Source organism: Perca flavescens, chromosome 21 (assembly GCF_004354835.1).
Source record: "Perca flavescens isolate YP-PL-M2 chromosome 21, PFLA_1.0, whole genome shotgun sequence".
NCBI classification, from domain to species: Eukaryota; Metazoa; Chordata; class Actinopteri; order Perciformes; family Percidae; genus Perca; species Perca flavescens.
The window spans coordinates 23,335,558-23,479,736 of record NC_041351.1 but is presented as its reverse complement, the minus strand read 5'-3'; the positions used below and the strand labels follow the sequence as shown (position 1 = coordinate 23,479,736).

At 40.4% G+C, this 144,179-nt stretch overlaps 2 protein-coding genes across 2 annotated transcripts; one reads left to right on the top strand and one right to left on the bottom strand.

Annotated features, from left to right (window-relative positions):
• The first annotated feature begins 578 nt into the window (after nt 1–578).
• On the top strand, nt 579–9,639 carry LOC114548608 (uncharacterized). The gene is made up of 3 exons (XM_028568598.1): nt 579–661; nt 2,706–3,623; nt 9,555–9,639. The coding sequence occupies exons 2-3, from the start codon at nt 2,707–2,709 to the stop codon at nt 9,637–9,639; spliced, it is 1,002 nt and encodes a 333-aa protein (XP_028424399.1). The 5' UTR covers nt 579–661; nt 2,706.
• A 46,605-nt stretch (nt 9,640–56,244) lies between these two features.
• Nucleotides 56,245–126,532, bottom strand: uts2r (urotensin 2 receptor). Its single transcript, XM_028568599.1, has 4 exons — nt 126,449–126,532; nt 124,417–125,132; nt 122,882–123,260; nt 56,245–56,741 (listed from the first exon to the last, which is right to left on the bottom strand). Exons 2-3 carry the CDS (start codon nt 125,128–125,130, stop codon nt 122,883–122,885), a joined length of 1,092 nt encoding a protein of 363 aa, XP_028424400.1. The 5' UTR covers nt 125,131–125,132; nt 126,449–126,532; the 3' UTR covers nt 56,245–56,741; nt 122,882.
• Nucleotides 126,533–144,179: the final 17,647 nt, after the last annotated feature.

The window sequence follows — 144,179 nt, the reverse complement described above, 5'->3', positions numbered from 1 at the left end:
TTCCATTAGAAGGTGAAAAATAGAGAAATAATAGAACATTTTTCTCCATTTCTGCATAAGTAAATATGTGATGGATATTGTCTATTTAAGAAAGCCGTGAACGTGCACTTATCCCAACTATCTACACCTGGCTTTACATAGCTTCACCTTCTCATCCTGGCTTTGCAAACGTGCAAACTGATTAAGACACGATGAGCAGATCAAACTAGGTCAAGCTGCAATTTTTCAGTTATCCTTCAGTTATTTCTTCATTCTACTTTTGTGCAATAGCCCTCCAGGTCACATGGCCCAAGAAGGGCTTGGGAAAACAGAATTTGGATTCTTAAACACTTACATAAGGAACACTAAATTAGAAAAACAATAAACCCCAAAAAACAAAAAAATGGACTAGCCCTTTAAGAAAATTAACAAAACATGCATAAAAAAATCTAGCCTATAAAACATATATGTAAAGCAATTTGAAGTGGATCTGTCTTAAGTGATGACTAGTTATAATAATAACAGTTAATAATAAGCCGGGCACTATAAAAATATTTCTCACTCTGCAGTCCAAAGGACACACTCAGTCAAACTTGGAATTAAGAATGCTCATAAAATACCCAGATGACTCACAGAATGACCCCGTTCTCTACAGAATTACTAAAGAAGACTACTAACACAGGTGAGCTCTCTTATTTTCTGATGGTTAGTTTTGTTCTTATTGTGGCACTGTTTAACATGATTGGTGAAGTATTTAACTCAGTCTTCTTTGTGAGTGTTTTCTCCTCTCTGTGTTACTATTCCTCAAATGCAACTCAACAAGGAAACACTGTCAATTGAAACACAAAGAAGGAATTTCGTAGGCAACTAAGAAGACTGACTTTGGAAGATACTCAATTTAAAAAACTCAGTCAGCTGAAACGTCATATTGTCTTCAGAAAAACGTACAAATTGTCGTTAGTTGCAGTAATGACTATTTTGACAATCAATTAATCTGCCGATCATTACTTTGATTAACAGATTACTAATCAGATTAAAAAGATCAATATTGTTGTTTTTTTCCAGAATTTTATTCAAAGAAAACATATCCCTTATGTTCTTGTACAATGTTCTTCTAAACACTTAAAAGTTACATATAGCTTAATACGAATCATGTTCTCAGTAAAGAATTGTTGAGGTAAGAGCCAAGTACAGACAAGGCTACTACAATAAAAATTAAATTAAATAAATAATTCAATTCAATTTTATTTATAGTATCAAATCGTAACAAGAGTTATCTCGAGACACTTTACAGATAGAGTAGGTCCAGACCACACTCTAAAATTTACAAAGCCCCAACAATTCGAATAACTCCCCCAAGAGCAAGCATTAGCAGTGGCTAATAATGCAGCCAAGCACTGACAATAAAAGGTAAATGTAATGTTACAAATATAGACCATTTCACACTTTTAAATCTAAACATTCTAAATGTATCCTACGTTATTTCTTGTTGCACAAACACAAAGTAAACACTTGCAACAAGGATATTCTAGTTTCTTTTGTCTGTTAAAATGGACACAAATCTGCCAGAGATACATAAGCTAAAATAAACATGGATCAAATCTGTTGCTCAGAAATGCGAGCGAAACATTCTATATATTTGATTAGCTATTGCTCAAGTTTCTGTTGTGAAGAAATAAAGGATTCACTTTAGACTGTCTCTGACTAATGGCATTGAATATTCCATATTCCATAAACTCTGCAACTTTACGTTATAAACTAGTGTCTATCGAAGACAAAAGCACGATTAGAGGTTATTAGAAACATGTAACCGACAGAAATACCTTCCATCAGTTTTCTCTTCATTTTGTGTTAGCTTTATCAAGCGTAAGCTCTAAATTAGCATGATTAGGGGCGTTACATTTGTCAAGATTAGCTTTCAAATAGCTTTATCGGGACACCTGCAACATTAACCATCACAAAACTGAGAGAAAACAGATGGAAGATATTTATGTTGGTTACGTTTGTTTATTAAATTACCTGTAATTGTATATTTGACTATCAAAACAGACACAAATATGCCCGGGACGATATATTTAGCTATCACCACTTATCTGAAATTAGGTCAGAGAGATACTGGAGCATAATGTGTTTGACGCTGTGCATCATAACATAGACCCAACTAGTCGAGGATGAAATTCGTTGGCAGCCATTTTATTATTGATAATGTTATGATTTTATTTTAATCGATTAGTTGTTGCAGCAGAATGAGGACTGTGGATTCCTTCCAAATACTGACATAACTCTTACTGATCAGTATGAGCAGTAAGATTTATAACAACAAGCCAAACCTGTTTCAATAATTATATTAGGGATGCACCGACTAATCGGCTGAACATCGGTATCGGCCAATATTCACCTTGTTGACAAATCTGCAAATATAATGATGTTCACTCATGGCAGTGGTTAAAGTTTATTCGTTGTGTCCCATGAATTTTGCACTGGCTAAATGTTGTGGTTATTTGTGATCGGACTCAGCAAGTAAAAACCACAACAACGAAAAAATTGTTATCGGCCAAATTGTTGTTTTAAACATTGGTATTGATGTTAGTAATGATAGTTCATATGGCTGATCAAATCATGAAAATAATCATTTGATTAATCTCTTGTTACAAATGCATTTATGGATTGAGAATGTACAGTATGGATGAATAACGCGAGAAATATCTTTTAAAATATCTTTACAGGATGATGAAGATGTCAGGGAGTCTCACTAGCTGCTGTGTAGCTCTGTTCTTTGCCCTGACTTATGTGTCGGCTGTACAAAGGCTTGATTCACTAAATGATTTGAAGAAAATCAACTTTGGTCAATCTGTGCCCAAACACAGTCTCATGCTGCTCCACTGGTTTGCCAACACAGTTGACATAGACAACAATAATATCATATGGCTGACCTTTGACGCAAACTGTGGAGATTACGGCTCACACCATTATGGCAACTTTGAGGGGCTGCTGGACCCACTGCCTAGGGGAAGTGGATATCAATACTACACTATTGGCAATCTTAATCAAGAAACATCCATGCCATTTCCACTTTATGTTGTCCTTCCCCCTAGGGAGTATGTGGGAAGAAACAGGGACAGGATTTTGATTCGTGTCAGGGAGCAGTACAAAGGATGGCAAGCTTTGCAGAGGATAGACCAAGTGTATATCACACAGCATTACGACACTTCTGAACATCAGGGGACACTTTATGATCCAGCTTATACCTTCAGAATCACTACGAACCTCCTGAGACAGATCAGAGAGTTTTCTGTGGGAGAAAACCAACAGCCACTGTTGCAACTCAGAAACCGCTTTGGAAGCAACGCTGACGATGTCCACATCAGAAACACATGGGGTGACCTTGCTTGCCTTGGACTGCTGTTGTTTATTGTGATCCAGGAAAAGTGCTCCTCTAACCAACACAACAACAGACGTGAAAACAGAAGAAATCATTTGGTTAATGATGCTTGGGAGAGTGGGAACAATGTTCCTAATTTTCAAAACCAAGGTGTGTTTGTAGTGGATTTCAACAATGATGAGGACCACAGAGCCAGCAGGACAACTGTGAACGGAGAATTAGGAAGTGAAAACACCTCAGCATCCCGAAACAACGTCAAATGGTGGTTCTGTTGTATCTGTTTAACCACCTTGCTAGGATTAACTGTATTGTACTATGACTGTACAGTCATATTGTTATTTTTTTTTCTCCCGAAGTGAAATTGTTGTGCGGTAGTTGCAAATAAAGTGGGAAGAGTGCAAATAAAAAAGTCTGAGATAACAATAAGGTGCAAATAAGGCAAAATCAGGTAAACGGTATAGATTATAAATTATAAACAGGTTAAAGGTTGTAAACAGTTTAGGCGGGGCTGCAAATAGATATGTATGTACAGTACTGTATCAAATCTGTAGTACAAGTAGTATTAGTTAGAGAAAGGTTGCACTTATTGCATGTCCCATGAGTCAGTTGTAAGGAGTTAAATTGTATGATAAAAAAATCTGATGTAGTCCAAGGGACACAGTAATCAAAAGAGAGAGAGAGGTGGTCAGTTAAGATTGAGATATAGCCTTACTATGACAGGCTTTTGATGAAAGACAAAATACTTTAAATCACAGATCTCAAACCATGTGCCACAAGGGGCTGATATGCTTTAGGACATTGGGAGCTTCATAGCTTCATTTATTAAATTGCAATTTGTTAATAACAAAGGAATTCTTCTTTATTACAAAACTATTTGAACTGAGCAAAATGGCTTTTATTGTATATTTTAATGCACTGCTCTGGCATGGTCAGAATGTTGAGGCTTCATTCATGCAACAATGTCTTGCTCGGACAAAATAATAATAATGATGATTCACTGATGAAGATAACTTTTCCCCATGTTTTTTTGACTAGTTAGCTAGCTAACTCATCACATGGCACATTTCACACCGATTACTACGGGCGGAAACTAGCAATTTGCTTCATCCTGGCACAATACATCAATTCATGTGTTTTTTGTGCACTGTCCCTGTTCAAATAAAATGTATTTGACTAATAAATGTTTTTGTTTGGCAAATTATTAATTGATTATGTCAGTTTATGATATGGTAAAATGTTTGTTTCTATCTGCATATGACATGATGAATATGGAATTTTGCAACCCTAGTTGTTACAAACAAATTAATAACCAGCCAAGATTACAGATTTCACTGGTGTTAGCATGCAGCTACTTGTAGTTAGCAGTGGATAATAATGTTAATGGAATATAGCAGCAATTTCTTTCATTCATTGAAAAGAAAAAATCTTTCTTTCATCAAAATGTACGTTTCGGTTAGGATTTTACAGCACTTTCAAAATAAGACGACTATAAGCATGAGCATGTTAAATGCTGTGACAGGCCAAAACAAAGGGAGCATGGATCAAACTTGCCCCCCGATCCCCAATTTGCGTGGCCTTGCTCTAATATAACCCAAAGGAGCGATTCCTATCCTCATATCTAAACCAGAAAATGTTGGTTGTGGTTTTGAACGTAAAAGTCACAGTTTTAAACGTCTTTAATGTTGTAAACTGTCACAGTTTGGTTATGCTTAGGCACAAAAATGACTTGGTTAAGTTTAGAAAAAGATTGTCGTTTGGGTTAAAATAAGACGTCACTTCACTTCCTGTTCGGGAGCAGGTTATGTTGGCGATCAGAGATCAACCGGTGTAAAAGCACCTCCTACTGACCAATTAATACTCGATTGATAACGGCGTCACCCTTCTTAGAAGATCAGGTGGAGCTCGGTGCGTGGTTAAAAAAAAAAAAGATTAAAACATTTAGAGACTGACAACCCGGTTAACATTCCCTTATTGGTATTTTTATGAAAGATATAGATTTTCAGCGGAGGGAATTATGTATAGGCTTGTTGAGCCGTGTGTTGCCAATGCGCACATCGGTTTGAATTATGTTTTTATATTTTTTATTTGCTCACGATCGCTTCCCACTGCCAGGGTTGCAACTGAAATATGGCTGAAATAGGCTAAAGCAACGGCAGTTTATGGAAAGCACAAGTGTAATTATGGTCAGATCTTGTGCTTGCCTGATGGGGAAGTGATATTGATAAGCGTTGTGATTTACGCATCTACAGCGTTGGCTATTTTTTTGCCAGCTTTTTTGCTCTTCTTATGTAAAATATGTGGCTCTGGTAGATGTTTGCGATTGGTCGTGCTGTGCAAACACCGCCTCTTTTATGTGAATGCATGCTGCTTGGATTGGGAAACCCTGGGTTGATTGAACTGGTTGTTAACCACAGCTTATGCAGGGCCGCGGTTGTTAGGTTAGGTGAAGCTGGGTAACTGAAATAAATCCATGGCATGTTGATTTTGATTCCTAGTACAGGCCTCAGGTCTCCCAGGTAAAAGTCCTGTGTTTTTATGACCCATCCACCACCCCAACCTGCATCCTTATATGGAAATTTGACGCTCATATACTTCGTCACATTGCTTTCTGCTTTGCTCCCATCATAACTACTATTGGCAACTAGTGGGCTATAAAAATTTCACTATAAAAAGTAAATATGTTATAATATAACAAACCTATGGAAGCATTTTTTTTTCGGGAGAGGACAGTCTCTAATATATTTACATCCAAGTCTGAAAAGAAACCCTTCTTTAACCATTAAGTAAATCCTTTATTTATTGGATGACAATACTTTATATGTAAGATATTTACCCAGTCAGCTATTCACAGGTATTCTTTTTCACCCTACGGAATGTGAGAAATTACTTTAAATTATGACCACATCCACTCAGAATTGGTAACGATTTTTATTATTATTATTGAACTAATTAAATCACTCGTAATTGTAATTGTGAACATCTTACCCCGCTGGCTCTGCTCTCTCCTTTTCCCATGGTGGCTGATGATATGATATTGGAAATGTTCCAACATGTGACATAGACGTAATATGTAGTCCTGTTGTGTTTGACCGATAATTTCCTCGGAAGGCGCAAATGTTTTTTAGTTCAGTTCAGTTCAGTTCGACTGGTGAGTCAGTGTGAAGAGTCTTGTTTCTGGGAAAGATTAGTCATATATGCTTACATCATAAACAACCAAACCAAAACAGTAATGTAAAAAAAAATACCCAAGTACTGTATTTAAGTGCAATTAATTTACATGTGTATTCTAATTTTATCCTCCTCCACATTTTGGATGCACATGTTGTACTTACTACATTTATTTGACAGTTTAGTTATTAAATGTAGTTACTTTTTAGATGGGAACTTTACATATGCTATTTGTTTTGTTGAAATAATTAAAATAATTCTATTCTATTTTTATATAAAATACAACACATTATTGAAGATTAAACCAGTGGTTCCCAACACTTTTGGCTTGTAGCCCCTAAAGAAACTCTAGTTGGGGTCCTTGTCATGTTTCAAATGTCTTTAAGTACCATCTACAAGAATGAATCTTGAATTTGCACATAAAAAAATCTGAGTGGAAACGCCAAACATTAGAGCAACATTTTTCTACACTTGGCTGAAGAGGAAAAGTTGTATAGATAAAATAAAAATGAGTAGACTGTAACTGTCTTCAATGATACATCAACAACTGAAATGCCATATTTCCATAACATTTTCTACATGATTTTTCATTTGAGGTTTGAGTGCCACTCTAATTACATTATCCTTTTGCATGCTCTTCTGCAATAGTTTACTCGTGATAAAAGCTGATACTGAGACATATGCACACAAACCTTCCTCCCAATTGCCACCAAACACGACACAAGTTTAGAAACTGTCGGACCCTAATGAGTTGATTCAGAGGCACCACGCAGTTATATAAACATCTGTTTATTGCAATGTATTCATGCGTGTGCCTCTCTCAGTAAACACAGTAAACGTGCATCATCCATTTGTATAGCCGGTTATTATCTGCAACACCAGTATGTGTGGGTCCAATGTTTGTTTGGATTCAAACCCGGGCTGGTATTTTTCAACCTGGACCCTATTTTCCCATGCATTTGTGTCTTAGTGAATAATGTCAAGAAAAATCTTTGAAATTGGTCCAGTATCGAGAGAGAACGCTGTAACCAGCAGCCGCGAACCAGGCTGCAATGTAATCCTGTAGGGCAAATTCTACCATTAATTTCCATCTACTAAAAGTGCTGTTTTTGCCACTGACAGGCTCACATTGTTATTCTAAGTGTCTCACAACATTATGGAAAGGATACTTACAAAGACGGACCTTTTTGTTAAAGAGCAAATTCCTTTTTGTTTAACCAGAAACAGCCCCGAAATCGCAAAACCCACCAGAGTCCATTTAAATAAACAATACTTTTAGCGTGTATAGAGCCAGCATATTTCCATATGTAAATGGATGAGTTAAAGGTTTATTTCAACCAAACCAGAGTGGTGATTGTTGGAACAGTGGAAAGACAAATGTATGTATGAAGCAAAGAGAAGCGTTTTGGATACATACACTCGGCACTTTACAACCTCTAGGTTTAAATTAAGAATTTAATTTAACTTGCTTTCTCTAATGTCAAAGTATGTCAAAATGTAGTATTTAAGATGAATATATATATTTATTCCCATTGTACTGTGAACATCTTATGCTTGTTATTTATTAACATTGTTTTTAATCTCTCTTGACCTGTTTGTGGGCGTTTGCCCCTTTAATGACTGATGAAATGAGTGTAGCACCTTGGTTGATAAATGTATCTTCAGGTGGCCGGTGCCCCCTTTACGCACAATCACACCTGATTCTTATTAAGGGCGTCACTGCCCATTCTCTCCAAGGACTCTGATGAAGATGTAACCTACATCGAAACGTTAGTCACTGTTATGCACCTTATTAAATAAAAAAACTAAGAAGACATTTTTCTCTACGCTGACCTGTCCTGCCCTGGTTGAACTGGATTGTTGTGGTTTGCAGAAGCTCAGAGAATTTTCTTTTTTCTGTATGTATTAAGCACTTTGTGCTACAATTGCTTGTATGAAAAGTCTGATTGATAGATAATATACACTAGGAGTAGTAATTCCAGATTTTAAACCTCTAAGTATTGCTGGAGCAGAGATATGTGTTGAGTTTAACAACACCAAATTTGCTCCAAAAAATTGCCCCTGACATTACCTGTTAAGCCAGAACAAAGCCTCTCAGAATAAACATGAGGTTTCTCGGGTTGGTTGCTAAGGGAATGTGTTACAGCGAGTCCAGTATATCAGACCTAAAGTCTAATTGTTTATAAGAGAATGTCAGGTTAGATTATATCAAATGAGTGCAGCCTGGCATTGTTTTTGGGTGACTGAATTAGAAACGATTGTCTGACACCAGTAGCTGTTGTGGTACCAGCTTTGGTTATTTGATCACAAGACCTTGTATGGAGTTATGTGTGAATGTCTGTCCAGTGATTAATGTCGATAAAGTGAATTATTTGAGCATGAGTACACACCATGGAAAGGTTTCAAAGCAAGCCTCTTTCTTCACTAACAGCTAACAATAAATAGTACTCTCATATGATGCCATCCTCTGTAATAATCTGCCAAAGCCAGGGGATACAACTAAAGTGCTAACACCAAGCCTCTGACAAGCTGTTAAGTCTTATTTAATGGTGAGTTAATGAGCTGTACACCAACGGATGGTGCCTGCTGCTTGCTATTCAAAAGACCAGAGTTCATGAGGGAGACATATGGCGTTTCCCAATATGTGTTCTTCTATTGACTTGTGTTCTTGTGTCCCTGTGAAACGTCATCTCGTGTTGCCAAAGTACTGTCCCAATACACAAGTTCCCATTTCGCCAAGAACAGTTACAATTCCCAGATGTATTCTTGACACGCCCATTTTTCGAAGATACATCGGTTGATAACTTGTATGAACTTCACAGCACCTGTATCCCAACATTCATTTCGGCATTCAATGATGGTTGGATTTCCAGTACATAGACAGCCCAAAAAAGCCAAATTTTCGCCATCTTATTCATCACTAAATTCACTTCTGAGAACATTTTAGGCGAGAAATGAAAGGTTTAGATTTCGAATATAGGCAGTCTTGCGCAAATCTTTGCCGAATTGACAATTTGCTCCAAAGTTCGGAGCTCCATAAATTGACGCTTGCGCCGGCCTCGGCCACTAGCTCGGCGCTCGGACAGTCACACTCGGAGATCCCGCTGTAGGACCCCGGAGGTCTTTTAGACCGGTTCCGTAAATAAGAGGCTTTTATTTCGGATTCGTTTGTTTAAATATCACACACACACACACACACACACACAGCGCAGCAGGCAGAGGAGAGATATACCATAGACTGTATATTATTAGTCTATGAGATATACCCGTTTCTTTTCGGGAGACTTGTTTGAATTATGCCATAGGCTATAGCCGACATTATATTTTGTATTTAGTTTATATTTTTGGTGTTTTTGTTTTCTGATTTATTAGAAGTTGAGTTTCAGTCTGTATGATAAATGAACAGTTGTACAAGTGGTAACATGCTATGACATGTTATGTAGACTAAAGGGGAGACACCAACCTTTAGAATTTGAATTTCTAATTTCCATCTCCCTGGGCATATACAGTGCACTACAATAATATAGAAATGATAATTCCACATAATATTAATAGGAACATATAGGACACACCAGTGCATATGCCTATTTATTTTTTTTAATTTAAACTGACTTAAACTTATCCACTAATAATAGGGATCGCATTCCACTCTTTTGAATAAGTAAGGGGTGTTTGAGCTAAACCATAAACAATAAAATTAAAGCTCAATTTGTTTTATTTTTCAATATTATTGCAATAGTTGTAGCATTATGAGGTTTTCTTGTCCGGAGATTGTTTTAATACAAAGTGGTTATATTGTTGTAGTTTTTATATCTAGCTGTTATTTTGGAGCCTTGCAGGTAGCCTCTGTGCTGGGGGTGTTGAGCAATAACTGGAAGAACGCATCGTCTCAAACTGTTAACAGAGTTTTCTGTGCTTGTAAACTTGCGAGTTTATTCTTCAAAGAACAACCACCAAGAACACAAGTCCGTACTTTGCATTCTTGGTATTGAGAAATGCCCATAGACATACATGAAGCAGGAAGACGTAGCCATCCCTGTGAGTTTACAACTGACAACTGCCTTCCTTTCAGCTAGAGTGTGGATCAGGCTGCATTTTTCTGTCCGAGTCTGGCCCACATTCGACAGTAACCGAACGCGGAACACCCGGTGCAGCGCACACAAGGCAACAAGCACACGTTAACACAGGCACGCACCTACATAATACGTTTTTTTTAAATTTAAAATGTTCAATGCATTATTGGGATGATGTGATTACACCCGACCCAAACCCGAACATCATTTCTAAATATCTGTCCAAACCTGGCCCGGCCCGGCAGGCTTGGTTCGGGTATCCATCCTCTACTTTCAGCTCCAAGGAAGAGACAGAAGGGATGTAGTGCAGAGTTTGAGACAGGGCCTGAACACAGCCCAGAGCTTTGGGGTGTTACTTTGAACTTAATAAACTTAATTGGTTTGAATATGTGAGATGAAGTTTGGTAAGTTGAAACAGCTTCACGGTGTGTTCCTATTCACCCATGCAAGTTTAATTTGTTTAAATAAATACATTTTTGTTCAACCTTGATCATGTGTCTCCCTTTTGTTGCGGTCACCTGAGCCATGTCAGACATACAGGGTATGAAAAATATTTTTCACACCAATTACCAGGGTCGGCCCTGGGTTATCTAGCCTGTGTTCAACTGTTATTTTTTGTCAATTCAAACCAAGCCAGTCAACACCGTTTGATCACAACCCGAGAGCGATGCTCTTGAAAGCTACCAAGAAGTGGGCATGGGTAGGTAAACTCTCTAATTCTTGTTCATCTTTTCTCAATCCAAACACTGGAGAAATGTTACTCTGTAGATGCTTAGAAACTGTGCATGCTGTAGCCTAGTGCAGACATCTTCAACAAGGGGTCCGTGACCCCTAAGGGGTCCTCAGAGTTACTACAGGGGGGCCGCCAAAATATCTTTAAAAAAAAAAAATATAAATATATATATATATATTTTTTTTTTTAAAGATTCTTTTTTTTTTTTTTAAATGAAATATGTTTGAAAATACACATCAACATAAATCTAATGTATTACGTAATAGCAAAGATAAATTGGCCTGTTGTACATATTGGATTTAAGCTTACTATAGGTAAGGTAGCCACTATGGTAGCCATACAGTTAGGCTCAAAGATGATTCACTGTGTCCTCCACATGTATGTTTAACGTTAAAACATGATGTATAAATAATATCCATTTATTTTCATCCATTCGGCCCAGTTTAATATGCAACTCAATTGTTGACAATATATGCAGTAGGGAGTCCCTACTCTGTCTCTCTTTGAGCTAAGGGGTCCCTGGCCTAAAAAAGGTTGAAGACCCCTGGCTTAGTGTAATTTTACATTTAACAATGTATTGTTATAAAACTTAAAGCCCTATATTCCTATGTTTGGTATTCCAGCAGTATATGTTTACACCTACTATATGGATTTATAGACAATTCCAGGGATAGATGGAATAGTAGGATCTAATACATTTTGGATTGATTTTCTCCTGGATTTCACATACCTTTTACCAGTTTCTTAAAAGAGGAAAGTGACTTTGATAATAAACCCAACCAACAGAACAAAACTGTCAGGCAATTTACACCTGTCGTCCACATTATGAGATTTTTATGAGATTTTGAAAGACAAATCATAACTCTACCAGACATGAAAATGGGAACTTCAAGGTGTGTACCCACATTTACAAAACACAAAAATCTGCAGAATGGTAATGAAGTGTAGATGATAGGTTGGAGCATTCCTGACCCATGGTTTCTAAGGTTTATTTGACCTTCTAAATGGAACAAAACAATCTATATATTAGAGCTGTCCATCTTCCCCTATAATACCATTCAAATGTTATTTGTAATTTTCTTTAAATATTCAAATAATATTCAAATATTTAATGCTCAAATGCAGCCTGTTATTAATATGTACCACACTACTCAGGCTTATGCATCGTCAATGCCACTATAAGCATATGGTTGTTGTTACACGTTCTGTCCACTAGAGGGACTTCCAACATTAGCCTGAAGGGGACCTAGGTCATGGCGCATTGCATTTCTTGTACACCGCTTTGTTTACATAAATTTTCCACCTGCTATCTCACACTGTATACACTGTATAAATAATTATGTTCTTCAAACTATTGATCAAAACACGTTTAGCTAACATGGTAAGCTGCTTTTAAAGGAGAACTACTGTTTTAGCCACGCTAATGAGGTAGCTCTAGGGATGAGAGCTGTAGTAGAGTGAGTGGAGGGCCAGAAGTGGTCCATGGTTCTTTACGCTACAGAGAGGTCCTATCCGAGTCTTAAAACGTATCCGAGGTACACTTAGAAAACTGGGTCCGGGAATATCAATAGGAGTATCATTAATATTTCTTATTTGCATCTAGACTACTCGGAATGTTGGTGCTGGAGGTTGAAGCTGTTGACAACGCTGCTGGTGCTGGTGTCGTCGCCAGTGTTGCCACCTCTTTTCAAATTAAAGTAGCTAGCACTAGGTTTAAAACTCACTAAAAGTCTCTAGATGGCATCATACACTAATTTGCATATCAGTTACGTCATCACATATCATTTGCATAAAGCGTAGTAGTTGTTTCGGCTGACTGCCTACTGCACAAGAGGAGAGGGAGAGAGATGCTGTGCTGTTGGCAGAAGAGCCGTGGACATACTTACAATATAATATCTCTTTTTTCCCTTGATGATCGCTTTTTAGAAAATTAAGGGTCTGACAAGTGGCTAAATCTAGCGAGAAATTTATTAAGTTGGCAACACTGGTCGACAACACTGTTGGGGACAGTGTTGTGCCGGTGTCTCCGCTGCTGGTGGTGCCGAAGAACTCGGCGCATCCTAAACATTACTGGAGGGAGGGGTGGTTGAATTCTCACAACCACGCTTGTGTCATTCTCGCTTGTAGAGGTGGAATTTTTAACATAAATGCAGAGGTGGAAAGAATACAAAAATATTCTAAAAAAGTATGTATTCTTGGATGACTATATTTTCTCTTTAGTACAAGTGACTCTTGATCTTCCTTCCCTGGGGCGGTCCTCATGTGAGCCAGTTTCGTTGTAGCGCTTGATGGTTTTTGCGACTGCACTTGGGGCCACATTAAAAGTTTTCGCAATTTTCCAGACTGACTGACCTTCAATTGTTAAAGTAATGATGGCCACTCGTTTCTCTTTACTTAGCTGATTGGTTCTTGCCATAATATGAATTCTAACAGTTTTCCAATAGGGCTGTTGGCTGTGTATCAACCTGACTTCTGCACAACACAACTGATGGTCCCAACCCCATTAATAAGGGAAACAATTCCACTAATTCACCCTGACAAGGCACACCTGTGAAGTGAAAACCATTTCAGGTGACTACCTCATGAAGCTCATTGAGAGAACACAAGGGTTTGCAGCGCTATCAAAAAAGCAAAGGGTGGCTACTTTGAGGAATCTATATCTATATATAAGACATGTTTTCAGTTATTTCACACTTTTTTGTTAAGTACATAATTCCATATGTGTTCATTCATAGTTTTGATGCCTTCAGTGAGAATCTACAATGTAAATAGTCATGAAAATAAAGAAAACGCATTGAATGAGAAGGTGTGTCCAAACTTTTGGCCTGTACTGTGTATATGTATATATATATATATATATATATATATATATATATATATATGTGTGTGTGTGTGTGTGTGTGTGTGTGTATAACAAACAGGATAGCGTGAATGCCCTGGCAGTGGCAATAAGCTTTCATTTTGTATTTGCTTTGATTACATTGTTTAAGTTGAGATTTACACTAAATATTTTATTTATTTGCTACTGTATGAACAAAATGCTGATGTTAAGTGTTTGCAATTTAAAATAAAATTGCGCTATATACTACTTTTGACTTCATTATTGGATTTTGCATATAACAACGCGATTAATCGCGATTAATCAGGGAAATCATGCGATTAATCGTGATTAAAACTTTTAATCGTTGCCCGGCCCTAATAAATATATATATATATATATATATATATATATATATATATATATATATATATATATATATGAATGTATGTATGTATGTATGTATGTATGTATGTATGTGTGTGTGTGTGTGTGTATATTTACTGCTTGAGACACATTTCTATAATTTAAATACAAAATTATACAAAAGTCAAACACAAAGATAAAATAAAGAAGGTGTCTTAATGCATATTTAGATCAGGGAAATTTAAAAAAATGTGGACCTCGGTATTGCTAATATCCTGGATACGGGCTCGTTTAGAGTCTCTGACGCAATCAAAGGGATATTTAAAAATGGCGGGTTTGTGCTTTGTCCATTAAGTCCTTATTGAGCAAGAGTACACATAGATCACAAAATGTTAATTTCTAAATTGCAAACATATGGGAGGAGAGGTGTAGTTTTAAAATGGTTAAGCAGTACTTAAAGATTAAACAAACATGTACAGTCCCCCAAGGTTCAGAAGATGAATATTAACAATTAAAAAAAGGACTTTATATTCACACTTACATTTATTAAATGTTGTATCTGCCATTTCCGCCCACAAAAACAAAACTGAAGAATTAATGATTATTATTGCCTCCTTGTGATTATTATATACACTGTAAACCCGGATTTCATATCTAATCAAACATTTAAAGTATAATGTACTTACATGATTCAAATCGATTACGTTTTGGTTGCATTACTAGCAAATGTAAGTATGGTATACTAATTTGTAGACCTAGTTGAGTCTGTGAATAACTTTAAGTGAAATGGCTTAAAATTCCAAAGTTTTTGTCATGACCATCTCTCTAGGCTACATAAAGTTACAACGAAGCCACAAGATCTGAACATAGGCTATTTTTTTTCAGAGTTGTATGTAACCACAGCAAAATTAGGCTACTAGGCTATGTATTGTATAATAGGTTATTTTTATTCATTAACACAAACTCACGGGAGTTTTGTGCATAAATAAATGATATTACTAACATTATGGTTACGTTAGGGCCGTTGCTTCCATATATTTCAATTTAGTTTCTGAGAAATCACAATTTCATTTAATGTCTTAAAAACACCAACTACAGTACTCATGAGCCACCGTGACGACGCTCCGCTCTTTCATGCAATGCACGATGGGAACGTGAAAGCCGTCACTTTGCCGCCGTCCGCTTGACTGTCTATGCTTTTGGCTGAGAAGACGTCACTTTGCCGCAGCGCACCGGACAGTCCAGTTGCTGCCAAAACTCGCCAGAGACGGTAAGTAGCTTTGATCTCGCTCTCCCGCTGTCCATTGTTTAGCTAACGTTGCTGCTGAGGACTCAGTCAACTTAATGTTTCCGTGTTTGTGTGTGGATACAAGGGGATGTTGGTGAGTAGTGGGACGCTAATTTTAACTAGGTCGGCAGCCATTTTCACCTGCTAGCTAACGTTACAGTTTGAAAGTTTTTTTTTTTTCTTGGGGCGCTGTTTGTGAGAAGTCCAAGTGAAGCAGTTTGATGTTGATGGACATTAACATTGACACCTGTTAGCTAACTTAGCTAGCTACTTAGCTAGCTAGCTAGCTTAGTAAGTTACTTTTCTCACTGGAGGGGCTTTTTGTGAGTAACGTTAGTGAAAGACGTTTTAATAAGTTCAACGGACATCACCTATAGCCACCGGTTTGCTGGCTTAGCTAGCTAAATTGCCTTTCTCGCTTAAAACGCTGTTTGTAAACTTGGAAAACTGTCGTTTTAACCATAGACAGTATTTTAACCAGTTCAACAGGAAATTTTTCACCTGTAGCGTCTTGGCGGACGCCGCCCCGCTTTGAACCGCCTCTCGACATATTAAAAGGCGCCACGGACGAGAGGCACGCGCATTAATTTGGAGGGGGTTGAAGGAGCGCAACCACGTTGTAACGTTACTAACTTTTTTGTGAGCAGTGTAAAACCGTTGTTGTAACCAGTTCAACTGGACATTTTTCACCTGTAGCGTCTTGGTGATACCGCCCGATCCACTGAAGGAGGGATACGCACTGGGTGGGAAGAGTGTTAGTGACCGCATTGGATTGTTTTTTCCTAGTATTAAATGTGAATGACAACTTTGACCCTTTATTTTATTATTGTCTTATGCATGACATAGGCTCCGCTTTAGTGATTATTGTACCTTCAACCTCTTAAGAGAAAGTGAATTGCAATTGCAAACTGAGTATATTAGCAATACACCCCTAACAATGACATTATGGCTTTAATGTTAGCTAATTTGAAAATACAGGTATATTGTTGCAATAGACTACTGTAGCTTATATAAGTTCCCTTGTCTCTTTTCTTTGTTTTATTGTGTTGCAGGTCAAAGAGATCCTTTTGAACCCAAGATCCTGAAATTGGCAACAAACTGAATACCGATCTCTGAAAAATATGCTTTGGAAGTGTAAGTATTGCCCTCTTAACTGTGAAAAACGAGCACAGCTATTTAAACATTATAGGCTAAAACATGGAAGTTATGCAAGAACAGGGCCCTTTCCTTGTTTACATCAGGAATGTCCATGTACATTTAAATCACTTAATGCACTAAAAGTACATTTGTCCCGCCTTCACACCAAAACTCCTGATCAGCAGCAACCACATGTAGATGCACCAGTTAAATTTAGCTGTCTGTCATGTGGGTTTGCCGAGTCTTGTTCTCAGACCGACTACTTTACTCACCTGCGTACTGCACACTTAAAAGTAAATCATAAAGTCAGGTGCCCGTATAAAGACTGTAACTTTGAAACCAGTATCTACTCCACTTTCAAAGCACACAAGAGTAAAGTACACCAGGACCAGAACTGGAAAAGGTTCAAGTCAGAAATCATTGGTTTGGATTATGTAAGCGATGACAGTGATGCTGCACAAGACCAAATGTCACATGCTGATGATATGGACGTTTTAGAAGATGTCAGTGTAGAAGCCAGTGAGAATGATCTTCGTGATTTAAAAAAACAGCTTGAGCACAACTTAGCATCTCTCCTGTTAAAGATGCAAACTGTCCTGCACATACCAGAGAGTGCTGTGCAAGAAATGATACAACAGCTTTGTCAAATCAATAAGCTGTCACAGCCACTTCTGCATAACAGAGTGAGGGCCGTACTGAAGAAATATTATGTTGACATTAACGAAACAGTTGTGAGAGAGGTTACCAGTGTCGTGTCAGAAAGTAACATAATTGCCTTTTGTGCCAAAGATGGATCCCTAGGAACTGCTAAAAGGAGAGCGGCCTATGTACGTAGAGAGTTTCCACTTGTGAACCCCATTGAATATTGTGTGGAAAAAGGCAAAAAAACACTTGCATATGTCCCTATTGTTTCCATGCTCCAGAAGTTGCTGAACAAAACTGACATATTAGATAAAGCCATGTCAGAAAAAGTCCATGTCCCACAGGAATATAGATCATATGTAGATGGGCAGTGCTTTAATGAAAACTCTCTTCTTGCAAGGGACGAGTTCACAATTGCTCTTGGACTTTACATTGATGACTTTGAAGTAGCCAATCCTCTAGGAACATCAAAGCTGAAACATAAAATGTGTGCCATATACTGGGTCATTGCCAACATACCTGCAAAATATAGGTCAACCCTTAACTCAATCCAACTTGCACTACTGTGTAATACCTCAACAGTCAAAGAGTGTGGTTACGCTAAAGTTCTGCAACCTCTTATCTATGATCTTAAGTCATTGGAGCAAAATGGTGTTTACTTGGAACAACTAGGTGAGAGTGTGAAAGGCACAGTCTTATATGTTGCTGCTGATAATCTTGGTGCCCACTCCCTTGCAGGATTCCTGGAGAGCTTCACTGTTGACAAGTTCTGCAGATTCTGTTCGGCAAGCAGGAGTGACACACAACGCCAAGAGGTATGTTCTGGTTTCTTTAAACTCCAAGACAAAGACTCCCATGATAAGCAGGTGCAGGAGGTGAGAGAGGACCCAGCATTGAGTCAGACTTATGGTGTGAAAAGAGCATGTCCTTTAACTGAGAATCTTGAGCACTTTCATGCAGTCACTGGTTACCCTCCTGACATCTTGCATATTGGAAGGCATTGTTCCAACTGAGTTGTCCCTTTGTCTTAAAGACCTGATAGACAAGGGGTATTTCACACTAGAAATGTTAAATCAGGCCATCAGGTACTTTAACTACACATTTACTGACAAAACAGACCGACCTCAGATTATTGGAAAGGGATTTTCCGCCAAAAGGACCATTGGTGGAAATGCCCATGAGAATTGGTGTCTCATAAGGCTCCTTCCATTTCTTATTGGTCACTGTGTCCCTGAGGGTGACAACACTTGGGAAATTGTCATGCTTCTCAAAGATGTGGTTGAGCTAGCTGTTGCACCAAGGCATACTGAGGAGATACTGCATTTCCTGGACTGTAAAATAGCAGAGCACAGACAGCTGCTGCTGTCAACATTTTCAGATTTTCATTTAAGGCCAAAGCATCACTTTGTGGAACATTACCCTCAGCTTGTAAGGAAATTTGGTCCCCTGTCTGATGTTTGGACAATGCGCTTTGAGGGGAAGCACAAGTTCTTTAAAAAGGCAATTCGCAATGTGCAAAACTTCAAAAATGTTGCCATGACACTTGCTACCAAACACCAGAAAGCAGTCAGTTACCACCTTGACTGTAGCTCTTTTTTCAGACCATCAGTTGAGATGACAAAGGTTACCCCAGTTTTGCTTGCCTCTTTCCCTTTGAACGTTCAGAGAGTAATCGCGCGAAACATTACAAAGCCTGGGTCGGTTCTTAATGCGTCATCTGTCTGTGTAGATGGAATCAAATATCATCCAGGCATGATACTCTCTACTGGCTCATGCTCAGGTCTCCCTGAATTTGCCCAGATTCAAAAGATTGTGGCTGTTAACGCAGAAATTATGTTTGTTTGCCACAAAATGACAGCATGGTATTGTGAGCATTTAAGATCTTACCAAATTGTCTGTAATGAGGTCCCCTCTCTGGTTGTGGTTCAGATGTCAGACTTGAATGATGTCTTCCCATTATCAGCATATAGGGTACAAGGAGAACTTATGGTAACACTGAGACGATATGTTATTTGCTAAATACCTGTCTTTTATCATGTTTTCCCAGATGGCTGAGCAACAGAATATAACCATGAGGGTTATTGTCTCAGAGGGAGATATAAGAAAGATGACCACAAAACGAACTGACACACTTGACGATTTGATTGGCTGGCTCAAAGGCACTCTCCAAGCGAACTATAGTTTCACCTTACAGTACCAAGATCCTGAATTTAACAATGCACTCTGTAACCTCACCAATCTCTCTGACCTCCCAGAGAAGCCAACAATCACAATCATCCCTATGATTGAGCTTGTACCAATCTCAGGAGACACTGAATCATATAGTGACACAAGAAGCCAGGCAGACACAGAGATCCTGTCCAGCTCCTCTCTGGATAGAAGTTTTTAGTGGCCAGAGGTATTTGACGTTCCCAAATTTTCGGTTGATGTTGAGTACAGGCTTTGTCAAGGTAACCTGTTGTATCTCAGGGATGGAACCTATCTTAAGGTGACAAAAGAGTTGAAACATGATATCCTTGAGAAACTGGCTGAGACCATGTATGCATTTAAAGCATTCCCAGCAAAGGAAGATTTTGAAGCCGTTGCAAAAGCCTTAGTACAAACCCACCCGTGTCTCAAAGAATCAGGGTCATCCTCCGGCTGGAATGGATGGAAGAACAGTCTGAAGTTCAAGATGGGTAATTATAGAACCAAAATGCGCCAGCTTGGACGAGTTGATGTCACTGTCAATGGTGGTAAACGTGGAAGGTACACTGAAAATGGCGAACCTCCTCACAAAGGCATAAAGAAGCCAAGGAAAGGGGAAATAAATTTCCTACCTGAATATCCAGAGGGGAGGGATGACCACAACCTGGAAGAAGCTCGCTAGGTTTTGGTCAATGAAATGATGAAGACAAAACCAAATGGGTCCCTTGTTAAGAAAGAAATGGACCTGACTTTTGCGCTTTGGAGAAAAGAAGTTGTCCAAAACAAGCCTGCCATCAGCCAGATGTTACATCGATGGCCAGCTCTTTTCACAGAAAGCCAGGTACGTATGTTGAGTGTTTAAAAAAAGACGTATGTGTCACTGTAATGTTGAATACAATTTTTTCATAGATTCTTGTTTTTAGCTTCTTATGCAATACATGTTTTGTTTCAAGTTTGTTACGAGTTCACCAGAGTGGTGGGGAAAAGTCTGCAAGTGAATTTCTTTGATGAACTTGACCGTTTCTCTCCAAGGCTGATGGACCTCTTTAGGAAGAAGAAAGGCCTGACCGGCCAGCTTTTGGCTGAGCTTTTACGTCAGACAAAGGTGGGTTTGACTACATTAATCTACTACCTCTTTCCTTTCTCTGTTTATCTCTTTTGTCTTTTCTTTCTTTCTTTCTTTCTTTTTTTTTCTTTCTTTCTTTCTTTCTTTCTTTCTTTCTTTCTTTCTTTCTTTCTTTCTCTTCCCATCTCATTTCCCTTCCTTAATTGTCTCCTTTCCTCTCTTCATTACCTAATTTTCTTTTTTGTCCTCTCCATTTTCCTCTCCTTTTGTCTTCTTGTACATAAACATTGTGTGGAATTTCTGGAATTTATTTGATAAATACATGCGAGTATCCTTAGCAAGATGTGTCCACTATCTTGCAGACCACTGAGCCAACAGATATCAGGTGCCTATGTCTTCGGGGACTGCCTGTCATCTTGGCGGATGATTCTTCTGCCTTCTTCAAGACATGCTCTGTAAGTTAATTTTTTTTGTAAATGGTTCAGGTGCATGCTCCTTTTGTCTAATTTGTAGATGTTAATGAATACTAGGGTTGGGCATTGTTTGGATATTAACGATTCTGATTCCAATTTTGATTCTTCTTTTGGTGGACAAAACACCATTGTCTAACTGGCATGTTTATGTCCTTGTCAAAATGTTTTTTCCACTGTTAGGATGTAACTGACAAGGACTCGTACAGTGACACTCCAGTGGGAATTCTCTGCCTTGGTCAAGAAAATACCCAGCTCAACCCATCCAGAGTAGGGATCATCTTGGAAGGGTCTGTGGTAATGGATGAACTGGCCAACCTGCCTCAGGCCTTCTGTGTCCTTTTCGGACTGATCTATGCCCTGCACCTGGACTACCCCAAGTGCATGAAAAACACTTTCAACTTTATTCAGCAAGTAATGCTCAAACTGGGTAGAAGTGAGCTGGTACCCAAAATTCAAACTTTGAAAAATCAGCTGGAAGCATAAAACGGGGTTCGAAATGGCTCTACTACTGTTTCAGATTTGTTTGGCCCAGTTTGTAACGTTGTACTTTTATAAAAACATGTTAACTGTTGTGTACGGTTTGGGGTACATGTGTCCTATGGTATTTGCCCTGAGTTTTGCACAAGATTCCATGACAGGCTTTGATCAAATTTTATTTCAAATGAGTTGGGTATTTTAGTTACATTACCAACTAAAAGGCAGATGTCTTGGTGCATTTTGGATTTTCAAGATAAGATGTGTTTAGTAGGGCTGCGCTTGATTGAAGAAATTCTTAGTCGACCAACAGTCATTCAGTTGTATCGATTAGTTGAATTAATCGGCAGATCTGTAAATCTGAGTTTCTCTGCAAAGAGTCTTGCAAAAGCACCACTTTAATTCATGTGTTTATCAGAGATGTGCTTGTACGTTTCGTGGAAATAAGTCCTTCAGCATGAAAAAAGCATCAAACATGACTAATCGACTAAAGAAATCTAAATTGACTAAGACCAAAACGACCGATTAATCGACTAAAAGGGAGCAACCCTAATGTTTAGTCATATAAATGGGAATGTTCAAAAAAAATGTAAAAATTTTCCCCTAACAGGAGTGTAGGCTATAATACAGTTTTAATGTGATTTGTTGTGATAATGATGTACACATGCTTGAGCACAGTAAGTGTTTTGTTAGAATAGAGGCATGATGGTGCTAGACTTAATGTTTTATGCAGTGTTCAGGGCATGAATGACACACATTTTGCCACTGTTTCAGGCTTATGATTCAAGGTTGTTAAAGCAGGGGACAACAACCTGTAACTTAATTCTGTTTTCAAATAAAACAGTAAAAAATTGACTTTTTTATTGCGTATGTCTTAATTTATATGTTGTAGTTTAGCACATTCAATGAATACAAAGGTTTAGTTACTTTAACTTAAAATAGTAAGTGGAGTTCATGTGACACGGAAATTGATATTACAGGAGATTGTAAGTGAAATCAACTTGGCATTCAGTGTTTTGAACTTAAAATAATAATTCCACCCTTTCACGCATTTAAGTTAAATGCACTCAAGTTTTCATAACCCATTACTTAACATTTTTAAGGCAACCGGTTTCCTCAAATTTTTTAAGTGAATTCAACTTATCCGGGCTTACAGTGTAGCTCACTAAGTACATGTAGGTAATTTATGTGTATAAGTAGGACCAATATGTTTTGTTAATGTAATTTTAAACTTTCCAGATGACAGTGCCGGAAAGAAGTTGACCAATATGAGAAATACACATCATCTTAGCAGGAAGAAGACAGCTAGCAAGAGCGGAGATGTAGCAAAATTTATAAAGCCAATATGCTGGAATCCTGGAATTCATGATCCTGCACCTCCAGTACAGGGAGTGAGTTTGTGATTAATAAGCAAAGCGTTGATGGATATGTTGCCTGTTTGTATATTTCTGTTGCTGTTTCCTGTTTTGTATATTGATTGTGTACCATTCTGAGGATTGTTTATGTTTCTGTTTGGATCGTGTAGTATTCTGCTGATGGTGTATCCTGTTTCGATTGTGTATTATTCTGAGTAGTGTATGTTTCTGTTTCCTGTTTTATTTTGGTAGTCTGGTTTTCTGTCTTGTCTTGTCTAGTTTTACTTCCTGCGTTTTCCCGCTTGTCTGATTGTCCTTCCCCGTCCTGATGTGTTTCACCTGCTGTATCACCTGTCCCTTGTTTGCTCGTTACCTTGTGTATTTAGCCTCTGTGTTCCCTTCGTCTTGTGTCAGATCATTTTGTGTTTGTTCCTGTCGTGTCTCCCTGTGTCAGTGCGAGTCAGTTTCTGTGCTTCCTTTTATTTCCCTGGTTTTTGTACTTCTTTTGTTTTTTGGATTCCCAGTTCTTTTTACTCTTGAACCCTTGTTCTTTTTTTGGTCAAATAAATCTTCAACTCAAACTTTCTCCTGCCTGCTCTCTGCGTTTGAGTCCTCTAATTCCCTGCACTGCAACACAAAGTCTGATGACGTACAGATAACTCCTAAGGAGTAAATGCATTTTATAAGGACCTTTTAGAACATGTTAATTCTCACATGCAACTGTAGCAAACCACATGGCTAAAAATCAATAATGTTTATAGAATATCATGTAACCTGACAGACAAGGATAGGGAGGCAGATGAGGGACAGTCGGTGCAGACATTGCATGCAGAGAAGGGCAGAACCAGGGACATCTAAACCTACCTTATGTTCTAAAAAGAGCGCCACCACTGCTCTAATAAACCATTACACTGCTATAATGGACTACTTAGCCGGAAACAACAGCAGGAAGATGACAATGACGTGATTTAAGTCAATTGCTACCTCCATGTGGAAGATGTTAGAACACATTGCCAAACATGAGGCTTCAAAACAGAAGTCCCCAAACCAATTTCAAACCTATTTTACAGAGCATGGTCAAAACCTCACCTCCTCCCTGTTCTCCTCTCTCATCTGTTTCTTGCTTCTCCTTCATCTCTGTGCCCTGGACCTTTTTTTTTTGTCTCTTCTGGCCTGTTCTCCTTCTCCATGTACTAGTTGTTCAACTGTCAGTCTCTTGTTTTTTGCTCTCCTTCTATGTCACAAACCTGGTCAGCCTTAGTCTTACTGAAAAATATAACTCAGAACAACATTAGAAGATTGTTTGTTTGTTTTTATATGAAAAAACAAGAGTTGCTCGCAGTTTTTGTGTTTACTGAACCAAACGACACTGCTAAGAGTACACCAGTTTTGTGTGGGTTCAAGCTGTAAGATAAGCTATCTGGTTGTGTATGGTTTGTCAGGGCTGCATATGTGTCTGTCCTTGCTGCTATAGAGCAAACGCAGCGCTACAGAGATGTAGAGTGATGATGCATTAGTTGACAATTAGTGTGAACAAAAGGATACAAACGCTCTTGGGCGTCGGGTCTGGTGTATAAAGTACTCCTAAATAGCATGGTGGTTTACTCTCCACTACAGCCTTGCTTTTTGCATGAAGCAAGAGTTCTGGGTCTCCACTGCTATCAAGAAAGTTTTGTGACTCTGCCTTTTATTATTGAGCTCAATTAACGTAGACCAGAAGAAGTGAATGTCACTGGAGAGGGAGTTCTGCCTTAAATTTGGCCCTCATATTTATGTAAGCAGCTCTCATCCGCATTATTAAAACCCTGAGAGAGCTTAGTGGGTTCAAGGGTTGGACATTTTATGAAGATCAGCCACTGCAGTTTCATTAGGGACTTAAATTCCCAGGTGTCATTTAGCTTTGGGCCAGCCAGAGTAAATGTGCTGTGGTATGAGCTTTCCTGCTGGCAAATTCATCAAAACCACAGAGCTGTCCAGCGGATGTCAGCTTTAAGAAGCCTCGGAGCATTTTTAGGTGGAAGTCAAAGGTACGGTTACACGTGCACACGCACATACGTACAAAAATATGTATCAGAACTGTATCTGAAAAGTATCAGATGCTCCGAAAGTATATCTTTGCGTGCATGAATGTGTGATTCGAGCTTTGTTTTATTCCTTTGGTGGATAGAACAGCCAGCGATTAGGTTTCCTGCTGTTGCTGAAAGGACAGACTCAGACACAGATGGTCCCCAAGGAATCCTGAACCACACGAGTGCTAAAACATTCACAGTTTCTCCCTGCACAGCAGTCTTCTACAACCTGCAGGTTCATTACCCATTCATGTAATGTTCTGGCTTTTGTCTGGTTGTTGTTCTGCAGACTCTTGTCAGAGGGAAAACCGTTTTTCTCATGTTTACAGAATGCTTACCTGTTTTTTTGTAATGAAACCATGTTTAAATAACTTGAATTCCCCGAAAAAAAGGGGTTTCTTTTCAGGAAATTGCTTTCAATATCAGTAAGATCATATCAAATTGAAATGCCTAATAGCTAATAAGAAGCATAAGTCCCTGCAGCTTGTCATAGCAGAATGGTCTGCAGTGAGTTAGAACAGTGTTGTGATTGTTTTACGTTTGTGGAAAAAGGGAATGGGGAGTTGGCAAAGCACTCATTTCTAAAGACCAAGAATGAAATGTAGGCAGTTTCACGTGACAAACTTTGCCAGAGGAATATTTAATTTCGCAATTCTTCCAATGTGAAGTAGATGAGCTAATCAGTTCATTCAGACATGAGAATAATTCCTAAAACAGAGATCAGTAAATCTCTATTATTGGTTTAACCACATGATAAAATGCAGCAGAAGATGATGGGACCGCAACTGCTTTTCCTCTAATTATTCTGCCTGCTCTGTGATTCGCTTTAAAAAAAAAAAAAAAAAAAAAAATGAGACCCACCATGACATCTGCCTACATGAATTCAAGATTCAATACTTTATTACCATATCAACATAATTGATTGGAATTTGTCTTTAGTGAGCTCAATTAAACACTGTGAAAGACATTAAATAGTAAAACTCCTCACTCACTCAAGCACATAATACATTAAAGATAGTATAAAACCAATGAAAGTGGTAATATCCATACCCATGACATAATAAAAGAATCATAAAAGCCCACATAGGTAAAATAAAATAAACACCATAGATAAAACACAAGTTTAGCAGGAACATCAAATGACCCACTAGATAAAGTCCTTCAAAAACATCTGCCTATTGCACAGTTATTTAACCTGCTGACTGGCCAGCAGTGTTATCTATGTTTGTAGTGTTAAGGAGGCAGACCGCTTCAGAATATGTGATGTTCTGGAACCTGGTTGTTCTGGTTAATTCTTCTTAGTCTTGTGGGAAGGAGAGCATTTAAAAAGGCTGTTAGCTGGGTGAGACAGGCCCGTCTTTTGAAGTTATAGATTTCCACTAGGAGTGGGAGATCACATCCAATAATTCTGGATGCGGTACGCAACACTTCCTGTCCTCAGCTAATGAGTTGCCAAACCACACACTAATTGTGTAGGTAAGGATGCACTTCACTGTGGCTCTTTAAAACTGCACCAAACCTTTCCTAGATATGTCAAATTTTTTTATTCAAATAGCTTTTTTGAGAATCGAAGTGATGTTCTCCAATCCGTGTATATTTCATTCGTTTTACAAAATAAAAACAAATCAAATGAACTAAAAATGACTTGTTTTATATACTTGTTTACAAAACCAAAATAAAACAAATGGATAACTAATTTTTCCAATTTCTGAGCTCAAATGAAAAATTAGAGAAAAAAAAATTGATAACCAGCATTTCATCCAATTTTCAACTGATGCAAATTGTGTGACTTGGAACTGATCTCTACTAATATGCCATCAGATATAGCTGGCAAAACAAACTAATAAGAAAGAAGTAACATCAAGGCCGGATTGGAGGAATATTCTGTCATAATAATGCAGCTTTTTGACGAAAGCAAAACTTATACTGAGATTTCCATTAAGCTGCAGCAGTAAGGTGTCCCGAGAGCCAAGATTCTCGTGAATGTCCGTTAGAAGACAGTGAGGCGGCCAGTAAGCCAACCCTTGAGTGTAATATTGCGATTAGATAACAGTTACCAACAACATAAGTTATCGAACAGTATTCATATTGTGGAGCAATACACCCTTCAAATGGAGAAAGAAGCAACAGAGAGGATGTCTAGTCCCTCCCAGTTTAGTCAGCCAGCCGATTTAAGCTACGTGTCCACCCTCAATTCCTAGTATTAAAAATACCAGTACTGCAGTGCTGTTTGTGTGAATGTGTTAAAGACTGAAATGGGAATTAAATATCATCCAAATGATGTTGGCCTTAACTAGTAAAAAAATGTCCCTTGAGCATGTTTTTTAAAGGGGCATCCTAACATATCTTGGGGCATTTTTGGCCTTTGCCCCACCTTAGTTTCTGACCCTGGTTGTAAACAAACTGTAAACCTGGAAGCATTACTACTACAATCCACACAGTCATCACATTTTTCGGACTCTCTTTTGTTTGCCATTATGATATATTAGATGAAGAAGCAAGGACAGCAAATACAAATGGCAATACGCCAACAAAGGTTATAGTTCTCCATTCAACCACAACAGAGGTTCTGGGTCATCTGAAGAGAGCATCACATCTCCCTCCAAGACAGTGCATAATATGCAGACGTGAAAAACATTCCACCGAAAGACATAACTGGAAGAGGATCGAGGAAAATCTTCAAAAATGTGAAACACTGACAGATGGTAAGCTGTTTCTTGCAGTGGAGGCACGCAAGGATGAAAACCTGCTACTACAAATTGGTGGAATGGATCTTGTTGCCTCAGAAGTAATTTGAGTGGCAGTAGCTCAGTCCGTAGGGAGTTGGGTTCAAGTCGCTGTACGGACCAAAGTATGGCATGTGGATTGGTAGCTGGAGAGATGCCAGTTCACCTCCTGGGCACTGCCAGGTGCTCTTGAGAAAGGCACAGGAATAACTCCTGTTGTGATGTGACACTATAAATAAAATTGAGTTGAACTGAAACAGAAGGAATTGACATCTCCTCTTACAAAACATGTTGCTTAAAAATGAGACTACAAAATTCCTATACTTTTCTGAAGTTTCAGAAGTTATCAAGACATGTCTTTGTCCATGTCAGGGATTTGACACCACATTAAATAGTCCAAGATAAAGTTGCCAGAGCTGGATCATCTTTGGCATCAGCATCGCCATCCTCTTTATCAGATGAAGACACCACAAAAACAATTAAAGTGAGACACAACTCTTTTTCCATGCAGCCATGACACTGAAATATGTCATATTGGACACATGTAAAACAACCCCCACACTCCCATGGCCAACAACTTACAATGTCAGGTGCCTCAAATCTGATCCCAGATACGCTCTTCAATTCCATTACGCTCTTCAATTCCATTACCTGGACTACAGGCATGACAACAGATCCCCATCACTGACAATGAAAGAGTAAATGTTAACAAAGAGGAGGCTTAGAAGATTGTGTCAAATTGCCAGGATGTTATAAAGCTTACAATGAAAGGGAGATGGCCAAAGATTGGCTGGCTGTTAGACACATGACCATATCAGCTCAGCTGGTTTATTGAATGGTCTTGGGCACTGTTCCTCTAACTCACAGGTACCTGAACATGACACAGCTTCAGCACAGCTACAAATAAAACAAGGTGACACTTATATTCATTTTTAACTTATTTTTTTTAGCAACTCTTGTTTTGGACAGTAATTATTTTGGAGATTAATTAGAAATGATTCTATGTGATGATCCTACCCCTGTAATTGAAAGACCCACATCCTAGAAGGAAAGCAGTACAAACATTAGATCATTTTATTAATCCTCTGCAGGAAATAACAGTGTCACAGCAGCTTCAAGACAGACATAACACCACACATTTACTCCAATGTATCCATACCAATAAGGTAAAATACAAAAATATAATTGAAGGAAAGTTATTTTATTTTTGTGCATTATAGAGTCGTATAGTAGCTGGTATGAAGGACTTCCTATACCGCTCCGACTTGCACATTGGTGCCATCAGTCTTTGACCGAAGGTGCTGCTGTTAATCACCTTCAGGAGGTGGAGTGGGTGTGCAGGGTTGGTCAGTATTGAGCCTAATTTATTCAATGTTCTGGCACCTGCAACCTGCTGGACCGTCTCTAGTTCAGCGCCGACCACTGAGCCGGCCTTCTTGATGAGCTTGTTCACTCTGTTTCTGTCTATTGTGCGGACGCCGTCTCCCCAACAGGCCACAGCAAAAAACAGAGCACTGGCCACCACTGTGTGATAGACACTGCAGAGCAAGGGTTTGCGGATATTAAATGACCTTAGCCTCCTTAAAAAATAGTTGGTTTTGCCCCTTACGGTACACCGCCTCCATATGGCTCTTCCAGTCCAGCTTGCTGTCAAGCTGCACACCAAGGTACCTGTGGTTGGCCACCAACTCCACCTCAGTGCCCCTGATGATGATTGGTGTTGGTTGGATCCCCCTCCTAAAGTCCACAACCATCTCCTTGGTTTTTGTGGTATTGAGATGGAGGTGATTGTCTGCACTCCATTGCACAAAGTTGTTGAGTGTTCCTCTGTACTCCTCCACATTGCCTCCTCTGATAAGGCCGACAACTGTGATGTCATCTGCGAATTTCTGCAAGAAGCATCTGTCGGTGTTATATTGGAAATCTGCTGTGTAGTAAGCAGGAACGGAGCCAGCACAGTTGCTTGTGGCGCCCCCATGCTGCTTAGAATAGTGCTTGAGACACTGTTCTGCAGGTGTACAAACTGTGGGCTGAGGGATAGGTAATCCATACGCCACAGGACAAGTGATGGATCCACCTTCCCATCTTCTCCCCTAACAGTCGAGGCTGAATGGTATTAAAGGCACTTGAGAAGTCAAAAGATTTTATCTGCACAGATGCTTCAGGGGTGTCCAAATGTGTATAAGCCCTCTCCATCCATCCATCTTCTTCCGCTTATCCGGTGTTGGGTCGCGGGGGGAGCAGCTCCAGCAGGGGACCCCAAACTTCCCTTTCCCGAGCCACATTAACCAGCTCTGACTGGGGGATCCCAAGGCGTTCCGAGGCCAGGTTGGAGATATAATCCCTCCACCTAGTCCTGGGTCTTCCCCGAGGCCTCCTCCCAGCTGGACGTGCCTGGAACACATGACGGAGCAGCGGCTCTACTCAGAGCTCCTCACGGATGACTGAGCTTCTCACCCTATCTCTAAGAGAGACGCCAGCCACCCTCCTGAGGAAACCCATTTCGGCCGCTTGTACCCTGGATCTCGTTCTTTCGGTCATGACCATAGGTGAGGGTAGGAACGAAAACAGACACTGTTGGTAATAGGGCGGTGGAAGGAAAACTGACCGGTAGATCGAGAGCTTTGCCTTCTGGCTCAGCTCTCTTTTCGTCACAACGGTGCGATAGATTGAATGTAATACCGCACCCGCTGCGCTGATTCTCCGACGAATCTCCATTGTCCCCTCACTCGCAAACAAAACCCCAAGGTACTTGAACTCCTTCACTTGGGGTAAGGACTCATTCCCTACCTGGAGAAGGCATTCCATCGGTTTCCTGCTGAGAACCATGGCCTCAGATTTAGAGGTGCTGATCCTCATCCCAGCCGCTTCACACTCTGCTGCGAACCGATCCAGTGAGTGCTGAAGGTCACAGGCCAATGATGCCATCAGGACCACGTCATCTGCAAAGAGCAGCGATGAGATCCCCAGCCCACCGAACTGCAACCCCTCCCCACCCCGATTACGCCTTGATATCCTGTCCATAAATATTACAAACAGGATTGGTGACAAAGCGCAACCCTGGTGGAGGCCAACCCTCACCTGAAATGAGTCCGACTTACTGCAGAGAACCCGGACACAGCTCTCATTTTGGTCGTACAGAGATTGGATGGCCCTGAGAAGAGACCCCCCCTCACCCCATACTCCCGCAGCACCTCCCACAGTATCTCCCGGGGGACCCGGTCATACACCTTCTCCAGATCCACAAAACACATGTAGACTGGTTGGGCATACTCCCAGGCTCCCTCCAGGATCCTTGCAAGAGTAAAGAGCTGGTCCGTTGTTCCACGACCAGGACGGATTGTTCCTCTTCAACCCGAGGTTCGACTATCGGCCAAACCCTCCTTTCCAGCACATTGGAGTAGACTTTACCAGGGAGGCTGAGAAGTGTGATACCCCTGTAATTGGCACACACCCTCTGGTCACCCTTTTTAAAAAGGGGAACCACCACCCCAGTCTGCCACTCCTTTGGCACTGTCCCAGACTTCCACACAATGTTGAAGAGACGTGTCAACCAGGACAGCCCCTCCACACCCAGAGTCTTGAGCATTTCTGGACGGATCTCATCAATCCCCGGGGCTTTGCCACTGTGGAGTTGTTTGACTACATCAGTGACTTCCACCTGGGAAATTGACGACCCATCATCCTCCAGCTCTGCCTCTAACATAGAGGGCGTATTGGTCGGATTCAGGAGTTGCTCAAAGTGCTCCTTCCACCGCCCAATACCTCCTCAGTTGAGGTCAACAGTGTCCCCTCCTTACTGTACACAGCTTGGATGGTTCCCCGCTTCCCCCTCCTGAGGTGGCGAACAGTTTTCCAGAATTACTTTGGTGCCGACCGAAAGTCCTTCTCCATGTCTTCTCCAAACTGCTCCCACATCCGCTGCTTTGCCTCTTTCACGGCAGAGCCTGCAGCCCTTCAGGCCCTTCGGTACCCTGCAACTGCCTCCAGAGTCCTCTGGGATAAGATATCCCAGAAAGACTCTTCAGTCGGACGGCTTCCCTGACCACCGGTGTCCACCATGGTGTTCGTGGGTTACCGCCCCTTGAAGCACCTAAGACCACAGCTCCTCGCCGCAGCTTCAGCAAGGGAAACTTTGAACATTGTCCACTCGGGTTCAATGTCCCCAGCTTCCACAGGGATACACAAAAAGCTCCGCCGGAGGTGTGAGTTGAAAGTCTGTCGGACAGGGGCCTCCTCCAGACGTTCCCAATTTACCCGCACCACACGTTTGGGCTTACGTCTGTCCACAGTCTTCCCCCACCCCCTGACCCAACTCACCACCAGATGGTGATCGGTTGACAGCTCTGCCCCTCTCTTTACCCGAGTGTCCAAAACATACGGCCTCAGATCAGATGAAATGATTATAAAATCGATCATTGACCATTGTCCTAGGGTGCTCTGGTACCAAGTACAAGTGAGCATCCCTATGTTCGAACATGGTGTTTTGTTATAGACAATCCATGACTAGCACAGAAGTTCAACAACAAATAACCACTCTGGTTTAGATCAGGGAGGCCGTTCCTCCCAATCATGCCTCTCCATGAGTCTCCATCATTGCCCGCGTGCACGTTGAAGTCCCCCAGCAGAACAATGGAGTCCCCCACTGGAGCCCCATGCAGGACTCCACTCAAGGTCTCCAAGAAGGCCGAATACTCCGAACTCCTGTTTGGTGCATATGCACAAACAACAGTCAGTTTTCCCCCCCACCACCCGCAGGCGTAGGGAGGCGAACCTCTCGTCCACCGGGGTAAACTCCAACGTAGCGGCTTGGGGCTTGTGAGTATCCTCACACCCGCCCGGTACCTCACACCCTGGGCAACTCCGGAGAAGAAAAGAGTCCAACCCCTATCCAGGAGTATGGTTCCGGAACTGAGACTGTGCGTAGCGGTAAGCCCCACCAGATCTAACCGGTAGCGCTCCACCTCCCGTACCAGTTCCGGCTCCTTCGCCCACAGAGAGGTGACGTTCCACGTTCGCAGAGCCAGCGTCTGCCACCCGGGTCTGGTCCTTCGAGGCCCCTGACCTTCACTGCCCCCCGTGTGGCAGCGCACCCGTACCCAGCGGTTCCTCCCACAGGTGGTGGGCCCATGGGCTGGAGAGATGGGGGGGCCATGTAGCTTTTTTGGGCTGTGCCCGACCGGGCTCCATGGCAAACCCGGCCACCAGACGCTCGCTGACGAGCCCGCCATCTGGGCCTGGCTCCAGACGGGGCCCCAGGCTTCCTCCGGGCAGGGTCACTTCACCTCTTCCTCGTTGTTTCATAGGGTTTTTGAACCATTCTTTGTCTGGCCGCTCACTTGAGACCACTTTGCCTTGGGAGACCCTACCAGGAGCACAAAGCTCCAGACAACACAGCCCTCAGGTTCATAGAGACACACACACCTCTCCACCACGATAAGGTGACTGTTCCCGGAGAGGTATAAGCCCTCTGCAGCATATAAATGAGTGCATCATCAACACTGATGTTGGGCTGATAGTCTCTCAAGCGTCTTCATAACATGTGAGGTGAGCGCTACCGGTCTACAGAGCAGGTCTTCAGTAGCCTTGGACTGATGTCATCCGGCCCCACTGCTTTCCTTGGCTTCAGTCCACCCAGCATCCTCTTGACCTGAGCTGGATGAAGAATCATAGGCGGGGCTGCTGGTGGGGTAAGAGGTGGGAAAAGGGAACTACGAGAAGATGATATCATAGGTGCGTCAGAGAGAGGGGGAGGAGATGGCGCGGAAGCAGCAATTGTCACCAGACCAGGTGGAGGAGGCTGGAGTGATATGGGGCAGTCAAATCCGTTGAAGAATCTGTTCAGATCATCAGCCAGACTCTGTTCGCCATCAGGCAGCGTACCGCCCTTCTGCTTCATGCCTGTGATCTTCCGCATCCCAGCCCATACCTGCCTCACTCCATCTTGCTGCAGCTGTTGTTCTAATTTTAACCTATATGCTTCTTTTCCCTCCTTAATCTTCCCTTTCAGTACCTTTTGAAGTTCTTGTCTTGTCTCCTTCCCTGAAAGCCTTTCTCTTCTCGTTTAGCAAGACCTTCAAGCTGCTGGTAATCCATGGTTTGTTGTTAGGGAAGCAAAGAATTGCAACGGATGGTATGTCATCATAGCAAAAGTGTATGTAATGGGTAACACATTCTGTTAGGCCGTCAATATCGTCCCCATACTCCTCACAGAACACATCCCGATTTGTAGTCTCAAAAAAGCACTTCAGTGCTTCATCAGCTTCTGGAAACCAGCATTTTTATGTTCTGATGGTGACAGGAAGCATCTTGACAGCTTGGGTGTAGGAGGGAGAGAGGTGTAGCATGTCGTGGTCTGAGCGCACAAGAGGGGGCAGTGCAGTACATTTGTATGCATTTTTCACACTGGCGTACAAGAGATCCAGCATTTTTTCACCCCTGGTTGTGCACTCAACGAACTGTTTAAAAGTGGGCAAAGCCTTAGAGAGACTTACATGGTTGAAATCTCCAGACATAAAAATGAACGCGTCTGGGTAGTTGTCCTGAAGTCTCGCGATAGTGGTGTGTACCACATCGCAAGTGGCTTCCGCCTTGGCAGATGGAGGAAACAACAATGGCTACCACCACGGTGAACTCCATGGGTAGGTAATATGGTCTTAAGCTAATCGCTAAAAGTTCAGTGTCCTTGTTGAATACCTGTTCTTTAATAGTAGCATGCTTAGGGTTACAGCACTTGTTGACGAGCAGTATAAGCTCGTTTTACGTCATCGGAAGATTTTTTTTCCAGACACACAATACAGAGATCTCTCGTCTGAGGGAGACATGAGGGAGGGAAGCATGGTCATTCAAAAATACTACTGTGTTTCTACTGATACAAAGCTTAATGCTAAATCGGTGAAGTATCCCTTTAAGGACACAGAAACCTCAAGTGTCACCAAAGGGAGAGGCTGGGAGACAGCCCTCAAAGCAGATTTGAGATCTGTTTGCAAGGCTCATTGTGGTTGGAACAGTGAGGAAGATAGACATAGGGTAAATGCTTGTCTATAGTCTGGGGCCCTTGCCTGCAGCAATTGCGAACGCTGATGGTTCTCTTCTAAAAACAGACAAAGCCAAATGAATGCACTTTCTAGAAGGATCAGTAAATCCACCAGCCATAGTTGAAATCCCTGATGGCTCAACCTGGGTGTGTAATGCAATGGCATTAGTACAAGCTGTGAAACCCCAAAATACATTTGGAAGATTTTCCAACAGTGTACTAATGTACTTGATCAATGGAGCCAAAACAAGTAAATCAAAAGTGGTTCATTTTGTTCCTGACACTTACAAAACAATGAGCATAAAGAAGTTGACTAAAATATATTAGGCTGACCAGAAAACACCAATGGTCCAAGTTCTTGTTTTGTAGTGATAAGAGCAACTGCAACAGTTTTACTTCTGAGTCATGGTCTAGGAAAGACATTACGTTGGTAGTTGGACATGACTCTGAGTGTCACATAATCAGAAGGAACAACAGTGGCACAGAACTTGAGGTCCTACCACTGCCAGCATTGTTCACAGGAGGTGGCAGACACTCAGCTTTTACTTTACTGTGCGCATGCCTCACAGTATAGCCCAAATGTTGTGTTTAACAGTCCTGACACTGATGTGTTTGGTTTGGCCATCACTTTCCGCAAAGTCATTTGATCAAACCTGTACTTCCACACAGAAAAAGGAGCAAACAAACACACCATTTATGTACAGAGAATACAGAGCCATCTTGGTGATGAAGTCTCTGATGCTCTGATTGGGCTCCACTTTTCCATTGGCTGTGATACAGTAAGTGCTATTTTTTCTAATCAAAACTATTGTACCACATTAAGGAGGTTGGGGACAGCTTTTCAACTGCCAGCAGAGATGTATGAATTTACCTGTGCCTGCTATGACCTTAAAGGCTGTAAGGATGTTACTTATGTAAGATCTCAGCTGTTCAAGAGTGGAAAGTGCACAGACGGAAGTCTACTACCAAATAGGGATGCCTTACATAAACTCACCCAGTGGACAAACTACCAGGCAGCCAGGTCGGACGATTGAGTTCTTTGGGATCGACTGGAGTACACTTCCCCTAGCCCCAGTCAGCATCAATCAATCAACATTTATTGATATAGCACTTTACAGGAACCAGCAGATATCCAAAGTGCTTTACACCAGGAACCAAGAATAAAACAACATATCATACAATAAAAAGAACGAAACATAGAAAACAGTAAAATCAGAAAAGGTTACATAGAAACAGGAGAGGGAAATTGTCACACCACTACTATGTACTAAAAGCCATTCTAAACAAATAGGTTTCGAGTTTGGACCTAAAAAGAACTGCATCTGTAGTAGAACGAATATCAGGGGGTAACTTGTTTCAGAGTCTCGGGGCAGCAACTGCAAAAGCCTGATCACCCCACCGTTTATACCTTGACTTTGGGACTTCTACAACCAGTTGATTTGAAGACCACAATGACAGGTTGTGCTCACGCAGTGTGAAAATCTTGGACAAGCATCTTGGAGCTTGTGAACTGCTCCTGTAAAGAACACAATGTGTGAAAGGGAGATGCACATGCAAATTTAACAAGCTACCATATACAGACATGTGTCTTTATTTGGAATGTGAGAACATCTCCAATTAGGCCTCAGACAGTGTAGGCGTGTAGTTTTTAGCAAGCTGAAATAGGAACAAACCATCTGAGAATAGAAATCACATTTTGAAAAAGTGAATTAACGAATGTAAAATTTCAGTTTTCATTGCTTTATTGTTGTTTGATGATAAATATAGAATGTTAAGGATAATATTTTGACATGACTAGCTATTAGGTGATCTGTAGTTGATGTAAAATGTACGTGATAAATATTATCTCTTCCACTTCAATCTCTGTCTAGTAATGTTCTTTCATATCCTAATTTCAGCCACCACAGCCTGATATAACTCTTTAACGTTGCGTTACATGCACTGCTAACGTTACATCTAGCTACATGCTAACACATTAGCTTTGTAGCTCCTCAAAACAAATGCTTTCTTCTTCTCTGGGCTCTGTAGGTTATTTCTTACAAATGTACCTGTAAAGACAAACACAAAACAGAGTGTATATTTACGATTTACAGACTTTATGCATTAATACTAAGCTAACATTAACGTTATAAGAGAGATATAAATATCAGTATTTAAGGGAGTCAAAAGTCAAGGAAACCGAAAATCTTGGCATGGTAGAAAGTTCTTAAGCTGTTACGGTTGTGGCTACGGTGCTGATGCGCTTTACCTCCTATTTGAATGGATATCATTGACAGACTTCAAGTCACGTGATGCTAGAATGAGTTTTTCAATTTGTCAATTTCCTTCCAAAAGTGCTGTTTTTGCCACTGACAGGCTCAGATTGTTATAAGTGTTAGACAACATAATGGAAAGGATCCCTACAGAGAGAGACATTTTGTTTGGAGAAAGATTCTTTTGTTTTACTAGAAATAGTTCCAAAATCACTATCGCCAAACCCACCAGACTATTTTAATAAACAATACTTTTAGCGTGAGTAGAGCCAGCATTCCACAGTGAAAAGATGAACCAAGATGGCTTTTGATATTTGTTTTGTATTACTATTTTTTTATAGCGATTTCAACAGACACTTAGAACAGTAATCGGAGCATGTCAGTCATAAAACAAGCACTTTTTGTGGACTTTAATTGAAGGTGCGTAATTGCCCAATAACGTTACATTGTAGCATGTTTCGCCTAAATGCTGAACCAATTTCAAAAGTTGTTGTTCCCATCAGTCAGTTAGACACACAAACATAAAATAGTGTCCAGGTTGAACAAACACAAAGTTATTCTTTAAAGATACATGAGCAGCAACTGATGCCATTCACCCAGAATAAGGACTGTGATTTGTACCCTAAGTCTTCCATAACAGTATTACACTTTTTTCGATTGCTAAACGACAGCGGTCACAACTGATGTCACATGCTCAATACTCTCACCACAGTCACAGTGGCATTACCCACAGTCAAGTGAGCTAAACAGTTCACATCACCTGCAAAACTCCTTCCAAACAACACAACTCTGCATACACGTCTCAAAACAGGCTTAGCATTCTCCAGAGCAGCTCCCAGGCTCTGGAACTCCCTCCCCCAAGAGATCCGCACCTCTGAGTCCCTCACAATCTTCAAGTTCCGCCTCAAGACCCATCTCTTCACCTCTGCCTATCCCTAGCCCCACGACCCCCCTCCCTTTTCATCTGTGTCTGAATCTTGTTGTGTTTTGTTTGTTTTGTTCTGTTTTTGTGATATACCTCCCATGTAAAGCGACTTTGAGTCCATGAAAAGCGCTATATAAATTCAATTTATTATTAGTGCAGCGAACCACTTTGAACAGTCCTCATCAAGACAACACACACTGTCACTCAGAACACACAGTCAAAACATTACCATCAAACACCATACAGAAGTTAGAAACTCAGCAGTTTGCTTTAATAGATATATATTTATTTTGTCAGTAGTAATTTACGTAATTACTGAAAAAAGTTACAAGCTAAAGGCACGTAGTAGTAACCCCGGGCCTAAAGGTTAAAGAAGGGAGCTTGGGACCGGGAGGTCGCTAGTTCAATCCCCAGACCAGCAGGATAAAATCTGGGTGGGGAAAGTGAAAGAGCAGCGCTTGTCCCTCCCTCATTACCACCACTGAGGTGCCCTTGAGCAAGGCTTCAAACCCCAACCCCTCCACTGGAGCTTCTCAGTGGCCAGCAGATCAGACTGTGGTTGTGCTCGGCAGTTTACAGGTATGAATGTGGAACTGTGTGAATGTTACAGGTTGTTGTTGCAAATGAGAATTTTTTTTCTCAATCGACTTACCTGGATAAATAAAGGTTAAATGAAAATAAAAAAAATGCCTTTCTCCAGCATTAAATAAAAGCATGGGTGAGCGTGTTAAATGAAAAAATAAATAGCCTACAAAAAATAAAAAGCCTACATATACATAGATAAATGAATGCACAAAGAAGAAACACATAAATAAACAAATAAATAAACCTGGACGGATGGAAGCAGGCTATATCAGCAACATTAGTTGCAGTTAGATATTGTGCATTTAGCCTTGTACATAACAAGTTTTCAATGAATAAGTGCCAGGTTCGGTACAGTGCAATATAGTTCATAATATAGTATTGTTAATATAATTATTTAGTGTGTGCTTTCATGATGTGGACTATTTTGTTCTACAGAATGACTGAACACTAACAAATGACTGACAAAAACCCTTTACATTACATTTACATAGATTACAATTTTTCCTTTAAAACATTATTAGAACTTGTGGGTAACGTTAGCCAATGTTGTGGAGGTGGTGCGCGAAGGCTAGCATCATGTGGATGCACCAACAGTGTTGTTGTCATTATTTAGAATTCCTCATGGGGGCGACAGAAACTACGCACTCTAGCTTTAAATTGGTCTTTTTTATGTACTATATGGATAAGAGGAATGATACCAGTGTTGGAACCATCCAATAGTGGGTTAAACATTGTATTTTTCAAACCAAGGATTTCCGGCCAACATGTGCTCAAAGACAATGGGCCTGAGACAAAGAAAGGGCCTAAATGGAAAATTCCAATCCACGTCAAAAGGTGAACCCATTTTATAGCAATAGCCTGTGTACAAAAACGCGCTTGTGCTAAAACTTCCATTTTCTGGAAAAAGTGGATTTAATTTCGGTGTCCAAAGAGCACCATGGACAAGCTAGTCACGTACGTCGAATAGCTACACAGCTAGCACATAGCGAAGTAGTTTAGTGTGTGTGTGTCTACAACTGCGCTTCTTGGAGCGTCTTTGTGTCAGCAACCCGTTAGTTGGAGAGCTAACGGGCTAGCTTAGTCACGTGGTGTTGCAACGCAGCCCACTACCGCCCTCTTGAGGCTAAATAGCGTTTGTGCAGCTACCACATAGCCTAACAGCTAGCTAACAGCTAATCTGGTACGTAGCCTAGCAACCCCTGGGTTTCATCACCCCTCCTCCTTGCTCTCTCGCTCTCTCTCTCTCTCTCTCTCTCTCTCTCTCGCGCACACACACACAGTGTCTAACCACATGCTGGTTTGTTTTTGTTGTAGTTTAAAAAAGGTATATTAGTTTTAATTGATCAAAGGATTATTGATTGCCCATTGATAATTTTGAAGTTAATAAATTCTACTATATTTTAAATATGTGATTGTTTTGTGTATTCTGTTGTAATAATTGCTGGTTGAACACAGGTCAGTGCTAGAATTCCTTCCTTTTGTTCATTTAAAGAATACCAGATAGATTAACCAAGTTAAGATCTGTATTTTAAAGGGAACACCACCTAAATGAGACTGTTTCACAGTTTGATTATTGGTCCCTGACTTCCAGGGTGGTGCCCTGTTTTGATTGTTTGTCATTTTGGTGAAGTTATGAATACACATATTCATAACTTTATTAATATTGATAAAACATCTTTGATGATTTGCCAATAATTGAATCTGTACCCTACAAATTCCCAAACACCAGTGATAAATAACTCCAATACACATCACATGGGCTTGAAAGTATTTTATTGAAAGGACTTAATAAAATGTGAACCTATCCTTTAGTCTTTAATATATATTTTTTACAGCAGACGTTTTGATTTGTCACAGAAGGGAAAGCACAGGTGTTAATATGCCTGACATTTACGATGGCTGCATTCCATTTATTTTTTGCTTGTTCCAGGGCCCTGTTCCTGTGCATGCTGGCTCACTGTGACACTCCAATGGAATGGAGCCATAATTAATATTATTAGTTCTACCTGTGGTTTTCCTGCTACTATCAGTCAAATAAGCACAGTGCAGTAATACCTGTGGTTTTCCTGCTACTATCAGTCAAATGAGCACAGTACAATAATTGTGGTAAGTGCACATCTGGAGTTGTGATTGTCATTTAAAACAAATGGCTAAGCACTTTAGCAATGACAGTACCTCAAATTTGCGCTTACCCTTTTACTTCTTAATCCTGTTTTGCACAAGAGTATTACATTATTTACAGCGCACGATTAATTTACACCACGGCTTTTCTCACCCATCTGGTGTAACATTAAAGGTAGCTTTCTCAGTAGAGAGATCAAGAGGCAAGAAAAAGTAATTGCTCTGAGCAGTAAAAACAATCCTCTGGCTAAAATATTGAGTAGATGTTTTAAATTCAATAGATACTTCACCTTTGCCAGTTTGTTTTTCCACTAAATTTGATTTGTTTAAAGTAGAACTGCAAAGATTAATCAGTTAGTTGTCAACTAATACATTAATCGCCAACTATTTAAAAAATTCTCAGAATCCAGCTTCTTAAATGTGAATATTTTCTAGTTTCTTCACTTCCCTATGACAGTAAACTGACTATCTTTGAGTTGTAGACAAAACAAGACATTTGAAGACGTCATATTGGGCTTTGGAAAACACTGACATTTTTTACCATTTTCTGACATTTTCCGGACTAAGCAACTAATTGATTAATTGAGAAAATAATCAACAGATTAGCTGACTATGAAAATAATGATTAGTTGCAGCCCTACTTTAGAGGCAGTTCATTTGACTCCAATTGCTTAGTTTTATAATATAATTAATATTATGGAATAATCTTAACCTACCTTTTAACAGTGTATAAGTATGTACAAGCAAGTACAACTTCTAGACCTTTGAAGTATGTTTACCAGTGTATATGTGTGTTCATGTAAGACTGTCTTAATCATTACTAACACAAAGGGTGTTAATTGCGGTATCTAAATGCTATGAATTCAGATGCTGTGAAATATTTGCCAAGTTGAACAACTGTTCCTCCTCATGTTCCGCTTTGCCATCTGCAAATCATTTTAGCACAGATGAGTTAATTTATATATACCCGGCAAAATATACATGTCCTTGCACAATAATTTATAGTCAGAAAGGTTTGTGTTTGTGTATTGGTAGAGCTCCTCTTTCTTGGAGGGACTGGCTGGAAAAGGGAATTGTTACATTGGGGGATCTGTATCTTGGTGGCATATTAAAATCCTTTGAGGATGTAGTACAGCAATTTTGAATCCCAATTTTTTTGATATTTGCAACTTCGCCATCTGTTGGTGGGGATTTTTGGATCCAGTTCTTCAGCCCCGAAGGCACCAGAATGTTTAGATCAGGTGTTGATGAACTTTGGAAAAGGTCATGAGGCTTCTGGGTATTATTCTACTCTTATTCAGAACCTAGGGAATGGAGGCTGGTCAGCCCTCAAGAAGACACAGGAAAGGAATCTGAATATAATACTGGATGATGGGGAGTGGGACAGAATGTAAAGGTGCGTCTCATGCAGTTTAAGAGTAGACAGTTAAAAGCAGCCAAATTTTTATATATATATATATATATATATATATATATATATATATATACATACTGTATATATATATATTTTATTTATATTATTTTATTTATTATTTTATTTATTATATATATATATATATATATATATATATATATATATATATATATAAAAAAGAATAAAAATAAAGAATATAAAGAATAAAACAACAAGAAATAACAGGAAGAAGCAGAGCAATTAACATCAAGTGGAATAGGCAATAGGGTAAGGGAGGGGTGGAGGTGATTGATGTTTTGTAGGTGGAAGTAGGCAGACTGGGTAATGGTATTGATGTGGGGTTGAAATCTAATGCTACTCTGTCACTTCAAGAGGAATTTCAGGAGTTATTTAATGGTAAAAAAAACGTATTAGTGTGCTGTATGTTTAATGTTTGATCAAATCCATTGTCATGGTTGTGTTTTAATGTTTTGGAAAAGCCAAAGTCAAATTTCCACCAAGGTGGACAATAAAGTCTTATCTATCTATCTATCTATCTATCTATCTATCTATCTATCTATCTATCTATCTATCTATCTATCTATATATATATAATTTCTAGTTTTATTCACTAGCTCCTGAGGGGACATTATTGTCTCTTTAGCTGCTAAATGGTCCACTATGTTTAGCAGCTATTGGCTAACTTTGTTTTGTCACTAAATAAATAATACTATTTGCTTTCATATTATATAATTATCTATAGTTATTGAAGAAATATTGATTATAATGGCTTTAAATGATAAAACACAGTAATCAATATTTATATAATTGTGTTAGCCAGTCAGCTAACTTTTCAGCTGCAGTCCTTTGGCAACATGTAATTGTTAAAATATTATACTGTCATGAATACCATTTGCTTTGGTTCTGTCTTCCAAAGTTCAAAGTTAGTTTTTTCTTCTCAAGTTTGGCCAACCTGGTGTTTCATTTAAAACCTGTCTGATCTTCTGACTGCTCCTGTTTCTTCTGGCGCTCCAAGATCTCACTTATTAACTTGGTCGGTTCAATGAAAATAAGGCTCAAATTGTAATACACTGGATCATTTAAGGACATATTTATGAATATATAACCCATCTGGACTACTTAATTCCTCTCTTTTCAGAGTAGTTTGATGATTATTTTTCTTTTTCACTAATTAGGTCTGCTCATGGACCAGACACACAAGGATTAGTTCTAACAGACTTCAGTCTATTTAAAATTGGAGAAAGAAGAAGACTTTTGAGACTGTTAATAAATAGTATTTGGGTCAGTTGGTGTTGACATCTGGCAGACAAAAACCTATCCAGAAGTGAGTTTTGTTTCACAAAGTTTATTCATTGAATCCCTCTGTAACTCTACACTCTTTCCCCCCCTGTTTGGCTTTTGCACTGTATAAACAGTTACTTTAAAGCTGCTGGTTGCAGTCCATGCTTGTTTTGGTACAAGTACATGCCACAATTGGCATTCTTGCTGGATTAGTAAGGCAATATATCCAGTCTTTACTCACCAGTGGTCCAGTGTGTTGTCTAATGTATTTACTCATTCATAAGGTTTATGCCCCTTCTTGACTGTCAACGACTGAAAAATCTGTGCATGTTGGTGGAAACCATCTTTATGTATTTCTTTCCAATCTTTTCAGGTTTAGTCGTCAGGATTGTCTCAAGCTTAAAAATATTATGTAATATTTCTGCATTTAAATGTCTAAAACTGACCATACCTATGTTATATGTTTTGTTTAGCTGGGTAGTTACATAATCTGAAATGTTATCAACAATCTTCAAACCCAGAGAAATACGTAATTTTAATCATGTTTAGTCAGTAACAGCAATACAGCATTTTTTTTTTGCCACACAGCACCACTTTTTCCTTAATTACTTTCTTTTTTTCTTTTGCTATTATTATTTTAGGACAATGCACATTTGATGAACGTGTACAACAGTACACGTAAAAATGCCAGATTGCAGCCCAAGGGCTAATTTCCATCTGTAGTCAATTATGCAGGTTGAAGTTACAATAAAAGACAACAAAAGATACACAGTAGTAACATTTGCTATATAAAACAGGGAGAAACAGGAAGAAAGAAAAAGAAAAACAGGACAATTCATTAGTATGCTCTACTGGGCTAATACGGTACAACATACAGTTAGAGGTGGTTGCACGGTTGGTTAGCTCTAAGCATGCCACTCTGCAACACAGTTATACACAGTAGAGACCTACACTAATGTATTGATATATTCAATATCAATCCAGTTAACTACATTAGCATGGGCCATTTGTCTACAGTTACAAATGGCTCATGCTAATTGCTTGGTGGCCGTACACACTAAGAAATTGAGGTACAGGATTGGACCTAAAAGGTACATACCGAATGCTTTGTCGCTCCAGCTGTACCTTAGCCGGGTACAAGTACTGTACCTTAAACATTGGTAAATTTTTGTACCTTCTTGTCTGTACCTCTAAAAGAACAGTTCTGTACCACTAATGATGTACCTTATCCTTGGTACAAAAATGTACCCATTTGAAAGGTACATGATTATTACCTGATGAGGTACAGCTACTGAGACATTCAATTTTATACCTTCATGAGGCAAAAATATACCCTTAAATTCAAAGACAAAACCCCATATACATTATTCACCAACATTTTTATTAAAACAATTAGTATACGTCTTTGAATATCAGTACTTTTCAACCAATGTTCATTTGAATCAATATGTTCTGCTACAACTGATTTCTACATTACAAGTTTCTGCACATGAGACATAACAGTAAGCTGAAGCATAAGGCCTAAGGAGCCATCATTCAACTTGGTTTCAAACAAAACATCCAACAAAGTTGAGTTAAAACTACATTAACAATAAGCAAATCCATTACCAACATACAAGTCTAGATTCAATTCAGTGTTTAACAGCAATTCCAATTCATTAACCAGTTTTGAATACAAAACGTGCAAGCAGTGCATGTAAAAAATTCTAAATACAAACATACAAATGTTCAACTTTATAACTCACAGGCTATTAAATCTGTATAAAAGACTAACATAATTTCAATTAACATGTGGAATGTGTTTCAATTCCTTCAAAGCTTTAACACAAAACTGAAAGCATCAGTTTTAAAATCAAGCAGTTTAACACATTTAAGCTGACACTTTCTGCACTCTTGTTTTTGTCCCCCTTTCCACTTGCTATTAAAAACCATAACGGATGTTCAACATGTCAATATGCATTTTGCACTTTAACTTTAAACCACATTTGTGGCGGCAATCTGGACAGGAGACTTGTGTTACACCGTTCCTTTAAACATGTTACAACCAAACTTAACAGTATTGATATTTTTCTTTTTGGATGTCATATGTCATATGTCTGTGTGCTTATGTGTATGTATGTTGTGTATAAGCTATTGGACACCTTCATTTCCTTCGGGATAAATCAAGTATCTCTATCTTTATCTATCTAGGTGTAAAGGGGGGCAAAAATTACCTTATCTACCTTTGGAAACTTGCAAGCATTTATACAAAATGTCTCAAGCTAACATACAAATTATCATCAACTATACAGTATATGTCAAGTGATGAGTGGTCTAACTCATCTCTAGTCTAACAAAATCCAGTCACTGTACTTTTTCAGGACAGGCATGAAAATGCGAGTCAAAGGACAATGGAAGCAACATTTTACTGCAACGCACCCACATAGTATCAATGTTAAGAATGTATTTCATCTGCCTAAACACAGGAATTTTTTCAACGTGTAAAATGTCTAATGTAAACACATCTCTAACAGCATACTTGCGCAAAGCGCCGGACGGAGCAATGGTGCTTCTACAAAATAGTCTCTGGAAGGAACATGTACACGTAGGGAGGCGAGCTCTGGAATTAAAATGGCTGTCGAAAGAATAAATGAAATTTGATTGTCGTTTCTCACTCATAGGATGTTTCCTGAATCGACCAGAGTTTAGAATGCCAACACAAAGAAAGCGGAAGGTGAGGGACATCCGGCCGAAAATGAGGGACCTCTGGCAGCACTGGAACAATCCCACAAATGAAACGTCATGGATGTAGACTACAGCCACAGTTAACCCCAAAAAGCAACTACAGCCAGCCGCCCCCAGCGGAGTCAGTCACCATTCCCTTCGCCGGTGCCGAAAACATCCAAGAGGGTACACAGACTTGTAATATTGTGATATTGTGGTTTTAGCTGTCAGCTTATGTTAGCTTGCTTGCTTGCTAACCTGTCAGCTACCACTACAAATATAATTCAACTAATTATGTAGAAAACACTGGCTATTTAATCAAATGACATTAATAAACGGCAAAAAAGACATACATTATTGTACATTTAAACACTTTCATAGCCATACCCTTCAGTTATTCTTGGCTGTTGCGCAGCTCCATCAAGCAGTTTCTTTCTTTCTTACTTTATTGGAATCCATTTGCACTAGCATTAGCATTGGCTATTCTTCCTGGCGGGTTACGAGCCTTGATCAGGGACAGCTTGACGTTTATCGGTATTTTTTGCCCCCAACGGTGCCTTCCAGGCAGTGCTGCCTGGAAGGCACCGTTGGGAGGCAATGGTTATGGTTGGGGTAGGGTTAGAGTTAATAATTAAGGGTTATAATTTTCTGGCACTGGCCTATTGATCTGAAACAACTTTTGGTTGTTGTCGAGTTCCAAGAGTTGTAGGATTTCTTTATCTGGTCTTTCCGGATTGGGGTACTTATTGAAAACTGTTTTGACTGTCTGTAGTCCTGTTGTAGTGTTAATGTTTGTGTACAGACTGTCTATGTCAATGGTGAAAAGATGTGAGTGCTGGGGGACAACCATGGGTCGGATGATATCCAAAAAATGATAAGTGTCCTTTATGTAACTAGGATGTTGAGTGGAGAGGGGACAAAGGAAATATTCAACGTATGTACAGATATTATAGGAAGTGCGGTTGCAGTCTGATACTATGGGTCTACCGGGAGGAACCTCACAGGGAATGGTCCAGGTGTGGGGTTCTTTATGGATTTTAGGCAGGAGATAAAAAAATCTGGGGCTTGGGTGTTCGGGTCCGAAAAGATGGTCTCTTTGTTTGGCAGTGAGGATTTTTTCATTGTAAAGTGATTGGATGATGTCCCTAAGTTTAACTTGAGTTTGTGATTGAATGCTTGATTGGATGGGTTGATAATGTTTGGTGTTGGATAGTTGTCTGTTAGCTTCAGTTAAATATTGATTTCTGTCCATGATGAAAATTTTTGATCCTTTGTCGGCTGGTTTGATAATAATGTTTGGGTTATGACGAAGTTGTGAAAGGGCCCTGCACTCCTTGCCAGACAAGTTGTCCGGGGTCTCTGGTGGTGGTCGATATGAGCGGAGGGTTTGTTTATTGTTTTTTATGAATTTATTAATTACAGGGTCGAGTTGATGATAGAGTGGTTCCCAATTGGATAGCTGAGTAAATGGATGAGGCGGGCGTGATTGGGGATGGGAGTGAAAATGACTGATGAGTTTGATACGTCTGTGGTATTTATGAAGGTCCCTGTGAAGTTCCTCTCAGTCAAAATGGGATGGCTGTGGAATTTAGGAGAGTCCCCTCTCTAGAAGTGAAAACTGTAGGGATGATGGAGTGAATAGTTTGGATAGGTTTAAAACATTTGAAGGAGAGGTCCAATCCAGGTCCCTGTGCATAGTGAGGTCAGGTAGGGGGTCAGATGTTGTGTTGACTTGTGTAATAGTGGTGTTGACCGGGTTGGTTTTAGAGGAATCTATAAATTTACAGTAACTGTTGGCACCAGTAGCTGAAAATGGTCCGGGCTCTGTCGGTGGTCCAATGGATGTTATCAGATTGTGTAATGAATGTATCATGTGGTATTTCTGCTAGGAAAGGGAGGTGTGTTGCTATGGTGTTATTGATGAGTTTGAGGTTGCTCTGTTGTGTGTTGGTGAGGTGGGGTGAATGGTTTATGATGGGGAAGTAAATGTCCGCGTTGGGGAAGGTATTTGTGACCTGTTTATAAAGGGTTCTTAGTTGTTTACATGAAGTTTGTCTGGGGTCTTCGTCTTTGTTGTTGAGTCCGACGGAAAGGATTACGATTTGGGGGTGAGGGTTAAGGATAGTCTTTTTGCAGATTTCAATGAAGTGATAAAATTTGGCTCCTGGATAACTGTCAAGTTGAATGTTGGGATATGAGTGGGGTGGAATACGGTTAATATTTGAGTCCCCCAGAATTAAAACTGCTCTATTGCTTCTAAATGACCAGTCTGTGACCTTCGGGGTGGGGCGAGCTATGTGGTACGTAGGTTTGTACGTTTTTGTATGTGGGGATGTGGATGGGTAGAAAGCCGGAGTAGGGAGGGGGAAAGGTGAGGTAGAACCGGGGGTCTGGGCTGTAGGTTGGCTGGAGTCCAGGGTAGCAGGGTTAGGGTTAGGTATTTTTTGCCCCCAACGGTGCCTTCCAAGCAGCGCTGCCTGGAAGGCACCGTTGGGAGGTTAGGGTTAAGGTTAAGGTTAGGCTTAGGTGCCTTGAAGGCAGCGGTCGCAGCGCTGCCTGGAAGGAGCAGTTGGGTGCAAAAAACACCATCGAGCCAGCTTGACTGAAAAAGGGGAAAGGACTTATTGTTCCCAACAACATATTCTTGGTTCTACATCTGACCAGAAACGGTACCAAAGCCTTAGGTTATGTTAGATTAGCTAGTGTGTACCTGAAAGTTTACCTCTATGTTCTTGCACACATATGAATGTATACTACAGTTACACATGAGGGGGGAATAGATTATATGCCTGGGTACTTGTATTCTGGCTAACACAGTGAGAAGTGTGTCAGGTTACTGATTTAAAGCATCTCATTAGTGCAGTAGATGAATATTTTTTTTATCTCCATTGGGGATCAGCAGTCAATATCTCTTATTGAAGTATAACATTGAGCTATGCTCCATTTTATTTAATTGCATTCCTTTACTTTCAGATGTATGGTGAAAGCATAACTCATTGGAAATGGTTTTGAACCAGGCAAAGAACTAGCAAACCATTTTCCCCAATGAATCTGAATTGCATCCATCAGATGTTTTCTATTTTTGTGCAATTCTTTTGCTTTAGGTCCGTAAAGTGGCCAGGACAGCAGTTATTGTCCTGAAATGCTGATCCGCAGAGGATCCCTTGGGACGCCAGTTAAGAGACTGCTCTCAGCAAAGAGAGAGAACACTCAGCACTTTGTAATGTAAAGTTAACTAAACTAAACTTAACTTTAAACTTACTTTTAAATATGGCAGTTCTGTTTTTCTAACACCTCATGATAAACAGAGATGCTGGAGCTGTGCATGATTATACAGCTTTCAATATTAACTATTTCTTTGCTCAATTGGCCTGAAAAATATACTGTAGTTTTCCACCTGATCATGATATACGATCTGAATGTAGTCAAACTTTTTTTTAAAGATACTTTTTTGGGGCATTTTAGGCCTTTATTTCTATAGGACAGCCAAAGACATGAAAGGGGAGAGAGGGGGGGAATGACATGCGGCAAAGGGGCGCAGGGCAGAGCTGAACCTGTGTCCCGTATCATCATTTAAGATAAAACGATTACATCAAGTTAAGGCAATCAACTCATCCTAATAGTGACAAAGTAAGCTTCAGGCTACACTCTGAGATCAATTGTACATTAAATCATATTAGGTCTCAGGGGTCTACATTTCAGTATCTGAATCCATTCATCCAAGCAGAATGTCACAGACAACAGTGACCCAATTCTTAATAAATGTAGCGGAGTGTGCAGAGGTTGCTGATGATGAAGTTAAGGGTTTTCAGCAGTGGGTGGCATGACTCTGTGACTGTGCATTCATTTACCTCATGTCAGTAGTATAGAGTATAGAGAAATTGTATCTAAATTTTAATTCCAAAAGCCTTTTAAAGTTAACGACTGAGCGACATTTCTATCGTTGACTCCTTTGCCCCAGCGTACACCGGCTGTCAATAGCTCTAAATACACAATATCTAAGTATATGTTAACCCACGCTTTGAAAAGAGAGGGAAAGGGGAGGCTCCCAGCTGCAGTAAGCCCAGCGAATAGTCCAGCTTGGACAGATCATTTAGTATCAGTTCAACGGGTGAATGGGGCACGGTGTTCTCAAACATTTCAGAGAGGTTAGAGGCAACCATTTCCAAGAATAAGGCCTCTGGGGAACATTCTAAAAACATTAAAATAAATGCCTGCAGCCTTTATAGAACACAGAGTGTAGATGGGTTCAGCAATCATTTTCATCAAACAAAGCCTTCTGGGCATCAAATAAACACGATGTATAAAACTGTATTGTATTTGCTAGTGATCAGGATTTCTGGAGGCTAGTAGTATGTTGTACCAGACTTTGTTCCAATCAAAAGCAGGGTCCAGGTCCTGGGATATCAGTTATATATATATATATATATATATATATATATATATATATATATATATATATATATATATATATATATATATATATATATATATATATATATATATATATATATATATATATATATATATATATATATATATATATTAGGGGTGTGACGAGATCTCAAGACATTTATTATTTCCGCAGGAAAACCAAAATGTTGCCACACAAATGATTTAAAAGTGGCAGGGGGATCTTCAATAGTAATTCCACGCTCCATCACGCTGACATCACATCGCCTCACGAGACAACTTTTCACCTCAACGAGAAATCTCGTCTCGTTCTCGTGAACCCAATCTCGTGATGTGTCTCGTCTCGTGGCGTAAGCGTCTCGTCACACCCCTAAAATATATATATATAAACAATTACAACATGACTACAGCTAGTAGTTTTTTACTCAATCCCCAGGTTCTCAAATGCTCTGTGAACTGTAGCTCTTGATATCCATAAAAATAACTAATTCACAATGCTATACATGGCACAGACTCCAAATTAAAGAAAATTCTTCTGATAAAATAGGCCTACATCACATCAATCAGATCAAATCAATAATGCAGGATGGTTGCTCGACATTTTATTCCTCCTTTGAGCTCTCTCTGTCTTCTTCAGTCGTCTTTGATGTGAAGGCATACAAAACTAACATTAGGCTACACTTTTTTTTTAAATGCAAAGTTCTTACATTAACCAATTGTTAATTTATCATTTCATGACAAAAATAAGGCGACTTTCACTTTCACTAAGATCACATCCGATTGTTGGTTGAAAACTCATGTAACATATTGACTGTAAACAACGTGTAACCTAGCATGACTCAAGAGCCCAAACCATCACATCACTGAGCCTCTCTCTTCTCTACAGAACACACACTCATGTAACGGACGTAACGTAGCTACGTTAGCCTGCTGCTGCAACATACGTTCTGTCATTAGCTTTGGTTGATAACGTAGCATTTTACGTTAATATAGCTAAGGCAATGCTGCGAGACGTGATGCAAACGTTACAAGCTGAATCTGCACTTTATTCAAAGCTCAAGTGGATTTTTTGTTTACTATTCACAAGGCATTTGTCATAATCTCCATAACTTTAAAAACTCACGTGAAGGCAGAAGGGCTTGGCTTTCCCTCTTTCATATGCGGTGCTCCGTATGTGAGAAAACAAAATTACGTGAGTGGGGGCAGTGGGCATCGCTGAGAGCAAGATTGGATGATATAGAGATTTAATTTGATTTAAATTTGGTAATGATGGTCGTATTATGGTATTGATGCAGCCACAACAGCAAAAAAAGAAAAGTTTATTTAGGCTCTTTCACCAGAGGGGCAGCTAAGCCAATCAGGGCAAACGGGCAGTTGCCCGGGCAACAATGGCCCGTGCCTGTGCAGGTTAAAACCACTTAGTTAGGGTTATGGAATGATTGTGGGTAGAGTTAACGAATGTCGCACATGGGACGAGACTGGGACACGAACCCCGGTCTAGTGGACGAAAGGCTTGTGTTGTTTGAATCATCCACTTCCCCAACCTGCCTCCATAAGTGAATTTTGGTCTTTAATTCTACTCGCTACCACTGTCTCTCTTCACACCACGTCATCTTACAGCGCCACGGTCGAGCTGCTGCTCAGACCGGTGCGTCCTATACAGACGCTAAAGGATGCATTGTGCGTCGGTATCTGACGCTGAGGGCCACTGACCAAGCGTCAGTATGTGACGACTTGGGAGTGAGAACTGGTTGCAAAATTGTGTATTGACAGATATAAATCATTCAGGGGTTCCGCCATCCATACCCCCACTCTGACATTGACGTCTAATTGTCGGAGTGGCGGCACTTCCATTGTTTTCAAATGTCCCACCACTCCGGTTAGGGTTAGGGAATAGCAGCATGTCGGAGTGGCGGCATATCGGACTGGCAGCATGTAACCACCGTTCAGAATGTTGAAGATTGTAGCCTGACAGCTTTTATTGTATTAAATACTTTTTTCTTTCTTTTTTTCTTTTTTTTTTAGGGGCGAGAGAAATGGACATGACATGCAACAAAAGCCCCCAGCCGGAATCAAACCCGGGACATTGTGGTTATGTTGCATGCATGCACTGTGACAGCATTCTATTGCAATTGTGCATATTTGGTGGTATTTTATTTGATGTGATTATTTTAATGGATTATTTCAGTTTTCAATTAAATTTGAATCATAGTATTAAATCATAGCAAGAGTTATCTGATTACACTTTACAGATATAGTAGGTCTAGACCACACTCTATAATTTACAAAGACAATTCCAGACTATCCTCTATGAACATTTGAGTAATTAGGACTACTTCATAATTAGGACTACTTCATATTCCGCTTCATTGAATTAGATAACTTAATCATATATGACAATTAAATAGGTACTCTAGCGATTTTAAGGTTTAAGGTTGACGTCCAAAAAGTTGGGGGAATTAAGAGTTGTATTTTAAAAAAAAGAAAAGAAAAAAAGAAGACAAATCGAAGCACCACAGGCCCAGATCCAGATTCCAGATTAGTCCCAGAATGATTAAGATGAAAAAATGCTGGAATTTTGTTAGACCCTCCCTGTCTGGTGTATCCAGAGTCTTTTAAAGTCCACGACCCTAGTTTGTAATCCCGGAAGAATTTACGAATTTTCCGTCTACACGGCCAAGCCAAGATAACCCTGATGAAATCATAATTACATTTTTCAGACTTTTAAAAGCTCCCTCCAACAGAACACATTCAACTGCTTTCCTCATAACGTAAATGAATACATGTAAATGCTAATAATTTGTGCTTATGAGCGTAGTGAGTTCTTTGAGGGTTTGATGGACCATTGACCTCTGCTCTCCTTTCCACCAATGAAACTCTGGATGGATCTGCAGTTGGGGCAGGCAAAACAGAGGCTGGGATTGGTTTATGATTACAATCCAAATGTGGTTATTAATCAGTGTCATCACCATGCCTTGTCAGGAATAATAATGTGGCAGACAGCACAGTTTTGTTTTACATCATGTGACTGTCCAGTACCATTATACATCGTTCAGATTATCACTTCCTTTTTTTGGTATTCCAAGTAACCCACTGCTCAGTCAAAGAGGATAAAAAGCAAGCAAACCATGTAAATCCTTTTGGCTGGCAGGCAGATCTATGTGTGGCCAGTAAATTGGTTTATTCATGACATGGTAGACATCATCAGAAAAAAGTAAAATAAACATTGGCTGCTTCTTGAGTACAAAGCCAGGCTAGGCTACAGCTAAGAAAGCCTATTGAACATACTCTGCTCCCACGGTGATATATGGGTCATTTCTCCCATTTTTCAATCTCCTGCTACAAAAGCTCCCAAATCTATAACAAGATTTCTTCAGAAGATAGATTGGTTAAATATGCATCAGCCAGGCAGTGTTTGCAGTTTGTCTCCTGCTGCTCTGGGAGTTAAATCAATAGAGATGTAACAGCTTGCTTCCTAACTGTAACTCTGCTCACACTCTTTGTATCTATTCTTGTAACAGAATTGATGCCATAACGTGATCAAACTGGCCTGGGATGACAATAGAGGCCTCAGTGGAGCCTCACAGTTCTGAGAAAACCGGTGGCTTCCCACATTTGTTGATGTTATAGAAATTGACAGCACTGAACAGTAACATTTAATAGCAGTATTGACATGCAAAGGAATTAAAATATCTGTAAACAGATTAAATACATCAGCAACAATATCTATATGAGGGAATAGATTTTTTTACATATATTACATTTTGATTAGACTTTTTACAATTTATTTTTAAAGGTTCAAAGCAAGGTTCTGATGTTTTCATTTATTGAAGGAACACCTTGTATTGCACATAGGATAAGGCAGCCAGTTCTCTTTATTTCTCTTGTTCAAATGCAAAAAAAACCCTGAAAAGACCAAAACCAACAATGTGTAGGCTAGAGGATGGATACCCGAACCGAGGCCAGGTTGGGACAGATATTTAGAAATGATGTTCGGGTTCGGGTCGGGCCTGGTCACATCAGCCCCATAAGGCATTGAACATTTTAAATTAAAAAAAAGCTTGTTAACGTGCGCTTGTTTCCCCGTGTGCGCAGATGCTGTTGACATTTCCGAATGCCTTCCTACAGCTTAATAAAAGCTTTCCACACAAACAAACGTCATGTGTCATTAGTATGAGGAAAAAAAATGAGATTTCAACTGTGTCTGGCTCGGGTCGGGCTCGGACATAAATATCTTAATGCTCGGGCCGGGCAAAAAAAAATGCGGCCCAATCCGGACTCTAGTGTGGGCGCCATGACATCTGTGGAGTTGACTCAAAAAACAACTACAGTGCCCATCGTCATGGGTTGGTTGTGTTGGCTTTAGTGCTAATCAGATTATGTTAGCATGCTAAAATGCTTAACTAAAATGTAAAAAAAAAAATCGCTGGTAACCATTAGCATTGTAGGCTTGTCATAGTGCGCATGTTAGCATAATGATGATAGCATTAGCTCAAAGCTACAGCGTCACAGAGCTGCTAGCATGGCTCTAGTCCCTTAGGTCATTTTCATATTAGGTATGATTGATTTATTGATTGACTGAGTCGTACGGTCCCTGAGTAAGATTGACCGATCGCTTTTTCGCCACAGCTCCGACTGGTCGTTGCCTTCCGATTTCTGTCTGAATCGAACCCGGCGACAAGCATTAAGAATAGCTATTGCTATTATTTTCGCTCATGGTCTCATTTGCTTATGGAGGTCATATAGAGGCATCAGTAATACATTGAGAGTTTCATAACCAGTTAAAAAGTCCTTGTAGTTGCTTTAAATGGCAGTCCACTTCCATGTTTTGGTACAGATGGTTTTCACACCTGATGCTAACCGTACCCGAGCACATCATCTGTACTCAATACATTATGGACACAGTGTTCACACTATTTAAACAAACTGGACTTTTGGCTCAAGGGTTCCCAGATTCGGGCCTAGGCCCCTGATCTGAAAGCCCCCTTTAGTCTTTTTTTGACAATAACTGAGGTCTATAGCACATAGGAAGATATGTCATGCTTTGGCTACACAGGTAACACAGTTAGTGGGATCCATTCACTGTTGGTTTTGGTCTTCTCATGGGATTTGTTGACAACAAGAAAAATATATAATGCCAGACTTACCGGGTGTTCAGACCAAATCTGCACTGTTTTGTTAAAAAAAAATGGCGATGCTAGTTGAGGCATGTTGCCTTAAGTATCACATGATGAAATGTGATCCACAAAATCGAAGAAAAAATATTTAGAAACAGATCAATACATTTCAAGGATTATCAGATTCCAAAACAATGATCTGTGACAATCTTTTCTCTTTATCTACCGTGAGGAAAACAATAAAAAATACGGCGTTCTCACTGCAAAGTAATCGTCTAGGAATGTGTCTTTTATCTTTAACAACCTTGCATTTTATTTTTTGTATTTTGTTCTCTGTCTGAACACTGCCTTGCCGTTAAAATACAAACATTCTGTCTTCAAGCTGTCCTCCGAAATCAGTCTTTTGCTGCAGCTGAAGCTCCATCGTGCATTTTCTGTCATTGATATAAAACATCAGACGCTTCACTTTTTTCACTTCAGCTTTACTGACATTCATTTCCCTTTTTTTGAAGCCTCTGATACCTCTATAATGTTGCCTTTATCTTACTTCCCTGTTGTAACAGAAATAACAGTTTCAAAGACACTTTTACATGCATTTCACGAAGCCACTTGAGAAGCACAGAGCGTAAATGTACGAGAAAGCATAAAAGTTAAAGTCTCATTTTGTTATGTAAGACGCTGATATTTCTCCTTATGCCACAGGAGGTTCTCGGAGTGACGAATAAATACAGACGTGAGGGTGTCTACTTTGCACAGTCTCAAACGGCAGAAACCGGCTTCTCGTTCAGTTCCTGCTGGTCCACACACGTTGAACTGCAAATACAAAAGTATCTTCAGTCTTCTTCATCCTCTTTCACAGTTGCGGTGAAGAGGAGATCAGATTCTGCTCGTGTGTTTTTGTCGTCTTCAACATGTTCCTTGTGTCCTTTCTTCCTCTTCCAGCACAGCTCGGTCATATCTATCAGGGTGACAAAGGACAAGCTATTAATACTGTGGCTGTAAATCCTTCACAGACACACACACACAGACACACGCACGCACACACACACACACACACACACTTTGCACTGTTTGCAGAGCATGCTCTCTTTGGAAACAGCATGTAAAAATAGCAAAGAAGCAGTTATCAGTTCCTATGTGCATTCACAAAGGTACAGTTATTTTTGGTTTGCCCAAACACACACAAACACACACACACACACACACAAACCATTATAGCATGATTTAGAGAGCATGGTTAACAGGATTGCCTGGCAGTATCAGATGTGAACGGTGTGTGTGGCGTCTTTGGTTTCACTGCCATTATTGGCACTTTGACACACCAAAACAGTTTATCCTCATACATTATGTATAAGCACTTCAGATGAAGCACATTTCCCCAGGGTGGAGTTTTTGCAGAGCTGTAAGGCTTAGTCATAGTCTTTTTCATCACACTCAGCGGTGCCTACTAGAGTTTCTGACAAAAGAGAGGTTATCTGTTATCTGTTTCCTCATAACTCAAAATGCTAAACCACACTTATTTTAACTGTATGTCTGCAGGTTGGATCACAGACTCCTTTCCAAAGCATTAGCTTCTATTTGTGGCTTCAGATGACTGGATGGAAAACATGAAGCACACCCTTCTGACGTTGAAAGAGGGCTTCCTTCGAAAATTTACTGTTTTCGGTCAAATTTGACTGGACAGTTTTAACTGCTTTTATTTTAACATAAATGCCAATAAAAATGACAAAAAATATTTTAATAGAATACTTATTGTAAAAGAACCTTAGTAGAACATTAACATCTACAACGTGTGTGTGTTTCTGTGTGTGCGTGCATGCATGTGTGTGCGAACATTGGTGGTTCACATGAACAAGTGGCAACATGAACTGTTTGTGTGTATGAGAGTGTGTGTGTGTGTGCATGCACGTGTGTGCGAAAATTAGTGGTTCACATGCATGCACACGTGTGTGAGAGTGGGTGTGTCAGTGGGTGTACGTGTGTGTGTGTGTGTGCGCGTTTCTGTGTGTGCGTGCGAACATTGGTGGTTCACACGCACAAATGGCAAATTGCAGTCATGGTGCAGTGTCCCTTGCAAATGGGAGCTTTGCACCTGTGAATGGGTACAAAAGCACAGGAAAGTTGTAGGAGTGTGTGTATGGGGATGTCTTTTATCTCCTGGATGAAAATGACAAAGTTGAATTAATCACTCAAAATTCAAAGAAAGTAGTCACAATGAATGTTATGTGTTCAAATGCCTTTTGTGAAGGATATCATAAGGTCTTGAAGCAATCTGGTGAAAAAAAGCCATATTTATGGTACAGGAATGTGTAAATCGGTAATTTTTGACCGGAACAGTGTTAGAAGGTTAAATTGCCTCCTCATGTCCTTCACTTGCCTCCCTTCCTCGTGTCTTAGGAGGCACGGGAGAGACGCGAGGAAATCATGGGAGGAGAGAGGAAACAAGCAAATGTGTTTTTAGCAGGATGAGATGTCCTTTACTCTGAAGCGTCACATTAATGCGTCAGCTGTATGGCGGAGTTAGCAACTCTTTTAGCTGCGCGGCTTCCGAGAAGGCTGCTCTCGTGTATCCTCGCCTATAGCTCTTCGATGATCCCTCCTCGATGCTCGGTCCTTGGGGCAGAAATAAGAGCTTTGAGACGGGCCTTCGCCGGGGAGAGACAGAACAACTTCCGGTTCTGCTGAGGACCGAGGAGTCAAGGAGCTATCAAATAAGGGTGATGACATTCAGGAAGTAAGTCAGTGTTTAAACTTCTCACAAATACTACTACTACTTGTGGTAGTAGAAAAGTAGAAAAGTATTTCTGGGCCAGATGGGTGCAGTTCCACCGTTGGCCACATGGTGCTGTTCCTCGGGGGTTGGTCGAAGCCAAGGGGGTAAGCATCGCTTCAGAACTCGAACCTCCTATGGCGCCATTTTGATGCTACAAAACGATCACCTCCCGTTAGCATTCCATTGACTGCCATTCATTTTGACGTCACTTTGACAGCAAATAACTTTACATCTGAAGTGTTTAAAGACTATTTGTCCATTGATTATTTCTAAAGAAACACGACTAAGTGTAAAAGGCCTTACCTTGTACCTCACGTTATGGCTCTGTAGCAGACGTTTTTGTTAAAATAGGCTAACGATTGTGTCATAACCAAGCAACTTACTGTTGCATACTAGAGGAATTACCGTATAGTACAGGAGTAGCTCGCAGGCAGTTTTGACTTACATTAGCTGTTTAAGTTTAATTACTAATGTTAACTAGCATTTTAGTTAGCAATAATTAGCCTGAGCCTATGTTATCTCCTTACATACCAACATTCCAATTGAGTGCAAAGGCATTTTTTTTCCTGGTTCGGTTGAAACACACCCCATAATCACAGCCCAATGGAGCAGTGTTAGACTCATATTCTGACTAGAATTTGAGTACGACGACGTCAGGCTACTAAATGTCTTCTCACAGCTCACTTTTGTACTGCATATTACAACTCCCCTTGAGCTTATTCAAGTCAAATGGAAGTGGGTCAGATGCAAATTAATTCATTCAGTGACTATTCATCTGCGTCACAAGATTTATTCCCACTACACAGATTGTACTGTAAGTATATCACTCAATTTGACATGAAAAAAAGACCTCAATTACCCAGCAACCATAATTAATATGTTAAGCACCCATCTAATGTCTTGTTCTACTTTCTTCAGTGTGGATCAAGTCAGGTCATCTCTGCGGTGAATGTAATCTATTCAATTCAATTTTATTTATAATATCAAATCATAACAAGAGTTATCTCAAGAAACTATACAGATACAGTAGGTCTAGACCACCCTCTATAATTTACAAAGACCCAACAATTCCAGTAATCTGAATGCAATAAGGAAACCTCAGATATATTTATTGAATTTTCTGATTGCCGCATGTTGTAGAAGTAATTCATTAATCAAAGTGTTTGTTTCTTTCAATATTTGCAAAAACAAGCAACAGAATATAATCATTACTCTGGGCAAGAAAAAATGACAAAGGAGAAAGCATTAAAATTAATTAAAATTATATTATTTGTATTAAACTAAAAGTTCGATATTGACCATGTCAAGCTCACTGAGATTGCAAAAAAATAAAGAAAGGGTCCTTGGTCAATTTTATTAATGATGCAAAATATTGCAAACATCAATGGGGAAAAAAGTGGCACAAAGTACAAATGAGATGTTGTGAGGTGTTGCTCTTCCAAATATTTAGCATCTTATTTCTGGCTCTACTTCCTTCAGCATGGTTCAGGTCAGGACTTCCTATTTGAATTATAATAAAGATGTTTATAATGCAGCTTTGAGCATACATAGGTGCATTATTTGACATACACATTCCATTAGCAACAAACAATATCATTATAAAGCCACACTGAATAATTAAGAGAGTTCTATACATTTTGGAAATACGCGTATTCACTTTCTTAATAAGAGTTATAGATGGAACAATACCACTCTCATGTCTGTACTCTAAATATGTGACTTGAGACAGGAGATGGTTAGCTTAGCACCAAGATAGAAACAGGGAAACTGAGTTTTCCTGAACACATCCCGGCTGATTCACCAACTGATTACACCTGCTGCTGTCTGCACACCGGGTCCTGATTACCATCCTCTGCACCATATAAACCGTGACCAGACAACCATTCCCTGCCGGATCGTTAGCGTAAACAGTAATATTGTTGCTCTCGTATCAAGCGCCTAGTTTTGCCAAGTCTTTTGCTGTTTTTGCTTTTTTTTGCCTATCGCTAATCTGCCACCTGTCTTCTGCCTACAGTTCTTTACCTGGATTATCATTCACACCTGCCTGGCTGTCGACTTCACTGCAGTACATTTGGATCAACACTAAACCCCGCCACCTTCCAGCCTCATTCCCTGCCGGCCTACTGGACCAAACAGTTTTCTTATTCCATTCCAAATAAATACTGACCTTGGACTCCTACTTACCTTGTCCAGAGGCCTTACTACGAAGCAAGATCAACTTGTCCTGGATTTCTTTCAGTAATCCGGCTTCACCTAACCTAACAACCCAGATAACCTGTATCACGACGCTGGTTATCAACTAGTTCAGTCAACTCAGGGTTTCCCAATCCAGCGGTGCGAGCGCTCACATAAAAGAGGTGGTGTTTGCGCACCATGACCAATCGCAAACATCTACCAGAGCTGCGTGTTATTTCTCCATAAATATGAAGGACACAGACACGGTTTTACAGGGAAAACGCAATACAGTCGCTGCTTCCTAAAACAGGAAGGAAAGGAAAAAAAAAATAAAAAATAAATAGCCGACACTTGTGCTCTCCATAAACTGTTGTTGCTTTAGCCTATTATTTCAGTTGCAACACTGACAGTGGGAAGCGATCGTTAGAGCAAATAAAACATATAAAAACATAATTCAAACCGATGTGCGCATAGGTGACACATGGCTCAAGAAGCAGATATGTAATTCCCTCCCATTAAAATCAACCCGGTCTCACGCCAGGTCGTTATATAGTCACGTTATTGTAATCTATTAAGTCGTGGACAGGTTACGTAAATGCCATTTTTTTCGTGTATATGCAACGACTTTTGAACGTGTACAGGTCACGCTTTTCGAACCAGCTGCTCTGGGGGACGCGACAACGGGGAAATGAGGCGCCACACGGCGGCCAAAACAATGGAACGGGCCGCCACTCGCGATCGGGGAAATGAGGCGCCACACGCCGGCAAAAACAACGGGACGGGCCGCCACTCGCGACTCACGCAGGGGCACACAACAACGGGGAAATGAAACGCCACAATAACAAGACGGTTAGGGTTAGGAAAAAAAAAGAAAGGGGAAAGGAACCGTCACACACGGGACACGCCGACAAAGGAACTGCAACACGCGGGACAAAGGAACTGCCACACGCCTTATCAACTACTCGCTACTCGCTTTCGTTCTGGGATCACGAAATATGCTTCCCATTAAAATGCATTGCTTTCAATTTCGTAATGGCCACACGAAAAAAAACGGCATTTACGTAACCTGTCCACGACTTAATAGATTACAATAACGTGACTATATAACGACCTGGCATGAGACTGGGCTGATTAAAATATATAGGCTATATTTCATAAAAATACCCATGTTAACGGGGTTATTGGTCTCTCAATGTTTTAACTTTTATGAGCGCACCTCTCTCCCCCTCTCTCTCTCTCTCACTCTCTCTCTTCACCGAGCTCCGCCTGATCTTCTATAAGAACGGTGAGGCCGTTATCAATCGACCTATTGATTGGTCAGTAGGCGGTGCTTTACACCGGTTGATCTCTGATCTCCAACTTAACCTGCTCCCGACCAGGTTAGGTGTTCAGCATGAGTTACCACGGCGATTGAACCCGATAACAACCAGAGGTGTCAAGTAACGAAGTACAAATACTTCGTTACCTTACTTAAGTAGAAATTTTGGGTATCTATACTTTACTGGAGTAATTATTTTACAGCATACCTTTTACTTCTACTCCTTACATTTTCACGCAATTATCTGTACTTTCTACTCCTTACATTTTAAAAATAGCCTCGTTACTCATATTTCAGTTCGGCTTGTTTTCATTCCAGCTCGTCAGTCATCGTTCAAAAAAAACACACACACAAAAAAAAACTATCCAAATCGCTCCATCCGGAGAGAGTGAATTTGATTGTGGTTGGATGAGAAGTATAAACATAGCTATTCCGACACCCTATTGGTTTGTACGCGATCCATAACACCTGTACAGACCCGGTGCTAATACGCCACCGGTGCCTTAACGACCGTTATCTACCGGACCGAATAGCAACACGGATTTCGGTGCCTTAGGTGCCTGCGCGATGCTACGAAAACGGACGTTAGAGGGAACTCAACATCGCCGCACGGGACGCTAGTCAACACTACAGTTGGAAGCAGGTTAGCCTAGCGTTAGCTAGAAGATGGAGTAAACATGATAAAATGCTGAGAGCTAAACGGTGTAAAAGTGTGTCTATATTTCACTGGAGAGGAGTCTAACACCAGACTGTAGCTGCCGTTGTCTGAAAAACACAGAAGAGATGTAGCCTACGTGTCACCTTTTTCAGCCCTTCTGAGTTTGCAGGTATTATTTTAATATACTGTAACATTATTATAGTCATATGATTTTGTCCCCGCGTTTTAGTTAAGCTGTTGTCCTTAATGGCATTTCCCCCCGTTACATCAGGGGTCTTGAACGTTTTTGATGGCCAAGGATCCCTTAACTTAAAGTGAGATGTAGCAGGGACCCCCTACATATTGTATGAAATTAAGTTGCATATTAAACTGGGCCTACAATAACTGTTAGGGTAACCTAAAGCCTTCTTGCATACCTTTTTTCATAAGCTATTAAAATATTAATTGTTGGCATGATTTTATAAATCATATTTTAATGTTACATACTGTATGTGACATACTGTATGTGGCACAGTAAATCTAGGACTATATACTATATAAGACTCAAAAATGTACAATAATTCGGAGGCCCCCCTGCAATGACTCTGAGGACCCCCTGTTGAAGATCTCTGCCTTACATTACTTTTACTTTTATACTTTAAGTAGTTTTGAAACCAGTACTTTTACACTTTTACTTAAGTAAAAAGCTTGAGTTGATACTTCAACTTCTACAAAAGTCTTTTCAAACCCTAGTATCTATACTTCTACTTGAGTAATGAATGTGAATACTTTTGACACCTCTGATAACAACTGATCCACCTTCGTAGTACAGAAAATCCTGGGTTGAGCCCTAAGTTAGCTCGTTAACGCCAAATCCTCCTTCGTAGTACAGGCCTCTGGTCTGCTTCTGGGTTCCTGCAATAGTCAAATCCTGACAGTCATATATGTATTAAGAGAGCTACATATAGCACTACCACTCAGACTTGCTGCCGGTACTGCTACAAAAACATCCCTTACAGCCCAAAAAGCAGTTTACCCAAAGACCACCATTAAAAAAGAGATGTCTTTAAAATACATACAAACTAGATACAGGATTTAAAAAAATGGCAGTGGCACCCAGTCACTTGGATGTAAATTGGCCAATTTGGCGCATAAGCCAAAAGGTTTTCTAACTAGGTATAATGTTCACCATCTTAGTTTGCATGGTAACAATAGCTAATTAGCACAAAACATTATAAATAAACTCAATTTTTTGGCAGTATTAGACATGTTTTTTGACCTGATGATTGCACTGAAATGTCGGGGGTTCACCAAGGTCAGTAGAATTCATACTCCATGAATGTCATGGTAATCCATCCAATATTTTAGATATTTCAGTCTCGAACAAAGCATGGCTATAAATTCAAAAGATTATATAACTCTGTAATTTATCCCACATAATTTTAGAAAATGTGTATTAAAAATGCAAGGCATCCTAGTTTTACCAGAATAATTAAACCACTAATGAAGTCTTGAGTGATTTCACTGCAAAGTCTTACTGAAAGTATTGGACTATACCGATATTTTCCACTTACATCCGTAATGAAGTGTGTGTATGTGAGAGACTTGCTTGTTAGCATGAGCAGATGCAGTTTGAAGTCATGCTCTCGTCACTCTTTCCACATCCAGTTTACAAGAACCTCTCAATGGAACATCCAGCATCCCCCTGGCCTGTAAATGTGAGAGCTCTATCATTAAGATACCGAATACACACTCTCTCACACACACACAAAACTTGGCAGACAACAGGGGCACTTAAAGACTTTTCTTTCCCTCTCTATAGTGCTATTGCGGTTGTCATGAAAAATGCTGAAAGAGAGAATCTATCTAATCTTTCTGTCTCTGTGTTTATTTAATGCATACCGCTGCAATCGGAGCTGAAGTTCACATATTTAGACTCCATGGTTACTTTAATGATTGAATCTAATACTAAGACTTTAAAGCTAGGCTGTCTGATCGATCTGTGTTTGAATAGGTTTAACTTTCCGCTTTCTAAAATCAACTTTTGCACCATCGCGTCATATTGCACGCACCCAGCATATTGCTTTTTTAAAATGTGATACTGTATGGTTAGCAGTGTACCAGCTGTGTAGGACTGTTTACATATGTAGGCAAAGTCACCTTTGGCTGATAAGATAAAGTGCAAATGTGAGCAATTTCAGTAACAGTCCATTAGGCAGTTATGGGGCCGGGTGCATGGGTCAGTAGCTAACATAACAAAAACCAATCCATCTTTTGTTTGAATCAGCTCATTATGAAACGCTTTATACACTCTGTTGGTTGCAAACACCTATACAGATTAGTTATCTATGCTATGCATCTGTTCTTGTACTTTATCTGCTGGGAGACTTTAATCTTCCTGCATGGGATTATTAATGTTCATCTTATCTTAATCAAGAGAGTCAGTGATATTTTGGGATGCATGTTTCAGCACTTTCGGGGCCAATTTCCTTCAAACGTGGTTGTGACAATCAGAGTGAATACACACACACACACACACACACACACACACACACACACACACACACACACACACACCACATCAGACTCGATGTATGTCACGCTTCTGTGGTGAACTAAATTTACATCATATAGGCTTGTACATACAAGTCGACTTGGCCAAAAAATTCAGAAGTGTTAATTAGCCTGGTAAGCTTAAACCTATTGGCAGACAGAAATGTTGATACTGTAAACCCATCTAGTACGTGTTGTTATTGTTTTTTCCAAAAAAATGTTTTCTACTTTATGGTTATGGTTAGGGAAGACTGTGGTTCTGGCGAAACCACAACCATGTTGACCAAATTTCAGTTTGGTCGACATTGGATAGGGTTAAAGATGTCCACACCCTTGCTGTCTGCCTTGATACGCTACATCCTGCGTTGGCACTGAACATTGAAATTGGACTCACAGGATAATGGGCTGCACACATCCACTGATAAAGCCCTAAAAATAGCACATTACATTATGCATCTTGCTTGACCTGGTCTGACAAAGCAAGCAATGCAAAATCTAAGTAACACTGACTCTCACCCCACTGCAACTTTATAGACCCTGAGTTGTTTTTCATGCACATGTAAGCCTGTGTTAGAGGAGTATATGCAAACGATGAATGGAATGAGTTTAGTTTTTCTCAGTTTATTATCGGTAAGCTTTTCATTTAAGCAATTTGAGCAGGCATATTTCAATTCCAATTTTTGGGATAATCATGTCTTTAGACCTTTTTCACGGCAGTCATGTTGACATGTCATAGTAGGGAAAGCACAGGTGTATTCAAAACCATTAATGATGGCTGCGTTCCACTTAGGAGATGCCCTGGGATTGTGCATGCTGACTCACTGAAATAGCTTACTGGGACACTTGATACACATCGTTAAGCTTATCAATTTCAGCTGTTCTTCTCCTACAATGACAAGTCAAAATGTCTGCTGTGAAAAAGGTCCATATGGCAGCTCCTGATAGTAATGGATAAACTGGAAATTATTATTGTATCTCTGGCATGTCTTCTTGTTTTCATGGCCTTTCACCATTGATGGAAGTCTGCACTTTACTTTGTATGGCGTGGATTTGGTAAATACTTCATGTGATTGGCAGGAAGGTGGCTACCTTATTATGACAAGTCAACCGGTTTGCTCTAAATTTTGTACTTTGTATTGTCTCTTGCTGTCTTTCTCTCCACAGTTTCTGTATGGCTGCCTTCCTGCTGGATGTTACTCTTGGTTGAAGGCCCTGAAAACATATTCTCCCAGCTTTTATCAGCCTCCTACTATAAACAACGAATTTAATTAAGACATGAATGTCCTCCTCAGGATGGATTGCAATCACTTTGTTGTGACCTTAACTTTTCATCTAGTGCCATCATCAGGTCAAAATCCCCAAGAAATGTTTCAGTTCTATGGTTTTTAACCAAATACCTGCAAAACGAATGCCATTCCCACCAGGATAGATGAATGGACAGCTGCTTTAACTGGCTAGTTGAATGACAATGCCATAAAACATTAATTGTTGATTTGTCGCTTAGACTGCTTAACTAGCTTATAGCCTAGGCTAGGGAACACACACTAGGAACTGCCTACTGAGGTTGTATCATTAATGCCAGTTATATGTCCTCTTCCCTAATGCTCCAGTAATAGAGTCATGTCACTGTGCTGTTTGAATAGCAGTTGGCAGAAAATAGAAACATGAATGACTCTGTTCCCCCGGCCCTTAGTCCAGCTGTTCATTGGCCACCTGTTGACAAGTCTGGCTGTGAGCCCCATTAATGTCTCTCCTTCATTACCCCTTCTCTCATTTTTTTCCACTGTCCTGTTCCATCACACCTCCCTTGCTCTGTCAGTAGCAGCCAAACGACCTTCTAGCCCACTTGGCAGCAGCAGTCAGGCAGCGAGGTGCAGATTTGCCCGCCATTGCCAAGGCCTCCTCATCAAGAGCTCATCGGGGACCATGAGTGGATCTCAATGTGCTGAGGGAAGTAAGGGTTCAGTGACTGACGGTGGTTTCCTCTGCCATTTCCTGCAACTCCACAGATGTTAAAAGAAGCAACCTTCAGTATGCTTGCTTGCTACACGCTGCATTTTAAACTCTCTGAGGTCTAAGGGCATTTCCACACATCTGCTTAAATTACCTTTTTAGGCTATTTGCATATAACTAACCCCCACGTGTTTCATATCAAAATGTTCAGAACAAACTCAGCTTACCGCTTAGTGACGCCCAAGTTTTTTTCTAGAGCATTGTGTAAAGAGGAAATTTGGCACTAAAGCTGAATCCTCAAATTTCTTTTGAAAACAAACCATAACTTACTGTTGTACGAATTGTTTCCGTAGTTGAACGGAGTTCACCAAAGTCTCAGGTTGTATATGATTGAAATAGTAAATGAATGTCTGAAATGTAATTTTGTAATATCGCTATTTGAGTAGGAATTTTGTCAAACATCATTTGGACTCGCTGGTGCGTCTTTCGTCCTCAGAGGGTTTTTAAAGAATTGTATTATGGTATTTGAAATGGTGAAAAGAGCATTTGTCTACCAGGGATTCAGATGACTGCAAAGTTGAAGCTTATAGGCAGCATCTCCTCCATGGCAGAGCTGGCAGAATGATTACCGGGGTAATTATTGTGGTCATCAGAGCTGTTATTGTTATGTATTTCACACACCCAGGATCACATTCAACCTAGGTGGCAGCCAATTTAAATTTGAAATAAATTACTTTTGGGTGAAAAATGCCTCGAGAGGTGCAGAAAGTTAAATATTGTGTGTGTGTGTGTGTGGTTGGACAGGGGTGAGATACAGGCTGAACGTCTGGGTAAAAGATTGGTTTAAAGTTTGAGTTCCAGCTTTTGGAACATGAGGGCTTGTGTGCCAGCGTTGCTGGTTCCCTGGCTGTTACGGCTTCTGATTCTCGCTCGCTCTCTCTCTGGCAGGACATATAGACCTGGCTTATTCCACCAGGCTTAACACGCTGGCTGCTTCTTATCTTTGGCTCGCAGGCCTTGACCGTACATGCAATTACACCAATGCACACAGTCTAATAATAATGAGAGTATGTCGATAATGTGTGTGTGCGGGCATGTGTGTCTCTGTTTACACATTTGTGCTTTAACTCTGACAGGAAAAGGTTTTTTTTTTTTATTCATATTCAAATTGTCAGCTCCATGAATACTGTATACCAAGTAGCTGGGGAAAGACTTTTATACTGTATCTATTTTACCAGATACTTGCACAAAATGTGTGTAATTTTAACTTTATAAATTAGAAATCCAAGTTATGTAACAGTTCACACTCTAGGCATATAATGATATATATTTATTTTAATTAAAATGTTTTTCTAATTTATTTCAGTATGCTAGCCTGACAAGCCAGACCCACATCCAGATGTTGGGTCTGGGAACTCACCACTGACGAAGCTCGATCCGAGGGGCGGGATAAACGGTTGTCTTTCAAATTCACTCTGCACGCAATAGGATAGCGCTACAACCGGGCAGAGCAACAAAGAAGTTAGCGAAGCTAGTTGATAGATTAAACTTTAAACTTTTGTCATATCCGGTCGGCAAAACGAATGATGTCTGTGCCGTTCTTTGTTCTTTTCTCAAAGAAAATTTTTTCCAGCTCGCAAGCCAATGGAGAGTGCCTAGACCCCCCTGGCTGCAAATTAAATTTGCTGCTGCTAGGGTGCGTCTAGATTTCTAGATCAGTATGCCAGTTATCAAACTACCCTACACAGGGGGGAACTCAGAGGAAACAATGCTGCATGTAATCCAACATGTTTGTAATTTAATCTCATTGATATCAGCCTCGCTATTTACTTTACTATTATTACTATTTACTGCTATTTAGTTTACTCTATAAGCGCTAAATCAGAACAGTATGAAGTTACTGCCAATGCAAACCAAACATTTATTTGACAACTGAGATATGATATTTTGCAGTTTACTTATGCAATTGAAATATAACGGGTAATTAATATCACATTATTTTGCTCTTGAGTAGAGAACAATATCTGTATCACTCTTAAAGCTAAACTGACATAGTTGGAAATCCTATTAAAAATAGTTGCATCCCAGTTTATCCAATTTAATGAAGACAGATGGAAGGATTTCAGTGTGTGTACAGAGATACCGTGTACCTCTGTCAAGCCTCTGTAGATGGTATCTTTTGAACAAACCAAGATAAAAGCATTGGATTATGGGAATGTATAGCCCACTGTAAACTGGATGAGAGGCACTCTGCTATGGCAGAAGTGCCAGATAATCATGAGTCATAAATTACAACATAACCAAAAGTAATAGATATGTTTTGCTTGTTGTTACTGTACATGTTCTTATGATGTGACTTATCATAATTAACAAATACTTATGCTATCTTGTGGTTTTTGTGTATATTTACATGACCCCAAATATATAAAATGAAGTGTGCTCATTGAATAAAGGGAGAATTATAATAGGCCCACAATATTTAGGTGTTAAGCTTTTATCTTTATCTTCTGTAGTGCTTAGTCATAAAGATGTTTTATCTTTGTGCAGCTACATGTGCCTATTTGAGCATATGTGCCAAGGTCTTCTCGTGAGTCTCCAAGTCATTAACTCGAGGGGCATTACTCTTCCATGAGCCTGAACAGTTCCTATAAATGAAGTAAAGATCAAACGAACCTTTCTTGATGCCAAGGTATTTTTCTAGAAGAGAACAAGCTTAATTTTAAAGTAGGATATACAGGAATTGTAATGCTGTCTGCATCACAGGAAGATGGTACAAAGCTGAGAGTTGTTTTACTCCTGGGATACGTCAAAGAGAAATCCTCAACGTCGCAACAAGGGCAACCCTTTGATCCATCACATATTCAAATGTCACTCCATCAAAGACTGGCACATCAACAAGGAACCTCTACACACGTCTGCCTGTAAAAATTCAAAGTTTTCTTAGACTTTGCTTTGGCACTTGCATTATGCGCCCCAGAGCAGAACTAGAAGTCAAGGAAAGTTTGACAAGTCTGGCTTAACTGTTGATGAGGCTCCCTTCATAGCTGTTAATGCCCTTTGTCATGTTAGTCTTGACTTATACAAACTGAGTACTCTATTATTTTTATTTATGTAAAAGCTTTGATTTTAAACACAGTTTAAAGCAACCCTATGTAACTTTTCCCGCTTCGGTCCACCTACAGGTTGGAAGTGGAATTGTCCATTACATTATATTGTCCAGTTCATTCAACTACAGATCCGCTACCTGATCTGGCAAACTTGCATAATGTAATGTAATGGACAATTCTGCTTCCAACTTGTAGGGGGACCGAAGCGGGAAAAGTTACATAGTGTTGCTTTAAAGCTATGTTCCTCTTTCTGAACAGTGGACACTGTGGCCACAAGTTGTAATTTCAGTACAGTGAGAAATTGAAACAACAGGGAAAACTTTTGCTTATCTTTGCTTATTATTTTACTCTTGATTAAATAAAATGTGTACATGTGACACATGATACAAAGTAGTGTAAAAGAAGCACAAGTACTGTAGAAAAGATGAATAGAGTCAGCAAAATGAGTCAGAAATGGCAGTAATATATATCGAAAGCTAGCTAACATTAACGTTAGCCACTGGCCATAGCTACCTAAACAAGTAGAGGTGAAGATGTAGCAGCACAACTCCTAAGTGTATTGAATTGTAAATGGATACTTACACATTCAACATTTTGTTTCTATGACGCGTCTTCATTTAAATGTCACATTGGCTCACTTCAAACCTGCAATTACTGATTTTTTGGGCCATATTAAGATCTTATAAGTTGATATGGCACACATGTTAGCAGGCAGTTGCCTATCTAAACATCCAACAGATACAGAGCAACATTAGCATTCACTTGGAGAATTTTTGGCCACTTGGCAAATGTATTTTTTGGTTTTTAACAACTCCTGAGGGAAATATCTGGCTCTTGAACTGCTAAATGTTCCGACACGTTCACAAGCTATTTGTCAACTTTATCTGTCCGGAGTTTAATGCTGGACAGGTAGCGTAGAGTGTTTTTTTTTTTTTTTTTTAATGGCTAATTAGTGGTGAGTGAACCAAAGCAGTAAAGTTGGGAGCCGTAAAACCAAAATAATGAGCTAAAAGACGTTATAAAGCTCCACTGAAATGAGGTGACCTGAGTTGGGGGATAATTCTATGTGGCTTTATCACTACAAGCAACCCCTTTCACATACAAGTAATCTTTTGATCCATTGTTAATGAAAATATATATTTTTGTAGCAGCTTTGAGTTTCTGTTGTAAAATGATTACATGCTCTTTGAGAATCTGTTTTTATATGTTCTAAGATAAATTAGCAATGAGATTAGAAAAATGGGAATGAATGATTAATGCTGAAAGTATTTATTGCATGTAAGGTGGTAGTCATTAAATAATATAATTGAAACTTAGCACACAAAAACATTTTAGAGTAGACTATTTGAATACCACTATTAAAACCACATTTTCCCCCATCTTTGGTTCGCCTGGTCTCCCTGTGTAATAATGCTTGTATAGCCTCAACCCTGTTATGCACAATCAAGTTATATACATTGTTTCTTTCAGGAGAACCTGGGCTATCAGAATATGCATGCTGCAGGGATGTCACATGAATGTTATAATTGTTATATGACTATAGATACAAAAGAAAAGACTAAATGGAAATGAAATATCTCAGAAATGTATTGAAATCACACAGGGAACAATAATGACTAAGACTTTTGGCTTTTCAAAATTGTTCTCCCAAGTGTTGGCAATCAGGGGAAACAAAAATAAACTCTGTAACTAACACATATAAACTGGGTGTTTTTGCCAGAAAAGTCCATACGCTTGTATTCAATAAGGTTAGTTGTGTCACCTCTAATGCGTTATCTGTCTGCTATTTGACATCAGTAGGCCAAATCACAGTCATTTGATCCTCTAGGCTTCATTGTGCCATCTCTCTAATTTTTATCCTCTGTCTTCCAATACACACACACACACACACACACACTGAGTAAACTCGATCCCCCAAATTAATTGATGTGATTGGTCGAGCCGGCTGTCAGTCACTATGCTACAATCCAAGATGGAATCTGGCTAACACAAATAGATCGTTCTTTGGTACAAAAAGATGGCTAAATAAAGTAAATAGCTGCTCAATCGTAGATTTATTGCTCAGGAATTATTTTTACGGCCGGATTACTGAGCTTCTGGAAGGGCTACAAAGACACCAAAGGACTCTTTAGAAAGGTGTAACTGTTGGCTGACGAGCTCCGATTACTGCGAGATGATGGGTCCAAAGGTTGCAAAGCAAATGGAACATAGGCAAGTTGATTTTTTGATTCATAATTATTTGTTTGTTATCAAGACACTGTAATTCCATGATGAATTAAAAAAGACAGTGTTGACCTACTGTATGTAGAAGGGTTAAGAATTAAAATCATGACATCATAACACACTTTTTTTTCCCATTACTTATTGAAGTCTTGTACATTTTATCACACCAACTGCATTTCATTCAAAATCCTACATGTGCCCCTAACCCCCCACCCTCACACCTCAGCCTTGTCCTCTGTGTACCCCCACACCTCCCGTATTTTGAAAAGTCACACTGTAGGCGATGAAACTAGAGCTAAAACTGAGATTATTCCTTCCCTTTAAAGTCACAAATAGAATATCAAATATAAAGCATTGACCTGTTACCAACCTTCTTGGAAAGGGTACCATGCCATTGGTCCGACTGCCCAATGTTACAACGGTGAACTCTGTTTCATAAAATCTCCCCGTTTAAAAGTATGGGAGCGTTTGAAAGATTGCTATTGAGTATCAGTTCTACATCTCCACGGGCCTACCAAAATGTGTGAAAAGAATTATAAGCCAAACCAAAATCACAAAACCTAATCAAAGCTTGCAAGCATGGTCAAGCCACTTGCGGCTTGACCATGGAAAACACGGGAGAGCTTTTCCTACTCTGGGTTTGCCAGCAAAGCCACATTACCCCTCTTGTCTTCTCCATGTCTTCTCCATTAACTGTTCTTATTACCACACCTGTTGAACAACTGTTCTTTAGCTTTCTGATTTCACCCTAGGAAGATCAAAGGTTGGGTTTATTGGTTCTCTTTCATCCCTTCTCCCTCTTTGCACTCTCATACACTCTTTCCTGTATGTGTGTGTTCTTTTTATTGCGCTCTGATACACTCTTTCCTGTGTGTGTGTGTGTGTGTGTGTGTGTGTGTGTGTGTTCGTGTGTGTGTGTGTGTGTGTTCATTTCGTGGCTTTCCCCTTGTCTATTCGTGTCAAGGTGGAAAAATATAGCACGGATATCTTTATATCCCTGTGTCACATTTCACTTGACCAAAAGCAAATCAGGCTGGATGAGTCTTGCCAGCACAGAGCGACTACTTCAGAAACCTTGATTGATTGAACCTGATGCCTAATGTCCAGTCTCCCTCTGATCATTTCAGATCAATCAGCCAGCAGAATGGCAGATCAAACGACTTGCAAATTGTCTTGATCACAGTTCTCTCAGATCCTTGAGAAGGTAGTTGCTAATCAGTTATGTGACTTTCTACATAGCAATAGTTTGAGGATTTTCAGTCAGGATTTAGAATGCATAATAGCACAGAGACAGCACTGGTGGACAACCTTCTAACTGCTTCAGACAAAGGACTTTAACATTATTGACCATACCATCCTGTTACAGAGACTGGAACATTTAGTTGGAACATGATCGCACTAACTGGTTTAAGTCCTATTTATCTGATCAATCTCAATTAGTTAATGTTAATGATGAATCCTCCAGGCACGCTAAAGTTAGCCATGGCTTTCCACAAGGCTCAGTGCTTGGACCAATGCTTCCTCTAGGCAACATTGTTAGGAAACACTCAATTAACTTTTACTGTTATGCGGATGACACCCAATTATACCTATCAATCAAGCCAGACGAAACCAGTCAGTTAGCTAAACTTCAAGCACGCATTAAAGATATAAAATCCTGGATGACCTACAATTTTCTGATGTTAAACTCAAATGACAAAACCAACGTTATTGTGCTGGTCCCTAAACACCTCCAAACCTCATTATCTAAAGATATACTGTAGCTACTCTGGATGGTATTGCCCTGGCCTCCATCGACAGGATATATCCTTTTAAACAGGATATATCCTTTTAAAATAAACCTTCCACTTATAATAAACCTCAAGAACAGGCTTTTCACCTTCGTAACATTGCCAAAATTAAGCACATCCTATCTCAAAAAGATGCTGAAAAACTAGTCCATGCATTTGTTACTTCCAGGCTTGACTGTTGTAATTCCTTACTATCAGGTTGCCCAAATAAGTCCTCCAGCTGATCCAGAATGTTGCAGCACTTGTTCTGACAAGAACTAATAAAAGAGATCATATTTCTCCTGTATTAGCTTCTCTGCATTGGCTTCCTGTAAAATCCAGGACTGAATTTAAAATCCTTCTCATGACCTACAAAGCTCTTAATGGTCAAGCACCATCATATCTTGTACCACTAGAGTACTGAGCTCCCAGAATGCAGAGTTACTTGTGGTTCCTATAGTCTCTATAAGTAGAATGGGAGCCAGAGCCTTTAGCTATCAGGCTCCGCAGACACCGTCACCACATTTAAGAGTAAATTAATACTCTCCTCTTTGACAAAGCTTATAGTTAGGGAGTGAGGTGTTGCAGCGTTCGCCTAGACTGGCAGGGGAGGGTGTGTAGCTACAGTCACAGCCGCCCCCTCCCTATCTCTGCTTCTCTGCAGCTCTTAGCTATGCTGTTATAGTTTTAGACTGCCGGGGGACTTCCTTTGACACAGTGAGCTCCTCTCTCTTTTCATCTGTGGGCAAATGCTTGTTACTAACCTAGCTCTGGGGAGCTTGTTCCCTTATCTTATGTATGCCCTTATGTTTTCTCGCCCCGCAGTTTTCCCTGGATTAGGGTGGCACCTAAATCATGGTTGCAGCTGTCTTTGTGGTCCTGGCTAGGCGTCCTGCTACACCCTGCTATGCCCTGCTATGCCACGCAGTGCCCTGCTACGCCCTGCTCTGTCCAGCTACGCCCTGCTATGTCCAGCTATGCCCTGCAGTGCCCTGCTACGCCTGGCTACACCCTACTATGTCATGCTATGTCCTGCTACACGACAAACTACTACAACTACCATTTGTAGTCATAGTTCCATTATCTTTATTGTGACTATAATTGCCACTGTTCATCATACCCCCAACTGGCACTGGCAGACAACCGCCCACCAAGAGCCTGGGTCTGTCTGAGGTTTCTCCCTAAAAGGAAGTTTTCCTCACCACTCGAGGATTCTGCCTAAAAGGGAGTTTTTCATCGCCACTGATGCACTAAATGCTTGCTCTTGTGGGAATTGTTGGGTCTTTGTTGGGTCTTTGTAAATTATAGAGTGTGGTCTAGACCTACTCTATCTGTAAAGTGTCTCGAGATAACTGTTGTTATAATTTGATACTATAAATAAAATTGAATTGAATTATAGGGAATCTGTAATTGTGTTTGCTATTAATGTAAACTTGTTCATATATTGTGGAGAAAATCCTATTCAAGATTGCTTATTATTAATAATTATTGTACCTACATTCCTGAGGGGGAATTAGTAATTAAACTGCTTTCATTTGACTCAGATTCTTTTGTCTGGGGAATTTATTGCCTATTAATTCAAAAGTCTTTTTACTTTCAGTTTAAGTGAAGTTTTTCCATTATGTATTATGTATCTATGTGCTTTTTTATAATACTATAGCCAAGGCCAAATCAGATTATTTGTAATTATCATTTCTTGTTTCTTTAGTGTTGCTTCCTGTGATACCTCTAATGGAACAAAGCTGAATGGCCAGCATTTGAGCATTTTCCATTAGAACAACCTATAGACTGTAAAAATAATGGAGGAAAGCTAGTGTGCTAATGTAGTGCATTTTATTTCCAGAAGGGGGCGACTCCACTGGTTCGAAAAATAAGTGTTTTTATAGAAGTCTATGAAAAAAAAGACCCTATTTCTCACTTGATTTAGTACCTCAATAAACATTTTCTTAATGAGTTTATGGCCCCAATGACCCTTCCACTGTGTGTTTTCACTTCATCAAAGTTAATTGGAACATTTTGGTTGCCTAAAAATGTCTTGTTAAATGTCCTGCCAACTAAGATAGCTAGCTAATATGAGTGTTAGCGTTAACTTAAGGGAAAATTTGCTGATCTGTGTTTACCTCTATACTATAGGGGAACGAAGCCAATGTTTGATGTGGCTACTAAGGGAAAATAAGTTCTCGTTCCTCATTCTTCAGGGTTTGGCCTCACTGTCAACCCAGTAATCACAGTGCTCATTGTGTACATCCCGCCGCCTGCTTTAACTTAACAACAAAGCCTGTGATCATTTGCAGTTTGGTGTGTAGCTGTAAAACCTCACAGCTAAAAGCCTTACTTTGGACATTTGTCCCGTGGCATTATATCAACCAAGTCCTTGATTGTAAAGAGATGAAAATGTTTTCCCACACACTCCCTGTCCTATTTATCTCTGCAGGAGTTTTTCCTTTTTGCTAGCATCTTTGTTTGTATAATTGTCTTGTTTTTCAGCAGGCTATTATGTAAATTACGTTTAGATGTCTGTCGGCCATTCTCCCATTGCTGAGGTATCTGGTAGATATAATGAAACAAATCCATGCCGCCTCAGCAAGCCACGTGCATAAGAATTTGAAATTTTTCCACATGAACTGATGCCATTTCCAATTAATTATGTTGGTATGTCAAGTTATGTGTGGGTGTGGGCTAAATATCCTGGTGTGTTTGCAGAAGTGTATTCCTAATTAAGGTTTTTATTTTTTTTTACAGGTGACCTTACTCATTACCTTACTTATTAAATGAAAATAAACGCAGTCCGTTGTCAGAAATGGCACATTGGAATATGCTCCTCGCTAATAACATTTCATGTTGTGATGAATGTAATGCTCTGCGTCAAAAACTTTCCAGCCTGTCAAGAAAGTTAGTTGTTACTCAGGGGAACCTTCTGAACAATGCACAAAACACAGGCGACACATTATTAAAGAACACCTCTGCAATAAAGATTGCTTCAGTTATGTTTAAGGCTGTCAAGCGGTTTACAAAATGTATCTAATGAATTAACATTTGCTTTGAGAAGCATTTCAAATAGTTTGAATGCCAATGGATTTTGGTAGATGAGTGAATCAATGAAAAGACATTTTCAGATCAACATCTTTATTTCCCAAACATTCAGAACATGTTTCCACTGTTCACATGGCATATTCCACTGTGCATGAGCTAATGCATGCACATGTATGTAATATTTTTGTCTGAACATCGGGTCTTTTTTTGAATGTAAATCGTCCATTCAGTACGCTGAGCACCTTTTTCTCATCCGCCTCCATCATGTTTACAAAGCTACTGTGGAACGTGTGTGGGGTCAAGAGGCATCCCAGCAGGTCACAGAGCGCGATGAAGCTGTGTTGGTTTTTTTTACGCATTATTTGATCTAATATTAATTAATCAAAATGAACGCATTTTTGATAACGTATCTTTTTTCTTTGCAAACAATTAAAATACATTATTGTTAAGTTTAAGATATATAAAAATAAAATTGATATCCCCCATTTAAAGTGATCAATGCTACTTCACCAATAGACCATATATTATAAACCTAAAATAGAAGTATTTTAAACTAAGTAAAGTGCTGTATAAAGCCTGCTGTCACTGAACTCGGCATCTTTGAAGGGGCTGACTTGCTCTATGCCTAGGAGACCCTGCAATGAAATTCGGCAAAAAAGCCTCTGGCTTTTGAAATTCCTCTACTGTCTGATGCAGTGACAACAAGCGGAAAAGAGTACGCCTTCAGGCTTCAGTACACTCCCGGATCAATGCAATGGCACTGCGGATGACCTCATGAATAACACGGGGAAGAGATTGCCTGTGACACTTCCTGTAGCAGAGTACAAAGCGTACCCTTTACTTCCTTTATTCTTTCAACAGTCAAAGTTGTATGGAAAGAGTTGACTGTAGACTTCAGGAGTTAACGGGATTAAACCAGCCTACTGTAATACCATCTGATGCTGTCACCAGCTGCTGGCAGTTTGGAACTCCAAAAACGTTTTGAAGCTTTTCTCACTCGGCTGTTGCAGACTTTGCAAGGATGTTGTTGAAACTTCATCTGTCATGTCGCTTACTGCGTGTCTATCCAGCTTATGCACACATAACTAAAGAAGAAGCAAGGTTACTCCACTTCTGTTGAGAAAGTGTTTAGAAAATAACAACAAATAAGCAAACATATTTGCCTGGGGGTAAAAAAGTCCATTTTTGGAAATTGAAATTGACTGTACAATCCAATTTCCTCTCCTCTCTCCTGGTGAAATTGATATTGATAATCAATACATTGATTTATTAGTAGCATGAGGGGTCACAATTCATACATACAGATGAGTGAAAAAATGAAAGAAAGCCAATAGAATTTGTTGAACTTGACAGCTCGTTCTTGGCCTTTAAAAGGGTGCTATGCAGTTTTGGCCATTTCGGCCAACTCACTTTTTGGTCGCAGGTTTCTCTCTACAGCTTCGAAATAGATATTTGGCAGCTCCTATGTTTATTTGTGTCTGACTCCTCGCTCGGTCAGTCTGCCGTTTCCTCTTTCTCTGTTCCTCCGACAATTTTTTCCTAGCTTTCTGCTTCTTTTTTGCCGGCTCAGCCACGACGATAGTGTGAAAAACTCCATCGCTACCTTGTTCTTACAGCTAGCCAGTTCCTGTATGTGTGCAGTGCCATGAAGCAATTTGTTACATTGCGAGACCTGATATCACGTGATACTTCCGACGTTGAGCCCGGTGGCTCGCCGGCCGAAAGTTGCATCGGTTGTTCTTCCGCTCACAGGCACTAGGGGGAAGCGAGACGACCACCATTCAACCAGAAGCTGTTCAGTTAAGGTAAATTAAGCTAAAAAACTGCCAACCCGGTCTCACGCCAGGTCGTTATATAGTCACGTTATTGTAATCTATTAAGTCGTGGACAGGTTACGTAAATCCTGTTTTTTTCGTGTATATGCAACGACTTTTGAACGTGTACAGGTCACGCTTTTCGAACCTGCTGCTCTGGGGGACGCGACAACGGGGAAATGAGGCGCCACACGGCGGCCAAAACAACGGAACGGGCCGCCACTCGTGATCGGGGAAATGAGGCGCCACACGCCGGCCAAAACAACGGAACGGGCCGGGGTGAAAGTCCTGTGTTTTCTGGAACCATCACACACGGGACACGCCGACAAAGGAACTGCAACACGCGGGACAAAGGAACTGCCACACGCGGGGCGATCCCCGGTCTCCGGGGTGAAAGTCCTGTGTTTTCTGACCCATCCACCACCCCGACCAACTTCCCTACGCGGACTTTCGCCTTTTCAACTACTCGCTGCTCGCTTTCGTTCCGGGATCACGAAATATGCTTCCCATTAAAATGCATTGCTTTCAATTTCGTAATGGCCACACGAAAAAAACGGGATTTACGTAACCTGTCCACGACTTAATAGATTACAATAACGTGACTATATAACGACCTGGCATGAGACTGGGCTGAAAACTGCATAGTTCCCCTTTAACGGAACAATCTTGTCACGTAATCAAGGTCCGCTTACTCTTTCCCTTTATCACTTACACTTGTTCTGGAGCTTTTGACCGCATGGCATGGCCTTACTTAGCAGAATTTGCTCAGTGGCCATGAAACTGTAGGTATCAGAAAAATATCTAAAACATGTGGAGCATTTTCTAGGTTTCATTTCAAATCTTACATTTTGACAATGTTTGTGCCTCTGTGCAGTGAGCTGAGCATCACTTTTAATTGATACATTTTAGATTATTTGATAGTGACCTCAAAAGAGATACCTTTTCAAAAAGAGACCAGGATCATGACTGCAATCAAAAGGGTTCCTGATCATCATCAAAATCTGTGTGACTCACACCGCACACAGCATGTGATTCACATCATTTTCATACTAAAACCATTCAGAGAGTTTCTGGTGCCTTGCACGGAGGCATTGAAGCTTTGGTGTTTTATTTCAACTCATCAGCCCTGCACATCATCATCACCGCAGGGGGTACTTCTACTAACAGCAAAAGTAGTAGAAGTAGTGGAAAGATTGAGGAGCAGCTCAACTAATTTGAATACATTATGATTATTATTTATTTTAAAAGAACATATCAGCTGTAGCACCTAAACACTACATTCTGCAGTTATGTAAGAGTGTGTGTGAAAACTAGTTAGTAGTGCTACCAGTAGTAGCAAGCGAGCACAGACGTTTAAACAGGTAGCCAAAAGTAATGAATCAATGGTAGAAATGAATAGATAAAAGTAATAAACAATAAACGGTTGAAATAGTTAGCTAAAAGTGATGACTAAACAGTTCAAATAATTTGCTAAAAGTAATGGATAACAGTTGAAATAGTTAGCTTAAAGGAGATCTGCACGAAATGAGGAAAATATCTAATTGCGAATATTTTGACGTTGCGATTGCGATATGATTCACGATATTGGAGGGAATGCTCATATTTGTATCCTTATTCTCATTTTCATTGAAAAATATATAAATTGAAAACAATGTTAATGATTTCTGCTAGGATCTGTACTAAACAAAGAATTTTTATGTAGTCTGTAGGATAGGATTTGTAGGCCGGGACGTCTCTACAGCACCACAATACTTAATTCAGAATGGTTTGACACATATTTTGCCTTTAACAAATACCCACCCACTGCGATTTGGATATTGCACTAGTCCATATTGCGATTTCAATAAAATTGCGATTAATTGTGCAGCTCTAGCCTTAAAGCGGCTGAAATTGTTAGCTAAAAGTAATGGATAAAGGTTGCAACATTCAGCTTCACTTCAAGTAGTAGTAGTAGTAGTAGTAGTAGTAGTAGTACGATTGCTGTCCAAACCAACCTAAACATTGACAGTTTTCAAGTGTGAAGAAATTAACAATATCGACTTTTATAAAATGAATAGTGTCGGCTGTAGGGGTATCTAAGACCAAAAGGTTTGGGAACCATTGCCTTAAACACACCCTTCTCTGGGCCTCAGGTCTTCCTTTTGATCATAACTGAAGCACCATATGTATCTCACGGTTCAAATAATCATCAAAGAGAGGAAATAACGAATGAATGAGATGGTTTTAGACTGTGCAACAGAATGAATGGTTGACCTCCAGTGGAAAAGCTCTTTATAGTTTGAGCAAAAGCTATTTCTGGCTCTTGACGGGTTGCTGCTCTTCCGGGTTTCAGTCACTTGAAGTGCGGTACAGTTTCAAGAGCCTGGATGAAACACTGACAATTTCCGGCTGACAAGCTGAGAGTGTGTGTCTGAACGAGGGGAAAGCATCTGCGCCATGTTCCTGTTTGTTCGTGTGTTTTGGCTCGTGTTAACGCAATCTCTGCGGGGATCTGGAACAAGTTCCCATTAAGCAAACTGCGATGTCCGCCCCACCTTCACCCTGTGTGATCAGATTGTAATTAGCCCTGCATGTGTCTATTAACCCCCGCCCCCCCTTAAGCAATCCTCCAGCTTTTTCTCTCCTGCTGCGTTTCAATACGATTGGTCCACTTCTCGCATATGGTCCCATCATGCCTAAGTGTTTGCGATTCACGACTCCATTCCTATGGATAATCTATTTACCTGGGCGAGATGAAGACTGACAGGATGTTTATGAGATTTCGTCATGCCTTGGTTGACAACAAAAACGTTTAGTTGCAATGCAGCATCTGCACGGCCATAATTGAGATGCAACACGCTGTGTGCCAACATATTTAGAGTTAGTATGTATATGCAAAGTTCTTGGCGCACACATGGATTGAGTCTGTTTCAGAGTAATCCACAGTGCCAGCGAGTTATTGCTGTAATCAGACCCCATTAAGGCTTTTAATCTCCAAAGGCCTTGAACTCTGAAGGGTCCTGCTGGCTCAGCAGGCGAAGGTGTGCAGGATGTACTTGAAATGTCCTCTCAATTATGGCTCACACTCTGTGTTGAAAGTCATTCTCTCTTCCTGTAACTTCCTGCTGTGCTGTATTCCTTCTAATAAAGTATCAGAACTGCCTGGAAGTAGATAAATGCATAAAAGGGAAATCAATTGTATCATCTCAATTTTGACCAATTTAAAATCTTATATTGCAGGAGCTTCTAACTAAAGTGCATGTTAACAGCCATTGCCCATACGTGTTCTGGCTCTTTCATGCCGTTCTGTATTTCACAGTTGGCTGTTTATGTCTGGTTTTGTCAGAGTTGTAAATTGTATTTTCGTCCGTGGCTCACTTCAAAAGGAGACCTTTATCTTAATGTTGCGACCCCAGTTAAATAGAAGTTATTCAAAGAGAAATAAGCTGTGGCTCAGGGATGAATGGATTCTTCAGTAAAACACCACTTCAGAGCTGATATCATGTCGGTGAAAAATGCCTTTGGACTCCAAGAGTAAACAAACGTCCATGCTTTGGACTAAATGATACACCCTTTGGAGTTCAGGCCAAGGAGAATCCAGTGGAGTCAGCAAATGCACCAGTAAGCTGTTACTTAAAGGTATAGTGGAGGATTTTCCCGAATTTTAGAAAAGAACCGCCCTCTGTACTTTTTGAAAAAATGCACATGCGCAACACTGCCTGCTCCCGAGAGGGAACGCCTATTAAACGTGTGCACGAGAGTGCACTGTTTACAAGTTGCTGTCGGCATGGCTCATACAAGCCTACTTTCCAAAAGAAGATTTGCACTTTTTCACAAATTGAGATGTTTACCGTGTGTGCGCGGTGCGTGACTTGTGCCAGGGCTAGCATCGCTAATCATAGCTTACATCAAATTTTACTAGCAGTGATTTTAAATGGATTTCTCCAAATAGTATGCCAAACTTTACCTGTGGAGTAGAAACTTCACGACTGAGGCATCAGTGGGAAGTCCAACCTGTGCTTTTAGCGCACGCCAGCGTGTGAAATATTCTCCCAAAAGCTTCAATGCTTCAATGAATGGCTGAAACCGTAGCTCAAGCTCACCACACATATACACCTGGAAGCTAGGGACGTGCACGTACTTACGTAAACATATCACCAGAATGATTGACAACTAGGAGGACCAATAGTCTTGATGATCCACCCGGAAAAAGAAAATCCTATACCTATCCTATACCTTTAACTTATAATAAACTAAGTGGTTACACATAAAAATAGAAAACTCCAGAAAGCAACAGAACAGCTCTATGGTACCCATAGTGTCTCAGTTTCAGTTCAGTTCAGTTTCAGTTTCAAGTTTATTGTCATATGCATATTAGTACGAAGTACCACAGCAATAAAATACAATGTGCCTTAGCACTCTCTCAGCACCTGTCTATAATAACAATTTTAAAAACATAATAGCATTAAGAACATTATAAAATATCCAACATAATATACATAAGTGACTAAGTTCAGACCACAGCCCTCCTTCCTGTTGTGCTATCATTCAATAACCTTATTACCTGGGGGTAAAAACTATCCCTAAAATGTGTTGTGCGTGTTTGGATGCTCTGAAAACGTCTCCCCGATGGAAGATGGGAGAAAAGATTGTGTGCAGGATGACTGGAATCCTGTATAATACCTTGTGCCTTTGTAGTGCTGCGTTTCCAGTAAATTTGTTGGAGCGATTCAAGTGGAACCCTGATGATTTTAGATGCAGTCCTGACCACTTTTGTCAGTAGATTAAGGTCCTGTGAAGTAGCCCTACCAAACCACACTACAATATTACCCGTCAGTATACTCTCAATTGTACAGCGGAAGAAGTTCAGTAGAATTTTAACTTCTTCTCTGTCTGTCTGTCTGTCTGGAGTGAAATAAAGCGGCCTGGGGTTCGAGTCCGACCCGGGCCCTTTGCTGCCCTTGAAATTTGCGATACATATTCAAAATTTCTATATGCCCAATCCTTTCATCTAAGAGTAGTTCAGGTGTACTGTGATTAGCTGATATTAGCATGCTAACAGGCAAAGCAAGATTGTCAACCTAGTAAATTTAGCCTGCTAAACATCAGCATGTTAGCATTTTCACTGTGAGCTTATTAGCATGAAATTGGCATTTAGCCTCACAGAACTGCTTACGTTGCTGTAAACTCTTAAGCCCAGTTCAGACCAAAGATTTGCGACGAAACAAAACCGTTTTAGAATGAACCGGCCCGTCTTAAGCCAGCTGATGGTTTTGATGCGACTCAGCTGGTCAAGTCGCAGAGGCTGGTTTTTAGAATGTAATGGACGTCATCTGTTTCAACAGCCAATGAAGTAATCTTGTAAAGTCAGCTATAAACTATAGAAAATAAAATGTTCCATAGTCCATTTAAGTTCTATGTTACAAACAGCTGGTCAAAATGGCAGAGTTTTAGAGGGAGACTCAACGACCGGCCGAAAGCAAGGTAATGTAGTATGGTCAAGCAAGCTAGAGAGTGATTGAAGAGAGGGAGCGGGCCGAGCATTGAATCAGAAAAATAAAGTGCTGATTCATCACTAGAAATACCACTGTAGCAAGCGTCTCACTAATGTCAACAAATTATATTTCCAGCTACAAAAAAGCCTGAAAGTCGGAAGTTAGAATGGAAGTACAAGGATTTGTTGTTATGGAGATGATACACCGTCTTGTCGCATTGATGTGAACTGGCAGGTAACCCTCACATAAGAACATTTTTCATTTATATTTTCTATGTAGATGCACTCCCCCCACAAAATCACCCCAGTAGTTGAGAATGATTTAGTATTTCTAAATAGGGATATTTATGTCATCTTGTAAAAATTTGTCTTTTTTTCATATTGCATATATACATTGCAGGAAAAAAATATATGTCGCAATGTAAGTTTTTCCCAATATCGTGCAGGCCTATTCTGAATTTAGCGTTGGTTTGGATCTTTTCATGAAGTTTATTGACAAGAAAAATATAGACTATCACCAGATCTATTCTTTAACACACACTATGGACAAAAAGTCATGATATTTCAAAAAAATCCAGGTCTTTTGAATGCCACCTCAATCTTGTGGAATTGCAATACCAAATTGCTGCAGTTATCATTCCTTTAAAGGTTACAGCAAATCATAATTTGGAAACTTTACGGGGTAGCACTACTTGTAGTCCATAAATGCTTTCTGTTCAAAGAGAACAAGTAGACTGTATTTAAAAGTAAAAAGAAAAACTCAACATGCTGCTTCTCTCGTGAATATCCAGGAAACAGTTGGGATCGGTGCTTGAGTTGTTCATGCCGGAATCCCCACTGACATTGTTTTTTTCAACCCTATTTTTTTGTGTCTAAGTGACTGATGGGAACAACTCTTCAAAATTGGTCCAGTATTAAGCAAGAATGCTGCAGTGGTGAAACAAGCTACAATGCAAGTTAGTATGGCGATTGTCCAGCTTGTATTTAACTTCACAAAAGTGCTCGTTTTGCCACTGACAGGCTGCTAAAATGCTAAAATTACTGTTTATTTACATGGAGTCTGGTGGGTTTAGCGAATGCAATTTCGCGGATGTTTTTATGTTTAAAAAAAGGATCTTACTCTTTAACAGAAAGGTCGACCTCCTTAGAAATCCTTTCCATAATGTTGTCGGACACTTAGAATATTAATCTGAGCCTGTCAGTGGAAAAACAAGGACTTTTTTGTGAAGGTAAATACAAGCTGGACAATTGCACTATTAACAATGTAGTTTGTTTCGCTGCTGCTGACTGCAGCAATCTTGCTTAATCCTGGACCAATGTCAAAGATGGTTGTTCCCATCAGGAAAAACATAGGAAAATAGGGTCCAGGTTGAAAAAAACTGTAGTAACCCTTTAAGTAAACAGGGACCACATTCTCACAAATTGGGATGTTTTTATTTCCACTAGAGAGGCCCATCATGATCAAGACAAATCCCTAGAGTGACTGAGAATAAAAAATAAATAAAATAATAAATGTCTTTTGTCTAAAATGTTCAAATCAACATGTTTTCAAGGCTTTTAAGTTTTGTTTTTCTGTAGAATATGTTCCTACAAAAGGAAAAAGAAAATCTACCAGTATGCTGCATTTAATGTATGCTAGAAATGGGTAAAAGTACCTTAGCCTTTTGGCACATCCTTGTCACATTAATAAAAAACAATTAGAGATTGGTTCTGTACGGTTTCTGCCTGTTAGAAGCAATGTTATCGCCACAGTTGCACCAAGTGCTTGCTCATGGGCAGTGTTGGGGGGTAATGTGTTACAAAGTAACAATAATATAAAGAAATGATTGAGGTATACTCGCGTTACTGGTTCCTCAACTATCTGCATAACGGGAGAGGAAAACAAATCAAACTGCCCTTTTCGTGCGTGTGTCAAAAATGATCTTTTGAGGGGTGGAAGTAAGCCCACCACTTCAAATTAGTTGCGTGATAGGACAAAAACTTTGTAAAAACTTGTAACTTTTGCCCAGGGCACAAACACCTCTCTGCCGCCACAAATACTACATCGAATCTAGCCAAGCATCTGCAAAGGCAACATGCTAACACAAAGCTTGTTGCTAAAGACCCCTGGACCCTAAGTGACGCTGACGCTGATGAAAAGAGCATGTTGCCGACAAGAGCCAAGCAGCCGAGAATTGATTTTCAACAGCAGGTAAACAAAGCAGAGATAAATAGGCTTGTGTGGCAGCATACATGTAAATGGATTTTATTTATATAGCGCTTTTCTAGTGTTATTGATTACTCAAAGCACTTTCACATAGTACAGGAACCATTCACCATTAACCTTGCGATTCGTAGGCGACCGCTTTACCACCTGAGCCGTGCTCATGGGGGAATGAGTGTGGTCCCGACTCGAAATGGAAAGTGTCCTGAGATAAATTCTGTTATGAGTTGACACTATTAATATAATTAAATTGAAATTTAATGGATTGTAAGGTGAATAGTTTCCAACCCTCCAGGGCATTATTCTAAATTGTTATTTCTTGCAATTTAGGACCCGCCTGAGTGCATTTGGGATTTCTGATTTGTGTGTGTGTGTGTGTTCTTGTTTAACTACATTTGTGGGGTCCAAAAACCAGGAATACAGTATACTTGTGGGGTCCCACAACATTAAAGGGCAGTTTGAGGGTGAAGACTTGGTTTTAGGATTAGGGATAGAATTAGGTTATGGTTAGGGTGAGGGTAAGGGTTAAGGTTAGGCATTTAGTTCTGATGGTTAAGTTTAGGGTAAGGGGCTATGGAATACATTATGTCAAGGACGGGTCCCCACAAAGATAGTGAGACGCACCTGTGTGTGTGTGTGTGTGTGTGTGTGTGTGTGTGTGTGTGTATATGTGTGTGTGTGTTTGGCTGTGGTAGACAAATTGTGTGTGACCATACCATTTAATTTTGTCCCTGGAAAGCCTTCTATTTGTAGATGTGGCATACTGATTGCAGTTGTGGCCTTCTCAGAGTAGAGTCTCACAGCACAATTAGTCTGTGAGAACCATCAGTAAAAGACATTTAACTCTGATTAATGCTAAACCTTTAAATATTCAGCGTTATTAATCATCCAGATCTAACCCTGTGGGTGCTCCTTTTTAGCATTCATCCGTTGTTTTAGTAACAGGTTCTATGCTCTCTGCCAGATATCCTTATTTCATCCCTCGCTACTTCAAACATCTCGATTAATCTCTCCCGTCGGCTTTCTCCATCTGTCTTTCACTCTCTACTTTGCCAGCTAGTTCTTGTGTAAGGAATTTTTTTGTGAGGTTAAAAGGTCCATGTGAGTGGCAGCAGTCTTTGTAACTTTTTAGCCACGCAGGGCTCTAGGGAGGGCAGTGTTGGTTGGTGGGTCAGTTCCACTACTTTAGTTTTAAACTAAAATATCCCATGTTTCCCAAATGATATGTAAATTCTTAGGCATTTTTCAATCTCAAAAGGCTTGAAAAAGAATGCATATAGCTGCCACCAATTGAACCCTGTCTGTTTTGGGCTCTGCCCCCCAGTTCAAATAATTTAATTATCTTAAGAAGTAGGCTACTTTCTCAAACCACAAAGAAATACTTAATCTTGTAGTTTGTTTTTAAAGATAATTTTTTGTGTGCATTAAAGGCCTTCATTATGACAGGGGGAATGACATGCAGTAAGGGGCCACAGGTCTGAATCGAACCCGTGGCTGCTGTGCTGAGGACTGAGCCTCAATATGGGCATGCTCTCTACCAGGTGAGCTACCCAAGCGCCCAATGTGTGTATTCTTAAATGTTGAACATGAAATGACTAGAACTGCAAGCAGTTAGGCAACCACTACCATTTTATATTTATTTCACTCCAGTCGTATTATTACAGCATCCATAAGCTACTGTTATGATGCTAGTTAAAGTACTGCACATGTTTTTTGGCTGTTTTATAGTTCAATAGGCAATAATGGATTTTTCTTGCTGTCTGCAGGAAAACTAATTTGCTGCTGAACTAATGATGAGTAAGAGAAATAAACATCATGTTCTGACATTCTCTGCTTGCACTGCTGTAACCTCAATGACAATAATGTATCTGGCCAAAGAGTACAGATGACACTGTACACTCAGCATCTGCTAATTAAGCACATTTACTAATGTGTTCAAACTGCTCAAACACCCAGACAGTGACTCATAAAATAAATAATGTAGAGTATGAGAAATGCAGGAGGGGTGAAGAGGGGCAGTGGAGCTGGGAACACAACGCTTGTTCTTACATGTGCATGAACTGATTCCACAAAGTGAAATGTCATTTTGGAAAGTACCGAGTTTACTGCTTCTCTTAATTGCAAATGCTGCTCACAAGGGCCCTCATTTATCAACCTAACGTAGAAACCAGCGCAGATAGGAGCGCAGAAATCCTCTTACGACAGGCTTCATGTGTGATTCATGAAACGTTCATATCACACCAATCGGAGCGTAAGCATGGTCGTACATTGATAAATGCAGCGGCATTTACGTACAATTTACGTCACGGCGAGACGTAATCCGGCTGAGAAGCGGCACTTTTCAGAGGTGAAGATTGAAACCCTGACATCTCAGGTTCATTTACACCAACGTGTGTACTATTTGGCAGCCTGAAAACTGGTATTAAAGGCTGTAGAAAGAATGTGGAATAGAAAGAGATCACTGATGCGGTCAACAGTGTTGCCGTCTTAAATTGGACTCCAGCTGAAATTTATTTAATTTATACATCCTTGACATATGTATGCTATAGTCCTAATAGTAATATACAGGCTACATATTGCAATCACTTAGGCCTAAATGGTGTAGCTATATTTAAATAAGCACACAGTAGCGGAGTTTATGCAGTGTCTTTTATTTTACTCGTGTTTTTTTCATCGTTCACTTGTGGCCATTAACGACACTTTAAAAGAGAAATGAAAACCCGAAGAATAAATAAAAATGTTGTGCATCATCATGTTTCCTGTATTGAGTATCATTGCCAAACATAACGCTATACCTTTGGTTTGCAAGGAATAATATCCTGTCTCCTTGGTATAGCCCCCAGTTGGGGCTGTGATGGACACTGCCCTCTGGGCATCGGGTCATCTGGCTCCATCACTACATTTATGGCACCCAGTTTTCCTGCTAGATGTTGTGCAGAACCCCACAGGCTAAAACAATGTTGCAGACTTTTTCCGCCGTGTATAGGAGGGTCCCCCCCACTGATGCAAGACAGAGCCATCTGCCCTTAATCAATCCGATGGAGCGTTCCACCGTGGCACTTTTATACCGGCGCATAGAGGTCTTCTAAAAGAGCCAGAGCTGCCATTGCTGATGAGTGATCAACTGATGACTTCTCCTTCTCCTGTTAAACTGATTATATGCTGCACCGCAAGTCCACACTGACTCGACAACTTGTGTACACGAGTTCAGACCAGACGTGAGATTTTATCGCATCCTACGCTCACGTTAGAATCGATAAATGGCGAGCTTTGCGTAGGAATCAGCGTACGCCCGTCCTATACCTGTTTTAGGTCGTACGCACGTTTCATAAATGAGGGCCAAGATGATTAGGCAAGAACAGAGAAACACGCATGAAGGAACAAATCCTGCTGAACCATGTTGTAAAGTATGCAAACTAGCATGTATTTAAAATACTATCACATATAGCGCATATTCCTGGAGGTGTAGAGTGGTCAGTGGCACTCTCCTCCCCGTGATGTGGTCCTGCCCTGTTGTACAAAAAATCTGGCCAGCTGTACATGAGAATATCAAAATGACACCTTAAATTTAGGGTTTCCGTGGGGGCTTAAAAAGTAAAAAATGTAAAAATCCTATTTAAATATTAGGCCTTCAAATTTCCTACATTTGCTGAAGTATTGTGTTCTAGGTCTTAAATTATCCCTTAATTTTCTTATATCCATGCAACGCTGCCTCTAATGCTGTTTTTTATTACATAGTTCTTTCTTTCGCTAGTCCAAATATAATTTTGCTGTATTATGACTACAAATGAGACCAATATGCAACTTAAATTGCAGCCAATCAGCTTTCGTGTTATTGGCACGTCTTTTTCGGATTGTACCACGGACATAAAACGGATTTCCTTCTTCGGTTGTGGGGAAGTGCAAGTTTAGCGTTACTTTAGGGCTCAGTTAATGTTGTGATAAAGGTCTTAAATTTGACTTGGTGAAACATGGAGCTGGAGGAGGGTCTGGCTACTCCACATAGCATTCGGGATGGGAGGAAAACGTGCTCTGGTTTATTGGCATTTCTTTAAACCAACCAATATAATCGTCTTGGGCGGCGCTAGTCATGGTGCCGCTGCAAAATAAGCTCGGAAAGAACGTGTACATTTAAAAGTTGTTTTAGTCGTGCAACAGAAAACTAAAGATTGGACAGATAGTCTAGCTAGCTGTCTGGATTTACCCTGCAGAGATCTGAGGAGCAGTTACCCATAGTCCTCAGAAATCCACCAGAGTTTTAAATGCCAACTCAAAGGAAGCCCAAGGCAACAGATATCTGGCCTGAATGAGTGAAATCCGGCAGATTGTCCGGCGGCATGGGAGCAATCCCGGAAGTGGAACGTCAAGGACCTAGACTAGTTGGTAATCCTCTCCCTTAAAAACCTCTGCCTGCACCTCAGAGAGGCTGGGTCCAGACATCCTCATCATGTTGGGGCATGGTGACAGAATGGACAGCGATCACCCCTGGGTGTTCTCTGCTGGGTATTGTGGCTGCACATGAGGCTCTTTCCTTTAGACTGATGAAAACTATACGACAACATAACAACACAAATCCTTAGGAATTATTCAGAATCACGATATGAGCCATTAAACTACCTACACATCTGCCAAAGTGTAGTTATGTATGTGTGTATGTATATATTTTTTCTAAGTAATGTACATATTTGTAATTATTTAATTGAATTGCTTTATTTGCTAATACAAGGGGATATACCCCAGGCAAAACCATAATTTTTCAATTTTGAGTTTTTGGGCTATTTTGCATCTGTAGCATGTCTTCTTACAGATTATTGGGCGAAAAAAGTCCATCCAAAATACAAATTTAGGTGCATATTTTAATACACTTTTTCTATTTGCACTTGCAAATCTGTCCTGAATTCACCAAAAGTTAGCATTAGATAATGCCCTATTTGCATATTTAATCATAAAATCTCAGAAAACAATAAATATATATATTTATATATATATATATATATATATATATATATATATATATATATATATATATTTATATATATATATATATATATATATATATATATATATATATTTATTTTTTTTTTTACCCTATTTACCTGTAATGTTTTGATAATTTAAGGAATTTTATATTATTATTATAATTGCGTTTTTTCCGATACCGGTGCTAAAACAATACTTTTAAAACAGTCCTGGTACCTGAATAATGTGTATATAATATAAAATATAAAAAACGAGCACAAAACGACAGTTGGCGACATTAAAGAATGGCTTGTTTATTGCTAAGGCCATATGGTCCAAATGAAATTATTGATTAATAATGTAATAAAAATAACAATTGTTTCTTGATCAAAAACAATAAAAACTACTGATTACAAACGAAAATCTATCATATATAACTATACATTATGTATGTAAAAGCATTGGTTACTAACACTGATGAGAAGGAACATACTCGTGTCCCGTTGGAGTTGTCCTTATGGGACTGTAGACTTGGCTGGTGCCTCACAAAGAAACAAATATCCCTGGGCTGCAGCCCTGTTGCTATGGAAACAAAAGGTATTTGACAGCAAATTGTCGAAACAAACTCAAACTCCCTCTGTTCTGTTTGTTCCCCTTAAGTCTCTAGAGACTTGTGATGCCCGCTGAAGCTTTCATCTCGAATGTTTCATCTAACTTTAATGGAGTGGCGAGGATCCTTCAGAAAAGTTTATGAGGGATTTTACAGACTACAGAGACAAGGACAGATTTAGAAAAAGAAGGGACAGCCCGAAAGCAGTAAGTGGCGAAAAGGCTTCCAGTAGAGAAGCATTTATATGAAATAGCGGCCGTTGAGTCAGTAATATAGTAAAGAAAATGTAATTAAAAAATAAAAACACATACCTGAATGTCAGGCAACGTTATATTGTCAGCTCATCTTCACTACATTCCATTGTCAAAGCAAACAAACGGAAATAAGTGAAGCCTATGAGCTTATTTGCTTTCTTTTCCGAGAGTTAAGTAGGATTTATGGTTCTGCGGGGGCTCTACGCAGAGCTTACACCATAGCCTACGTACATGTTAGTGGCCTGAGGTTTATACTACTTGTGTCTGTGTCGTTCTAGTGTATTTCTTTAAGACAACTAGTACAGTGCCCTTACAAAATGGGCCTGTTTGGAATGGGCCGATTGCGTGGCCTGCGGTATTGCTGCTTGTAGAATTCTCCAGAACCAAACTCTACCCAAAAATTACGTACAGAAGCACCCCAAACCACTTAATATGCAACTCCACTGTATAGCCTACTACTGGCTTACAGTGTACTTCTACATCAGAGGAAGACATTGTACTACTATATTTACCCGACAGAGAATGTTGCAGATTCAGAATTTAATCACAAAATATCACAATGAACATATGGAATAATCAGACAGTTGCGTCATGGACTCATGGCAGTGTGCTACCCACCGGGCCTGTTATGAGAGCTAATCGGCACATCTGCGTTAATCAACCACCAGAACCAGACTGTGTGTGTGTGTGTGTGTGTGTGTGTGTGTGTGTGTGTGTGTGTGTGTGCAGAGAGAGAGAGAGAGAGAGAGAGAGAGAGAGAGAGGGAAAACATTTTAATGTTGTCTTTTTCATTAACGATAGTGCATGTTGATACCACAGTCAGTGTTTATAATGTCGGTGGTGTTGTCTCGTCTCGTCTTATCGTTAACGAATAAAAGTTGCCGTTGAAGTGTGGATTTGATACTGGGGTATTTTGCCAACGGTAATATTATTAGTGTCATAAGTTAGCAGTACACTTAATTAACCGGACCCAGGGTGAGTCTGATGAAACTGCTCTGTGGAGGAAGCTTTTATTGATTTTCCTTGTAAATGACCCAAATATTGTTTCTCTGGTTAAGTCAATTTCTGATGCTAATGCTTTTATTTTGAAAATTCTGAATCCGGAAGTAAATGTACGGCCACAAAACGAGAAGGAATAAGCGGTCGAACGAAGGCATATAGTAATATTGTTTTAGCACCTGGCTGTTAGAGGCACAAGGTATGTTAGTTTTACATTTTGTTTATTTTACAACTGTTTGCAACGTGGGTTACTTGAGCCATTGTATAGTTTTGCCGAGATTGGAGAGTACAAGCTTGCAAGTTAAGCTAACAGTAGCATATTGCCATTAGCATGTTACTTGAGAGATACTACAGCGAAATGTATGTAAAGTAAAGGTGTTGTGTTTTTCTTTGTTTTTCTCAGCTCTTATGTTGGTTCAAGAGATTCAAGGTGTAATAAGGAATGTTGCCAAGGGACAATAAATCTTACTGAACTATCAGCCAATAAATAGCCACGCCATTATTCAGCCGGGGACGCTACATTCCTTTTAGCAAAATAATAAACACTAATAGACGGAAAAGCCAGCGTTACGTAGTGCCTTTTTCCCCAACCTTATTTAACACAACTGTTGCAATGTTCGTGCTTCAGGAAAGTGAAGAAAAGCTTGCTTGGTATATCCAGCAATCATGTTACGTTAGAAGCTGCAAAAAGTGAACCGGAGTCAAAGCCGGTAAACCTCCACCACCCTCGCTGCTGTCCAGAGCTTTTCAAAAGCCTGCTGCATGCTGCGTGCGGCACGAGCAGTTTATTGTTCGGCCGTTGAGTTTTATTTTTAATATCCAATATCCAATGCTGTTCAAATTGCTCCAAAATCCAAAACCCCAAGTTCATTGGGTACCCAGGAAACCAAGTGTGAACTAGATTGGATGAACGGTTCGTGAGATATTTCAAAGACAGACGCACAGACATACATATATATACACACACACACACAGAAAGAGAGGCTTCCTGCTTTATTAGATATAGACAGAAGGGCCGGCATGTGTGTGGGGAGTGTGCGGCAGAGCGAGTGAGAGAGTGACAGTGATATAGCTTCGGAGTGAGTACAGACTCTGGAGGCGTAGATGTAGAAACAAAGTGTCTCCCCTGTGCTTTCTGACTATGGTGGGAAAGCTGTAGCAGGAAAATTTAACCCTCTCCTTGATTTCATGTTGTTTATGGAGAAGGAGAACCAGGAAATGAGTAGTGGGAAATGCAACGCTACCAAGCCATGGCCAAACGGACCAATCACAGTTGTAGGGGTTTGCGTCGCCACGACGTGTAGTTACATTTTTTAAGAGGTGTCAGGCTACGGCGTAGGGTCCGTATCTACACTGTAAAATATATATATATATATTAATTACATGTTATTTCATGTTGTGTTAATTTCGCGTTGCTAGACCTTCCTCCACAGCACCGCAAAGGATGGTCTGGCTAGTCCACACAGCATTCCGGGATGAGAGAAAAACGTGCTCTGGTTTATTGGCATTTCTTTAAACCATCACAATCGTCTTGGCACTAAGCTCCGCTGCAAAATAGCCTCGGGAAGGAACTTGTTTTTTAAATTACATTGCATGTCATTTAGCTGACGCTTTTATCCAAAGCGACTTACAATTTCTATATCAGAGGTTGCACGTATGGGTTAAGTGTCTTGCTCAGGGACACATTGATTAATGTATCGCAGTGGGAATTGAACCATGATCTCCCACACCAAAGGCATGTGTCATATCCACTGCACCATCACCACCCATTGGAGGAACGTGTACGTTCCAAAGTGATTTTAGTCGTGCAACAGAAAACTTAGATTGGACAGATAGTCTAGCTAGCTGTCTGGATTTACCCTGCAGAGATCTGAGGAGCAGTTAACCATAGTCCTCAGAAATCCATGGCTCAATTCCATCAAGTGTCCCAGTAAGCTATTTCAGTCAGCATGCACGATACCAGGGTCTCTCCTAAGTGGAATGCAGCCATCATTAATGGTTTTGAATACACCTGTGCTTTTCCTACTATGACATGTCAACATGTCTGCCGTGAAAAAGCCCTATATTGTCAGACATTTAAAATATTAATCTGAGCTTGTCAGCAGCAAAACGAGCTGGACAATTGCCCTACTAACTTACATTGTAGCTTGTTTCGCTGCTACCGACTGCAGCGATCTCGCTTAAAGGTCCCATGACATGGTGCTCTTCGGATGCTTTTATATAGGCCTCAGTGGTCCCCTAATACTGTATCTGAAGTCTCTTTCCCGAAATTCAGCCTTGGTGCAGAACTACAGCCACTAGAGCCAGTCCCACAATGAGCTTTCCTCAGAACGTGCCATTTCTGTGTCTGTAGCTATTGAGGAGGAGAGAGGGAGGGACAAGGTGGAGGGTGGGGGTGTGGCCTTGACCAACTGCCACTTTGCTCATTTGAAAGCCATGATGTCTCTCTCTCATGGGTTGGCCAAATTCTCTGGGCGGGCAAAGCAGAGAAAGGGGCGTTAACCTCGCTTGTTATGACCTCATAACAAGCAAGATTCCAGAACAGCTCATCTGAGCTTTCATTTTCTCAAAGGCAGAGCAGGATACCCAGGGCTTGGATTACATCTATCACCATTTCAAGCCAATTGGGGACCATAGGCAGGCTGGGGGAACTCAATGTTAAAAAACCTCATAAAATGAAATTTTCATGCCATGGGACCTTTAATACTGGACCAATGTCAAAGACTGTTGTTCCCATCAGTCACTTAGACACAAAAACATAGGATAATAGGGTTGAAAAATATGGTAGTTACCCTTTAAGACTAAAATGGCACTTTGAGAAGGTTGATAAATACAGTCCCAGGTCAGAGCTTTGATGCCAAATGTTCACTTGAATTGGCTGACAGACATACTGTGTAAAAACCAATAATCTTAATTAATAGTCAATTCCATGCAAAAAAGACAAAACACCTCTTAAACTCTTTTTGCTGTCCTGTTGAAACCATCTGTACTAAAGAGCCCTATTTGTATCTTATTTTGGCACCTGCTTTCCTCACCTGCCTCACTTCCTGTATGTCACTTCCTTTCCTCCCCTTTCTTCACCAAAGATTGGTTCTTGTTTCCACCCTGTCACCCCTAATTACCTGATTGAGTTCACCTGGTCATTCCTTATTTATGACTGCACTCCCTCTCAGTCAATCTTTAAGATCCCATGGTATGAACATTTCACTTTATGAGGTTTTTTAACATTAATATGCACCCCCCCCCCAGCCTGCCTATGGTCCCCCAGTGGCTAGAAATGGCAATAGGTGTAAACAGAGACCTGGGTATCCTGCTCTTTCTTTGAGAAAATGAAAGCTCTTTCTCCTTATGAGGTCATAAGGAGCAAGGTTACCTCCCGTTTCTCTACTTTGCCCGCCCAGAGAATTTGGCCCACCCATGAGAGAGAGACATCATGGCTTACAAATGAGCAAAGTGGCAAATGGTCAAGGCCACACCCCCACCATCCACCTTGCACCCCTCTTTCCTCCTCAATAGCTACAGACACAGAAATGGCATATCCTAAGGAAAGCTCATTGTGGGACTATCTGTAGTGGCTGTAATTCTGCACCAAGACTGAATTTCGGGGAAGAGACTTCAGATACAGTATATAAAAGCATCCAAAAAACAGCATGTCATGGGACCTTTAAAATAGGTCCGGTATTGAGCGAGAACGCTGGAACCGGCAGCCACGAACTGGGCTGCAATGTAATCCTATAGGGCAACTGCATTTCGTTGTCTTTGTACTTGTACTCTGAACAATGACAATAAAGTTGAATCTAATCAACAACAAAAAAAGTGCTGTTTTTGTCACCGACAGGCTCACATTGTTATTCTAAATGTCTGACATTATTATTATGGAAAGGATCCCAACAGAAATAGAACTTTTTGTTAAAGAGTAAGATCTTTTTTGTTTAATCAGAAACGGCTCCCAAATAACCATCGCCAAATGCACCAAAGTCCAATGAAATAAACACTACTTTTAGCGTGTATAGAGCCAGCATGTAAATGTAAATGTAAATTTTCTCATGTAAATGGGTGAATTAAGGGTTTATTTCAACCAAACCTGAGTGGTGATTGTTAGAACAGTGGAAAGACGAACCAAGGAGGCTTTTGATTTTAGTTTTTGTGTTTTACAATGATAAAATTACTGTTTATGTCACACGGCAGAGTTTTTGTGTATGGTTATAGTTTTGGGCATGTTTTGGTTAGCTGTAATTGATTTATTCCTGATTTGATATGTGTTTTGCATGTTAATTTATTTGATGTGTTTTAATTATTGATTCCAATTTTAGTTCCTTTATTTGTGTTATGTTGCTTTGGGCCTTGCCTGCTTTTCTTTTGTAGTGTTTGATTTGTCCTGTGTGCCGTCACTTGACCTTCCTTTACCTGTGTGCTTAATCAGAGGTGTCAAAAGTATTCACATCCATTACTCACGTAGAAGTATAGATACTGGGGTTTAAAAAGACTTCTGTAGAAGTTGAAGTATCAACTCAAGCTCAAGTAAAAGTGTAAAAGTACTGGTTTCAAAACTACTGAAAGTATAAAAATAAAAGTAACGTAAGGGGGAAAAATGCCATTAAGGACAAAAGCTTAGGCCGCGTCACAGGGGCCTAAAGTGCACTACCCCACATCCACAAAAAAAAAAAACATGACTATAATGTTATATTAAAATGTTAATGTTGAACAATTTGGGATGCACCTGTTTCAGCCGCATTTATGCCCATTGAAAATGCACACATTTTAGTACAATGCAAATACATTAAAGAACCATATACAGTGGGGGAAATAAGTATTTGACCCCTTGCTGATTTTGCAGGTTTGCCCACTTACAAAGAATGCAAAAATCTACAATTGTAATCATATGTACATTCTAACAGTGAAAGACAGAATCCCAAAGAAAATTCCAGAAAATCACATCATATGAATTTATTAAAATTGATAACCATCTGATGAGGAAAAACAAGTATTTGACCCCCTGGACAAACGGCATGTTAATATTTTGTAGAAAAGCCATTATTGGCCAGCACAGATGTCAAACGGTTTTTATAGTTGGTGACAAGGTTTGTGCACATTTCGGCAGGGATGTTGGCCCTCCTCCCTGCAGACAGCCTCCAAATCATTCAGGTTCCGAGGTTGTCGCCTGGCAACTCGAATTTTAAGCTCCCTCTAAAGATTTTCAATCGGATTCAGGTCTGGAGACTGGCTAGGCCACTCCAGAACCTTGATGTGCTTCTTCTTCAGCCACTCTTTTGTTGCTTTGGCGGTGTGCTTAGGGTCGTTGTCGTGCTGAAACACCCATCCTCGACCCATCTTCAGCTCTCTCACTGAGGGAAGGAGATGTCGGTCCAGAATTCCACGATACATGGCCCCGTCCATCCTCCCCTCAATACGATGGAGTTGTCCCGTCCCCTTGGCTGAAAAGCACCCCCAAAGCATGATGTTGCCACCACCATGCTTGACGGTGGGGATGGTGTTCTTTGGGTTGTACTCGGTGTTCTTTGCCCTCCAAACACGACGAGTTGAGGCCAAAAAGTTCTATTTTGGTCTCATCTGACCACATCACCTTCTTCCAGGCCTCTTCTGAGTCGTCCAGGTGGTGAATGGCGAACTTCATGCGGGCCTGTACATGTTTCTTCTTGAGCAGGGGGACCTTGCGTGCGCTGCAGGATTTCAATCCATGACGGCGTAGTGTGTTACCAACCGTTTCTTTTGTAACTGTGGTCCCAGCTGCCTTCAGTTGATTCATCAGTTCCCCCCTTGTGGTTTTAGGATGATTCCTCACCGTTCGCATGATCAGGGACACCTCACGAGGCAAGATCTTGTGTGGAGGCCCAGACCGAGGGAGGTTGGCGGTGGTGTGGTGCTTCTTCCATTTCCTGATAACTGCACCGACAGTTGATCTTTTCTCTCCAAGTTGCTTTCCGATTCTCTTGTAGCCCATCCCAGCCTTGTGCAGATCAACAATCTTGTCCCTGATGTCCGTAGAAAGCTCTTTGGTCTTGCCCATGGTGGTGATGTTGGATGCTGGTTGTTTGGGTGTTGACAGGTGTCTTTTATACAGGTAACGAGGTGAGGCAGGTGTATTTGATGTAGACAATTGGTTTGGATTGGGGCTGTGTCTTAAAGAAAGACTAACTGGCTTGTAGGAGCCAGAATACTTGCTGTTTGTCCAGGGGGTCAAATACTTGTTTTTCCTCATCAGATGGTTATCAATTTTAATAAATTCATATGATGTGATTTTCTGGAATTTTCTTTGGGATTCTGTCTTTCACTGTTAGAATGTACATATGATTACAATTGTAGATTTTTGCATTCTTTGTAAGTGGGCAAACCTGCAAAATCAGCAAGGGGTCAAATACTTATTTCCCCCACTGTATGTGTACTACTGAGCATTAACATGTTTCATGGAGCGGAAGATATTATGACTAGTTGCCTACAAGTATTGTAATTGTGCAGAGCTTTCAGCGCATTCGAAAGGAGTTATGGATATAACTATATAACGGATGGATATCGATCTGGATAGGTGGGGCAGTGATAAGACCCATGTTTTAAAAGAGTTGAGCAGAGTTGACCGTGGGGGAATGAAAAGGGAGAACTGGCAAGAGGGGGACTGGTGAAAGAAGAGAAAGGCAATGACGAGATAGGAAAAAGAGATGGAGATGGAGATGGCTAAAGCGAGGAGCATACTGACGGAGAAGCGGGACTGGCAAGACAAAGCGTGAGCGTGCCCTGACGGGAAGTGCCGGGCCCCTGGGGGTTCCGGAGCAGCTGACGAGGCAATTGTCTCACCGTGTCGACCGAGGCTGAGAGCCACTGGACACCAGACAAGCGTGCCATGACGGGAAGTGTAGGGCCCCCTGGGGGGGTTCCAAAATCCAGTGTTTCACTGAAATGAAGCATGTATCACATGGTCAGTGGGGTTCGGCCACAGTCTGCCGCCAGGGTCTTTTCCTGAGTGGTTGGCGTATCTTTTTTAATTTTTATAATATTATCCTCTTATGTTTTAGTAACAGACTTTTAACACCTGAATAACAGTTTTAAGGGGATTTTGTCATTTTATGTTGAATAGTTTTTAGGTTTTTAATGAGAATAAATCTTCAGCTTGTTTTGGTGTCTCCTTGGTTGCTGCTCCCCCTTGTTTAGAAGAACCCGTGCCTTTTCTTTTGACAGTAAATTATTTTATGCAGAGTTCCTAGTCTCCTACAAACTACTGTAGATGGCGTAGACGGAGAGGAATTAACAAGTTTTTGCCATTCATTCATTTTTGGCCACATTAATTCAAATGGAGTCTGGTGGGAAATGAGTTCTTTTTAGCCATTTAAATTTTCTATTTTAGGTTTTCATTTACAATTGCCTGCTCAATCTGTGCTATCAGTTTCAATATCAAATTACATTTTTATTTTTCTTTCCTTAATGTAATTTAGAAACTGATTACCTCTACGAATGAGAAATCGTTCCTGGCTGTGATATTCTTCCAGCTAGATAATGTGCTCACCATGGCTCAGGAACGTGAACTGAGACTTCAGTTCTGACCCTAGATTTGAAAGCAACAAACGCCTTTCGCATGTGGAGCACCAGGATGTTGGCTTAATTGTCAGCAAATGCTTCAGGATGCTATTATTTAGTTGTAGTATAACGATGGCTCTGTGTAACGGTTCCAGCACCTGCATGCCTCAAGGTGTCCAGGTTGTTGTAAAAGAAATATGTCCTTCATTACACTAACAAGGTAATGTTGGATGTTTCCAAGTGATGGATCACTTCATCCCTTCGTTTGCTGACTAAAGGTGACAGAGCAAGGGCAATGCTTTATTTGTCACTGAGGTTTAAACACGTCACTAAACTGAAGGATTACAGCACATTCATCTATTGTAGATAGCAGCATGATGTGAAGGAGATCAATAAAGGAGAGATAAAAAGGACAGAGATGGAGCATAGGGGCAAAAACATACAAGATGTGAACAGAAAGAGGACAGACAGGATCAGATATAAAAATTTCATTTTTTTTTAATTAACATATCAAGGTTAAATGTTAAGGTTACGGCCCGGGTACACCTTTTCTAATTATTTATCTTCAGCTCATTTAGTTATTAATGGTGCTCAGAGTTATTATGCTGCTGCGCTGGGGACAGCCGTGGCAGTGCCATTTTGTTTAAGGGGTTTCCATCCGTCTTATGCTTGTGAGTGCGATATCTCAGGACTTCAAAATTGGCACAAACGTCCACTTGGACATCAGGATGAACTGATTAGATTTTTGTAGTCAATGGGAGAATTCATTTACCAAATAATTGCCACCGCTGGATCTTCCGCTGGGTGTCCCTCGCCTTGCAAAACTCTGAAAAAACATCAACAATCTTTGAGCTAGCAAACTAGTCGCTGACAATGGCAAGTTCTGTAGACAATTTGGATCGTTCAACAAGGCAGGCCTGCTCGGTTCTTCCAGTGAATGGGTGTAAAGATTTACAAAGAAAATGTTTACGGCATTTACGAACTGGGGATATGCTATGGACAAAGTTCACATGGCGATACGCTGGTAAAAGCAAATAACGTTTAACCATGTAGGCTCGCATTGCCAGACCTTCCTTCACAGCGCTGCGGAGAAGGGTCTGGCTAGTCCACACAGCATTCCGGGATGGGAGAAAAACATGCCCTGGTTTATTGCCATTTCTTTAAAGCAATCGGACGGAGCCACGGTGCCTCTGCAAAATCGCCTCGGGAAGGAACTTGTTTTGGTGGAACATGTGTACGTTAAAAAGTTGTTTTTAGTCGTGCAACAGAAAACTCTGATTGGACAGATAGTCTGGCTAGCTGTCTGGATTTACCCTGCATAGATCTGAGGAGCAGTTAACCATAGTCCTCAGAAATCTTGTAACTGCACCTGAATAATCCCGGAAGTGGAACGTCGTGGATATAGACTAGTATTGTTTGAACAGTTAACTTAATTTAAAGAGCCTCTATTATACCCCTTTTCAGCATCATATTTTTACTCTTGGGGTCTACTAAAGTAGGTTTACATGCTTTGATGCTCAAAAAAACCTATGTTTCTCATACTGCCCATTGCTGCAGTGCCTCCACCTAAAACACTCATTTGATTTCCTGGCCCCCCTTCCTGAAAAGCCCAGTCTGCTCTGATTGCTCAGCTGGCCCACTCTGTTGTGATTGGTCAACCAATTTCAAACAAGTTACTGGGCATATGAATAACTGGGCTGGCGATACTTCAAACTGGAATGTGGGTGAGTCGTTTTTAAGCAGCTGAGAAAAAGTGCTGTCTGTAGAAGAGAAAAAGAAACCATAGACTTGTTGTCTTTTTGGCACTTTTCCCAGCGGTTTTGCTGCTTTTTCCTATGCTTTTGACACTTTTTTATTAAAGCAACACTAAAGAACTTTTTCCCACTTCGGTCCCCCTACAGGTTGGAAGCGGAATTGTCCGTTACATTACATTATGCAAGTTTGCCAGATCGGATAGCAGATCTGTAGTTCGAATGAGACATTACTACAGCAGTAATGGACAATTCCGCTTCCAACGTGTAGGGGGTACCGAAGCGGGAAAAGTTCTTTAGTGTTCCTTTAAAAGTGATATTTGCTTTTGCAAATACACCAGTAAATACGTGCCAGCACAAAGCAAATTAAATTCAAGATCTGAGTTAGGAAGGAGACATCTGTAAAGACTAGGGATGCAATGATACAGCCGATTTTAAGTTCAAGATACGATTTTCTCAGAAGTGCAACTGAAATTGTATTTCATCTTAAATAACAGATATTAAATAAATAATTAATAATTAGATTTTTTAAACAAATCCCACATCGAAATAACTAAATAGATAGAACAATAATCTCTTCAAATAAATAAACTAAGAACATGTAGTGATGTCTAAAGTGAAATAAGTACAATCAAAACGCCCTAGACCATTTAAAAATTGTATCATGATTTATTTAAAAACAAATCTCAACCTGTTGGTATCTTCACCCATTTATATTGATTTTTAACTGATTCACGATGCATTGCTACATCCCTAGTAAAGACACAACAACAAAAAAAATGTCCTTCATATTTTTCAAATGTTAATAATGTATTACTACTTCCTAAAATTAAAAGTTATGCCCAAGAATGTGAATTGGCTTTTTTACAGTGTGTACTCTATTCATGAGTCCGCATACTTTTGGCCATGAAGGGTGATTGGTCAAGAGACAGAGAAAGCTGTAGTTAGATTGTGCTTTCAGGCTGTTTTTTGAGAACACATCCAGACACTTTATTGATTGTAATAGCTAGATGACTGGGATTTACGGCACCATTTTAGCCTGCAGTATGGATCGCTCAGCAAACACTCACAGACAAATGTAAAAAAAAAATTGTTTACTGTAACGAAAGATCTCTTTGTTCCCATGGATACCATTTAACCCTCCACTAGTGATTAGGAAAGGAACTCAAACATGCACTGAGCTTCTTGGTATAACTATTCAACCTGTCCTTCATTGAGATTGATTTTCTTTGTATGGACAGGGAGATGGCTACAGACAAGAGAGGCAGCTGGAACAAAAGAAAGATAGAGACATAGACTGATAGAGAACAGACACTGTAAAAATGATTCTGAGAAGGAAACGGGGACATTTTGTTTGAAGACGTTTTAAATAATGCATCCTCCTCATTTGGAGTCGTTCTGGTCTTGTGCTCCTATATAGCTTGGAAAAGTCTGCTGAGGGATGAAGCTATCAGGTCCTAACCCGGCCTGGCCTTGGAGAGGCCATTACAGTAGAATGCATTTTATTCAGAAGAATCATTTTTCCATGATAAATAATGCATCCATTTTGTCTAGGATCTCAGTGGAGTGCAGCCAAGTCTCCCTCAGAATGGCTCCTGCTGGACAACTCTGTAGTACAATACTTTCAAGGACAACACAGGACTTATTGCATGGCAGCCATTTTGAATTGTCAAAGCAGGAAAAGCACAGGTGTAACCAATAACATGAATTATGGTTTCAATTCATGAAAGTAGCCATGAAAAAGACCCAATCTTTGCCCCAAAAAAATCTCTTGTGTCCCAAGTAAGTCTCCAGCCATTTGGTCCAAGTCTCAAGCAAGTTTTTATTTTTTTGGGGGGTCAAGTCAATTCACAGGTTATGTCAAGTCAAGTTGAGTCCTTTAGTTAAGTCAAGTCCCAAAAAAAGTCACTATTTTTTACACCCTAGACAAAACACTCTAACCTGTGGTAGGGGTCTTTGATGTTACATGAGTGTGACTGACAGCCAGTCATCCAATGACAGCTTTCTGAGTCGTCCGATCATGATTCTATCATACTTGATAGTTAGACAGAAACGGGACAACATTAACTTATGTTATTTAATATTTAATAGCTTACATTCAAAGTTATGATTGCGAGTCATCATGCTTCAAATCAAGTCTTGAGTCATTAACTTACAAGTCCAAGTCGAGTCTCAAGTCATTTATTTTTTATTTTATTTTTAGGTTTCCGTAACGGCCGCCGTAGTTCCAGGCCCTTGTTTTGTTGCAGCCATGGAGCACAGTAAGTGGCACTCTAGTGTGTAAACCGTAAACCACCATTGAATCAAAATAAAATGTTCCTCATATCGGTGAAATAAGCATGTGACGCGTTTCAACTCCACCCCTTAAAGAATCACAAATGAGAATCGATAAGAAGAATCCGAATTGTTAAAATCTAAACGATGCCCAACCCTACTAATTTCATTCTCCCTTCATAAATACCAGTTTATACATCTGACCTTAATCAAACTAATCCTAACTTAGCTCTAGGGAGCTTATTCCCTGGAGTCCTTGTGTTTTCCTATCCCACAGTTTTCCTTTGATTAGGGTGGCCCCTAAATCATGGTTGCAGCTGTAGCCGTGGTCCTGCTCAGCGCTTCTACGCACAAAGCAATCCTTCTCTCTCTCCCTCTCTCTCTCTGCACGATAGAAAGAGGAAACTGTGGTAATTGTAGCCAATATGTGGCTGTGTGTGTGTGTATGTCACTCTCTCTGTCAGTCCGTCGGTCTCATGGACGTATTAAGAGGTCAGTCTCTCTCTCCGTGTGCCTGATTGCTTGTCTCGCTGACTGTTTTATTTGGAAATGTGTGTATTTTGGTAAAATATCAGGCTGCACGGTGGTGTATGTGATTACCTGCCTGGCTTGACACACAGAGGAGACGCCGAAACTATCGCTGCAGAGCGCGGGCATACGCGGACGCTACACGTCCAGTGTGGCCGGACAGATTGGATAACATGGGCGTCGAAATAAAAATAGCTGCCCTACGCTGCTATACGGTACGCTACTCAGGCCTGCGGTGTGTTCTGGGTGTAAGGATTAACAAAGCACTTTAATCACGTAAACATAACCATATCTCATGATCTACTACCACAATCTCTAACAGTAACCAAGTAGTTTTAGTCAGTATTTGGTGTTTAAAGCCCCCAACGTGGTCTTCCAGGCAGCGCTGCTTGGAAGGCACTAGGATTGGGCAATGGTTAGGGTAAGGGTTAAGGTCAAGCCTTAGACACACCGAGCCAGGCGAGGTCTGTGACTCAAGTCTGTTCGGTGTGTCCCGTGCCGTCGTCAGTCTGAGGGGCTGTCGGCATTTATTTTGGCCGACCTGACATGTTCAGTCGCCGGCAGGGCAGTCGGGACTCACCCGGAAATGGTGAGCGGAATGAGCGTGACTAGAGTCTCTCAAAATTTGACAAATATCTTTTAAACTGACTTTTGTTGAGCTTAAATGAACTGCACGGCCTATTTCTCCCTTAAAATGTTTTCAGAAACAAGTACAATATGAGATCGTATTCTGAACGAGCCGCCATGATAGTCTGGCTTTGAATTTCCGGAGAAAACAAACCCATGTGACACGTGCCTCCAATCAGCTGCCGGTTTTTATTTCTTGGGCAACAATACAGAGTAGCGCCGCCCGTTGCTATGGAGACGTATTACGTTTCTCAAGTCGGTGTCACCTCAGTGTGTTCCGAGGCAGTTTATTGGACCTCGGGGACCCGACTGATCATCTTGACTGGCTTTTCTGTCGACGGTTGGCCGTCGTGTCTCGGCTACTAGGGTTAGGTGCCTTGAAGTCGATGGTCGCAGCGCTGCCTTCAAATCGACATTGGGGACTTAAAACACCATAGAGCGTTTTAGTCACCTATGTTAACTGTTCTGCCCCCAGTTTGTGTTGCATTAGAGACATCTAGTGGTGTAAAGTTGTATTTCATTTGTGTTCTCATATTTAAGACCCTCCTCTCTTGCCGTTAGTTTCCTTTTTGCGTCTACTGAGGACATGCTGCAGTTACTCTTCTCTCTTTGCCTTTGGTTTGGTTTTGAAGGTCTAAGTCTGTAAGTATTTCTGTATGAAGTATATCTTCTTTGATATAGTCTTTGTGTATTTTCCGTTTTAGCATAACATTTATGGATGTATTAATAGATGCTAATTGCTATTAGTATTTCTCCATAGACATCCATGTTAAATTTACCTTAAATGCTAACTAGTCCTGCAAGTCTCATGATAATGGCACATTTTTCTCATGGGATAGCTATATGCTAGACTTGAGTTGCATATTCATGTATATGTATATATGGGCAGTTTGTAATCCCATATTGTTATGTTTCGACAGTTTTACAAAATTGGAAAGATCCTTACTAAAAGCCTCTCTCTACTCCAGTTTCCTCGGTCTTTATTTCATGGATCGTATCTTAGCTATATGCTACACAACCCTGTTAAAGCAAGAGCAGAATATTAAAAAAAAAATAATTCTCATTGAATCCAAACATTTTGGAAAGAAGTTCATTCTGTGATAATTCTTTTATTTCTGGCTAAAAAGCTGCGGTGGTCCGCTCCGCAGATCCCCACGGTCATCATGTGGCTATCGCAGATATCGGCTCTTCTCCCTCTGGAGAAACAGAAAATTCTGGAGTCTTGGGAGACCATTGCATTCCTTCCTACAGAGACTCACACTTGGTTGTCTTTGGTTTAATCTCTATGTACTTTGCTATTTATTTATTTCCTGTACAATTCTTGTATGTGATCATTTCTATATTTTTCTATTCTGCCAATTTTCTTTGTATACATTGCAGCATCTGTTGTTTGCATGGGGAGGGATTTATCTGTTGTGTGTATGTTTGTGTATGTATGTATATATATATATATATATATATATATATATATATATATATATATATATATATATATATATATATACATGTATACATGTATATAGTTTTTGTTTGACAGAACTACTGCCACCATCAATCGTTTTCAGTTGTTTTTAAAAGGCATATCATCACTCATTTTACAAGGTCAGCATCCATCTAAAGATGCCAGCTGGAACATAAAAAAAATTACTGCTCTGCAGTTCCATATACTGCAGTTATGAGGTGCAACAATATTTCACATTGATTGACACCGCTGCAGCAAGAGTCTGCACCCTTTGAGACACAAATTCTGTTTATAGGTGAAGGGAAAGGAAAGCAAAAAAAAAATAAGACTTAACTTAAGTAAATGTAACTACATTTCTGTCACAGTTCTATGCATTGGAACATTCTATAATCCACTGAGCTGTATCATTCTCTTTGTCTGCAAAAATACACACACATTTCCATTCTTAAAACAGGACAGGAGCACAAAGTGAAACGGTAGAAGTTGTGCAGGATTTGGTAGCCTCGTGAGACCGTCCCGATCTTGCGAGTCCCAGTTTTCCAGCCGTTCGCCAAATGACCAACCAATCAGCGTTGGTTTTGAGGCGGGTTTAGGTGTGACGCAACGAGAAGCGACTGTTCAGTCTAAACCACACGGCAGCTTCCACGGATGAGATGAGCGTAGCTATCGCGCAAGTTTTATCCAAATTAGAAACTATTCCTTCATTGAAAGAAGAACAAAAAAACGGCACTGGAGGCTTTTCTCGGAGGAAAAGATGTTGGTTTCGGCAAGAGTTTGTTCTGATTGGTTAATTCGGCCCGTCTATCACCAACATAGGTGGCGATAGACAGATGGTTTATCCAATCAGCTAACCAGTATTTTCGCCCCTTCCCAAAAGTTCTCCAACGGTACGTTCCCAGATGGATATGCCGAGCAAATGCGAAGCGATCTATCTGGCGGAGTCAGGTTAAGGATTTGGAGGTCTTCAATACAGTAGACATGGATTAACACTGATGAGGGCAGGGCTGCTTTTTAATGTCTTGGTGTTGCTTGTATACGCCTTGGCTTTGCCCCCTCAGATTGTGTGCAGATGCCAGACACTTTTGTTCAGGGTCAGAGGATAAGTATTTACGAGCTTGTGTGCAGCTGAGGACCTGAGGACTATAAACACACACAGCTGTCCTGGGTCAGACACACACACACACACACACCAATCCTAATCCATATTCTCCTTAGCTTCATCACTCAAAACATCTAAATCTATGTATAGCATGCCATCTTCTCTGTTCTTCCCTGACACAAATTACATCTATTTTCTTGTCTTCTCACTGATTCTATTTTTTGACTCCTCAGTTCTTTTTACATCGTTTTTTTTTTTTTAAACTGTCCCCTCCCGAAAAACTTACCAGTGGTGGTAGAAGTATTCAGATCCTTTACTTAAGGGGAGACACCCTAGGTAAAACCATAATTTTTTCAATTTTGAGTTTTTGCACTATTTTGCTTCTGTAGCATGTCTTCTTTCAGACTACTGGGAAAAACATATCCAAAATACACATTTAGGTGTTCATTTTACTACATTTTGTCTATTTGCACCTGCAAGTTTCTCCTAAATTCACTAAAAATTAGCATTAGATAATGCCTCTTTTGCATATTTAAACATAACATTTCAGAAAACTTGTAATGCAAAAATATGTCCTAATGTAAGTAAATAACTGGGGAAGTGTCATGTTGATATCTGTTAGTTAAAATGTATACCCCAATCCCCCAAACCCCTATGTTTTGCAAAATGTGTGGAATTTTATAATCCATATCTTTAAACGCTGTTTTCTCAACATAAGCACTTACATACACCAAACGTTCCACTTTCACGGCCATGTATATTCTGAAGGTTTTTACAGAGGAGTTTGTTCAGATATCATTCACAGCCTGATGTATGTAACATTTTATACCTAAACAGCGTACATTTTCGCGATATATATATTTTTCAGCATATCCATCTGGGAACTTTCCGTTGGAGAACTTTTGGGAAGGGGCGAAAATACTGGTGAGCTGATTGGATGAACCATCTGTCTATCACCTATGTTGGTGATAGACGGGCCAAATCAACGAATCAGATCCACGAAGCGTATGAAAATACAACCCCAACCCTGCCCCTGCTGCAGCAGGCAACGCATAGCTCGTTAGCTCAGCATGTAAGCAACATGTCGGTAAAGGAGATTTGCCGTTTGTGTAACGAGAATTTAGGAATACAAGGCACCATTTCAGGTTCCCTGACCGCTGTCTGAAAATACTGGTTAGCTGATTGGATAAACCATCTGTCTATCACCACCTAACCCACCTCAAAACCAACGCTGATTGGCCCGGTCGTTTGGCTAACGGCTCCAAATTTTCCTCTATCTCAAGATGCCAGACTGATCTGCGAGTGGAAAACTGGAGCTCGCGAGATCAGGACGGTCTCACGAGGCTAGTGGTGTCTCCCCTTAAAGGGAAACTACCGTATTTTTCAACCTGGACCATATTTTCCTATGTTTATGTGTCTAAGTGTCTGATGGAAACAACAATCTTTGATATTGGTCTACAATGTAAATTAATAGGGCAATTGTGTAGCTTTTATTTATGTTTACAAAAGTGCTTGTTTTGCCACTGACAGGCTCAGATTATTATTTTTAGTGTCTGACAACATTATGGAAAGGACTTCTAAGGAGGTCGACCTTTCTGTTGAAGAGTAAGATCCCTTTTTTAAACATAAAAACATCAGCGAAATTGCGTTTGCCAAAGCCACCAGACTCCATGTAAATAAACAGTTTAGTTTTAGTTTATTAGTTTATTTGTTAGGAACCATGCACAGTTCAAGCCCTGTACCAGCTATACAGCTAATATACATCTGTGGTCCCTGGGCAAGGGAGATCATTTTTGCATCGTTAAATATACTTCATTCAAAGTCGACAGAAACAAAATAAATACAACTATGGATCGCCGTTTTGGGTTGTTTTTCCACTTTTCCAACCATCACAACTCTAGTTTTGGTTGAAATAAACACATAGTTTACCAATTTACATGTGAAGATATGTTGGCTCTATACAGGCTAAAAGTATGTTTTTTTTCGAGTCTGGTGGGTTAAGCGCTAGAGACCTCAGAGCTGTTTCTGGTTAAACAGAAAGGTCTCAGAGGTTTTAAAACGGTCTATCTATCTCTCTGGGGTGTGGTGGCCTAGAGGTTAAAGAAGCATGGTTGTGACCGGGGTTGTTGGGTTCAATCCCCAGAGCGACAGGATCAAATCTGTGTTGGGAAAGAGCAGCTTGCCCCTACCAAGGCCCTTAACCCCAACTGCTCCAGTGGAGCTGCTCAGTGGCCAGTAGATCAGACTGTGGTTGTGTATGAATGTGTAACTATGTGACAGATTGTCAATCGACTTACCTGGATAAATAAAGGTTAAATAAAAATAAATCTTTCTAGGGACCAAACTGACGCTGAACATTTGCCCCATAGGGTTACATTGCAGCCCAGTCTGTGGCTGCCGGTTATTTCAAAGATTGTTGTTCCTACCAGTCACACACAAATAAATAGGGGTCCATGTTGAAAATAATTGTATTTACCCTTTAAAGTAAAAATACTCTGTTACAAGGAAAAGTCTTGCACTAAAAAGTGACTTAGGTAAAAGTATGTAAGTAGCATCAGGAAAATTAACTTAAAGTATTAAAAATAAGAGTACTCAATGCAAACGATCCAAACAGTTCTGTCAATCAACTAACTTGTAGGCCTTTTATATTGTCGGGTAGTTTAGTTCATAATAAAACATTGTATTTCATAAACTTTGTTTGTGTGCAACACATCTTAATTTGTAAAGTAACTAGTAACTAAAGCTCTCAGATTCCACCACTGCGACTTATATGTATGTTTATAGTGACAGCGCCCTCTAGTGGCCTTAGTGGTTAAGACGGGAGCAAGGCAGGAAGTAATGTGCCAAAGTACTTTACAAGAGCACTGAAGGTTAGTGTGGTGGATGGGTCAAACAAACAGGACTTTCATCCAGGAGACCAGGGAACAAACTGAGCTACGTCATGTTCTGCTTCACATGCGTAACTGAAAAGTGAGGCACACCTTCCTCCACAGCGCTGCGGAGGCCAATATTGTCGTAAGGTTTGGAGGACCTGTTCTTTTTCATTACACAAAAACAGCAGAACAAATTTAACCCTTGTGTTGTCTTCCATTGGACCACGCACTTGTCGACCCTTTTGTCCCTTTTTTCTAGGCACTTTTTTCAATGTTGTTGGCTAACAAACTCATTACTAGTTTTACACTTTTTGGATTGATTTCCTGGTCAGTAAACTTCATTTATTAAGGAAATTATCCTAATCCTTAAGTTATAAAAGCTGAAATTATGAATTATTTAGACTAATATTAAAGGAAGGACAATCACAGAAGGGTCAACATTCAGTCGGGATACTGTTTCAAAATGCTAAAACATTTTACAAAACAACCCAAATTCAATAAAAGTAGAGATCCGATCTTCTGTTGTACTTGTGAAGCGCGTTGTGTGCAATCATCTGTCCGTGTTATTTTTTGGGTAATCAAAATGAGGTCATTAAAAAGAAACCCATATTTCTGATATAGACATTTAGAAAACAGGTCAAATTTGACCCGAAGACAACACAAGGGTTAGGAATACTCAACTGACCTGACCTATCTTTCCACTCTTATCTCTGTTTTCATTAATTTTGCCTCAGTGTAAACCCAGAAGCTCTGAATCCTTGTAGAACCAGCCTGTAACACTTAAAGTGCCTGAAGTCAGGTAGGCATTCTTTTCTTGGAAAAGTGCAAGCTGCTAGAGGTCTGACAATTTTTTCCTCCTTCTGCTTTGGTGTGCCATGCTGTACCCATGCCGTCACACTGCAGTTAGTTTTTTCGATTATGCTTCAGTATGGTCTGGTTACAGTAGGTTGGGTTTATACAGCAGCCTTATCTTTCTGACTAATACCAGATTAACACTGGATTTCCAACTAGGCAAAGCGGGCAACTGCCCCTGGGTCCCCTGGGATCCCAAAAGGTATAGGTGTAAGCTTCTAAGTGTCAATAAGATGCATGGAATTCGATAAAATGTAAATTTGTCTTTGTATTAGTATAGTACAATATTGACTAGTCCTGCATTAGTTAATAATATGGCCTGTTTTGTATTAAAAGAACATTTTAATATGGATCTTATTCTTTATTACACCCACCACCTCCACTGCAGGGATTAGCTAAACACAACTCTGGCAAAACAATGTAGGCTAATCCATAATGGGGCAAGAAACACAAGCCTCCATAAACTTTCCAAATAAACTTAAGTTTCACATTTAGGAGCTAAATCACATGGAAAAGGAAATAAAAAGTGAGGAAAATGTACTGTTCATCAGGTTAATCAAAACCAGAAGAACTAATGACATTCCCATTAGCCTCAGCTGTACTTTGTTTTTGATGCTAATTAGCAAATGCTGCTAACATGCAAACTAAGATGGTGGACATGGCAAACATGCTAACCATCAAGCATGTTAACATTATCCTTGTGAGCATGTTAGCATGGTGACATTAGTATTTAGCTCAAAGGACTGACAGCCTCATGCTAGCATGACTGTAATATATTAGTCTTGTTTTAATATGCAGGCCGGTGCGCTAACTCTGTTGAAATAGAATTATGCTATATATGAAACTGTAAGTAATAAAAATTATTACTGAAAATTAATACATAGCTTTGTTTGGTTAGTCGGAAAGTTTCCCCAGTTTATCGCACCGCAGTTAGCCGTTTTCTTTCAGCTCAACGCAGACATGTATTTCACATCATTTATGTAAAATTAATTTAAAGTTAATTTAAAGAGCTTAAGGAGACTTGCATTGTTATACTTGTAGAGTCAAAAGCGTGTGTTCTAAATCTCTACAATGGAGAAGCAAAGAGAAGCGAATAAGACTCAGCTTGAAAATGAACATAATTCATATTTTTGTAGTTTAATTTTTAGAATTGAACTTTGGACATTATTTTAGTCCATATTACGCTCAGGTCGCGCATATTCCTGAATACATTTGTGTTTACAGGGAGCTTACACAATGTGCAGAGGGGAGGGAGGGGGGCATCAATAGGGGCCCAACAACATATTTTGCCCCAAGCCCCTCTTAAAGGTTAATCTGGCCATGCAGAATACATAAAGGTGACTGGGAAGGTTGGCTCAGCTAGGTCTGAATATGGCTACACATTGCATTGGTTAACTGAATGTATATAATTCACACCCTGCACAGGTAGGCCTAAACATTGCATGAACCACACGAGAGGTAATTGCTGTCTACGAGTTTGCTAACTCTGACATCTTACCAATCATTTAAATGTGAAAAATGCAGCTCTTATCAAAAAGCGTTTAAATATTTGCAAAATCAAGCGCTCCGAGCACAAAAAGGAAACTTTGAAAATGTAAAGCTTGTCAACACTTCCTGTCTGCTTACATTGCTAAACTGTGCACAAACTGTCATTCATTCCCAATACGCACAAGTCTGACTGGAATCTGGGAAAGAAGAAAAACATGACACAAGAGCTCCTGAGAGTCAAGTGCTTACATTTATGTGCTCCAATCTAATGAGGATAAAGGGCCCAGAAAAAACTAATTGCATATAATATTACAGTATCCCATGTGTCATCAGCTTAAGACCTTTCTAAATGAGGGTTTGAACATTAGCGTAAACCCAGCTAAAATAAGGGTGCATAATCAATCAGTCGCTATATATCATGTGAGTCAAGGTGCATATTGATCACGCTGGGGACTTTCCCAGACAATACTACTTATACTTATACTTATATTTACAGGCAAGGCTTCCAATAACCTATGATAAGAGGAGAACAACAATTTCCGTTTCCAATTCCCAAAATGAGCTGAGTCAATGTAATCAGCTTCCAGATATACGCCTGGGAGATTGATAGCCCTTTTCCCATCATGAGTGAAAGAGAATGAGTTAGTGTGTGTTTCAGGATGACTTTTAAAAGAGGTGACCCCTGCTCGATTCTGCCAAGCCCTTGTTCCAAATGCTATTTCATTTGGCAGCTGAAATGGAAGCTCTGTGGGGAAAAAAGGTTTATACGACAATAACCAAATTAATAAGCCTCCTGTCAATATTTCTGTACCATGATCTGACACAGCATGTGACAGAAGATGGTGGCTTTAAAGTGTAGCTCTAGACATGGGATTAAAGCAATTATAATTAAAGATGGAGCTTGTCTGGTCTGTGAGGAAATGATTATTTCATAGCCAGCTCTAATAGCGGTCAAGGCTTCTCTCGTTTGATCTTTATGGAGATCATGGGGCAGGATTTGTGCGTCGCTGCATCTAGATGCTATGAATATACACAGCTGTGTGATGTGACGGCCTTGATTCATGGCATCAATCAGACATTAAATATCATGGCAATCCATCACATAGTTTTTGAGATATTTTGACGAAAAGGTTGGACTGACCAACAGATTGGCATTCATTGGCAAAATGAAACATTTGCTTTGGCACTCTTTTCTTCTCTGTCATTTAAAAATCCACAGGCACCAACGTCTTTCTTTTTTCTGGGAGCACAATACACATTTATTAACATAAAAAAACTGAAAGACAATAACTAATGGAAGCTAATGAATTATGTACACAAATACTGTACAGTTAAGTGTTTTTTTGAAGCGGTTCGTCAAGTTTCTTTTGAATTAGTCACCTTTTTCTAGTCATGCGCACCTAAAAATGTATTCTTTTATTAGAATGTCCACTTCCTTTGCTGAGTAATTTCCTTGCCTTGTCAGAGAGGAAAAGGGCAGACATTTAGATATGTCACTATGACAATAAAAATGTGTGAAATATTACTGTGTTTTTGTGAACACACACAGAAGAGGTTATTATTATTTATAGTCACATAGGCACAGACTACATGAATGTTAATTATATTTCTTTTGGTTTCCAAAGCCAGCTTACAGTTTTTATCCAGTCACTGTTCTTATGAGCCTTTTATTTTGTAGATAATTGATCCCACTGCGCAAAGTAGCCATAGGGAACAGGCAATACAAAAGCAACCAACCAATCTCCTTATCCCATCTCAGACAGTTAATTTCCTGGAACGCTTTAACAGCACATTTCAGGGTTATCTCAGACCTGTGTGTTGGGGGGTAATATTTATCCTTTTAATGTATGGAATAATAAAACTAGTCAGAGGGGATATTCCATATGCCCTTGCTGATGCAGTGAATATTAAACCACACACAAATGACACACGCACAAACATACACTGACGCACGCGCACACTGACTGGAACGCCAGCCACCACGTTACTTCAGTTCAATGATAGTTTATATCGTCAACTTCTGGGATTGTTCAAGTGCCGCTGGAAATTCCACCGGAAGTCCCTCATTTTCTGCCGGATGTCTGTCACCTTCCGCTGTCTTTGTGTTGGCGTTCTAAACTCTGGTGGATTTCTGAGGACTATGGTTAACTGCTCCTCAGATCTCTGCAGGGTAAATCCAGACAGCTAGCTAGACTATCTGTCCAATCTGAGTTTTCTGTTACACAACTAAAACAACTTTTGAACGTACACATGTTCCACCAAAACAAATTCCTTCCAGAGGCTATTTTGCAGAGGCACCAGCGCTGAGTACCACCCAAGACGATTGTGATTGGTTTAAAAAAGAAAAATGCTAATAAAACCAGAGCCTTGAGTTTTTTTTGGTTTTTTTTAATCCCGGAATGCAGGCCCTCCTCCGCTGCACCGTGGAGGAAGGTCTTGCATTGCAAGACTAAATAACGGCTAGAATTTACCTCAAGCTAATTAATTAGCCAGTATGTGGGGCGACCTCTGGCTCGCCCAGTAAGAGAATGCGTCCCATGTAGGCTGAGTCCTTTGCAGCGGCCCGGGTTCGAGTCTGACCTGCGGCCCTCTGCTGCGTGTCAGCCCCCATCTCACTCCCACCTTTCCCGTCTATCCAGTGTCACTATCTAATAAAGGGGAAAAAAATGCCCCAAAGAAATCTTAAAAAAAACAAATAAATTAATAAACAATTTGCCAGTATGTAGCGATTCTTGGCAATAGTCAGCCAGCCTTCCAAAAGAAAGCACGATGAAAACGGAGGATAAACCAGCAGGACTTGCAACCCCAACCAGAAAGTTTTGTCATGCATGTTACAAAATAACGCAATTTAATATTTTGGCCAAGACAACTTTCCAGTGTGTTTTCCATAGTGACTGCAAAAAACGCCTGATTCCTTCCTTTTCCTACATCCGTTGGCTGCTACCATTAAAAATGCAATTTTTTTATTGAGGAAACATTTACAGGTCAGCATTGAGCACAAAGATTTTATATTAGCCAGCCCCGACGCATTGTCAAGGGGCTCTTTTACAAAAAATCCACTAAGGGCAATGAAAGACGTGTGTGGAAAGCAATAAAAAGAAAGAAAGGTGTCAGTTTAAAATAAGTTTAAGGAGGAGTAGACTAAATGTAACATATATAATTCCATTTTCATGACCCATTGAGTTTTCCAATACCTCATTTATTCCCAAACGGATTTTCCACAGGTGCTGAGTCTCTTTGAGCCGGCCTTTTATATGCACCACTTTCCCAAAAGTCAGCAAAACTAAGTTTGAAGTAGCCTTTGAGGCTGCTGCTGTTAAGAAATTAATAATGAATACAATGTCAGTATGGAAATAGATACGATTTTTTATAAACTTTTATCAGTCAGCTAAACATTTATCTGAGATAATACATTTTCTTTCTTCCCAGAGAAAGCACAAATGATATTACATCTTCATGCACAAAGAAGCCAGTCTTTTCTTTGTCTTATCTTTGCTGCTGTGTCCTCAGGTCATTCAGCCACAGTGGCTGTAATTCCACAGGAGCATGACATAAAATCAATACACTCTCTCAGTTTGATATTGTGGCTTTCTTGTTTTTCCCTCACTATATAAGCAAATGAGAGGATTTTCCAGCTGGTGGGTTGTCCTGTTGGTGATAACTGTAAAATCACGCTGGTTTTCACCAGGGTACATAAACTGTTTATATTGCATATTTAAAACTTCATACTGTATATTGTTATTGGTAAATTAAAACAGCATTTTCACGTTTCCCACACGTGTTGTTGGCTTAAAGTCTAAATTTCTGTCTATCAACAGACATTTACATCCATAGTCTGGCGTTATAATTTATTTGCCTCGGGTGTACTGTGGAGTATGTAAGACTGCTTTTAATGGCAGACTAGCAGATACTGTTGACTTGCGCTAGCCTAGCACCAGCGAACTCTGCAACTGGAAGGACTGGATGAAAAGTGTTGAAAACTGTCTCCACTGATAAATAACACACTGGCTAACTTGGAAATGAGGTCCTATGTCCAAAATTCTGAACCACCCCTTTAAATCAAAGGGCATTAGGCCAGACTGTGATTGCTTAGAGGAGCGATTGGGCTGAGTCACAACCATCAGAGTGGTGTATGAGCTTTACATGACAGCCCCTGTATAGGTGCTTCTGCGGCCTCTCCTCTCCTCTTTTGCCAGACATTAGCCACCTCCCTCTCTACCAGCACTCAGGCTATTATTATATAAAGGCTAAATGCCCAGTCTGTAAACTAAACAAACTGGGACAAAAATGAATATCAGCCCTCCTTAAACATCCCGGAAACACAGCAAAAAAAGTATTACTGGAATTAGTAACTAACTATTTGCAGTTTTAAAACTATAAATGTTTTTCCAATATGGAGTGCAAAGTGCCATACTCTGAAAAGCCATGCCCAGCGGAGAGGACAACAATCGGCGCCACAATAAGCAACCAAGGGCAAACTGCCTGTAGCTATCAAAAAAACATTAGCTTTAAGCATGTCAAATATTGAAGGAACCTATGTCTAGCAGAGAGGACATGTTGTTTATTAGTAAGCTAATGTCAGCTATGTGTTAGCAAGTTAGTTTGGCAGCTAAAAAAAAACGTAGTTATGAGTTCTTACCCTGTCGTTAGTGCGTCCCACCACACAGCAGCTTTTAAAGGCATTTTTCTGTCGTTTGCTAGCAAACTGAAAAGACTAAGAGGCACCTTCACGCAACAAAAAGTCAGTGCAGAGCGAAAATTTGTTTTCACCTCTGAAAGTGTGCCTTCACGGCTTCAGAGTTCATGAAATGTCTCGAACGTGACTCTGCTCAGCTGTTCCACTCCACTGAACTCTCGCTCCCCTTTGAGGATGAGCAAAGGACAGCGGCAGGACGTCAATCACCTCGCAAAGTCATGACAACAAAGCCTCGGTGGTTGATTTCCCATGGAAACTGCGCTCGTCTGCGGGTCCTGTACAATATGACAACTACAGTGGCTTGGAAAATAGCATTATGGGCATTGGATTGATGAATTTACTGTTTATCAGACCCATTAGACATGAATGTATATCAGGTTAGTAGGGTTGCATAGCACTCCAAACCAAAGTGGAAAAATCCGAGCAATAACTTTAACGTTACTGTTTCCAGGTGTTCCAACATAATGTGTTCACGTGGGATCACGCTCAGGACTCATAACACCTGCAATATTTTTCATTGCTTTTGCCAGCCAGCGGTGTTGCTACTAGTGCACCCCCACTACGTTTCAAACCTAACCTTGACCTAATGTTAACTCTTTCTCCCCACTGCTGAAAAAAAATCCTAGAGGAAACACTATCCCCACTTGTATCTGAATAAAATCAAAGTGGTTGTGAGTGTAATGGAGAAATACTGTGTGTGTGTTTGTGTGTGTGTGTGTGTGTGTGTCTCCATGGGTGTGTTTGTGTGTGTCTGTGCAGGCACAGATATGGAGCCATATTCTCTGCCCTTGTGAATTATGGTTGGTGTCACTCAGCACATTGTATTCCAAGAAAGAGTAGTAATATATGGCTCACTGCTACTCAGTTTCTGCAGGCAGCCTGGGCACACACCACACAGCCATCAAGGGTAAAGCATTATTAGCTGAGTGCAAAGTTATGAACGGGATTGTAAATGTTGGATTTTCCCTTCTTTTGTTTTCCCCTCGTCGGATGAAAAGTGTTATTATTGTAGAACATTAAATTGTCTAGATTCATTGGAGAGGTTATGGGGAAAAAAGATAAAATACTCAGCTATAATATCCTGCTGTGCCAATCTGGATTTATTTACGATCCACATTCATTCTAGTTATTTATTTCGAAGATGTTGTCATCTGCAAAAGAAAAAGATTTTTATATTTGTGTTGCGTGTCAGCTGGCTTTCCCCTGCATGACAGATATATGGCTGTGCAACTAAACTCTTTCAGTCGCAGGTTAGTGGCAAGTGTGTGTGTGTGTGTGTGTGTGTGTAATTGCGTGTGTCCTGCCACCCCACCCCTTCTCCCCTCACCCTGTTCTTCACCCTTCGCTCCCCTCCGCTGTACTATGACTCAGTCCTCCAGCTTCCTCTGCACGGAACATTTGCGACGAACAGCTGAGACTGGCAGACACATATATATAAATACAAATACAATATTTTTGTAGCGCATCTTTGTACTATATATATAATAACATGATACAGATTCCGCCCAAGAGCCATCATTCTATCCTTTAATGACGGGATTGTTAAAAAAAGACTGTCAGTGAAACTAAGGCAAAACCTGACAACACTATGGAAATTCATAGGAAAGGAAACCTTAAGGCAAAATGAAATAACAACTATAAAGGATAATATTTCCGTCATTTTATAGCTTTCTTGAGGCAATAGAAATTCCATGGATAATACTCAACATAATTGAGCGGCAGTGGTGGAATGTAACCAAGTAAATTTACTCAAGTACTGTACTTAAGTACACATTTTAGGTACTTGTACTTGTCTTTTCTTTTCATTCCACTTTCTACTTCTACTCCGCCACATTTCGGAGAGAAATATTGTACTTTTTACTCCACTACATTCATCTGACAGCTTTAGTTACTAGTTACTTATAAATTAATTATTTAAAAATATGGTGTTTTCTGAAAATTAAACCGCATGAACCTATTCTGGTACAACCTCTAAATACAATTATGAACCTGAAAATGAGCATAATATGAGCACTTTAAGTAACATTTTCAATGCAGGACTTTTACTTTAACTTTCAGTGTGGTGTTAGTACTTTTACTTCTGAATACTTCTCTACTTCCTGAATACTTCTCCCCCCACTGTTGGAAATCCAATTGCCACATTATTGTAAGTCTTGATACTGTGCACGTAGAATAAAGTATTCCATGAATAATGTATTTTTTATTTATTAGAAACGACACATATTCAGACATGTATACCAATTCTCCTATACTACGTCTCATTCCCTGACTATATAATAATGTACATATTATACTATATTATTTTAATATGTTACAATAATATATAATATGTGAATATATTGCACTATATTTAATTTTGTTAATACAGACAAACACTTGAGTTCCATTACTTAACCATATCAGTCTGGTGTACACTGTTTACATAGACCTGTTAAGTCTGCTGCTAATAATCACACCACTGTCACTTTATCAGCACCACGCACCTTATCAGCTCATTGTCTCAAAATACTCTTGTATTTGGTATGTTTCTATTTTATTATATTCTATTTTAGTTTATGTACCTTTTATCATTTATTCCTGGTACTTTTTATACTGAATTTATTTCAGTTGTTTCTATTGTATTGCTACAACAACTGAATTCAATCAATAAAGATGTATCTTATCTTCAAATATCGTATGTCTCCTCTACAACAACACGGATGACGAGAGATTCATCTTGGATGTGGAAAAACATGACAATTGTTCTGTAAAGTACTTGTAGAGACAATATATAATCTGCGAGTCGGGCAGGCAAGACGCTCCCGGTGTGGCGGAGGACGGAACATAACCACGGCGCAGCCGGAACGCAGCCCAGTGGCAAATCTGGGTTAGCCGTAACATGCTTAAATTCATGCTATGAACATTTAACTGGCATGTTTTAACAGCTCCGTATGCCAGCTTTTACTCATTTACACTTGACAAGTACAGAGCTAGCTTCGTCTCTAAAAAATTATATTAGGCAAATACTTAGATTTATGTATGTAGAGAAAGACATACCATTCTGTTGGTCTTTCATGAACAGAAAAAAAGACATTTTTCAAACATAAAAATATCGGTGTTTCCTCTTCAACAAGCCATCTTTTGCCAAATGTAAATATTATCAGCATGCACAAAGCATAATGCGATAAAAGTCAAGATCACGTTTTGATGTTTTAGCACTGAAAATAAATCCTAAATAGCTACAGCAGAGTGCATTTCAAATTGTGATTTCTATATAAAATCTATTAATTGTTCAGCCCTAAGGTGCACTATTCCACTTGAAGGATGACTGTGAGATGCAGTTGAAAGTCCTAAAAAGCGAGTAAGTGGACCTTTTAAGTTAGATTAGGTTACACAGTGTAATATATGGTCAAATCACAGCAGCATAGTGCCGGTTGGCAACATACAGCATGAAGAAACCAGGAGTGATTGATCAACAGGTTTAGAGTTAAATAAAAAATAAATTGTTCACTTCCAACAGAGGAATTGTTTTTCTTTTCCAAATACATATACTGTAGGTCGACTATCTCTTGGCTCAATATGAATTATGAGTTTGATTCACACATGCGTTGTGCCTCTCGAGGTAAGAGATAATTCTCTGAAAACCGATGGCACAAAAAGTTTGACAGAATACCATTGCTGTCCTGAATCTTCCGAATTCCCCATGCAATCAAATATTTATTGTTGCTAAAAATGTTTTGCCATCTCAGCCAGTTCCATACATAAACATCAAGAGGCACCACTGTTTACACTGCATACCAGGAAGTAGAAATCCTAAACAGAGTGTTTTCAGAGGGCCAGAAATCAATACCATCTGTAATCACATAACCCGTCAGCACCAACCTCTCGTCTGATGGAAAAGTCCAACAAAGCCACTAAATCTAAAACCACTGCCTTTCACGCTGTTCATGAATAATTGGTAATAATAGCTATAATGGCTGGAAATGACTACAGTGCTAAGCTGTATTTAGAGAAAAGAGTTAGTCATACTTTTGGTTTTCACATCAGCTAGCAAAATTACAAGTGTCAGTCAGAACAATCTGCTCCTACCTTACAAACTGGTGTTATGTGCTCGCAGGGAGGCTGTGCGTGTGAGCATAAAGCTCTCAGTATACTGCTGACTGCTGGAAGATGGCGACCTGCGTGGCGAACGCTGAAAGCGACTCTTCCGGTTGAAGTAGCTGCCAGCCGACCAGGACCGCTTGTGCTTCCTCAGGTACTCCTTGTAGTTCTTGGTGAGCAGCGTGTACAGAAAAGGGTTAATGCAGCTGTTGGAATACGTCAGACACGTGGTCAGGTAGTTGATGTTGCGTTTGGCTTTGCCAGACAGGGACAGCGAGGGGTGGAACTGACCCAGCAGCTGCCAGATCCAGAAGGGCAGGAAGCAGGCCCAGAAGAGGAGCACAATGGTGAAGATCAGGTACAGCACCTTAAAGGGCAAAAGAAATGAACCATTAATGAGAAACATTAAAGGTCCCATGGCGTGAAAATTTCACTTTATTGTTTTTTTAATATGGATTCCCCCAACCTGCCTATGGTCCCCCAGTGGCTCGAAATGGTGATAGGTGTAAACTGAGCCCTGGGTATCCTGCTCTGCCTTTGAGAAAATGAAAGCTCAAATGGGCCGATCTGGAATCTTCTCCTTATGAGGTCATAAGGAGCAAGGTTACCTCCCCTTTCTCTGCTTTGCCCGCCCAGAGAATTTGGCCCACCCATGAGAGAGAGACATCATGGCTTTCAAACGAGCAAAGTGGCAGTTGGTCAAGGCCACACCCCCACCCTCCACCTTGCCCCCTCCTCTGTCCTCCTCAATAGCTACAGACACAGAAATGGCACATACTAAGGAAAGCTCATTGTGGGACTGGCTCTAGTGGCTGTAATTCTGCACCAAGGCTTTATTTCGGGAAAGAGACTTCAGATACAGTATTAGGGGACCATTAAGGTCTGCATAAAAGCATCCAAAGAGCACAGTGTCATGGGACCTTTAATGCACCATGTCAGCATATCAGGTTTATCCTGTTAAAAACTATGAAATCTGGTCAGCCCTACTCATTTTTCTCCAGTGATCAGTACTATGAAAACCAAGGATGTTTTGTCAAACTCTCCTTTCCCCATTGTGATCAGAGCAAGAGATCCACAGTTACACACAGCATGTGTTAATTATTTCTGGTGCAAGTTGTACGGTCTGCTTTCTCTCTTGCTCCAAGGAAAGTAAATCCTATGAAAAACCTTTAATGCAACTGAATGGCAGCATTCACCACATTGTTAAGACAAAAATGGACCCGTCTTAAGCCGTGCTATGAAGCAAATTGGAACAGTTTTTTTTTCTCAGCGTGACAGAGCAAGAGTGGAATGGAAAATAGAAAACCTGCAGCGGCAGGGAGAGGATTGATAACGGATGTGTTTTGGCTAAATCATTTACAACAAGGCAACGGCAATCCTTGAACCCTTGTACACTCGGATCTCCAAGCTGAAGAGCACCAGAGGGACACATTTGCTACACCCGAGCAGCACTCCATGCAGCCTGCATTGTGACTAAGAACCATTTGTAATTCTTGAAATATAGTATCTTGAGATGCACTGACCTTTTGATTGGGAAGTTTCTTAGTCTGTTTGAAGGTCTCGGTCTGTGAAACCCAATAAGTGCGTGCAAGCTGGATGTAGAGATAGCCAATGATCAGTCCAGGGGCGACAATGCTAGTGCAAAACAGGAAGGAGAGGTAAACCTTGTAGGAGAGTGGCGACAAGGTGGGCTGGCACATAGCCTTGTTGCCCACTGTCCTTAGCTGAATGCCTACGATCATTGGTAGGGTGAGGATGAGAGATGCAACCCAGACTAGTAGAGCGATGGCCTTCCGGTAACTTTTAGACCGCTTGACTGTGTCGAGTGGCTTGAGCACAGCAAAGTAGCGCTCCGTGCTCATGACAGTCAGCGTGAAGATACTGGCATGCATGGTCAGGAAGTCGATGCTGATCAGAATCCGGCACCCTGCGTCCCCAAAGTACCACAACTTTAGGAAGTGTGTGCAGACTACGAAGGGTATGGTGAGAAGATACAGCAGATCTGCCATTGCTAAGTTTATGATGTAGATGTACATAGAGGCTGCAGTCCTCATGGAATGGCACATGACCATCAGGGTGTAGATGTTCCCCGAGACTCCAACGAGGCACATGATGGAGAGGATGGTGCCGATGGTAAAGGTTGCGGCTGTGTCCTCATGCGTGTTCGGAGGAGGGTTGGTGGCATTGGCTCCCCTTTCCATCAGTACTCCAACAGTCTCCATGGACACTGTGGTCATGTCTGGATGTTTGGGAACAGAAATGTAAGAGAAATTACATTCTAAAATCAACCCTTCTTCAAACTTGGACTGGTCCTTGGACTATTATTTGATTAAATTGGATCTCAAATAGATGGTGGCTATTATAGTAAGAGAAACTTTACTAGCTTATCTTATGCCATTCATAATCTTCTTTTGTAACACACGATGGCATTAGGGAAGGATTTAATGAGCTTGCTTTCAATGCAAAGCTTCTTTTCAGGCTCTATCTCTTCTCTCTCATTTACATTATATGCCTCTTTCAGTTAAACCTCTGATTGCTTGCATGTTTGGAGAGGTAGATAACTACCATGACCAACTCACTCATATTTGATGAATGAAATCCCTCGTTTTACTTATGGCTTAGAAAGCAGCTCTAACAACAGCACCAAGCTTATTCAATTTAACTTTTATTTACAGTAATATAATATTCTTCTAACACAAGTTTTCAGATGGCAACTGTCTGGACTGAATGTAAACAGAAGTGCAATCAAACTGTTTGAAAAGCATTGAAGACACAAAATGGCACAACATATTCTAAAGGTTGCATTTTGATTGCTTAATACTAATAAAATTAGACATTCATACAGTGAAAGAATTTCTAATGACTTTTTGGGTGATATTGTACCTGAGCATTATTTACGTTAGCAGCATTTCAGAGGGCTGATGACAAAATGCATCACCCTCTGAGAGTATACAGGCAAAAATGACGCAAGGTTCTTTGATGCACGCACCCAGGCATATGTTGAAAGAGCCAAATGTGTTAGAGTTTATACAACTCTTGAGGGAACACAGAGAACTTTATACTCACAGGTCATAAATGTCTCCCTTTGTCCATTCTAATCCCAAAATGTCGATATTAAGAGAGATTTAATTAAGGAAGTTCCTATGTTGTTTCAAAAGCACCAGCCGCAGAGATAAAGTCAGACAGGGTAAATATTACATTTCAGTTCTTACTAATAATGTCCTGCTAGAATCTGTCCGCACCCAACCTGAGACTGAGAGCGTAGTAAGCAAGCCAGACCCAAACCCAACAGGCAATGTTTTTTATATCCAAACCGACCCAACACGGTTAAAGAAAGCTGAAGCACTGAGTTTGTGTTACCCTGTCACACATTTACTATATATCATTAAACTATATGTACTTTTACGCAATATATTGTTTTACAAAAAAGAACCTGAAGCATTATGTAAAGCAGGCCAAACCCGACTCGAAGAACATCATTTGTAAATATTTGTCAGAACCCGTCAGGCTCACTCCACCGTGCATGCAAGTGAATTAGAGCACAAACAGTCTTACCTGGACTACCTCCCAGGACAGAAGGGTTCAACGCTCAGATGTGGTTCCATTAGCCATGCTTTGTCTCACTTTGCCCCTCCAAACTTCACACTTACTGCAAAAATGTCACACTCCATAAACGTCCCAACAGCTTCTACAGGGTATCTGAGAGGTGAAACACACAGGTGGAACAAAAGGAATGCAACATCTATATCCAGCGATCTCCAAGGAAGAAAATAAACCAAATGAGTCATCCACTACAGCAGAAATCCCTCCATGGTTGACTAGTCTCTTAACAGAAAATAAATCAACCCAAAATGTCTAGATTCAAAGAAAAAGGTACACTGACAGCTTAAAAGTTATTTTCCTTTCCCTCTACGCTTTGTGCACCTCGGTAGCATCCAAACACTGTCAGCTGTGACATCGGCAGCAGAAGAGGAGAAAATGATAAAAAAAGAGAATGTGAATCCAATGAAAGGATGAGAAGACCGGATCAAATTAAGCTACAGCTGGTTACGGAGAATCCCCCCCCTTTGACTGAGAGACAGTGAGAGAGAGTGCCAGAGGTAGAAAGAGAGCAAGAGAGGGGAAAGAGAGAGAGAGAGAGAGAGAGAGAGAGAGGGGGGGGGGAGGGGAGGGAGAAAGAGAGGCGCAGGAGTGCGCTGCTGGTGAGGCACTCTTGCTCAGAAGCACAAAGTGGGAGGGAGAAGACGGAGAGAACGGGTAAGAGAAAGGTATGCAGGAAATGTGTTCAGCTCTCTCTCTCTCTCTCTAACCCCTGTGCCATCTATTTCCATGCAACGGGCACGTGTGTGCCACAAACTGATATGCAACGCTGGGACTTGAGACAGATTACACACTGACAGAACAACCCTGCTGACACAGACACACATACAATATAAATCAAAAGCTAAAGAGACAAAGCTGCCCATTGGTTCCAGCGTTATGTATCCAGTCTCCATTAGTCATTATTTTAAATGGATATGTCAGGGTCAATGTCACCTACTGTACCACCGCAGCACTTCACTTAAGCACAGTCATCAAACATCATCTGCTCCGGGGGGGGGCGAGCCAAGCCAAACAATATATTTGGCCTTCTGTTTCTGGTCATATAGGCTACAGAGGGACAATGCATTGTGCTCTTCCTCATGGACACTGGCATTTTTTTTTTTTTTTTTTATGACAAATAGTGATACATCAATATGAAAAGCATCTTATTCTGATGGCATTTGTTTTTGTTTTTAAGGTGAGTTTGAAGTGCATTTTGGAGGGAAAATGACTGCACATGAAGTTTTAAGACATGAGTGGATGTGAATATATGCAAATTCATGCTTGGCAGTGCAAACTCAGGTGACGATGTGTCCACGTGAGTTGACAATGTTTCAACTTAAAAGTTACAATTAGGGCTGTCCAAATTAATGGGATCATAACGAGTTCACACAAATTCCTTCATTCCTCATTTTCTTTTGACGCGCTGATTTGGGCCTTGGTCCACTCCGTAGTTTGGGAAATCAGGAAGTGATGCAGCAGTAAAGTTGTGGATCGCTAGCAGAAACGGTTAAAGGTCCAATGTGTGGGAATTTCTCCCATCTAGCGTTGAGATCATATATCGCAATCAACTCTCTCGCACCACGCAGTTCAAAGTACGTATTACAGCTACGGTAGCCTTCACGCTTTTTTCTGATGATGCCGGTCTCTTGCTCTATTCTATATCATTTTTCTGGGCAAAGAAGAAGACTGCTGAAATTAGAATTTTGAATATATGTGGTCCTCCATGATTCCTTCTTCAAAATTCCCGGGGCCAGGAAGCTACAATACCCAATAGAAGCGGTACTTAAACGGTTTAGCTCCTATTTGGCAAATAGGAGCTTTTCTGTCATGATTGGTGACCTCGCCTCATCAGCTGCTCCTCTCTCATGTGGGGTACCCCAGGGTTCCATTCTTGGCCCCATTCTGTTTTCTTTATACATGTTGCCTTTAAGGGCTATTATAGGAAAGCACAACCTGTCATTTCATTGTTACGCAGATGATTTGCAAATCTATTTGCCTATGAAAGCAAATAACAGTAACAAAATTCCCTGCTCAGTTGTATTGCTGATATTAAGTTGTGGCTTTCAGAAAAGGTTCTTAATTTGAATGAAGATAAAACGGAGTGTACTATTTTCAGTAGTTCAGGCACGCAAAATGGTCCAGCTATGTCTAGGTCAGCTGTCAGAAACTTGGGGGTTACTTTTGATTACAGCATAAAATTTGACAAGCAGATCAGTAATGATGTTAGAATGAGCTTTTTCCAGCTTCGTCTCGTGGCTAAAGTTAAGCCTTTCCTTAAAAGGCAAGATCTAGAAAAGGCGATTCATGCTTTTATTAGTCAAGGTTGGATTACTGTAATGCTCTTTACGTTGGTCTGAATCACACCTCCATCTCACGTCTTCAACTTGTGCAAAATGCTGCTGCTCGCTTTTTAACAAATACATCTAGACGTGCACACATCACTCCCGTTCTCCACACTCTACATTGGCTCCCTGTGTGTTTTAGAATAGATTTTAAGATTTTATTGTTTGTTTTCAAGGCCTTAAATGGTCTGAAATATTAACTCTGCGGGAGCACAACCGGTCATTGCGTTCTTCAAATCAGCGAGTTTTAGAAGTGCCAAGGTCAAGGTATAAACGTTGGGGTGATCAGGCTTTTTCAGTTGCTGCCCCGAGACTCTGGAACAAGTTACCCCCTGATATTCGCACTATTACAGATGTAGCTCTTTTTAGGTCCAAACTTAAAACGTATCTGTATCCGTATCTAGTCTGGCTTTTAATATGTAGCAGTGGTGTGACAATTTCATTCTTCTGTTTCTTTGTAACCTTTTCTGATTTTACTGTTTTCTATGTTCATTCTTTCTATTGTATGATATGTGTTTTTACTCTTTTAAGCACTTTGGATACCTGCTGGTTGCTGTAAAGTGCTATATAAATACATTTTGATTGAATGATTGATTGATTGATTAGCAGCACCTGTGAGTTTATAATGTGACAGCGAAAACGCAAAAAGCGGAGCACTATATCCTGTATTTCCCTCACCGGCTACCCTATTTCAAGATGGCGCATGAATATGGAGCATCTACCCCAGTTCATGCAAGTGCAAATGTAAAATCAAGCAAATAGGAATACTTGGAATTGATGGTGGTGGTAAATATTCATAAAAAAGTATAAGTCTGTGAACGGGCAACACAGATTTTGATGATGAACAACTAAAAATGTTACACACTGGACCTTTAAGTGCTCCGTGATAACATCCAGGAGATCATCAAACACCCCCATCCGCCATCTGGCTCGCGGCGCGGCGTGAAGCATATCTCCGGTCTGATCTACGAGGAGCCCCGTGGTGTGCTGAAGGTGTTCCTGGAGAACATGATCCATGATGCCGTCACTTAACACTGAACACGCCAAGAGGAAGACAGTGACTGCCATGGATGTGGTGTACGCTCTGAAAACATACACCCTGTACGGTTTCTGAGGTTAAATCCTTTCAAATGGTGCCCCATTTGTAAGGAACATGCATTTGTGGGATGAGAAACAGAGCTGAGTATGTGGGTTGTGCCCATGAAAAATTTGCGAAATTTTTTCTGCCAATGCCAAACAGCTTATTCTGCCATTGACTCGTTTGGTGGATTGGATGATTGAAGTTTGAAAAAAGAAGACATCTTTTCAATTTAACAATTTATTCATTTAACAAACAGGAGCCTTGGTAGCGTGTGGAAGAACCATACACAGCCACAACAGCCTGGCACCTCCTCCTCATGCTGGTCACCAGCCTGGTCACACACTGCTGTGCGATGGCATCCCATTCTTCAACCAGCATTTGTTGCAAGTCAGCCAACGTGGTTGTGTTGGTCACTCTGACACGAACAGCACGCCCAAGCTGATCCCACAAGTGTTCAATGGGGTTGAGGTCAGGACTGCTGGCAGACTATTCCATCCTCTCCACTCCCACATTCTGGAGGTAGTTTCTGATAAACCCCACTCTGTGGGGACGAGCATTGTCATCTTGGAGGATAGAGTTTGGTCCCAGACTGTGGAGATATGGGATGGCCACTGGTTGCAGAATCAGGCACCTGATTGTCAGCACCTGGGAGTACCAGAAGCTCAAAACAAGAGTCAATAGCAACAGCAAAGAAAATCTGTTTGGCATTGTCAGAGACGATTTAGCAAATTTTTCATGGGCGCAACCCACATACTGAGCTCTGCTGCTCATCCCACAAATGCATGTTCCTTACAAATGGTGCCCCATTTGTAAGGGAACTAAACAGACTTTCCAACGGTATAAGATGTATTGCCAAAAAGCATTGTTACCACAGAGAAATAATCCACCATACACAAATTTCCTTACTTTTTGTTTTAAGTTTATTTACTGCACAATGAGTACTTTTTTTATACTTACCGTACATACGTTTGCATAAGTAAGGTTTTGAATGCAGGACTTTTACTTGTAGTGTAGTATTTTCACAGTGTGGTAGAAGTAAATTATCTGAATATTTCCTCCACCACTGGTTTTAAACACCCCTTGGTTACCCACTGGATATTACAATGCAATTAAATGCATTTCTTTATTTTCTGTTAAGTTAAAACAAATGACTGATAATTGTACACACCTGCTCTCCATCCATGTTGCTAAAATATGCGCCAAAATAGAAAGGCATTTTCACTGCTCTCTCTATGTTGTGCATTACATGCAAACATCAGGCATTGTGAATGCGAGCGAGAGCTATGTTTGTTAAAACCATTTTCAATAGCAGAGTAGGTCCTTGGCATCATGTCACATTGCTGTCAGGTTTCTGGCTTGGACCCAAGTGCAGGAAGGCGAGGAGTGAGCAGCAGTTTGAATTGATAATAATTTAAAAGAAAGCTTTTATTACAAATTACAAACATGTAAACTGACCTGGTAGAGTAATCCAGAAAAAAACAGTAACACAGAAGGAATGGGGAACAAATCCAGGAACACAAAATACAGCAGAACACAGGCAGGAACACACAAGACACAAGGTAAAACACAGAAGGTAAAACACAGACAACAGAAACATGAGAAGTAAAACAACAAGTGGGAAATAAATCCAATCCACACATCCTAATTCATTATTATCAGTAGGAAGGCAACTTTCACAGTTTGCATCTAATATAAGCAGAGCTGGCCTCCATGCAGACTGATGTTATCCAGAAACAGACACTCAGATAGGCCTTTTCTACCTAGAGATGTTCCAATACCAATGCCACCTAATTACATTTTTACTTTAAAGTAGTTTATTTATTTTCTTTTTCCGTTATGACTGACTGATAAACTGGATAATAAAAGAAAGTGCTATGGTGTGTATTGTCTGTTTGTGGTTCATGTTTCACGAATAGTTTAATCTGAGCCAGGCCGAACAACAATCAAAGCAATCATATTGCAACCTTACCTTAGGGTTAGTAGTATACAGCTGTTAAAACATATGTATTTTTTAACACACAGGTATCGGATCGGTACTCGGTACGCATCGGGAATGAAAAAAATGGTATTGGAACATATCTAGCTGTAACCATATAAACCTCACAGGTTAGAATCTGTTAACAATAGAGCAATAGAGAATGTCTTTGTTGCGAGTCAATACATTTAGCCAATCAATGAGGCGATGGACCAAGCGCGTGGTAAGCAGACCCCATGTAGTATTCATGAAACTACAGCATATTGGTAGCAGGATTGAAATGATAAATGGTTGCTGGAAAAGCCACTTGGCATGCTCAAGAGGGACACCAATCTTTCTGACAATGTACATTTGCTTTTATGACCGAATTAAATGTTTTTTTTTTTATCATAGAATTTTTATTGTTGCAAACTGCATTTTACACTTTAAACCACCCCACCACCATAATAAACCCTACCCAGCCCCAACAAGGAAACCCCAATCTAATAAACTGTATGTCTGAAGAACCAAAAGAAAAAAAAAATATATATATACATACAAACAATTACATATTTGCATATAACCGAATTAAATGTTAAAAGAATTTCTATCAGAGTCGAGCAGGTGTAACGATGTCAGTCGCAAAAACAAGCAAGTGGGCTTTGTCTCTGCATTCTTAACAAACCCCTAATACTGTTCTGTAATACTGTTGTGTGTGTGTGTGAGGGTTTACATGGAATGTAGTTGGGAGTTTATAAGTGTTCTCTGTTGGATCTTATCACAGCAGGGGTCACATTGCTTCTGCATGGTGTGTTTAAGGTCATCGCCATAAAATGACAGTCTATTTGTAAAGGGAGTGAGGGAGCACTGATGAGCAGCTATTATAGCCACATCAGGACTGGATATCTGCTGCTTACACAGTAAATGATGCAGTGCAACTGCCTGTCACACATTTCTGCAATCACAAGAGACTTTACAGGATGACACCCACCTCATTAGTCATCACACACACACACACACACACACACACACACACACACAAACACACAGGGGAACAGAGAAAAGAAACAGAGGGAAAATATTATCATTATTCCTGGCCTGCATGTGTAAGTGTATTTATCGTTTTTGGCATACTAAATGCCAGGCCAGTTGCTAAGGGGCAGTTGCATAAATCAGGTGCTCAAAAAACCACACGCTTTATCACATAAGCCTTAAGCCTGCTGTAAATAGCAATTTGACTGAATGCATAAATGCATCTTTAATGTATACTCACTAACATTCATGATGGATTGTGAATCAGTGTGTGTGTGTGTGTGTGTGTGTGTGTGTGTGTGTGTGTGTGACTGCTGTTTGCTCTCCATTGCTCTGTGGGATTAAAGGATGAAGTTTGTCAATGTAGCAGACAGATGAGAAGAAATGACAGAATAATGGGGGAATACAAATGAGACAGAGTTCAAAATGAAATCATATTAAAAAAAAGCGAGGAATAAACCTTTAAAACCCTGCCAAGGTCAAAATGGAATCCCAAGAATGAAAGCAAGGACAACAAGAATGTTGAGAGCTGTAATTAAATTAGGATGCTCTTTTGTTCCCTTCCTTGGGGGATCAGATCATTGACTTAATTGATTTTTTTTTTTTTTTTACCTGGACTTTATTTTCCTATGTCTTTTAGTCATAGTTTTTCAGTCTAATTGACTGATGAGAACAGCAATCTTTGAAATCGGTCCAGTATTAAGCAAGAACGCTGCAGTCGGCAGCAGCGTAGTCTCGCATTGCCAGACCTTCCTCCACAGCGTTGCCGAGGAGGGTCTGGCTAATCCACATAGTATTCCAGGATTGGAGAAAAACATGGTCTGTTTTATTGGCATGTCTTTAAACCAATCACAATCGTCTTGGGCGGTGCTAAGCGCCGTGTGGAGCAATGGCGCCTCTGCAAAATAGCCTCAGAAAGGAACTTGTTTTGGTGGAACATGTGTACGTTCAAAAGTTGTTTTAGTCGTGCAACAGAAAACTCAGATTGGACAGATAGTCTAGCTAGCTGTCTGGATTTACCCTGCAGAGATCTGAGGAGCAGTTAACCATAGTCCTCATAAATCCACCGGGGTTTAAAATGCCAACACAAAGGGAGCGCAAGGCAACGGATATCCGGCCTAAATGAGTGAAATCCAGCGGAATTTCCGTCAGCAATGCAGCAATCCCGGAAGTGGAACATCAGGGATATAGACTAGCTGCAGCGAAACAAGCTACAGTGCAAGTTATTGGGCAATTCTAGTAGAACCCCAAAATACAAGCATGAACCTGGAAATGAGCATAATATGTCTCCTTTAAGATTTTTGCCGTGTTTCATTAGGTGACATATATAGTTAGTGGTGGGAATGGCAAGCGTATGTGTGAGGTGGTTTTGGCGTGAGTTTGATTTAAATTAAAAAGTCTCAAAGAGCCGTATCAGTAAATTATTCTGCCCCGTGATCAACCTTTACTGCAGTGAATAGGGCGCCATCTTGAACCACGATGTCCAGGGCTGTGTTTTAAATCACGCACTCTTTTCTCAAATGAGCTCTCTAATAAATCCATTAATCCATTTAAAGTGCACGGAAGACTGATGTCACATTCAGCGTTGTAGTCAAGACCACCTAAAAAAAACTAAAACAAGTCATCACCAAAACCAGAGTGTATCGAGTACAAGTCAAGACTAAGACTTTGAGGGGTTGAGACCGAGTCAAGACCAAGACCAGACCAGGGCCAGACAGCCAGAGCTTCTCCAGTCTCCCGCATTCACTTTCTTGGGACTGTGTGTTAAGGTGGGCAGGTAGGTTAACTGTAACAAATTTCAAACTACAAATGATTCATGTTATTGGTTGCGTTTGAAGCAGGGAGTTTTACATCCAATCACGGAAATGATGTTAACACATAAAATTAGACAATGCAGAGGCAATTTAGTGATATCCCTGCAGTTGTGGTCTTCGTTATAAACCGAGTAAAAATGCGGTCGATTCTGAGACGAGACCTTCAAAAAGTGGTCTTGAGACCGGTCTTAAAGGTCCCATGACATGGTTCTCTTTGGATGCTTTTATATAGACCTTAGTGGTCCCCTAATACTGTATCTGAAGTCTCTTTTATATAGACCTTAGTGGTCCCCTAATACTGTATCTGAAGTCTCTTTCCCGAAATTCAGCTTTGGTGCAGAACTACAGCCACTAGAGCCAGTCCCACAATGCGCGTGCCTTAGTATGTGTCATTTCTGTGTCTGAAGCTATTGAGGAGGAGAGAGGGAGGGGCAAGGTGGAGGGTGGGGGTGTGGCCTTGACCAACTGCCACTTTTCTCGTTTGAAAGCCATGATGTCTCTCTCTCATGGGTTGGCTAAATTCTCTGGGCGGGCAAAGCAGAGAAAGGGGAGGTAACCTTGCTTGTTATGACCTCATAACAAGCATATTCCAAAATCATCTGAGCTTTCATTTTTTCAAAGGCAGAGCAGGATACCCAGGGCTCGGTTTACACCTATCACCATTTCTAGCCACTGGGGGACCATAGACAGGCTGGAGGAACTCATATTAATGTTAAAAAAACCTCAAAGTGAAATTTTCATGCCATGGGACCTTTAAGACCAAGATGATCTCAAGTACTACAACACTGGTCACATTGTTCCATTAAAGAAGACAGCCAAGTATCGTTTACTCATATGAACTAACACTAAATGCATCATTGACTTCTGTCCACTGTTCAGTATGCAGTCATAATCTACTGGGAATTTTTTTAGCGTGGGTACATGACTTGAATCAGGAACGGTGGACTCCAACACTGACAAAATAACTGCTATTCAATGCAAGTACATTGAATGTCTTTTCCTGTTAAATGCCGGGCTTAAATAGTATCAAAATGGATTTCATGCAATGAAATACGGACAATAACTTAACTTTTGCTTTTGTGTTGTCACTAATTAAAGGTGCTCTAAGTGATGTGACGCGTTTTTTAGGCTACAACATTTTTCGTCACATACAGCAAATATCTCCTCACTATCCGCTAGCTGCCTGTCCCCTGAACACACTGTAAAACCTTCCCCACGAACCATAACAAACAGTGTTCCAGCCAATAACCGACAAAAAGGAGCTGGTTGAGCCATCACTGCAGCAGCGTTAGCACGTAGGCTGCTTCCACAATGCGTATTCATGACTCAACCAGCTCCTTCTTGTCGGTTATTGCCGTTTGTGGAACCTTTACGGTGTGTTCAGGGGACAGGCAGCTAGCGGATAGGGAGGAGATGTTTTCTGTATGTGACAAAAAATGTTGTAGCCTAAAAAAGCACGTCACATCACTTTAAGGTGGAGCTAATTCTAATACTCCATACTGTTGTACTGCATCTTATATTAGACTCTGATCACACAATTAAGAAGCAAGGCTGGTAGTCTTGAGGCTTTACTTATTAATCAGTTGACGGCTCTGTCTTTCTCCCCCACAACTGTTTCTTCTTTCCTCTGAGTCTTCAAAATGCCCCTGGCAGGGTGCAGCTGTCACAATGGTTTGAGCTGAGGTAGTCTTGCATTGCCAGAACTTTCCTGGAAATTAAAATTGTCTTCCGTTGATCCAGACTGAAGGCACTGGAGGAAAGAAATCCAACACAAATAATAAAATGGAAATAACAGTGTTACAATTTGGAACTTGATGGACAGAGTGTCAAACCAAAGGGGCCGACCCTTAGTTAATACTGTTCTTATTAGTAGTATACATTCTATACATTCTAGTGAGACTTGATCCTTTCTCTCTCTCTCTCTCTCTCTCTCTCTCTCTCTCTCTCTCTCTCTCCCTCTATCTCTCTGCTGGTCCACTTTACTTTGTGGGTGGTTTATTATAGCCAAATGAGGCTCTCTTCCAGAGGGAATAAAGCTTCATTACTCGATCGGACTTATTGGCCACATCAAAGCTGCTTTCAGCCCCAAATCTGCAGAAAACCACAAAGAGAACGCCAGAGAAAAATGAGAGCTGGAGTTGCATAAGTGTTAGTTAGCCAGTAAGGACTGCCGTCACAGTTCATTCATTACACTGACAGACGATGCTCCCACATGGATCAGTGGCAATGAAGATGTGTCTCTGCGCTGTCTCCACACACATCAGAAGGCCGTCCGCTCATTGAGTGTGTATGAACCATTCCTCCAGGTTGGGAAGGGATTTGAAACAACAGATTGTTTTGTTTTCCTGTGGGTTGGAACGCACATCTGCAGCCCATCACCATGCAATTCATTACTCCTTCCGAAGAGTGGAACAGCAGGAGGCTTCATTAAAATGTAAAGTTAGGGAGAGTCAAAATGTAGGTGCAGGTAGATCCAACTTTTCCCCTATTCTATGCTCTGATCGTATCAGCTTGTTTCATCCCATCATACCAGGATAAATTCAGAGATGGATCTGGGTGTAAAAGAAAATTACATATTGCTCATATTGCTATCACATGTTCAAACAATCTGTGCAGTCTGGCCTCAATCCTGCCATATTTCAGAGCTAAAAAATGATACATGGTTATAAATACTGTAAAGGCAGCAAGAGGAGATACTGACCAGCAATGTTCTGGCTAAAAGTGGCCAGGGAGTGAGTTAGCTGAAAAATCCAATCTTTCAATTTACAGTTACACTCAGATTTATGAGATTTTATGTGTTTATAAAATAAATGACTTGTCCTGAGAAGGAAAAATGCCCCAGGGCTGAGATACGAGTTGATGTATTGATATTAGAGTGATACGCTCGTCTGCCTTGTTTCAAGATATTAGACTTGCTCCTTTTGCAATGACTGCTAAAATAAAAAAAGTGGAAGTAATGTCCATTTTGGTCTTTATACTTGATAAACTTTATACTGAGATGAAGCATTTTGTGCCATGGTTAAGTAGACCTTCACGGATTAGGATTACAACATGATAAGTCTAAAAGTTTAACGGCCTAAAAGTAGTATTTTGTTGTTGTTTTGGGTGACGTGAGTATACTTCAAAGTACTTTTCAGATTGTCAGATACTCCCTTTTACCCTCAGCTTTCTGACTTTGGAATTTGGGGGGTTGCTGCCAACTAGTTTTGCAATTTTCCGAAAACCAACAATCAAACATTTTAACTTCTCTTTTAGGCTCTATTTTTTCATTCTTTTCACAATAACTTTTTGAACAACAAAGTGCCTTCGAGGAGTGCGTGCTGTTGTTCCCAAATGTAAAAGATATGAAGGCAGTCTGTGTAGTCAACGTCACCCGTAGGTTTATGAAGAGCCAAAATACAGCTCAAAGTGGGCGGCTTCCGTGGGTCTGGCCGTTGGCCCCATTGGCAGTGCCTGACGTCACATCGTCTGACTCAACGGTCGTACATTGCTGGGATAAAGCCAGTGACAGACGCAGCGGATTTCCCTTCCCTCTCGCTATCTCCACTATCGGAGCATAGCTTTGGTTTAAAGAAATACAAACAAGCCATAGCATTTTTCCCCCTATCCCAGAAAAGATAGGCGGTGTAGCTATCGCCATCGCTGACACAGCGCTGTGGCGATAGGTCTGGCAATGCGAGACTAGACGTCGCCGAACTCCCAGCTAATCCATAAATGGGCAAAGAGGTGGATGGTGATCATACGGGCTGAGTAAAGCCGACAGTGTCCTTTAATGGCAGGCACCTGTCACTAAAAATGGCCCTTAAGTATGCATACTTTTAAGACTTAAAGGTGCAATTTCATTTTTGTCTCAAATCGTAGGCATCGCTCCTTGATCTGCTAGCTGCCTGCCCGGTCTCGGGAGACAACACAGGGGTCGTAAACATCAAACAAACACTAGGAGTACAGGCTGTGCACCAAAATACAACACGTTCCAGCCAATCACCGACAAGATGGTTGGGGGATGGGGTGAGGGTTAGTGACAGTTCTGGAGGAAATTAGCTATAGAGACCACAAACCCATTTTTTGTACCAGGCTGTTAAGTTCTGCTGTAAAGTTGGGCATTTTAACATGAGGGTCTATGGGGATTGATTTCCTTTTGGAGCCAGCCTCATGTGGCTATTCGAGGAACTGCAGTTTTTGCACTTATGCGTTGGCTTTATTTTTCATCACCAGAGGTTGGTGCTTGGTCTCTCCCTTATATATGAGGGCAGGCTATACACACTTTAGCTTTTAGACAGCGTCTGTCGACATGTTGTACGAGCTTGTTCAATCAATCAATTTTATTTGTCACATGAAATCGTACCAGTTACAATTCCAGTGAAATGTTATCTCATGGAGCCCAATATGGTGCCTTAGAATGGGAGCAACTGGAGGGGTATGCATAAGATTAAATGAAAGATAAAAGATGAAGAAGATGAAATGTCTTAACCCGGTTATAATAGTTATGGACCTTAAGCGCAAATTCTTTGCTTAAAGACTTCTAAAACATAATCAATTTCTCTCTCCTCTAACCAGATCAGCCGTAGAAGCGGCCATGAAAATCACGAGCCAATCACTGCATGACATCCCTGTTTTAAACCCGTCTATCTCTGCTGCTCAGTTGTCATTTCAGGATACGAGTGCAACCCTCCTCCTCCCCTGCTCCTCTGGTCTTCATCCCTCACGGCTCCTGGGTCCTCATCCGGCTGGCCTCTACCGGCGGCTTTCCGGTGTTGGTTTCAGGCTCCTCACGCCACCATCAGTGTCTAGACTCCATCGGGGGTTCATATTTCGTCTCTACAGCTCTATCACAGCTGCACTGTGTGCATGGACCAGTGTTGTATAACCACACTGCAGTATTGTTCCAGTCAGCACATTACTCCCAACTCAAAATCCCATTGGTTCCCCCTGTACTCACCTGTGTGTAGAGGGCAGGCAGCAGTGGCACAAACCAAGAACGTTGGCAAGTCTGATAATAATGTAATTGTAATTCAAATACTACAACTAAACACACATTGTGTTACATACACTTATCATTTATTTATCTTGCTTAAATTCACAGGGTGCACAACAAGGCCCAGGAGAGAAAATGACTGTGATGTTCACAAAACCAAAGCAGAGAAGGTAAGAGATTAGTGATTAAGTTAAAGGTCCGAAGACATGGTGCTCTTTGGATGCTTTTATATAGACCTTAGTGGTCCCCTAATACTGTATCTGAAGTCTCTTTTATATAGACCTTAGTGGTCCCCTAATACTGTATCTGAAGTGTCTTTCCCGAAATTCAGCCTTGGTGTAGAATTACAGCCACTAGAACCAGTCCCACAATGAGCTTTCCTCAAAACGTGCCATTTCTGTGTCTGTAGCTATTGAGGAGGAGAGAGGGGGGCAAGGTGGAGGGTGGGGGTGTGGCCTTGACCAACTGCCACTTTTCTCGTTTGAAAGCCACGATGTCTCTCTCTCATGGGTGGGCAAAATTCTCTGGGCGGGCAAAGCAGAGAAAGGGGAGGTAACCTCGCTTGTTATGACCTCATAAGGAGCAAGATTCCAGATTGGCCCATCTGAGCTTTCATTTTCTCAAAGGCAGAGCAGGATACCCAGGGCTCGGTTTACACCTATCCCCATTTCAAGCCAATTGGGGACCACAGGCAGGCTGGGGGAACTCACATTAATGGTAAAAACCCTCATAAAGTGAAATTTTCATGCCATGGGACCTTTAAAGTGATGGTTCGGAGTAATTTACCCTAGGGTACTTTGCACCATGAGCTCAAGCCAAACACCCCCCCAGAAGCTTTTTTCACCTGGGTCTAACATTGGGCGAGTTAGCGTAGAGTAGCGTTAGCCGCTGAATAACTTAAGCGCGGGGGGCTAATGGACCCACGTTTGTATCTCTTAAATGACCCCACTAATAATGCCCGAAATGATACCAAAGGTCTACACTAGTATATATAGGTTATGCACTCATAAAACGATGGATTGGAAAGTTTGTAAGTACACCAGAAGTTTATGTAAATAACACTTTCCTGCTGGCTTCTGCTCTCTGCTGTTGTTGTTGCTGCTGTGAGACGAGTGCTTAGGGACGTCTACAAATTACAACACCGAAAAGAGATGCAACAAAAATATTTTTTAATTTAATGTATTTTTTAAAGTAAGTGCTGTAATATAACTAGCAGGAGACAAGTAATAATTGAGGTAAGTTTGGAGACATTACCTTATTTAATCATTAAATTAATAAATATTTTTGTTGTATCTCTTTTCGGTGTAGTAATTTGTAGACAGCCCTAAGCACTCGTCTAACTGCAGGTAGCAGCAGCAGCAGCAACAACAGAGAGCAGAAGAGAGCAGGCAAGTGTTCATAAACTTCTGGTGTACTTACAAACTTCCCAATCCATCATTTTATGAGTGCATAACCTATGTGTACTAGTGTAGAAGTTTGGTATCATTTCGGGCATTATTAGTGGAGTCATTTACGAGATACAAACGTGGGTCCATTAGCCCCTGCGCTAAGCTATTCAGCTGCTAACGCTACTCTACGCTAACTCGCCCAATGTTAGACCCAGGTGAAAAAAGCTTCTGGGGGGGTGTTTGGCTCAAGGTCATGGTGCAAAGGACCCTAGGGTAAATTAATCCGAACCATCACTTTAAAGAAAGCTATGTACACCTAATATCTGATGTTTTGTTGTCTATGAATTTGTCTTAAATAGGAGCACACTATACAAAGCCAACATTGGAGAGTTGCTGGATCTTTCTGTTCTCAAAGTGCCAGAGATCTACAGTACAGTGACTTCACCCCTGTTTCTCCACCATGGGTATCACCAAGTGATAAAAGAGAGAACAAACTATTGTTTTCTCTGTTTAGGTGCCTGTAATGTCTGCCGACATATACAATCAATTCAATAAATGTTTAAGTATCACTGATATTTCTTAAAACATTGTAGTTTTTCAGAGCAATAAGACACAGAATATTAAAGCCATGTTCATATTTGCAACAAATTAAAAGCCTGATCAAGGCAAATAGGTTTTTCATGTTCAGGTTTATAATATACCAGAGCCGACAGGTTGTTAAATGGCTTTAATTTACCTTGTCAAAACAATGAGTAAGTCATAACAAACTGCACAATATTTGACACAAAACCTAAAAAGCCTATGGTTGATACTACAGTGAAGCAGTACACTTTGCATGTAAGATTTACTGTAGCAGGAACATTGATATTGGCAAACAGATGACCCAGGTACAGGTGAGTTTTTGAGCAGGGTTATGGTATGAATTAAATAAAGATAAGATAAGCCTAGTGTACACAAGAGGGATAATTCAGGTATTGCAACACAAATTAAAAATAATTCAATTAAAACACTATATACACTAGTATATGATAAATTAATTATACAAGAGCAATTAAAGATGCAGTAAGTAAGACTTATAAAACTAACTTTCTGTCATATTTGCTGAAACTGATGTTGCAGTAGAATTACATGAAGCAGGTAATTAAAAAAAATAATATCTGGCTCCTCAGACACCACCTACAGCCTGTAGTGCGATTTGCAAAAATCCACGCAATCAGGGCCAGGGGGGGTGTCTAACTGCGTGGCAATCACTGCTCATGCACACACATTCATTCTCCCTTGTGGGGGGAGGGGCTTAGGAGACCGTTTGGGCTTTAGCAGAAAGGGGGGAGGGACTGAGAAGCTGTCGATGTTCAAATTCTTTGGCTAAGTCCTGGATCTTCACAATCCTACCTACAGAACCTTTAAGGTAAAGTTATGAGGTAGTAGCAAATATAAAGTGATGTAGAATCAATAGCAGGGAGTCAAGTCAACAGTGTACACCAGAATAATATATACTGTGATTAAGTATGATACTTAGTGTTGTCTGTACTAATATAACAAACAGAAAAATAATATAGTGTATGATGCAGTATGGAGAACAACAGAGTCCCATATGACCCCAAGAGACTTTAAGTGCAGCTATTGATGATGTTCACTGAAAATTAAACTTGCAGATGGTTGTAGTCTGTAGCTAGCCATACAGTAGGTAGACCTGGAGCAGATGGTTGTAGTCTGTAGCCAGCATTACAGTAGGTAGACCTGGAGCAGATGGTTGTAGTCTGTAGCTAGCCATACATTAGGTAGATCTGGACCAGATGGTTGTAGTCTGTAGTCAGCCATACAGTAGGTAGATCTGGAGCAGATGGTTTTAGTCTGTAGCCAGCCATACAGTAGGTAGACCTGGAGCAGATGGTTGTAGTCTGTAGCTAGCCATACAGTAGGTAGACCTGGAGCAGATGGTTGTAGTCTGTAGCTAGCCATACATTAGGTAGATCTGGACCAGATGGTTGTAGTCTGTAGTCAGCCATACAGTAGGTAGATCTGGAGCAGATGGTTTTAGTCTGTAGCCAGCCATACAGTAGGTAGATCTGGAGCAGATGGTTGTAGTCTGTAGCTAGCCATACAGTAGGTAGACCTGGAGCAGATGGTTGTAGTCTGTAGCCAGTCGTACAGTAGGTAGATATGGAGCAGATGGTTGTAGTCTGTAGCTAGCCATACAGTAGGTAGATCTGGACCAGATGGTTGTAGTCTGTAGTCAGCCATACAGTAGGTAGATCTGGAGCAGATGGTTGTAGTCTGTAGTCAGCCATACAGTAGGTAGACCTGGAGACGATGGTTGTAGCAGGTGTAACATTTCCCGTTTCCTGATGGGTTCAGGTGAAAGTGCATCCACCATTCTGTGCACATTGTTGACATATACTAATAATAAAGCAATGGACAGCAGGGGTAAATAAACTTGGTTACAGAGCAGCCATCCGCAACAGACGTTCTAACGTAAAGCAACGCATCCTCAACGGGGCAGGGATCATTTCACTGGTTAACACTACACCTAGCATTCTATTGGTTGGGGAATTTTGATAGGGTTGTAACACAAACAATCTGAAAAAGTAAAATCACTGAGAAATGCTCTCAAATTGAAAGAATGCGCTCTTGAATAAAGATAGGAATAAAATTCAGATTTTAGCAGACTCACTCTGGGTCGGGTTAATTAAGTCTACTGCTTATAACACTAGTAACATTACCGTCGCCAAAATACCCCCGCAAATCAAATCCCCTATTTCACCGTTAACCGTCGAGCCACTACACCTGTATGGAAATGAACACCTCTGCTGGTTAACAATCATACGACATGAGACAACACCGTCGCTCTCTCTCTCTCTCTCTTTCTCTCTCTCTCTCTCTCTCTCCCTGTCTCTGTGCACACACACACACACAGTTCTGGTGGTTGATGAACACACATAGGTGCTGATTAGCTCTCATAACGGACCAGGTGGGTAGCACACTGCCATGAGTCCATGACGCTAATGTCTGATTACTCCACATTTTATTTGTGATATTTTGTGATTACATTCTGAATCTCTCTGTCAGGTAAATCAGTAAGTCAGTAGTAGGCTATACAGTGGAGTTGCCTATT

Coding starts and splice junctions, on each gene's coding strand:
- LOC114548608 (XM_028568598.1), top strand. CDS start 2,707: ATGATGAAGATGTCAGGGAGTCTCACTAGCTGCTGTGTAGCTCTGTTC. Junction 3,624..9,554: donor TCCCGAAACAACGTCAAATG/GTGGTTCTGTTG, acceptor TTTGCTCCAAAG/TTCGGAGCTCCATAAATTGA.
- uts2r (XM_028568599.1), bottom strand. CDS start 125,130: ATGACCACAGTGTCCATGGAGACTGTTGGAGTACTGATGGAAAGGGGA. Junction 123,261..124,416: donor AGAAACTTCCCAATCAAAAG/GTCAGTGCATCT, acceptor TTGCCCTTTAAG/GTGCTGTACCTGATCTTCAC.